A 144,179-nucleotide genomic window follows, 5' to 3' on the forward strand; every position below is an offset into this window, starting at 1 on the left:
TGTCCAACTGAGTGTGGCTTCTTACTTTTTTGATCCTTTATGCAGCCAAATCAGAAGCCCTCTGTGCTTATTCTGAGGTTGTGGTCCGGTTCACCATTCATGTTTTCTGGCGAATGTATTCCTCACCCTTTAGTCAGAAAAAAATCTTTTGTTTTGTCTTTTTGTCTTCTGTTTTGTCCTCTAACTCTGTATACTTTGTTATTGACACTTTAGCTTGGATGGCTTCACATGAAGACAAACAACAAATTTTGGTCTTCCGTCACTGTTCTCAATAAAACTAAACTGGAGATAGCTGTCATCATATTTTTTCACTTTAGCTGGTTTGGGCCTAGCATCAGTTGATGAAGTGGACACACTAATATCTATCCATTGTTGCTAGCGGGACCTGCACACCAACCTGAGCTAAGTGGCTGATGTGTGAAGAGTGATAGATTTACATGATTTGACACAATCATATCGAGTTTTCCTAAGGCCTAAAGCTAACTTATGTGGGAGTCTTTATGGTGAAGTGGTCTCTATATGTATTTGTATGCTTTTTAATGACATGGCATTACTTTGATAACTTATTTGGAATTATTTCACGGACCCCCAAGCTGTGGCTTGTGGACCCCCAGGGGTCCCCGGACCCCAGTTTGAGAACCATTGCCATAACGCTCATAGTGAGTACTGCTCATCAGAAGGAGGGAGCTAGCTAACAAAGCAAGCTATTCCTTTTCACCCATTTCATTACTTCTGCCAAGGAGGTTATGTGATCGGCAGGGTTTGTTAGTTTGTTGATTAGTTTGTTTGTTAGCAACATAACTCAAAAAGTTATGGACGGATTTTGATGAAATTTTTTTTTTTTAATTTTGAAATGTCAGAAATGGCATAAGGAAGAACTGATAAGATTCTGGGAGTGATCCGGATCACCATCTGGATCCAGGAGTTTTTTAAAGGATTCTTTACTATTGGGAGATAGGGCTAATGGCGGAGGTCTGCGCTCTCTGAGTGCTTTTCTAGTTTCTTTAGCTTTCTTAAATTTTCAGCTCTGAAAGGTTTGAAGTTGTGGATTAATACAGGAAGTGCTCAGTTTAACAATGGTATAAATGAACAGCAATGCAGGAGTGTCTTTACAGCTAAGATATTGCAGTGTGACATACCATTAAGGTGCTATCAAAATCTGTTTTAAAAAGCTGTTTACTTTAGACATTTGAATTGAAAATGCTGTGAAAAATGGAAAAGCAAAGTTCTGAAAAAGGGGGAACTGGTTTGACATGAAAATAAACTCAGTGTTTCATTAGGCTGCTTCCAGCTAGATTTTTCTACCAGAAAATCGTAAATAAATGTAATACAAATGTTGTGATCTGAACAAAGGAGGACTCTGTTTTTAAGGAGTCACAGTTCTGTAATATCATTTATTTTAGATCAGTTATACAGACAATGAAAATGGAATATGCAGCCATTCTCTGTCCAGAGATATGAAACTACTTTGGTGGTTTCACCAGACAAGCATTAGCTAACTGAGGCTAATTTATGGCCTTAGTGGGGGTAGCTTGAAAACACATTTTCCCATGACTCTCTGCTTTGATTTTTTTGACCACTGACAGTCACACACCTTCACTAAATGCACACATAAATCTGCGCCTATCCACACTTACACAAGGAAACATATACACACATGCTAACCTTTGTTTATGTGCTGTGCACACACACTCCCTGTGAGTAGCGTTATCGCCAGACTCTCATGTGCCCCCAGACTCCACTAATCAAGACGGACTCCAGCCATTCCCTTTTACCCCCCAAAGCCCGTCCTATCATATCCTTCTCTCATTCCTGCCTCCCCCTCCTTCCTCCGTCTCCTCCCACTTGGCCCTCTGTGGCTGTCGTGGGTCCTGCCGTAATTGGTTTAGACATAATTTACTGCCCACTTGGTAATGTAGCATTTCAGCATCTGATAAAAGTCATATCAAGTCACAGCAATGGGCGCTACAGCTTAAAAGGGGCTCATTGTAATCACTTACCAGAGGACGCTGCTCTCTCTCTCTCCCTCACTCCCTCTGATATTCCTGTTTCTGTAGTTTTCTTCCAGAGACTAAAACACAATAAAGACCAAAATATATTTACAAATAATTTATATTCCCTGCTTGTATTTTTCTCCTCCGTATTATTTTTTACTGCTATTTTCAAGGGTCAAGACAAAGTACTGCACCATTATGTTAAAAATCATGGCTTCAGTGAACTGCCTAACTTATTATAATATTCTGATTCCCTTTATTCATGAGAAACAACAGAAACCTACATGGAAGGTAAGGAAATCCAAAAGCTGTGACTGTGAATTGATGAAAGTTGTAATTATGATAATTAACTTAGTTTGTGGCATCATGTGAAATTGCAGGAAGTGCAGCGGTCTCTCCTCTGCTCTCAGTGAGCCAGAAACTGAGCCCCGGGCTGATTCTGTTCCCACAGCATCACTGCTGAGCTACTGTTGCACTGCAGTTATACATGAAGGTGTTTTACTTAAGCTCTGCTGATGTTATGTGATGTTTTGGAGAAAAAAATATACCTGATGATCATACCATCAGTCAAACTGTATGTAAAATCAATTACACTTTCTTTTTTGAACCTGTTAGCCCAATGGACATCTGAGGAGGATAAATAAAAGGATTAAAAGTCCATTCATTTTCATAGTTATCCATACTTAGAGAGTTTAAAAGCTTGATTTATCTGTATTTGATTTAACTGCTCTGATCTCAAGGATATAAACTTTGGGTTCAACTATGTGTGAACAGATTTTCTTTCCAGGCCTAAGGAAGTAGAAAGGAGGCTAATGAACCAGCTAATCCAATGATAACACTCAATACCCCTTAGCTTGCAGTTTCTACACTTAAACTATGATCATGTGGAGGAACCTACAAAATGTGATTAATCAAAAACAGTGTTGGGTTTTATAGATGAGTGTACTCTAAGAAAAACGTCTTTCTTCATAATGCTTTACTTGCTGAGGACTAGTGATGCAGCAATGCATCGATTTAGCGACATTGGCCGATGGTGGCCCTGTGAACCCTCACCGGTTGAAATTAGCTGTAAAATAGTGCGACACCTAAAGCATTCTCCTGTTGCCTACTTGCACAAGTAGGCTGTGCAGATGTAGTTGGGAATGAGGCCATAAAGACTGCAGCAGTATGTCTCTGCCTGGTGGAATAGTACTTTGACAATATGATGCAAAACATCTTGGAACAAAACCACACATTCGCCACATATGCCGTGAACTACGATCCCCTCTGCACTTTTACTGCAGAGCAGTTAGCTTTAAAACTTTGTCACATTTCTCTCTCTCCATTTGAACAGCTGACAAGCTAGCCCATCAGCTGCTGACGTGATCCTCTCGGGAAGAGTCCTGAAACGTCTTTTCACACACAGAGGTAGGCTCTGATCACAGTGTAAAAACTACACAAAGCTACAACTAAACACTACTTTCTTATAGTTTTTTCACAAAAGGTTTAAACAAATATTCGAATCAGCCCCTATGCATCACTATCTTATTCGATCCCAGTATAAGGAGGTTAAAAGAAGCTAACCCCTCATTTGGTGTGGCAGGGTTTACGTGGGGGTGGAGGGTACCGAAATGAAGCATTGACATGTATATCGTATTTCAGTCTGGTAGGCGTCAGATGCGTCGGTAACGGATCTCCATCCTCAGCCCTGGTTACAACGGTGCATGTTAAATATATCCCTTCTTTGTCATTGGTTTACACAGCATTAAAGATAATGTAGAACAATACAGACAACTTCTTTTTAACATCTGTCCTGATTGACCCATGTAAAGCAAAGAAGCTCATTGGTGCATTTTCAACATTAACAATCGAAGGAGAAAAATATCAAAGTAAGATTGTTTTCCACTTGAAGAAAGAAATAAAGATAAACACCACCCACAGAGTTGAAACACTTTGGAAATCCACCTCAGTTGGCAGTGGTATTTGAGATGGAAATTTAGTGGACCCTATTACCCGGCTCTGCAGTAGATAGCCATAAGCACACAATTTGCCTTGTGTTTTATGAGCGGCTCTAAATCCGGGTTTTATCAGTGTTAGGGAAAATCCTGACGTGCTCTTCAGGTTTCACTGACTCACCACAGACATCCAGCCGCTCTCTCTCTTCAAGGCTCATCTGCTCCACGCTTCACCACACAGAGGAAGAAGCCACTCGGCTAACAAAGCCGCTATCTGAACGCTAAACAGAGGCCTGGTGTGTAGAACGGACCAGATAAGTGGACAGGTGATCAGGCTGTGATCAAAGTCTCTACATTTCTTCTAAAGAGATTCTTTCCTTTAAAACAACAAAACTGATTGTACTAATTATCAGCTGCCAACTCTCATTTAACAAGAATAACACTAGGATGTCTGTGAGCAGAGCGCCAGCTTTGTCACATTTTACTATCTTTAGGTGATTAGCAATAACCCCCTAATGTGTGTCTACCCATGCATAGAATAATTTCATAAAGCTCTGCTGTCTCAGTTTACACGTAAAGGTACAGGTCTGCATGAAATTACAATGAGAGCAGACCATACCAGTGTGTGAAACATGCAAGAGAAGCTGGGTTAACTCCAAAATAAAGTGCATTACAGTAGTCCAAACGTGTAGCTTGCTCAGAGTACATTTAAGGTAAAAACAATTAAATCTCAGATAAAATCTTCAGATGATAAAACTGGATTTAACAAAATCGTTTATATGTTGATATATGTTGATTTTAAAATCATTGTCAACCTTTACACAAAGATTTAAAACTGTGGGCTTAACATAAGGTAACAGAGGATCCAGGTCCCTGAGAGGTGAATCTTGGGTTCCACTGGGGCCAAAATGAGCAGTTTAGTTTTCTTTTCATTGAAATTTAAAAGCTAAGGACCATCCACACTGTCTAAGCAGACGTTTAGTAGAGAAACCATTATTTTTAAAGAAGCAGGTAAATTTGCGTGTCATGTACATAGAGGTGATATGAAATGCCACGTCCATTGCCATAAAACAGTCACCAATTTTCCCTTTAAAACATCTCTCTATGACAGTGACTCCCAAAGTGGGGTACTTGTACCCCCAGGGGTACGCAAAGTAATGTAGGGGGTATGCGAAAAGTAAAAATAAAAACGTGATTTGAAAACAAAAAAAATTATACAATTATATGGAAACGATTCACTTTTATTTTTATATTCAGATTTAATTTGTATATATATATAAATATATATATATATTTATTATTTATTATGTATGCTGGCCCTTGAATACTTGTCAGGTTTCAACTGTTTCAGTAGTTGAAGTTCAAACTGGCAAATGTTTGTATTGTGAGCTTTGATAAAGGCCTGAAGTGTTGGCAGAGAGGCTGTAGGCTGGATTTGTGAGGCATCTTGGAGAAGGAAATCTGTCCTGAATTGTCCAAGATTCTTATAGTAACATATGTTCAGGCAGACACCCTTCTCATTAAAGCTGTGGTGAGTTTGTACTTAACAGTTTCAAATACATAACTGAATATGTTCTAGAAATGTAAATTTCTTTTTTCAAAAGTGAACTGGTGTTGCTCGCTGAAAATGCTGGTAAATAAATCTATTTAGTCAGAAATAATTCACTTTAAGAGATTGTATTTGTATGTTATGCATGCTTAAAGTTGGAGGTGGGGTTGTCGGCAAGCTTATAGACACATTTCTTTTTCTAGCTGCTATAAGTGCGTTGGAGTAGGGGGTACATGGCTGGAGGTCAAATGTCTGAAGGGGTACAGGCTGTGAAAAAGTTTTGGAACCACTGCTCTATGAGGTACAGTGCCGTGTAAAAGTATTTGCCCCCTTTCTGTTTCCTGATGTCTTTGCATATTTATCAAACTAAAATGTTTCAGATCATCAAAACAATTTTTGTATTTCACAAAGACAACCCAAGTAAATACAAAAAGCAGTGTCTGAATGGTTATTTAATTTTGGGGGGGGGGTCCAAACCCATCTGGCTCTGTGTGAAAAAGTAATTGCCCCCCTTGTTAAATCATGAGTTAACTCTGATTAACCACAGTTCTTAGAAAGCGGAGTTCAATTTCACTGGCCACACCCAGGCCTTAATACTGCCAGATTTGTCGAATGAAGAAATCACTTAAATAGAAGCTGTCAGACAAAGTGAAGTAGGCTACAAGATCTCAAAAAAAAAAATGCATCATGCCACGATCAAAAGAAATTAAAGAACAAATGAGAAACAAAGTGATTGAAATCTATCAGTCTGGAAAAGGTTACAAAGCCATTTCCAAGGCTTTGGGACTCCAGCAAACCACAGTCAGAGCCATTATCCACAAATGGAGAAAACTGGGAACAATGGTAAACCTTCCGCGAGCGGTCAGCCAACCAAAACTACTCTAAGAGTGCAACATCGACTCATCGAGGAGGTCACAGAAGATCCCAGAAAAACATCCAAAGAACTGCAGGCCTCACTGGACTCTGTTAAGGTCAGAGTTCATGACTCAACCATAAGAAAGACACTGGGAAAATTTGGCAGTCATGGGAGAGTTCCAAGGCCAAAACCACTGCTGACAAAAAAAGAAAACAAAAGCTTGTCTCACATTTGGCAAGAAACATCCCGATGATCCCCAAGACTTTTGGAGAAATATTCTGTGGACTGACGAGACAAAAGTTTAACTTTTTGGATGGTGTGCGGCCCGTTACATCTGGAGTATAAAGCACTTGATAAAAAGAACATCATGCCAACAGTCAAACGTGGTGGTGGCAGTGTGATGGTCTGGGGCTGCTTTGCTGCTTCAGGACCTGGACCACTTGCTGGGATTGATGGAACCATGAATTCTGCTGTCTACCAGAAAATCCTGAAGGCCAACATCTGGCCATCAGTTCATGCCCTCAAGCTCAAGTGCTCTTGGGCTTACAGCAAGACAACAACCCAAAATATATACGCACGTACACCTCTGAACGGCTCAAAAAATAAATAAATAATAAAAATAAAAAATTAAGGTTTTGGAGAGGCCAAGACAGAGTCAGGACTTAAATCCACTTGAGGTGCTATGGTGTGACCTTAAACGGGCAGTTAATGCTGAAAAACCGTCCAATATGGCTGAGTAAAAAAAATTCTACGAAAAATAGTGGGCCAAAATTCCTCCACAGTGATGTAAGACTCATAACCAGTTATCATAAATGCTTGATTTCAGATATTGCTGACAAGGGTGGAACAACCAGTCATTTAGTTCAGGGGAAAATACTTTTTCACATAGGGCCAAATAGGTTTGGAGTTTTTCCACCCTTAAAAATTTAAATAATTATTCAGACACTGCATTTTCTATTTACTTGGGTTGTCTTTGTAAAATATAAAAATTGGTTTTATGATTGGAAACATTAACCTGGCACGCCAGATGGATGTGAAAAAATGTCACTTGAGTTTTTGAAAAATCATGGGACTATAAAGACAAAAACAAACAAACAAACAAACAAACAAACAAACAAACAAAAAAAAAAACGACTTTTATGTATTATGCACAGAAAACATTAATGAATAGGGTTTTTTTTTGTTTTGTTTTTTTTTGCACAAACTTGTTCTCCCATCTCTTTGGGGCCAAAAAGTAAAAAAAAACAAAAAACAAAAATCATTCTCAAGTCTTCAAAATATTCACATTTTTACAAAACAAGTCCTTGTGCTTTTGGAATTTGAGTCATTACTTAAACTAGTTCCTGTCTGCAGTGACTCTGATAGACACATCACAGCCTCTCTGTGCCTCTTTCTCTCTTATATGCCATTCAGGCTCTCATCTCCAGTTCTAAGTGTGTGTGCACACGCCTTTCAGCAACGTGTGACAACAGAATAACCTGCCATTGGTTGTCACAGTTCAGTCATAATGTATTCTGGGATACAAACAGACAATATTGTGGCAGGCTAAGCCGCTAGCTGCAGGAACGATCGTAAAATGGATTATAAATGGACAAAAAGACGTTCACTATTGGACTTATGGGTGTGGATTTCATCTTTAAAGATCCCAGAAAGTCAGCCAAGTTCCAGACTTGCTAGAAAATGTTCTATGTGAGCTACAAAGGTGTGGATAGCGTCATTAGAACGGCGCACTGTTGGTGTTTCGGAGGAAATAATAGGTAAGCAGCAAGGACTTATGGTTGAAAAGTAATTCAACTTTGCATAACACATGTCTTTTCTTGTTGTAAATATCAGGGGGTTCCCAAAGCACCCCAAAATAACAGTGACAGAGGCCTGGGACCCCCATGGTCACTATGGATGCTTGAGGCATAGCTGAACATAGCTGTGCCATTCAAGAATAGTCATGAGGACCTAAATTTTGATTTCGTAAAAATTTGATTTCAGCAAAAAAATCTCACCAAATGACCATGTTCTTATTTCAAATTGAACTGATTGTAAGTATATTTCTACGAAAATGGGCAAAATATACAATTTAAAACCATTGAAAATAATATTTGTTTTTTGAAGGCATCTCACGACCCCCTCTCAGTGTCTCATGACTCCCAAGGGGGACCTGACCCACACTTTGGAAACCACTGGTATATACTGTATGACCACACTTCAGGAGGTTAATATTGCTGAGAAAACAATGTCCAAACAACAATATTTATTGAAATTGTTGTCAAAACCCAAATTTCCTTTTCTTGAAGACACATCTGAACAGTTTGTGTGGCTTTTGCTTAGCAGTCATTTTTACCGACTTCAACTTCACAAACGCATAACGAGTTAGTATATATCAGCTAATTTGCTGACAGCTAAGTAATTTAATGGATGTTGATCTGTTTGTTTCAACAGGATTTCAACATAGAGTCCAACATTTTATTGATATTTTACTAAATGAATTCATAACACAATTCAGGTGATTTTGCCGCAGCTGTCTCAAATGGAACAGCATGCGTAGCTTAACCAGGTGATCGGATCAGTGACTCCAAACATTATTTCCAGTATTTGTGAAAATGTATTTTCAATAAATATCGGCCTATCTTGGTTGGCTGACAATCAGTTGGGGCTATTCCTGATTGGAAAAAAAAATACTTAAGTTTTTCCCAGCTTCAAGATGTGTAGCAAAAAGACAAAAATAAATAAATAAATAAACTCTTAAAGAATAAAATCACCTCTAACTAAATACACTAAAAAGTAACACATACTGACATAGAAAGAGAGTCAGAAGAACTGATTGGCCTTTTAATAATAATGACTGCAGTCTGAAATTTTGTGTTTTGATATTGAATAAACAGATGGTGCTAAAAATGTCTTAAAAGAACTAAAAAAAAACCACTAGAGGTCTCTTAAAGACTCTAATTAGACAGTGTCATGTCTTCACACACTAGGATTTAGACAGAATCAAAGCTGGAAGTGACCACAAACCACCACTTGGTCTTCTTTTCCCACAGATGAGAAGTTACAGTTTGGCTGTGTTAGAGTTTCAGTATCCATGAAAACAGCGATATGGAGCAAAGAGGCTTTCGTGCAAAGAGCCCAGTCCAACATTATCTTGTCTCTCTGAAAGGGAACAACACAACACAGGGAGCCTCACATGCCGCAGGGCCGCAGTCCAACAGAGCACTATTAGCACTTGTTGAAAAAAGTGAGTCGTGGAAGTGCTTGCAAAATAAAGACAGACTTTAATCTTCCAAAGAAGAAAGGCTTGGGAGTAAATAGGTGGTTTTCCTGATCGTCACAAAGTGAATAAGTTAGAAAACTGTTTCCATCCACTTTAGAACTTGATGGTCTGGGTCCTATTTACACCAAGAGCTATTTAGCAATCTCCCACCAGCACATCCATGACCATGTGCACAGCTGAAAGGTATTGTACACTTAAGAGAGAAACCTTGAGAGAGGCCAAACCTGGTTGGGGTGAAAAAACAGAGAAAGGATTAACAATGCGTGTGGCTGTGCGGTTAAATGGCCAACCTCTGACTTGATAGTCTTAACAACTTAATAATACGTACAAAAAAAAGGCAAAGTGAGACTCCAATTATGGTGAAGCTGGTGAAAAACTCAGCCCATTCACAGGACTGGAAACCATTTCAGAAAGCAAACACAGGGTAAGTGTTTCGTACGGCTTTGGTTCGTTTAACAACGGCCTCAGAAATAAGATCAGGTGTCATTGTTGGACAGAGTAATTGCGCGTTAATCCTATCTAATATGTCTCAAAACTGTGTAATGAAACAATTAATTCATAAAAAAACACCGTTCCTCCCACGCCTGCAGTCACAGGAGAAATGTCAAGCAGTAATCCCCTTGCCCTGAAAGGAAGTGAAACCTTATATCACTCTGCACTGTGGTCCTGACATCATCATTTCACTCACAGGCTGCTCTCTTCATACAAGAGTGTGCACTTGATAAGACTTACAGGCCACTTAAGAAGCTATTTAGTGGTTTTCAGCCCCTGTCAGGAGTCAAGTGCAGCCCTCTGGCTTTGTTACCGCCAAAACTCTTCTCATTGAGTCCATCCTAAACCGATCCAGAACCGCAGCACACGCTATAGGGGATTAACTTCAGACCAATAACACGCAATTAGATTTATTTTCCCCTCTTAAGCCTATTAGGCTGCAGCCGAGCAGTCAGCGGTCGTGCTTAGCTGAATTTAATTGTGTTTTTTATGCCCAATGAGCTGTGTGCCACAGGGGGTGGAGGAGTGGAAGAGGCCCCATGTGTCAGATTCAAATAGCTCCACGAAAAAGCCCCGCCTGAAGAGTTCACCTGCTCCTGAGGCGGTCCAGAGTAAGGGGCAGTCTTGGTTCTCTTGAAGGGAAGAGAGGGAACTCTTCAAACTGTAAAGTGAAACTGACACTGCCTGTAATCATGTCACTTTGTGTGCTGTCGCCTTTCAGCAGCTCACTAATCCTGTTTCAGAAAAATAAAGACATGACCGTGTCTCACACTCTGAGGACCTCAGCCGTTCATTTACAGGCCCCTTTCTGCTTTTGTATGCTTGTAGGTTTATCCACCTTTGTTGGCTGAGTGGCCCCCTGCTGCTCCGCACAAAAGAACAAAGACTCCAAGGGGAAGGCGCAGGCTTGACCTCTTAGTGATGTCAGTACCATAAAGTGTGGAGTTCTTTCTTTTAACTAGTTTTTGACTAGTCATGAAACAGACTTAATCTAATACTGACGCCTCTAGAAGAGCCAAAAACTCAAAAACAGGAATAATATCTGTTTGACTGCAAGTATAATCTTTTTTTTTCACATTTCTGCCAGTGACTCAAAATGTTTACCGACAGTGTTCAAAAACTGCCACAGGTGAAAGATTTTAAGTGTCTGCGGGTCTTGTTCACTAGTGAGGGTAAAAGAGAGCATGAGATTGACAGGTGGATTGGTGAAGATCCAGCAGTACTGTGGATATTGTGCTGGACCGTTGTGGTGAAGAGGAAGCTGAGCAGAAAGGCAAAGCTTTCAATTTACAGATTGATCTGCCTCCAGCCCTCGCCTTTGGTCATGAACTCTGTGTAATGACTGAAAGAATGATATTGCGAATATGTCCAGACGAATTGAGTATTCTCTGCATGGGATCTGGGCTCAGCCTTAGAGATAGGGTGAGGAGTTCAGACATCTGGACATCTGGAGGGAAGCTGAGACGTGAGTGCTGCTCCTTTGCGGCGAATGGAGCCAGTTGAGGTGGTTTCGGACGTCTGATCAGGATACTTCCTGGGCGCCTTTCTTTGGAGGTCTTCCGACCATGTCCGGCTAGTTGAAGACCTCACGGAAGACCCAGAGTGCACTGAGGGGATTAAATCGCCTAAGGATTGCCCACAAAGAGTTTGAAAGTGTTGCTGGGCAGAGGGATGTCTGGGTTGACTTGTTCAGCCTGCTACCACGTCGGCCTGGCCTGGATAAGCTGACGAAGATGCATGGATGGATGGACAGCATCGCTTTGCGAGGTTAGGTCCCTGAAACTTTCATTTTAATGTGATGGCAATGCCTAACCAGGGACAAGGACTGCAAATTAGCCATGGCTAGATGTCTTTTATACATTGCATCGGTTGCACTGTAATTAAATGCAGCAATGCTTATGCATTGTCCCTGACAAATAAACTGATGAATAAATAAACACATCAAAAATTGTAAATACTATTACAGAAAAAGCGCAATGTTTCATCTGATAATATTTTGATATTTAATGTTCTGATTGTTAGATATAGAAGTGTAACCAATAAATCAATACAAATAGAAGCTTTCTCATCACTTTCATCAAACTGCAAGTGTTGCACGCCAGCAGGACTAATGATTTCAGGATGGTAGAATCTTATTCCAGCAGACAATAACCCATGCTTCCTTTTCTTCTGATCACATTTCTATTCAGTCCAGAAGCTAAATCACCTTTAAAGCCCTGCTCTGTACCTGCTCTCCCTTCTATTCCCCTGTCTCTTGCTCTCTGTTCAGCTACATGTGTGGTGTCTCTTCTATTCAGTTACAGGATTTGATGAATGAAGTATACATCCTTTCCTGTCAGGCAGATGTAACACCTTTGCCAGCAAACTGAATGAATTCATAAGAGGAATACTTCATCACATCCTCGTTCATGTGGAAAGAGCTCTGTAGGTGCCTTAATGGAGATGATTAAAAATGGAGAGGAAGAGGTTGGCAATGTAGTGATTTTAGTACACATGATCTACAATACAGTACCTTACCAGGCCACCAAGTTAGAGTATGTGTATGGCATTGCCTTGTTGAGAACTGGATGGGTCTGTGTGATCCATATTAAGACCGTGTCACAGGATCTGGTAAAGCCAACAAATTGCTGCTATTAAAAGTAGATTGTTGCAACCAAAATGAGACTCAGAGACACATTAAGCCTCACGCAACCCAATCAGAACAAAAACAAACATCTGAAGCCACAAACTCTCATTACACCATCACCCCATCCAGACCCACTCTTCAGTTTAAAACACTTCTTGATGACTCAACAAACAAATCCCAACATTCTGAGTGTTTGGTTTTTGGGGGGCAGATTAGTAATCATATCTCTGTCCTGTTTTTCTATGTCTGGTCTGAGAGGAGGAGGAGGAGGTGTGGGATGAAGGAGGGAGAGGGATTGGCTGGCTTTTGCTGAAAACATAATTGGCATGGCCCCCGTGACACTGTCCGTCAGATTGTGCTGTGCCTCTCTGTGTGCATTCGCAGGGCCCCTGTGATTTTTCATTAAACAACGAGCGGGGCCTCTGAGGAGATGTTTGTGCAGCCTCCGTGGCTCCACCACACAGCGAGGAGCGCGCCGAGCCATCACAGCCCAACGCAACTATAATTAGCTTTGCAACCCCAGCTTATAATGAGTCTACGCACGGAAGTTTGCTCAAGTGTGCAAAAATGTTGCTGTGTATGTGTGCTTAGTGAAAAATAAAAATCATAATCTGTTCATGGCACGACTTTTCCTGTGATTTGTAGACCTTTTAACTGCAACAAGCATTTATTGTAATTACACAGTGTGCATCTCGTAGCTTTCACTCTAAGTGGCGTGGTTTGCCATTCACATGCCTGACTAAAATGACTAAATGTCACATGAGGGATTCACAATCAATTTTGTATATACAGTATGTTTCTGCCATCACAGCAAAAGGCGACTATGCATGTCTTCCTACAGGTGATGGTTCTTCACTTCATGGTGATATAAACTACAAGATAACTGAGTCTGCAGAGCAAAGTCAGCAAGTAGAGCTGTGTGATTTCCATGTTAACAGAAATTTATGATTCAAGTGATAAACAGGAGGAAATAAGGATGAGAAGAGGAATATTACAGATGTGACATCATCACACATTTTTTTAATCTAAGTATTTAATCAACTGATCAGACAATAATCTAAACTGCATATGTTTTGATAGAATTATTAAATTTAGTGTGATGAAAGTTAATTAATCACAACTATTTTAAAGCAGAAATTTGGATTTTTAAATAGCATTAAAGTTGTCATATTAATATAAAGTGATCATAATGTTTCTCAAATGAAAGAAAGAAAGAAAATATTTACTGGTTTGCGGTTTAGTGTGTTTCATTTTAACAATGAGCTGATAGAAAGCAAGAACCAGAGTACACTTAAATAATTAACTGAAACAAGAATTAAAGATAGAATGGGGGGTAGAATAAAAAATAACAATTTATCAAATTGCTCTAAAGATTGTCTTGGCAAATTTTATTTTTTGCTTAAAGAGCAACTCAGAGGTCACTTTATCACAATTTTTTTTTTTTTGCTTAAAGAGCAACTTAGAGGTCACTATCATGTTTTTTTTTTGCTTAAAGAGCAACTTAGAGGTCACTTTATCATGTTTTTTCTGCTTAAAGAGCAACTTAGACGTCACTTCATCATGTTTTGTCAACTAGAAAGGAAACACAGAGGGTATTTTATCACATATTGCCCTTGAGCACACTTTGTCACATTTTATCACTAAAGGGGCCCCTATAGGGCATTATATCACATTTTTTTCCACCGGAATTGCAGCCTAGAAGGTACCTTTTTGCTTTTGTCATCATGAAAGTACGGTGGCTGAAAGGTCTCACACGAATGCAAATTCAAAAACAAAAGTTCACAACAAAAATACAAAAACTTGCTGCAGTGCATGAATACAATCTCTCAGCAGAGCGCATGGATACATAAACTCGGCACAGCGCGGAGGCAAACAGATTCCACAACAGCACAAATATACAACAACTTGGCACAGCAGATGCAAATAAAAGGTCACAACACAACAGAAGTGGGGCCATTGTTAGGGACGGACCTGCTAAGCTGCAAACGGCTCCGTTAGCAATAAAGTTACGTGCAACACTGCTAATCAAAATAATTTCTGTACTCACAGTATGTAATTTGTAGTGTGTTTTTCGTGATTTTTTTAATAACTGTAACCTCCTGCACAGTTTAATATGTATGTAAACAACTGTCTAAATCCAACTGATGGAGATCATTCATTCGTCTGACAGCTTACGTCATGTATATCGGACCCCAAACGTAGCTGTCCATGCTGTTTGCCGGTTAAAATTACTTCTAAGACTTATCGTTTACAAAATAAAATGTGCAAGAAGTGGAGCTGGTGAACGAATAGTATTTACTTACTTTAATTACTTGACCCAAGCATGTCTTCAGTTAATTTGCGCTGTGGTATGTAACTTGTGTTGTGACTTTTTATTTGCATCTGCTGTGCCAAGTTGTTGTATTTTTGTGCTGTTGTGGAATCTGCCTCCGCGCTGTGCCGAGTGTATGTATCCATGTGCGGCGCAGAGTGTTTGTATTCATGTGCTGCAGCAAGTTTTTGTATTTGAGTTGTGAACTTTTGTTTTTGTGTTTTTCTCAAATGTCGTCGTGTTTTTTCTTTTTGCAAAGCGTTTTGGATTTTGCATTCGTGTGAGACCTCTTGGCCACCGTATGAAAGGCATCCGTGAGAGCACTTTATCATGTTTTGTCACCTTGAGGCGCACAAAACAGGCAGTTAAGTCCACTTGAAAGGCACCCTGGAGGGCACTTTATCATGTATTACACTTATTACACAATTATTCCACTAAAGCAGGGGTGTCCAAACTATGGCCTGGGGGCCAAATGTGGCCTGCGGTCCACATTAGATTGACTTGCAGCAAGTTTTGAAAATAAAATGAAATATGGCCCACATTAAAACATAAAGCTTTTCATTGACTGTTTTGTACATCTTGGTTTCAGTGCAAGTTGCTACCATGCAAATTATGTAAACAAGAAGAACGTATTGATCGTATTTTTTAAAAGTTTTGACGGAACTAAGATTATAAATGGTAAACATATCAGGAACAAGAGCAATAATGTTATCTTGATTTATAATGTCCTAATTAATTACCGCAGCATAAAGCAGCACCAATAGCGTTCCAGGTATGCAACCAGTGGTAGCCAGGGCCCCCTGAAATCTGATTTGCCTCCTCAGAATTCTTAACTGATTGGGTATTTGCCTTGTCAACCACCAACTAGCCATGTGTACACACTCAATCATGAAGAATATCCTAATCTACATTAGACTGTTTCAAACTTTCACACTCTAGGTGCTGTGTATGAAAGTGGCCCCACCATTCTTATAAATTTTTATATGTGGCTCTCAGTTAAAACAATTTGGACACCCCTGCACTAAGAGGAGCCCTGGAGGGCACTATATCCCATTTTGTCTACTGGATGGACAACTGGAAGGCAATTTATCATATTTGTCAACTGGAAGAGCACCCTGGAGGGCACTTCATCATGCTTTTTGTACCATATGGAATTGTTTTAACATTAGAGCACTGCTAACCTTGCAAAGCAGATGGATACGCCCATTTCCTTGTTTTTCACTGGCGAATCCATCTTGCAAAGCTCCCATCTGAACTGTTTGGGCCCGGTTAGAAAGTGTCAGGACCAATCAGCGACAAGGGGCAATACTTTCAGGCACAGCAGAGTTGTGACGTAAACAAGCAGCAGCAAGAGCTGGTGCAGTTATGGAGGAAGAGATTAGCGTGGATGTTGCTAAAGCACCAGTTTTATCAGAACTTGACAATATTTCTTCGTTAAAAGATGAACAAAGAACAGCAGTGAGTTGTTTTCTTTTCAAAAACGACAAAAGTCGAGTACTTACATGTCTACAGTTGTCATATTTCACGTTATTCCTCAGTAGCTGCGCACGTGCAGCTCGATAGCAGCTACGTTACGTGCTTTGTTGCTCTTATTGGCCCGTAGAGATGTGACAGACAGAACGTTCATCCAATCACACTGAGTTTTTTTTAAATCCTCTGCCTTTTCTCAAACATTTCCTATTGAAGCTTTCCCAGATGGATGTGTCAAACACATCCATCTGGCATGTCAGGTTAGAGCACTGTTGCATAAAGTAACAATTTAATACTGGAAAAATGTAAACAAAAGTTAGCAGTAAGGTTTTTTCTCTTTCCTACTACTGTGTCTTAAACTACTGACAAGTGCTAAGTGCTCCAAGTATGGTGGAAAAAATCTATTTATTTACATGATATTTATTTGGTTGCACTGACTGTAAACAAATACACCAGAAGCTATTGTGCTGTTTTTCTGACAGAGCAGAAAACATAAATTCATACTTGTACTATCAAACACTCCTGGTGTTAACACTTTTACTTTTTGACAAATGAGCAACAAATGCAGACTGGCCCTTGTGAGTCATTGTAAAACTACTGTTTTAATGTTTGATTTGATTAGCAGGGCAGGCTCAAATTAAAACATGCCTGAAATGTTCTGCTTCATTGCCATTTCAGGCTGAGTGAGCCGAGCAGCCTGACGTCAGACTAAACGTAGTGTGGTTATATGAAAAATATTCAGTGTCGCTCTTTAGATTGCTTGATGTCAACACCTAGCCCCTCCAATCATAACTCTTAAGGAACGCCTTCCTGTAAAACATCTGAACCTGCTGAAGTGAAAAACAGTTGGTTATAACTAAATCTGGATGTCAACAAACACTCCCTCAGGAGTTTGTAATAGTTCACAGTAACAGAGCACACAATCTGCTGGAAAACAAACACACAACTGTTACACTGCCACACCGAAAACATAAACCCAGATCCAGTTGTGCATAAAAGGGCCGAGGCTCCTGGTCATGGCCCTCAACTTCAACAAAGATAACCATCAGCGATATTGAATCAGGGGGATGTGAAGATAATATGAAGCATGCAAGCCCGAGGAATCCACGCTGCCTTATAAGGTCTCATGTGGAGCAGGGAGGGCAGAGGGGTTAGCGAGGGCACAAAATGGCAGACAGTACCAGCTCATCCATGGGAAAACTTTTACACACAAATGTGGAACTAAGAGAAATTTAATAAGAAATATTACATCCAGGAGAGATTCCAGTGAGAGAAGCTCACCCGTGTCCCGTCTGGATTTAATGATTCAAGGTAAGCGCCAACTTCGCTTCGGCTTTTCATTTTCTAAAAAGGGTCCATGTCCTTTTCTGAATTACCCTTAATTCTAACATTCAAGTGGCTCTTAGTATTTTCCACTCAGCCATCCAATCCTGTCCTCCTGCTCTGTAGGTTAGCGCTCCATCCATTACTAAAGAGCGCGCATGTACTCCTCACTCTGCTCACCTGTCACTCAGGTGAAATCTAGTAATCATATTTGTGTAGCTCACCCACGTAATTCCCATACAGTCAACAGGAGCTAAATATACACCACTTCAGCTGGCTCCACACATCTGCTAGCAATTAGTGTATAGGTTTGTGCGAAGCCATTGTTTGGACTGCCGGCCCCTCCGACAGATAATGAACCATAATCACTGAGTGACACTATAATTGCCAAGGTGTATGGTGACACGACAACCAACGCAATTACCCGACTTTTGACATCAATGCTCTCATTAAATGATGTCATTGAAACATGACACACTGCATACACACCCAGCCAGGCTTGTGTTTGTGCACACATAGGACTCAGTGTTTGAAGGCTTTATCCGCTCTACCTATGAATACCATAAAAGACAGTTTCACAAACTTTTGTTCATGTTTACTAAATCCAATAGAGGGCCACAAACATCAGCAGTCTTACATTTTTGTCCTGAAATTAATTTTTTTATCAGTGCTATCAGCATTAATACATTTATCATGATGTGACTATAAAGTTTTTCCTAATTGCAATTATTAATTACATGCTTTACTGTCCCTTTCAGCACACTTTGGCAAATCCACTGCAGTGTCTCCCTGCAGCCATGACAAATAAGTCAAAACAGTCTGGCTACAGACCGAACATCTCTGCTAGCCACTCTCACAGACCGTCCATCTGAGATGCTGTCTATTTCAGAATGGAAGTGCCATAATTTACCGGTACAACGCTTTAGTTTGTTTTTTTTATTATTCAACTTTATTCATAAACAACATCTGGCAGTTATATTAATGAAAAAACTACATTGCAAACATTACAGACTAAGAAACATTTCATGATTAAAACCAGAATTAGGTCAGAGATCTTATGTATAGGCCTGTTTTAGAAGTAGTTACACAAGCGGTGGTTAACTTTAGCCTCGTTGGCTTTAGCTAAAGCTAACAAAGCTACACTGGCTACCTAATAAAGGTTGCTACAAAAGCCAATGCAGCTAAGTTAGAATCAGCAATGTGAGCTTTAGCAAATGTAGCTAAAGCTAACTTAGCTATGTAGCTTATGTAGCCACTTTGTAAACTTAGCTTTATCTATGGTATCTAGCTTAGGCAGCTAACTGCACTATGGTTAGCTGCTTTTAAACTTTTCATATCCCAACTATGACTATAACCCTTACTGTAAACAAGTATTATCTGGTTTTATTTTGAAAGTTTTGGCAAGAAATCATCTTCACAATGTGTAATCAAACATTCCTCTTTCTTAGTGTATTTCCTTTTAGATCCATATCAAATTCCTTTTTCTATGGTTTAGTTCATGTGATAATCTTCGATTAAACAACATGTCTATAGCCAAACAGGAAGCAGATTTCCCTTAACTGAAGATGTAACAAAAAAACAGGGATGCATGATAATTACTGGTACCAATAATTATGGTCCAGTATTTCAAATATTTTATAGTATTGTACCATTCCTATAATGGAATATTAAGTGATAAAATCCACGGATAATAAAGGTGTTAATTTTCTCACTCACTAGACTACACATTCTGTCACAGTAGGTGGTGTAGTGGTATTAAACCTGTCATTAAAGGTACAGTGTGTCAAATTGGGGAATATTAGCTATGTCTAACAGTCAGATTCTACATTGTGATGCTCACTTCTCGTGGTAACCATGGTAACCAGTGGAATTTTTAGTAATGGGTATCTAGTATTTTCTCCTTTGATACTGCAGAAGCATGCAAGATGCAAAAATCCAAGATGGTGAAGTCTGTGGAGAGGACCCTGCCTATGTAGAATTAAAAGGTTTATTCAAAGAAATAAAATAATTTAAAAACAATGGTTTATACAGCCCTACCTGTCAACATTTTGTTTCTTTTTACCAGGTTTGTTCTGCTAAATGCTACTAGGCTAAATATTTCACACTGCACCCTTAAGCCCCAGAGAAGAAGAACAAGAAGCTGCAACAGCACAGACTAAACATGGCATTAATTGTGAGGGTGTTCATCAGTGTTTTAGAGGAGGATGACATCAATGTGTTGTTAAATATGCTCTGCAGAGGCAAGAAGTCCTTCAGATTTAACACAGTGGATCTTATGAGTCACAACAGAGACATCATCCTTTTTTAAAGATTATTTCTGGGCTTTTGCCTCTATTCAGGACTGCTGAAGGGAATTGATCTGGCGACCAGTGTGTTGAGGACTCCAGCCCATGTACATTAGCACCTGCTTTCACATTGGTATTAATATCATTTTAATTTGTCATCTCAGAATTTTTGCAGCTTTCAAACATGCACCTCTTACAGTTTATAACTGCACAAAATGTAATAACTTTTTCTAGACTGACCTTTAGAAAAACAAAGGGTTTTCCTTTTTTCAGTCACCTCTGTGAACCTGAAGCCATATGAAGTTACTGTAATATTCATTTCTGTTTCCACTTAAACCTGGCTTACAACTGCCTTTACAAGGCGCCTGTGCAAAGCGTACAGAAGTGTTATGAAGTGTCAGGAGCTACTGGTGTTATAGGTACTACTTAAATAAATGTTGTTAAAATGTGTCAAGCAAATGGCTTGTTACAGTTTTATTGTCACACCTAACACCATTCATATAAGTCTGTCTGCACAGGTGAAGAAACATGAGAGGAACTGAAATATGATTCAAACACACACTTGGTTCAAACAATGACAACATTTGCATACCATCATAAATGTCATACAGATCTATTTAAGACTTTTCCTGAACTTTATCTGACAACTTGCCGAAAAAGAAACAACCATGATAGAAATCTCCAACATACTAGTATTAAAGTAAAAGCTTACATATAAAAATGGTGTTGAATTCTTTAGGAAACTTTCAACTTATTAGTATTTAAAAAAAACTGTTGCTTTGTTCTGACTTTCTCTGACTTTCTCTTTGTTAGTCTCCTTGAAAATAACCAAACTGTGTGTGACACTTTGTATCGGGATCAATAGTTAGTTCATCCTCTTTAAAAATGCTTGGGCTAAATTGGATGGGTTTTTTTCTTTGATTTTTTCTCTGAAACCAAGACCACACATAAAGGAGAGAGCTTTCTGGGGCCTAGCCATACAGGGACCCATGGATGCCAGCAAAATCATGGTTAAACTGTGAAAACCCTATTTTTAGTTCTACCTGAATAATAACCACTCTTTTCAAAGCAACTTTTTTTAGCAGTAATTAATGTCATAGTATATGATTTTCTTCAAAATATACAGTGCTTAACAAATTTACTAGACCACCCCAACCCTAACCAAAGTAAGGTTTATACCACAGCCCTAAATGAACAGCATTGGTAATTACCAAAATCATTTTTAAGTTTCTGCAATGGTTAATACACCAATCTGTAGAAGCTCGTTAACCCAAATGATATTTTTAATGCTAAAATATAATTATTATTGTTATCCATGAATTTTCAAATTGACTGATTTACAAAAAAACTGAAAAAATATTTCTTGATAAATACGTCAAATTATAGTTATTTAATTGCATTCTTGAACAAAAAAAATGAGTTTTAGTGGTTGAATTTATGCTTGATTCATTTCTGACTTCTCAGAGAAACCCAGTGAGCCGGCTCAAATTTAGGTGAATTCAGTTTGAAATTCCTCATTCCTGTCCAAAATGGTAAAACGTGGAGAGCTCACTGAAAATGAGAGAGTCTGCATTAAAGCACTTCATGATGCTGGACGGTGTCTGAGACAAATATGACAGGTGGTCTAATAAATTTGTTAAGCACTGTAACTCCTTTTCTTAAAACAGAATGAGAATCAGTTTAAAGTGGCAAAAACTGGTAAAAAGGCAAAATGGCTAAATAAGCTTTGAAGTGGCCAAAAATGGGCATTACAAATAGAAGATAGTGTCAAAATTGGTAAAAGTGGGCATTAAAATTCTGAAAATGGGTTTATACAACAGAGACAACAGAGGAAACAATCATGGGAAAGTAGTAAAAATGGGTCAAAAGTGGCAAAAAAAATGGGCAGAATAGTAGTGGAAAGGGTTTAAAAGTGGCAAAAATGCTTAAAAGTACCAGAAATGGGTGGAAGAGGTGGTGGAATGTGATTAAAAATGGCAAAAATGTGTTTACGAGGCAAAAATATATTGAAAAGTTGGTAAAATGGTATTTTTAAAGTAGCAAAATTTGTTTAAAATGGCAAAAATTTGTTTAAATTGTCAAATATGGGTAACAAGAGGCAAAAAATTGGCAAAATTTGCTCAAAATCGATGAAAAGCAGCAAATAATTGTGGCAGAAATTGTCAGAAAAAAAGTGGTTCAAAAAAGTTTAAAAGTGAATCGAAGAAAATACTTTCAACATTAGAACCCAATAGTTTGACGAACTTTCCAAAATGAAGTTACTGTAAGCCTGGGCGCTAGCACCAATGCTACTGATGCAACACACATGCACTGATATCATCAATATATCACTAGTGGGGAGGGACGTTCTCTGGATTGGTCAGGGGTCCAGCCAAATCTGTGGGTGGGCCTGTCTATAACACCAATAAATTCAAATAAAAACACAAATTCAACCAAGAGTTAACATAAGATTGTTATATGAAGTCACTAGGAACACATTGACATGGATAGTTTGAGTGAAAAATAAAAACCCTCTGAGAACAAGTGTATAAGCCGGGTGGACTGTAACTTGAGTTTGTAGGTGTACTCTCCCTCTGTAACAGACACAACACTGCACCACCAGCTCTGACAAACAGAGCCCACCAAAAGGCCATGACCATAAATAAACACAAGAATTTGTAAGGTTGACTTTTGCAATTAGGACGGCGAGTAGAAATATATCTGTGAGAAACATTTTAATGAGCTTCTGCTAAGCTGTTGCTCTTTTTAAGAGAAAGCACCCAATAACAGTTCATCACTCAAAAAGTGATGCAGAGAAAATTCTGGTGGCAGTGAGACAGTTCACCAAGTCCAATGACGGCTCTCTAAAGAGCTCTGGGCGTCATAAAGCCTGACAGCAATTCAGAGTGGTTATTTTTCACCCCGGTTTTTAAATTCTGTAGCAATTAATCTGCCCAATTTGATTACGAACGGCACAAATTAAACAATAAAGAGCTGTCTAATGAGGGATTAATTATGGGTAGCAGGAGGGGAATGGGAGCCAGGCAGCAGCTATACATCAGTGTCTCCTGCAGACAGCGCAGGGCCATAAGGAAGACAGAGAGGCTCCTCGTCCATGTGGTCCTGCACTGATAGGACCCCCCTCCCCATCACAGTTCAGTAGATCCACAACCCGTGGAGCCCATAAACGGCCAGGCCGTAATTGAAAGTGCCAAAATCAATAGCGTTGACAGGCCTTAATTAAATTAAATATGTCTGGCACAGAGGAGGGGTGGGGCTGAGGGAGGAGGAGGGTGCCAGTGCTGCTGCTGCTGCTGCCCATGTGAGCTCACTGAGGAGCACAGACTGAGGGCTCTGGATGTGACAACACCCTGAAACAGATCATGATTTTCTTATAAAGATGCCAGCTGTGATGTCATTGAGACAGTGGCATACTGTTTGTGGAGAAGTAAGGATGTCTTTTCAAATTAAATACCTCCTGAACTCAAAATACAGACAGCGAATTCAAGAAATAAAAAATCATGTGTTTTTAATTTCCTGAGTTTTGACTATTAGGGAACATCATTTGCTTTAACATGATAACAAGATGAAATAAGACTGACTTTACTGATCCTTCATGAAAGCAATTTAGTTTTTACAGCAACCTAAAATTATGGACCAAGGTTGTCAAATGATTGATGAAAACATACTGACTGTACTGAGTAAAATCAAACATTTGATGATATAAGAATAAAAATATAAACCATTCAAGCATCCCTTCACTTTGGGGAAAATAACCTTTTCTTTTCTTTTTTTTTTTTAACAAAAATTGCCCAAGGATATTTAAACACATATGGTGTTTGTGTTTGGTTTTGACTGCAACCAAAATGTTCAATATCCAGAGATAATTTTGGCAAAAATTATTCAGTTCCACCTTTAAAAAATTTAAAAAACAAAAATACTAAGTTATCATTTTTTACCATTATTGTGCAAACATGTTAAAGATCAATGTAAAGATTCATAGTTTTCACTTCTTCCTTGAAAACTATTGATCTTTATATTTCACTTCTACCTCCTAAAAAGGCCAAAAAAGGAAATAGAACTTGGTTAATTATTTCTCAGTTAGATAATAATTGGTAGAGGAAATGTGAGCAGTATGGCATAAGAGGTGTAGTAATCTTTGGTTAAGAAGTTATTTAAATAACAGATGTCAGTATGTGAAAACTGATGATGATAAATCTAATCTTAACAGTAACCTATAGAGTTCCACGGGGTTCAGTGCAGAGACCTAAGTTATTTTTATTTTAAATAAAAGAAAATGATACATTCAAGTTTATAATGTTTGCAGATGACACTTACTTAGGTTTGCTACAAGAATGAAATTCACCTTTTGTAGTCAGTAGGATCCATTTGTGTTCTATTTCTTTTACATTTCTTACATTCCTCTATTATTCAGCAGAAACCTACATTTTACCACACTAGAAGATACAGGACTTTTAGGTAATCATTTTGGGCTCAAGCCCTGTAACCCCCCCTCTGGCTCCATCTATGCTTTGTTGATATGATGAGTGCAGGACATTGCACTGTGAAATACCATTACAGATATATAATTGCACAACAAAGAGGATTTCTGCAAAATTTCAGAGATATTTACATGGGTTTCACATTTGAAATATGAATGCATTTGCTCTCTAAAAAGCCATACTATTTATTGTTTTTCCAGCCTATGAACAGCAACTTTCAATGCACTACACAGAGGCTACAATTATATACAAGCGTGCAATAATATCACTGCTACTTTTTTAAAAATTATAACTTTTTAAGTATTATTTACCAAATATTAAAACTCTTTATGTCAAAAACAATCAATTAATCACAGCAGATTTGTCTCATGCAAAATTAATACAAATGTACTCTGATGAAGATTTAGACAGAGCAGGTCCTGATTAAATTATAGGTATTGTGATGCATAGTATCATTTACAGAGAGCTTGGATTACACTGAACAAGGACTTGGCAACAGCAGAAATGTCGGAAAACTTCCTAAGGCAGAAATCTCCAGCAAACCCAGACTCACTGATGTGCAGCCATCTGCTATAAACAGATAACTTGTATTAAAATATTTAATTATCATGTACTTTTTGTGATTCTCAAAGTTGACTTGTGTTGTTTCAAGTGCAACGTTTGCTCTCTAATGAAAGCAGGTGAAGACAAACAGGAGGGATGCAGCCTAGATTTGACCTGTAAATTCTTCCTTGCTCCTGCAGCAGACTGCAGGCTGTGAGGCTTTCCTGCCTGCCCCATTACACCCAGAGGATCTCCTGTTTGATCCTGTGGGGAATCCGAGAGAGGCCAAAAAGACATCACCTGCATAAAAAAGCCGGACTCCTCATCATTTCAGGCTTTGCCCACATTTAAAGGATTAGGCATCCAGAGTCAGCAGAGGGTCACTGACAGAGAGTTTTCCTCTGGAGTGGAGGCGGGCAGCGGACAGGGGCGGGTGGGACGGGTCGGTGATGAGGGGCTAAACGAGAGGCTCAACCCCCTCTGGATAAACTTGCGTAGCAGACTGTTGAGACTTGCGAGATTAGGATGGAGCCAAGTCTGCTCGGCTGTGATCTGCAGGACGGGGCGTGCAGCGGCCTGGCTCAATGTCCACGTAACTGCTTCCCAGACAAAAAAAAGGGATTCTGACCCCCCTCTTTGTTGTTTAGATTGCGTTCTCTTTGGCCTGATCTGAAGAAGGAAAGAGAAAACGGCTTAAAATGATGGGCTTAAGGTTTTTGTGATGATGGTTTATGTACATGGTGTCACTGGGAGGGCAAAGCAGAGATTTTGTGGTGATATTTTCAAACCACACCGTTGTGTAAATCCTCCTGATTACATTTCAAAACCTTCTTTTTGTAATCTGATGTCAGTTCCCACAGAAGGAATCTCCAACTCAATTACATACAGTTATTATTCTTGCTTATCATGATGAAGATGGGAAATGATTATATGGTTTCAGGGGGAAAAGACATATAGGACATGAAAAACATCGATGGTATCTCTGCAGGAAACAGTATCTGTTTAAATATAATACCTTGTAATTATCTGACATTCACTAAATTATTTTGTGATATCACACTGGGTATAAAAACAGGCCCTTCCTACTGATTTCCAGTGTCCTTTTAGACGCATTTCCTTTTACAATGCAATATAAAAATTGTAAACTTGATGTCATGAGTTAGTAAAAGATTGCAGAAATAATTATTTATAATCCATTAAAGGTGTAAATAGCACAATCATGAAAACATGTACATATTTATGCATTAATAGCATAATAACAAAAAGAAATGCACACTCCCGTAATAATCTGTGCTGAAATAGAATAAAAGTAGGCTGCATGCAGCTGTGTCTCCTCTCTAAAATCAGCCTCCACATGTTTTCATTCTTCCTGCAATTTGTTTTGTCAAAAGGAAATATGATGACACTTCTTGTCATTTCTCTCATCATTAAGCATCTTTTTAATCCTGATCACAGACATGATTTGTTGCTCTAACTATTGCTTGTTATGCGCTTATTAAGCATTTCGTTTAAGACTCTATTTAGTTTCTAATCGACACGCGCACTCCGCGTTTGAAAAGCCCAAATGATCGACTTATCAGAATAAATCCCACGATTAGTCATGACTTAATCAGCCCGTTTAGATACTTTATATCATATTAGCCAGGCCAGTGATTTGCAAATGATTTTATACGCTTCCTGTTTAATGGCGCGAGAGAAATAAAGGGGCGATAATTCAATTTCACACCAATAGCTCGGGTAATTGAGATGTGTGTGATTGAATGTTGTAAATTTAAAAGACGCAGTTTTATCTAAGTTTCACAGAAGAGTGAACGGCAGGCCGGAAACTGATATCAGCGCTCACGTGCGCAAATTATTTTGATTTTAAAGTCACGCAGAGGTCAGAGAGAGGGAGAGTGATCCTATCTGACTCTGGGGTGTGTGAGTGTGTGTGGCTGATTCACTGAGGTGAAAAAAATCATAGACTGCTGTCTGAGAGAAAATCGCGACAAAACAATCCTGTAGACTAATAATTCATTTTAATGCACACATTTTGTTGATAGAATTTAGCCCATGATTTTCGTCAAAATAAGGCCTTACTTTTAAAGAGATTCTAATGGAGCTTAACAGCAACCACAAACCAGCAATACTATATTATTAGTATTATTATTATTATTATTATTACTAATGAAAGTAATATATAGGGCTGTCAAGATTTATAACATCAATCGTGATTAACTACGATCCACAATTAGTGCTCTACATTTTTGAATCACGATTAACTGCATGCTTGTGTCCCTTTCAACACACTTTGGTTCAGATACTATAACGTCTCCCTGCAGCCACAGTGATGTAAAATTACGTCTACCACTGCGCCAAAATGTCTCAGTTCACTTTTTAAAAAATCCCAGACAGCTCAGTAGACAAGCCAGAAGTCATCCGAGCCTTGTGTTATTGAACATTTACCTTTTTACTATTCCCTTATTTCCTTTTAAATCCATAACAAGTTCCTTTTTCCATGGTTGAGTTCATGTTGCAATCTTAATCTACCTTTTTAGCATGGCTGATCCAAACAGGAAGTCTACCTTTATTTTGAGACAGAAGAAGAATCCAAAATGACATCATTTCAAAAAGAAAAACAGTAGAATTTCAAGATGTGATAATAAAAAAGTGAGATTACGCATGATTAACGATAGAAAATCTGATTAAACGCGATTAAAATGTTTCATCTTTTGACAGCCCTGATAATATATATATATATATATATATATATATATTTTTTTTTTTTTTTTTTGTAAAATATGCATAGTCCAGTGTGATATATTGAGTAGTGCAGCCAATTATTTTTTGGCAATTTACAAGCTGAGTACATCGTGTTATAAAATGATCTATCATGTCTCCTATATGGGACTGAAATTAATTTATGTTTAAAAATAAAAAAAACATATTTTTCTCAATGATGCAGAAAAAACTTCGAAGCATGACGTCAATGATTTTATAAAACAGGGAGGCCTTTAATTATTATTATTTTAATCAAAATGCAATGTCTTAAAATAATCAACTATGCACAGATGTTCGTTTTGATGAATGAACTAGGCTTTGCATAGATTCAGTAGGCTATAAATGTGGTTTCAAACTGCGCATTAATATTTAAACACGCAGTGATTCGGTCACAGGTGGTTTCCAATTCAAATGGACAATTAGAGCCGCGAAACAGAGCCGCTTATTTGAAATTGGCCTGCATGAATTTTTTTTTTATTACTGTTATTATTTAAATCTCAATATCAGCTCCTGTGATAAGGCAGGCGGTTTCTGAAAAGACATACAATAAAATGTTCCTTTATATTTTTAGCTATAGGCTACTTCCGATTCAATCATCTGCATCACATCAGAAGAGAAAAGGTGCAGGAATTCCGATGGGCTACGTTGTTGCAGACAGACTCCAGATCACCGAGCATCACTTCTGAGTCAAGGCCAGGCAAATATTTCTCTATCGAGCCTCTCCTCCAACAATACAACCCCCCGCTGAGCTGGCGACACCGCTTTTCTTGTGTGAGGCGCGGAGGGTTTTTTATCATCACCGGGGGACACATTCATCGCGTCTGTCAGCCGGAGGAGAGGTGAGGGAGATGAATGAGGAATAAAGTTCACTAAGCGCCGCATCTGATTGACTTGGAGAGTTCATAATTCGAAAAAAACATTCAATCCTTCATCATCTGGTGTTCTTTCGTCGTCTTCCTTAGAGCCGCAGTGAGTTGTTAAGTCTCGAAGCTCCAGATAGATTTATCATGGTCACCCGGTACTGCGTGCACGTGCAGGGAGTCTGTTTCTCTGCGTGCTTCAGCTCAAGGAGACCGAGAGGCTCTTTGAGCTGCTCTGGCTTTACCAATGGCTTATTTACTCTAAAATGCGCTGTAGGCCTGAATTAATCAAAATTTCAAATCTTGCAATTATAATTTTGTTAATGTTCGATTGTTTATCAGAATGTTACTTTACTTGTTTGGGCTTAATTAACTTGATAAAATCAACGTTTGGACTACACTGAAAAAAAATCTGCGATAATTTGAATCGATTAGACCTGATAAATTACATCTTAAATTAGATTTATTATTATCCTGATGTTTATTGGTCTTTTTTGCTTTATTGGCACATATTCTCGCGATGGTCTTCGTTATTTCTGTAAATTGTGTACTCATGACACACCTGTAAGCCAAATCAAATCACCCTTTCATTTATTTTCAGTGCATCCTTAGAAAAAAACTCTACAGAGACTTCTCTGTGATTGTAGCCTTTATTATAATTAATAATATAATAATATAATAATCATGATTATGAAATGTTTGATGATGATGTTAATGAAATCAATAGGCTGATTTTTCTTTGTTGGTGTTAACTGAGGACAAACACGCCTTAGAAAACAAGGTGCTTACTGATGAACATGACTCACACCTGCCTAAGTGTCTGCACGCGGACATAAGAGAGAGCCGAACAGCTCATGAGGGCATCCTGAAGCTTAAATGACCGTGAGCCATTGTTACTTCTACTGGCAACAAAGTGGCGCGATCTGCCTGATTGGGCTAATTGCTCTGAAAGAGGAGACATTATGTATCATTATGGAGACTCTGGGCTTGACTGGCGCTGCCTTTTGCTTTCATCTCTTGCTGATGTGCAACATAAAGTCACTTTAGCATATCTAAAACACTACATTATTGAAGCAAACCATTAAGGAATTACTAGACTTTAAAAGTCTACCAGTATTAATTAAAACGGTGCGAGTATTTCATTAGGTTGTGGGAGTTTACTCACATGAGCCAGAGTCCCCAGATGAAAGTCATTGACTTGCAACAAGTGCAAATATTTAGCCTGCAAATGCCTTTTGACATCGACCCTCCCTTTTATGTCTTTACAGTCTAAACTGACAGAGCCCTGCATGAAAAGGGTTAAGACAACTTTTCTGAGAGGGCAACAATGGGCCTTTGTGTGGAGTCCCTGCCTCCTGACTGCGAATCAAAGCAGTTTATAAAGTGAAATAAAGGCCCGATGAGCCTTACAGTTGTTTTGTATCTCGGCTCAGCCCTCATTTGTTGCCTCGGGATTTGAATAAAAACGGTATGGTAATCTTCTTCTCCACGGTATATCAGTCTTCTTAAAGGCTGGTGTTTGGGATGCTAATTGTCTTGGACTTTTTCTAGTATCACTGTCCTTTCTTTTCACAAAGTGGAAACAGAAGATTTAGGCTGTTAAGATGTGCAGCCTATTAAAACCAGCTAGAAATGGGCTAATTAATAAATAAGGCTACTAAAACGTGAGACAGGAGTGAAGCAAGATAGCTAACCTGCTGTTTAAAAACTAACTAGCTATTCTACGATTTCAAATATTCCAATAAAAACAGTTGGCATTTAAAGGGGTTTTTAAAAAGCAATAATAGAGAGCATGCAGAAAGATTTAAACCTAGTCTCTGACCTGCGTGACTTGTGACAGTCAAACTTGATTTATGGCTTTCTGAACGAGTCACCAGGAAAAATTAGCACTCCATGCTGTTGTTGCTACACCTCATACCAAACAGGGCGCCCTAATGCGTCTCATGTGTGCCTATTTGTGTTTACGCAGACTCGTTTGACGAGTTGGAGGGTTGGAGATGGAGGAGGTAGAGGTGGAGGAAAAGGAGGAGGAGGAGGAGGACGGGTTAAGTGTTTGAGCCCCGAGCGGAGGGGACTTCAGACGGACGCGGGAGCCCGGAGACTCGGTGACTTCAAAGCTTTCACAGCCCGAGCCGCTCGTTCAAGGTTTAAGTGTTTCCAAACTCACAACCTCTGCAGCTGCTAGTAACACACACTTAACAGGATGTGATGCTGGGGAAACGATGCATTAAGACTCGTTTGTAAAGTTTTTATGAACCGAGTCGAAGCAGGTAGCCTAACTGCTCTGAAGTGCGACACAACAATTAGGAAACACCTGTGGCTGTAATTTGAATATGAATGCGTCACATGGAAGTTAGCGCTAGTTAGCATACCGGTTCTCCGGTGAAAAAGGGGCCTTTGTAGCTTTTTTCGGCTACTTTCCTTGACTGCACAGTTTATGTCACATTATGAAATGATGTGCCGTTAAACATAGCAAGTCATCGACCTTATCCTGTCATTTTCATCGCTCGTAGCAGGTGGACTCACATTAACAAATAGACCTACCTTAAAAGCAGAGTATCAGTGGGTAGGCTACTTTAAGACGTCCCACTCATAGGTAGGCCACGACATAAGTGCTTCAGCCACAGGTGTGATTATTTGGTCACTTCCTGAACATTTTTGTTTTGTTTTGTTTTTTCCCCTTGTTCATTTTTCTCAGAAGTGATGTGAATGTCATAAAAGCAGAGTAGGTTTTTGTTTAAATAAAACACTAGCTTAATACTAAAATTGACACAGTGTCAAAGCTATTGAGAGTAGTAACTGAATCAGTCTGATTTTTCAACCATTACAGCACACAGCACAACATTTAGGAAACACCTGCGGCTGCAGTTTAAATACGAAAGCGTCACACGGAAGTTAGCGCTAGCTTAGCCCACCTGTTGTCCAGAGAAGAAAGGGTCTTTATGGTTTTATTTCTGTAACTTTAATACAGTTTATAACATATGAAAGCAACAACTGCCAGTGACATATTTCTATTTTGAAATGATGTGCAATAAAAATATGCTTGTAGACTCGTCTATAGGCCTTGCAGCCTCACAAAATAGCCAATTAGTGACCTTATAATGCCATTTCTATCAGTCAACAAGTAGCAGGTGAACTCCCCATTTTACCAAATTGATTTTAGTTAAAGCCAGACTTGTGAGGGGTCCTAAAACAAATTATTTGCCTACTGTTGCCTAAGTAGCCCATAACTTTAATATAATTTGCTAGACTGTCAGCCACAAGTTTGATATATATAGGCTATATTTTTAGAGTGGGGTAGGTGCCAGACAGTGGCCTATTAACGGCATAGTGTAAACTATTTCCCCGGCAAAACTCTTGATGAGTGATATTGATGTCAGAGTAAGGCAGGTTGAGATTTTTGTTTAAATAAGTTTAGTTTATTTATTTGCACATGATAAAACAGATAAGAATTACAAAATAATTAAAGAAAGCATCGTGCAGGGGAGGTTAGAAGCCAAAAAGGCTTGCCAAGAAACCTCCCCCTGATATAACAGTAGTTAATCTAGGCAGCAATGCAGGTTAGCTGAGGAAAAACAAATAAAACACATTTACCGAAATAAACACAATATAAAAGCTCTCCATGAGCTGTAACTGAGTCCATTTGATTTCGCATTAAATAAGTGTGCAACACAACAATTACAAAGACGATTTATGCTTTATGTTACACCTTCCTTAAGCGATGGGATGGACTGTGAGGATTATTGTTTGATACCTCCATGTGTTTAACTCTCAGCACCTCCTCCGATGAGACCTGATGAGTATCTTGGGAAACGCATCGCACCAAGGAATCCCTTTGAGTAACCAGTGGGCGCTGACCTTTCCTCCTGAGGGCTTTTTACACCGACCGTAGCGCTCATTTGAATAGATGGAAATGGCGTGCGATCGGCTGAGAAAAAAAGGCAACTTTTTTTCAGGCTCAATGGCTCAGTGTCCCTGGGCTAGGGCGGGTAAAGAGAGGGAGGAGGCGGTGCTGCGATCTCGGTGCGGGTTCAACTCCTTCAATAGTCTCGAGCGCTTTGATCCGCGCGCTGCTGGCGCCTAAAAACAACATAACTTGTCTGCCCATTAAGGAGACTGACAAATCGTGACAGATTGTTTATGCTTGGTAATTAGCGACGCAGACGCTTTTTCTGAGAACTGACTACACGGCTAAAAACGTGATCTGAAGTCTTTAATTTGGGATCTGAACGCCTATTTCCAAAATTCAACTTTTGCAAAAAAGAGGAAATCCAACTTTAAGCGTGCAAAATGTCCCACCTTTTCTTTTTAGGTGCAAAACCAGGCCCAACATATAAAGAACTCCATATACGCTGTGGTAACAATAAAAAAAAAAATCAGCCTTTTACGCACAGCAGATAATGAAAAGCTACATAAGGCACAGCCAGGTAAATCAGTGACAGTCCTGGGTTCAATCTCTCCCAGGCTCCAAGCTGCCTGCTCCCCCTTCGTCCCCCACCTCACCCTTCAGACTCCACATCATTTTTGACTTTAATGGATGTAGTCAAAGGAGGGGAAGAAGTCCTCCCTCCTCCCCCCCAAAAGCTCGATAATTACCCCTAAATGACTGCAAAGGCCTGTGTGTTTCAATCTGATTAGAGCCCTGCAGCCATCAATAAACATAAAGTGGGGTGTTTAACTGTTGTGCAATATATTAAAGACTCACCTAAGCGGATTTAGCACATGGCCAAAGAGGGCCATGTATTGGGTATGCGTAAAGCATGTTTTGGTAAGAAATTATAACAGTTTTAAATGTTTTGAGAGATATTAAAAATACATGTCCTTATCACAAGCTTTAAATCCCACCAGTACTATGATTAAAAGGGGGACTGTAAGTTTGATGTTCATTAGAGTTGATTCATTGTTTATTATATTAAAGTCTATTAAAAGGCTGTTGTGTTTTTGTTTACCTGAAGTGGCTAAAAGAGAAAAGAGGAAACTATTGCAAACTTTCCCACTGTTTTTTCTGTCCTGGTGGGACGCGCCCACCTCGCCTCTGATTGGCCGCCTCCCTCTCCACGCCTGCCTTATTACAGCCCTGCACGCCAATCTGGTCACATAAACATGAGGATACCGTCACCTGAAGGCGCACCGTGCTGACTTTGTGTAACTCTTCCTGCTTTAACCCACGAGAGTCCACGCGTCACTTTTTTTTACCCGTGCCTGTCGGATCTGTATGGCCCCATCGATCGCCATGTCAGCCCTGACTGCTGCTCTGAAAACCGAAGATCTCCCTCCACGCGCGGTTCTTGTCAGCAGAGGCGACATGCAGACCAGCCTGAGCCCCGCCGCAGAGGACACTGGGAAGCCCAAAGTTGCTATCTTGCCCTTCAGCGTGGAGGCGCTGATGGCAGATAGGAAACCCAGCAGAGAGGTGACATCCCCGGATGGCACCACGTCTATTCCTGGGACGTCCCAGACGCTGGGAAAAAGCGCGAGGATGGGCTCATTCGGTAGTCTGGATACTTCGGTTCCTGGTTTGGCCATGAGCTCGACGTTTTCAGTAGGAGACATCATGAGCATGCCGGAGGACGTGTTGATAAAACCAGAGAGTCCGGACAGTAAAGACAGGACGTCATGGATGCAAAGTCCTCGGTTTTCTCCAACTCCTCCACGTGAGTTCAGTGTGAAAACAAAGTCCATTACAAAAAGTTATGGTTAAATGATAAATACTTTAAATGTTTGTGGTTTTCGTCTATATGTTTATACCTTTGCAAAAATATTTTTTGTGTGTATAGGCCTCTTTTACTAAACTTGATTCGATTTTTTTGTGCGTATCTGTATTACGCACACATTCCACTGTTTTAAATGTGAGTGCTTTGTTCTCTCACAGGCAGATTGAGTCCCCCAGCTTGCCCTTTGAGAAAACACAAGACCAACAGAAAGCCTCGGACCCCCTTCACCACGTCCCAGCTGCTGGCCTTGGAGAGAAAGTTCCGTCAGAAGCAGTACCTCTCCATCGCCGAGCGCGCAGAGTTCTCCAGCTCCCTCAACCTGACGGAGACCCAGGTCAAGATCTGGTTTCAGAACAGGAGAGCCAAAGCCAAGAGACTGCAGGAGGCAGAGCTTGAAAAACTGAAAATGGCAGCTAAGCCCATGTTGCCTCCAGCTTTCGGGATTTCCTTTCCTCTCGGTGCGCACGTGCCCGCGTCTTACGCAGGATCGCATCCGTTCCAGAGGCACTCTCTGCCGGTTTCCCCCGTGGGACTGTACGCCGCTCACGTCGGATACAGTATGTACCACCTCGCCTGACAGGGACACAGAAAAACACACGAAGGGGCTGGGGACTACTTTTGGAAAGACCCTGAGAAAGAAAAGGGCCACTTTGGAGAGACTTGACTTTTTAGTAAATACAGAGGCATCCTGGCGGTGAGCTCAGTGTCACTTCATAAAGACCCCCTTCTGAGGAGCCTGAACTTAATCCACTTCTCTTGACCTCGTCAGTAAGTGTACACACTGCAAAAATATAAATTAATAACCCACCTTGAATCTTGATCTGATTTCCCAGTGGACTTTGAATAACAATGCCACATCAGTGCCAGAAAACGCACTCCTTCAGTGTGAGGATAAATGACTTGAAGATGGAGTGTTTTGGTGAAGGGTCAGAAAAAGTAGGCCTTTTTTTAAAGACTGGACAGTAAAGTGTGTCAAAAATTGCTCCTAAACAAACCTTACAAGAGGAAACCAGAGACCGTTGCATTGCTTGATTGTAGGCTTTGCTGCCTCTAAGCCAAAATCCTCTTTTCCAGTTGTTTTGCATTTATGCCAATGCGCCTGTAAGGTGGGTTACTGAATCCAGTGTCAATGAATGCTCTTTGTGAATTATGGAGAACCACAGCATTTTGTTTTATGACAGCACTGTCTGCTGTTGCAATGATTCCCTTTGGAAGGGATATGTGTACTGTAAAATAATGTATATTTGAAGAATATCCTCATTTATATTATGAATATATTTGTGACATAACTTAACAATAAATTGTTTATTCTTTTTTCATGAAGGGCTGTTGGTTTTGACTGACACTTGCATGGCACAACAAAATTTGGCTTTTTATTATTTAATGAAGCAGCACAAAAGGAGCCCATATAAATGAATATATTTTTGTTTGAAAAAAAAAAAAAAAATTAAAACAGTTGCTTTATTTTGGAGAGATTTGGGCCTGCTTCGAGAACTGGACACATTCAAACAAAAATATTTGGAATAAGGGATTTTCATGTTCACGATAAAACAAATGTATCATGCATTCAAAACTGCATGTTTATGACGTATTATGCTCGTTGAGGTTAAATTAAGAAGGCTTTATGCTTCAGGTGACCCACGCCATTAGAAAAGTGCAACTTTAAGACTTTGCAGTCCAAGATTTACTGTGCATTTTTGCCCATATTTCTGCCTTGCAGGATGCCTGGCTTGCACCGTGAATTTAAACTTGTCACATGTTATTTGGAGGAATGTATTGCTACAGCTGTTGCCTATTGCTTTGAAACAACTAGCCTAGATTTTGTCGGCGCCAGCAGAGTTTAGTGGGTGGAGATGATGGTGGGGGACAACCAGTTGTGCTGACTTCAAAACGCACCGATAAATAGCCATATTTGAGCTAGCTCCTGTGGGCTAACTGCTTGTAAACAATCCACTAGATAGTCATCATGGAGTGTTTGGGGTGTAAAAGAAGCCATGTGTCACCCTATTATGGAGCAAGACAGGGTGACACAAACCTTACTGGAGCGCCTTAAAGCAAATATTTGATCCTTCTGGAGTCATTTTTGTGCCATCAAGGAGCTTTTAGCTGACAAAGCGGTGATCAGATGTAGGGGAAATTACAGGCCACTCCGCAGCACTTTTAAAGGCTTTTCTGTGCAGCTCTGAGCCATTCAGGCAGGGGTTAAACTGGAGTAAAATAATTGCTGTAATGAGCAAAGGCAATCTGCCGCAGACGGAGGCCGGCTCCAGCGAGGCTGTAGCTCCAGGCAAGGCGGAACTTTTATCATTCCTAAAATGTCAACGGGGGACTGGGACGGGCAACACTTCTGCTCTCAGCGCGCGCTGGTTTCCTGCTGCTCCGCGCTGACAAGCTGCTGTCCAAAACACACTTCATGCACCATCACCCAGACCCCACTTATTCACCTACTTTAACATTCTTTACTTTCATTCAACTTTAGCATGCATTTCAGCCGTTTATTCTGAGTCGTGCTACGTCCTCAACTCTATCCATTTGTGATTTATTCCCTATTTACCCTCTGTCAGTAACCCTCCGCTTTACCCACGGGGAATGAGTCAACAGAGTCCGTGACAATACGTTAAAATCACACGGATGAGCGCTCCGAGAGAAAAGAAGAGAAACGTGACACAAAAGAACCAAAGGGGATCCCTCCATTCTTTCCTCTCTCTCAGTTCTTTTGTGAGCCAGGCTCTCCATCTTGCCAGGAGCCAAATAGAAAACAAAACTCTCCAGTTTATATCATCCCAAAGATCACAGGAGGCTGTTTAAAAGCCCTTGATCCCAAAGAAAGGGAAAATGGGTTATTAGAAGTAGAATATACAGCCGGGATGAATGATTGTTAAAGCGGAGGAGGTGATGGATGGGCTTATAAACTTACACGCGGTGGGACTTTTTTTCTAAGCGAATGTATACAGGCAGAATAAGAAAGAGATTTAAAAATGCTAGGAAAATAAAAAGAAACAATTAATGCCGGTTTTAGTGTTGTTGTAGACTCCAAAAATAGGTGGCCTATAAATGCCTTGTTGATAAAGGCAGGCGTATTTTTGTTTAAACTGAATTTGAATGCTTCAATATAATTCCAATGAAGTTTATACACACACCATCATACACTTGAACATATTTTATAACTTGTTTATTTAGCACTGAATTGATATCTAAAAAGAACTTTAATAAGCATCCTTAAAGAGTCTATAAACATGCAGTGTTCACTTGCTTGGACTTTTATTGTGGTAATACCCGGATATTAAGGCCTGTTCAATGCGAGCTAGATGCTGAAATAGGCCATTCTGTTAATTAATAATAAGGGTAAAAGTGTCTCAGGGGCTTTCTTTATAAATGTGGCCTATTTAAATCCGTGTAGCTATCATTCGTTCATTTAATATTTGATTGATAATTGAATAACAAATAAATGAAAAATGGCTCATTGTTCATTTTTCTGTTTTAAAAACCAAATCAAATAATGAAAATTTTTTTCATTTTCTAGTTTCCATTTCTGAAACGAAATCAAATAAACAGGAAATAATGCGTCTTTTTGACTTTTGCTTTTTGTGTTTGGATCAAAGAATGTAATGTGAAAAAACAGCTGTAAACAGTCAATTTTCAATATTGATTTGCGTAACCTGGTGCAGGTGTTGTGCTCAGAAAAGCATCCTGAGAATCACATGCCCATCGCTGAGGAGTTCACGCTTCCTGGGATGATATACGGGAACACAAACGCCGGCAGTTAGCCTCTTAGGATTTTCTGAGCACCTGTACCAGGTTATGCAAATTAATATTGAAATCATACGAACTGCTTACGCCCATTTTTTCATATTACAATCTCTGATCCCAACATTCATAGCAAAAGACAAAAAGACGCATCATTTCTTGTTTATTTGATTTCGTTTCAGAAATGAAAACAAGAAAATGAACCATTAGGCTATTCAATTATCAATCAAATAAACTGAGAATCAAAAAATGACAAAAATCATACTGTTTTTCCCCCTCTTTTTTTCTTTGTCTAAAAGAAATTGGGGGAAAAAATGAAACAGTTAATTTTTCTTCTTATTGTTTTCATGAGTGAGAAAGAGAATGAATGAGAAGGAAACACTGGTGATGTAACACTAAAAAGAATGCTGCATCAGCAGCCGCTCATTCTTTGATCTGCCCTTTTTCATCAGAACTCAAAAACAATAAAAAAAAAAAAAAAAAAAAAAAAAATCCCAATTCTTTTTGGTGAGCAAAAGCTAGAAATGAAAAACAGTTAACTTTTTATTCTCAATTTAATTAAAACTGTCAAGAAGAGCCAAAGGCATGTTCTCCTATTTTTAAACAGTAATGGAAAAACAGCTTGATTTTTTTATTTCTTATATTAATTAAAAAATCCATTAGCCATAAAACACACTGACCCTATCGGCTATCTATGTGCAAGCCAAAGCAGGCCCATGCACATTTAAACTTTGGAGAAGTTGAGTTTCACTGTAAAGGTAAAGCTTTAAATCCCTAAAATATCGGCACAAGTGAATCTAAATGTCTTTTAAGTGCCGCAACGGCTGTTCACAGTCAGCGTGACATAAAATAAGCTCTTGTTTATCTCTGAAATATGAGCATTAATGTGGTAGTATATTAAAAAATGTAGTTAAGACAAGGCAAAATTGAAATCTATGCACAAAGATCACTCACAGCTAAACACTATCTAGACCCGCTTCTCTTTGGGCCTCTTCAAGGTCATTTATGCACAGACCGAAACAACAATATAGAGTTTGTTTTTGCTCAATAACATGGAAAGTGACTGAGAAAATCCTAGAGTAACACATGGCCTGCTGGAAATGGAAGGATGCTCCTCAGACCTTTAAATAATAATCTCTTTATATGTGTATGCAGCTGTCTGCGTTTCATGGCAGTTAATGAAGACAATTTTTAGGTACCAAAGACCCTAAATCAAGATTTTTAAGTGCGAATGTTTGCACTAAGACCTTTCAATGACTTTAAGCAGTTACCAATGTTTCAAATGACATTTAAGTTCTAAAGAGCACAAAAAAGCAGCATTATTTTACTATATCAGGTTGTCATGACTTGAACTGGTGATCTGATCCTTGCTCAGAAAGGTCCATCATACTGTGAAGGTCCTCAGTCAGTCAGAACATGCTGTAAATTCTGTTGAAACTGCTGCTGGATGTTATCCATCACTTAGCAGCAAACAGCAGCAATAACTTATAGCTGCCCAGAGGAAATAAATCTACAGAGACTGAGTTTATATGGAGCTATTAAAATAATCATATAAAGAATTATATGCTCAGAAAAAGTCAGAAAAAATAAAAGGAAATATATTGACAAAAAAATGAGCTGGACTTTACACACAAGACAATGTACATTTAACAAAGAAGCCAACAAGCAGCAGAGTCTTGACTGCAGATAGAAACTTCAATGTGCGTGTGTGACCAGTATTGTCCACTAGAGGGCAGTACTGTCTCACACATCATCAAAGATCTTCACTTTGTTGACCTGTTTTTCCTCCACATTGACCCTCTATTCAGTAATGACTTCAGCGTGTGAATTAGGGGAACTATTGTGAGTTTATTAGGTACATTTAATGCGGACAGCTTTTGTTTGTATGTGAGACTTTTGAATCTCACTCCACACCACCATCCGCAGCCAAGTTTACTGAGCAGCATGATTACGAGAATGTGTGCCAATCATCTATTGGAAATTAAAGGGGAGACTTTTCCTTATGCTCACTAATGAGGCAACATTTCTTTAAAGATGCAGTAAAAAGAGCTAAATGTGATGGAAAATTGCCTAAAAGCTCCATAAACACAAGTGAGTCATCACTGGTGCTTTAATGTAAATGACTTTCTGATCCATCCTTTACAAGGTCATTTACCCCAACAAAGCAAAGACTGATTTCTGTCACCCCCGGCTAACTGCTTGTGTTTCTCTTTTTATTGTGCAGTGTTTAACATTTTGCAGCACTGTCACACAACATTAAAATGCTTCAATTACCTGACCCCCTGCAGTCTGAATGTTCCTCTCCTCTAATTTTGACTTAATGATAGAAAATAACCTGGACTCTTTAGCCATCCACTCAACTCTGTAACAGTAATGACCAGAATGTTGGCTCATTTGTTAATGAGCTGCATGCTGCTGACCAACAGTTCTATTTTATTTGTGGGATTAGGGAATCAGCAGTTAGAGGTTTAGACCTGATCCGGACAGTTGGTAGAAACAGATAAGAATTGAACTTCAGGCTGGATCAGTATAAAATTATTATCATGTGAAGTCAGAAGAGAAAAATCCTTCACTGTGTTGCATGAAGCTGTGAATGCTCTTCCACACCTGTGTTGTTGTATAAAAGAACTGATGCAGTTTGTAAAGAATCGTAAATAACTTTTGAACTATAAATCGTAGCTTCCTCCTTTTTTTCCTCTTGAAGCTTGCTGTTGCACCATTCTAATGCTGCTATCCATGGCTACGTAGCCCTAACAGAAGCTTTTCTAGCAAACCTGGATCTTGAGTGACTTTTCAGGGACTTTAATGATTAAATCCACACCAGTAGACCTGATATTGATCACGCTTTCACCCATTTTCAATCATTTTTTTTGCCACTAGCTTGTGTGCTGAAAGCTATATTGATTTTCCAGAATGCTTTATGACGAGCTGACAACCAATGGCAGGCTAATTGGTATGTCATCACATCATACTGATCATGATGGAGACTGCCTGAATGGCTCATCGTGGAGTAAAAGCGAGATGGAGAGCCTGTGATGTGGCCCTTTGTGTCACTGCAGACAGGAGCTACTATCACGGTGTCTGAATCAGTATTAAAAGTTGGTAAATCCGTTTAATAAAAGGTAAGGGTTTTTTAAAAGTACTAAAAAGTCTAAAATGCATGACTACAGATTCATGCATACATTTTGACTGCTGTACAAAACTTGAAAATGTACTTCTTGATCGTGGTGACCACTTTTAGGCAGCTTACATAGAAGAATTAGAGATGCATGGTATTTTTGGTGTGATATCGGTATCTGCAGATAAAACAATCAGCCTATGTCAGCTGTAACTATAGGAACAAATGAGTGAGTGAAGTTTTAGCTTGGACCAGCAGACTTACATCAGCTGGAGTCTTTCTTTTCATTCATCATCATTCCTTACACTTTAAAGTGTTTTAGGAGTGAAATTTTGTTCATCCTTTTAACTTGTAAACTGTGTGGTTTAAGGACTGAAGTCTACGGTCTAAATACTTGTATGGGCATTAGCTAAAATTGATTTGTAAATATCGGCATATTGATATCTGCCAAATCTAATACTGTGCATCCCTAGAAAAAATCAGACCTTATATTGCCTGCTGCTTTATGGTATCAAACCAGTGCCTTATCTCAGAATGCTTAAAGGAGTCTCAGTTTGCACACTACAATAACAAATACTCTGACATTTCTTCTCTATGTTGTCACATTTAACTCAAAATCAGCAAAAAACACATACATAACAATGTTTCTAATGCAATGGCTAAAAAATTAAAGAAACAAGAGGTTCTTAAAACTTATAAAAAGAGTCTTGAAAAAGGTATTCAAAAGTGTTACATTTAAAGTGAGGACTTCTGTATAAACCCTGACTTTAAGAAATGATACAAATACAGCTCACACAAAAAAGAACAAGGATGTTTTTGTAAATCCCAAGAAACAACAAAAAAAGGTCTTAGTCATTAAAGTTTTCTGTGTGACACATAAAAATCTGTGAGTTTTCATTTCTGTATATTTTTCTTTTCTCATAAAATTGTAATGACATTACTGCAGCACACATATTCTTAAAGCCCAGGCTGTACTGAAAAAAAGGATGTTTAAAGCTTGATTGTGCACCAAGGTTATAATAGTTTTTTTTTTGTTTGTTTTTTGTTTTTTCATTAGTTTTTTCTTTTCATTAGTTTTTATTTTTCATTAGTTGTTACTGTATGTTTTACATTTACGTTTGGTTTTAATTAGTTTTTACTGCTGGTTTGTCAGTTTAGTTTAGTTTTTATTTTGCAGAACTGCTTTGCTTTAGTTATATTTTTTATTAGCTGTAGTGTTATTTTTATTTTTTTCTGAAATATGGGACACCTGTCAGGGGTGAGACCCAAAAGGGTTCTCAACTTTTTATTCTATTTGTTCAATTTTGATGTTTATATGCAACTCAAGACCTAAAATGACTATTGTGTGAAGTCTTCTCCAATCAGTTCAGGCAATTTGACTCTCTCTAGTCTTGGGTGTTCACGTCAGTCAATATGTTGCTGTCAGAGACTAAAACTAAGGGGAGTTTGTCTTCAATTTTATTTTAGTTTAGTTTTGTCAGCACAGAATTAAGGTTTAGTTAGTTTTCATTTTTTTTGGTAAAGCTTAGTTTTTATTTAGCTTCAGTCAACTAAAATGATGTTTACATTTTAGTTGTTGTTATTTAGTTAGTTTTAGTTAACTATAATAACCTTCTGTGCACAGAGTTGATGTTTTACAAGATTTTTAAGACAAAAAGTCCAATCCAGACAAAATATTTCAAATAGCGAATGGCTTGAAGGGTTAAAGCTGGTTGAAATTATTTTTGATTTCAACACAAAAACACTAAATTGTGCATTTCAAAACAGTTGGTTTTCTTCATAAAATTCTGCAATAAATTACAAGTTTGACAATATTTATGAATTCTTAACTCACTTTAAAAGAAAGTCTGCTTATTGCATGAATGTTTTTTGTTACTGAGTAGAGATGCATGATACTATCATGATATCAGTATTGGCAGATATTTGATAGAAAGGAGAAATATTGGAATCCTCAGATATGAAAATTGCTGTTGATATTTACAACTGATATTTTGAATTTAAAAATCTGCTGAAAATATATAAATATACAAACATACAAACAAAGAAGACCTATGGTAGTTGAAGTCTTTTTCTGTACTCATCATCATTCCTTACAGTTAAGGTATGTTTTAAGGGCTGAAGTTTTAGGTCTGAATTCCATCTAAATATTGGTCATGGCATTGCCTAAAATTAATTTGTAATATTGGCATATCAGAAAATATCCATTCTTGTTTATCCCACATTTGCCATCATTTTAGATAGGGATGCACAATATTATTGGCATGACACAGTATTTGGTATCAAAAAGTGAAACATCGATATAAGCATGAATGAAAATTCCTGCTGAAGTTTACAGTTGACATGTTGGCCATGCATATTGGCAGTGTAATCACATATCAGCCTCAGAAATCAGTAAAATATACAAGTGTACCATCAAGCCTGGGCTGTTCCATGCTCAAGGAGGCCAATCATGAGCCCTGGACATTTTAAATAAAGCTCCAAACATAAAACAGTTACCAGCTTGTCTACTTCCTCGCCCATGTCTGAGCTCCACTTGACTCAGCCTCTCTTTGCACTGGAGACACTTGGTGTTCTTTACAAATGTGTGCATGTTGGTATTAGTATGAGCTAAAAGGAGTTTGGAAATAAGAGTATACTGGAAAAAATCCAATATTGTGCATCCCTATCCCTTAGTGCAACGTCTAGGGCCATAATGTGAATGTGAATACAAGGAGCAAACAGTAATGTGAACACTTGTGCAAAACTATACCATTAAATGACTTTTTATAGACACACTTTTATGTGATGACTAAGGATTTTGGATTATTTATTTAGTTAACTAACCTTTATTTAAGCAGGTAGGCCCTTGAGATTAAGATCTCTTTTTCTAGGACAGCACAACAGTTACAACAAAAGGAAAATCAAAATACAACAAACTTGAGAGACAAAGAAAAGGATCTAAATGAAGCAGTCACATTTTTAGTTAATACAGTTTTAAAACGATCCAGTGAGACTGGATTTTTCAAATGTAGGTTGCTCTGTAAGTTATTCCAAATCCAAGGAGCAAAATAAGCGTAGGGTCTTTTACCCAACTCAGAACAAACCATTGGAACCTGGCAATAAATCCACACGGAAGAGTGAAGCTGAAGACTACTGGAGGGTTCCAACAAAAGGCCACATAAATATGAGGGGAGTTTACCCGACACGGCCTTATGCACAAAAATATGCTAATGAAGTTGAGCTAGTGGTGGCCTACCTACCATATCATGCAGTTTACAATGATGAGTACATCCCTGTCATTTAAACTGATTTCCTGCTCTTACCTCCCTTTATTGCTTTCATTTATCTATTTTTATATTTTCTATCTGTATTTTTATCCTTATTTCTGCTTTATTTTACTGTGATGTGATGTTCTCTTAGAATCTGTCCTCTAATGACAATCATTTTAACTGCTCCTATTCTTAATTGTATTGCTTTTGTAAGACCTTTATTTTGATTAAATTTTATATGTTTATATATATATATATATATATAATCTTTTCTCTGTTTGGTCTGATGCTGATTGTGCTATCTTCCTGCCTTTGCTCTGTCTGTGCAAACATTTGTTTTTGAAGGGTGTATAAACAAGATTATTAAGAAAGTTAGTATGAGGATTAGCGCCATTGATGGTATATATTTTACACCATTCATATATTTCAGACCCATAGCTCCATGATCATAGAAATACACTGTAAATATAATAAAAGACGACAGCTCATTGACAGGGAATAAGATGCCATTTAGAAAGCTACTATAGACATTTTAGAGTGTTAAATGTAACTCTATATGACTTAAATTAACACTTTCAGTGTTGCTGTGTATTTTACTTTATTATAGAGGTGTGACGTTACCTGAACAACTTGGTTGTAGGTCTGTTCTCTTCTTTTTCTTGCCAATAAGAAAGATATTTTACAGTACAACTCTTTAGTACTCAGTGCTTAAAGTAAACTTTAAATTAAACTCTCTCTACTTTAACTTAAGTAGATTTATCAACTAGTACTTTAACTGAATTAAGTTTTAACAAGAGTAACTGTACTTTTACTTGAGTACAATAGTCGTGTACTTTTTTCACCTCTGCATGCAGGGTTCCCTTTAAGTAAAATTAACTGCTAACAAGCTAACTCTTAAATATTGAACTTAAATGGCCAGTTGCCTTTAAAACATGGACTGAATGAAAGCCGGGGTCAACATGCTGCAATCAGCCTGAAAAGTGCTCTCAAAGAAAGTTTGAAAAACTTGAAAATGACAAAATACTTCACTGTTTTTGTTCACAGCACACTTGGCAGGTAGAAGTTTCATAGTCTCACCACCAGGGAGCAGCAGAGGCCATTAATGTAATCATAAAGGCAGACAAGGTCCTAAATCAAATCAGAAGTTTTCAGAAGACATGTAGCTGGCTGCTTTAAGGAAAGAAAGCTAAAATGGTTCAGAAAATTAAACTGAGATTTGATTAAGTATTTAGGAAAGACGCTACAGTATGTGGTGTGAGTCATAATTAAACTATGCACATTTTACAGCCACTTTTTTGTGGAGAACAAATGTTTGTAACTTTTTTATTTCTTGACTGACTACTTGAAATAAAATTGGTTATCAGTCCAGCAGAGACGGACATTTAAGATTACAATGTTTATGTTCAGTGTCTGACACAAAACTGGTGTTACAGTGAAAATAACTTTACCAAGGTTAGAAAAGAGCTCTACTGACTCTTAAACTGGGCCAGTTTGTTCAGTGCAGAAACAGAAATAAATTCAGAGAATAGTTCATGTCGATACATAATGAGAGGTTTATTACATATAGAGAGGCATACATAAATTGCAATACTAATTGCCTAGATGTACACATAAAAACAGGTCAGTTCTTTATGTCCATGTTCAGATCTTACATAGGCAGCACTATTGTCACAACTCCTTTAATATTAAGAGACAAAAAATATGAGAAAATATTGTAACTGAACACAGTACATGAGCATGTACTGGGGACAAGTAGTTCTTATGTAACGTTTTGAATCACCATGTTCAACCCTTTCAGTGTTTGCAAAATGCTGCATAATGCTCCTTTAAGACATGTTGGTCAAAGCAAGGGTTATGGCAACACAAAATATTTCTCTTAATGACACTCTGAGCTTTGATCAACCCTGCTAAGTAAGCAGCAGTTAAGCCCGACTCACAAGAATCTCTTATTGGTTTATTATTTCAGGGTTTTCATCGGCATGGTTGGCATTCAGCAAATTTCCTGTGGAAAGTTCTGCACTCCTTGCTGGAATGTAGCCACACATGTCTGCTAACATGAGTGTGCAGCTACAACTGAGCCAACTAGGTTCAGCGATCAACCGCACTGTTTTGCTAATAATGCATCCATCACTGTGCATACTGTGGTGTGGGTTGCACTTGATTTACTATTCTACATAATGCTAATGTGTTTTTATGAATGTATGGCTGTCAGCTGCTCATCTCTCCTCCTGCAGCAGCTGGAGTCTGTCCTCTGCGTAGTAGGGGCTGCTGTGTCCAGTGTCGATTGCCTCACAGTCATCTGTGAAAAACACCAAGTCCTGCAGACGACACACAAAACACACGTGATCGAATCCTCTTGAGCATGAAAACAAGAATCGTCAGGTAAAAACATCCAGCTGTTGTTGTGGGTAGTCTTACTCTGTAACAGATCCTGGTGATAATGGTGTATAAGTTCTGGATTTTACGTTTCAGCGACACCATTCTCGGACGTTCTCTGCAGTACTGGTTCGGATGGTTCAGCACCACGTAGAGAAAGTCCCGGAGTTTAGCTGTGATGCAGGAATTCTACACGGATACAAAAAAGACTTTAAATTTCCAGAAGGACATAGGCTACCATGTTTTTAACACTTCTGAAATAAGGGCAGTCATTATTGCAAGACATGCAAACATGAATTGGACAAAAATAAAAGGTTTTGTTGCACAAATGTCTGATTCAATCTATCTTCTGTCAAGCACTGTAAACTCAGTAATTATTTTTTACAGCTGCACCTTAAAAATCATGTGAGAAACTTTGTGTTAGATTTGTTTTGGCGCCCCCTGTGGCCATAAGTTTATCTCTTTCTCTTTGCTGATCTTGACCTGTAGAAGACTAAGGCTGGACGACTGCTGGACCATTTTTAAATCCTAACCAATGTTAAAACAATGTAGACCACAGACATAAGGACAGTTTCAAATGATAGCATCATCTAGATGTACACACTTGTAACCTTGCAAAGCAGAAGGATTTGCCAGACTCCATCACTGTCATCAGGCAAATCCATCTTGACAAGCTCCAATCCACAATGTTTGCACTGAACCAAACACTGTTCAGACCAATCAGCATCACTGGGGCAGAACGAGGAGGAACTGGATATGTGGGGGTCAGTTGTACTCAAAGTTGTTTGCAATGGCTACTTCCTGTGTGGCAATTAGCTCAGATATAGCTTTAGTATAGCATAAATTTTACCAGGACTTGGCCATGTTTCTGAATGAAATAAAGAATTAAAAAAACATTTAAAGCTCTTCATGGTGGGAAAGATGTTTCTGCTCTTCTCCCGGTCTGCCTTGGCATGAGTTTGTGATCGTTACAGGTTTTGCTATTAGCTCAGATGATGCTGTAGGAAAGCAGCAGTTTAATTGGAACTGGACCACATTTCTTTCTAAAACAAGAGCAAAGAGCCACACCAAAAGCTTGTCTTGGCAGAGAAATGTTTTTGTGCATCTCCCAACCAGCTTTGGCATCAATTTTATTCATTGAGAAGCTCCACCATTAACAGTCTATGGCAGCAGTAACCTGCCAGCTCAAGAGAAGTGCGGGCATAAAACATAATTTTGTCTTGTCGCTCCGATTGGCCCGTCATGAATGTGAAAGACAGAATGTTTCTCTAATCACCTTCTGAGAATTTTTTTTTTTTTTTAAAGTTCTTCCCCTCCTGGACACTTTGTATGGAAGCTTTGCCAGATAAATGTGAAATATATTCATGCAATGAACAAACAGCCGATCTGGCTTGTCAGGTTAACACACTAGATCGGGGTGGGAAACTGGCTGCCTGGGGGCCACATGCAGCCCTCCGCCTCACTCAGTGAGGCCCCCAAGTCAGTTTCAAATTCCAGTAAATTATAAATTTTAAGAAAAAAAAGGGCAAAATCTCCCATTAAAATTGAAAAACTTCTCTTATAGTCTTTCACTGCTGTACATTATCTTTAACAATTTGGCCCTTTGGCAATAAATGTAATGCGGCCCTCCTGGTAAGGAAAGTTGCCCATCCCTGTATTTGACGATTCGGACAGACTGTAAATCCACTCACCTGCTGTTTGCAGTGACAATTTCACAGTGAAGATTCTACTGACATTGAAAGTCACAATACTTGTGTGACTTTAGAAGAAAAACAAACATGGAGGACAACTGAAGTCTGCAGCTGGCTTTCTTAAAATGATGAACTCCTTTAAAAAAGAAAGATCAGCTCCACTTAAGCACCCATGGCCACATTTTAAGCCCATGTTTGAGATTTTTGGAACAAAGACCGATACATATTGTTTCAAATGTTCACTCTGTTTACTGTGCACATAAGAGCACATGATTAGATATGAAGCTTGTAAGACACAGTGCTGTGATATTTTCCCCTTTCCTGAGTTTTTAAATTTTTTGCCTATTTGTCTCACTTAAATGTTTTAGAGCATCAAGCAAATTCTAATATTAGAAGATTACCTGAGTTGAACAAAGTGAAATTTCTAAATGATGATTTCATCTATTTAAGGAAAAAAGCTATAAATACGTTCCTGGTCCTATGTGAAAAAGTAATTGTCCTCCCTTGTTTAATCATGAATCAACTGTGATTAACCACATTTTTTGGAAAGCTGAGCAAACCACAGTCAGAGCCATTATCCACAAACGGAGAAAACTGGGAACAGTGGTGAACCTTCCCAGGAGTGGTTGGCCAACCAAAATTACTCCTAGAGTGCAATGACGACTCATCTAGGAGATCACAAAAGAACCCAGAACCACATCCAAAGACCTGCAGGCCCCACTGGTCTCATTTAAGGTCAAGGTTCATGACTCAACCATAAGAGAGACACTGGGCAAAAATGGCGTCATGGGAGAGTTCCAAGGCCAAAACCACTGCTGACAAAAAAGAACACAAAGGCTTGTCTCACATTTACCAAGAAACATCTTGATGATCCCCAAGACTTATGGAGAAATATTCTGTGGACTGACGAGACAACAGTTGAACTTTTTGGAAGGTGTGTGGCCCGTTACATCTGGAGTAAAAATAACACGGCATTTGATAAAAAGAGCATCATGCCAACAGTCAAACATGGCGGTGGCAGTGTGATGGTCTGGGGCTGCTTTGCTGCTTCAGGACCTGGACCACTTGCTGTGATTGGTGGAACTATGAACTCTGCTGTCTACCAGAAAATCCTGAAGGAGAATGGTTAACCATCAGGTTGTGACCTTAAGCCAAAGCATACTTAGGTTATGCAGCAAGACAATGACCCAAACCCACCAGCAAGTCCACCTCTGAATGGCTTAAAAATACAATATGAAGGTTTTTGAGAGGCCTAGTCAAAGTTTGGACTTAAATCCGATTGAGATGTTCTGGCATGAACCTAAACAGAGATGTTTATGCTCGGAAACCCTCCAATATGGCCGAATTAAAACAATTCTGCAAAGAAGAGTGGCACAAAATTCCTCCACAGAAATGTCAAAGCCTCACTGCCAGTTATCGCAAGTACTGGCACCACCAGTAACTGGGTTTAGGGGCATTTACTTTTCACAAAGGGCCAGATAGATTTGGATGCCTTTTATCTTTAATAAATGAAGTCATAATTTAAAAACTGTATTTTGTGTTTACTCAGGTTATCTTTTCCATGTGTCAAAGTTTGTTTGATGATCTGAAACGCTGATGTGTGACAAACATGCAAAAAAAGAAAAGAAAAAATCAGGAAGGTGGCAAACACTTTTTCACTCACTGTAAGTATATAAGAACAGGTAAAAGAACTGTGAAGATGAAAAATGTTACAGAGGCCCTTTTCTTATCAGATGTTTTAGTATATACTAAAGTGAGGAAGTGAAAAAACAAAGGGGACTTCAGCAGCACCAAGAAAAATATGCCTCACATTTGCATTATTGCAAGAGCCCTCTCACCTTACTTAAATGGTTGTTTAAAAGCAATGGCTTTCTAATTTAAACCTTTTCTTGCAGCAGAGATGTTATGCATTTCATATCACGCAACCATTTAAGTCCCACTTTTTAAGAATAGTCTACAAAAATCCTACTTTCTTCATTTTTGTACTTTTTCTTATTAAATATGAGAATGACATAAATTGATCACTCTCTTCAGTAAAACAGTCTGTATCCTGTTTGCAATACAAGTCTAAGTCATCACAATCACGTTTTTTCAAAGCTGTTCAGTCCTTGTATAATCTAATATTGTGTTGGTTGTAATATAGCATGTTTGAAAATACACAAGATGAGGAACTTAAGGAATAATCGTACATCAAAATGCAATTGCAATACTAGGGAATAAAATTGCAATTCGATTATTTTCCCAAATCGTTTAGCCCCAACGCTATGTTTGGCAGACATCAAACACTGCACATCACTACAAACACACCATCTCCACAGTGAAGCACGGTGGTGGCAGCATTATGTTGGGGAGATGCTTCTCAGCAGCAGGCCCTGGAAGGCTTGTAAAGGTAAAGAGGGTAAAATAAATGCAGCAAAAATAGCAAAATCCAGGAGGACAATCTTATTCAGTCTGCAAGAAAACTACAGCTTGAGAGAAGATTTATTTTCAAGCAAGACAAAGACCTGAAGCATACAGTGAAAGCTACACAGAAACGGTTTAAAGACAACAAGGTGAATGTTCTGGAAAGACAGAGTCAACGCCCAACCTCAACCCAAGACTGGAAGGACTGGCTGGACTTTAAAGAGATTTTGGCAAATTTGCCCATTTCCATAATTCCTATAGTCTTAGTAATAGGTTCGTTTCCTTTTGTTGTCGGTGCAAGCTGTTTCTAGATCTGGGGGGACCGTTAAACCAGCTGCACTGCAAACGCTATTTTTGCAGATGGAATTTTTGCTTTCCCTCATCAAACTCATCAAATACACAATCCAACAACTCCAAAACGCTCTCGTGGACAAGTTGTGATCTGCACATTCACCACTATCAGTCACTAAAATAGTGTTCGCGGTGCAGCTGGTTTAACAGTCCCCCCAGATCTAGAAACAGCTTGCACCAACAACTAAAGGAAACGGACCCATTACTAAGACTATAGGAATTATGGCCATGGGCAAATTTGCCAAAATGTTGAAGTATTCCTTTAAAAGAGCTGTTCATGCCTGATCATGGTGTAACCTGACAGAGCTTGAGCAGTTTTGCAAAGAATGGAGTAACATTACAGTCTCCACATGGGCAAGCCTGAATAAGACCAATGAATATTTATGTAGTCACTTATTTTATATTACGTAGTTTTGTTTAAATGACATTATGTTGAAGAAATCTGCTTTTGCTTTGACATTAAAGAGTTTGTTTTTAATCTTTCTTGTAAAAAAAAAAAAAAAGTCATGTTGACCATGACTGATTTATGAAATCAATAAAATGTAAAACATCCAAAGGGCTACATCTGTTGCATGTGCGTTTGATTATTTTAAATAACTTGAACGAGCACCTTTCACCTGTATTGGAGCCATATTTGACCTGAAGTATTCGTACATTGGCTCGTAGTGTAATTTGTGACCTCTGGGGGACTGCCATGAAATAATTTATCAAAATAATATACAATACGTACTCTCTGAAAGTCTTGTTTACCTTTAAGGTCAGTTGATTTCAATTTCAATACCATCTGAAATATTATCACTCGAGTTTTAGCCTTTTATTTTGCCCTCCATATCAGTATCATTCTTATACCATGCAGACCTGCGTATGTGGGCTACATGATTGAACTTACGTGCACGTCGAGGAAGATCGTGGGCAGAATCTCGGCGCAGGTTTTCTGCAAAGAAAGCATCATCATCAGGGCACATGCGGCACCAAGCTAGCAGTTCACACAGAGTCTATGAGTGCATTTGGCGTCAAAAGTCTCACCGTACGATGGTAGGTGTGTATTCTATCCAGCAGAGTCATAACTTCCTTGCTCAGGCCGAGAGCTCTGGAGTAGCAGGTCGGAGGCGCACACTCCGACAGCCACACGAAGCTGAAGAAGCAGAGGAGAGCGGCGAGTCCCAGCCTCATGTCGGATAATGTGTAGCTCAGGAGCGAGTCAGGCTGCTGGGACTATCAACACAGGCTCAAATACTACAGTACAGACCAGACCAGGACCTGCTGCACTTTTAAGAGTGAACTGGTAGAAAAAAAACGATGGATGATGACGTGGAGGCGCAGCGAGGGTGAAGAAAACATCCAGGGTCTGGTGTGTTTTGGAGAGCAAATAACCCAGCTCCAAATACCGGAGATAATAGAGCTTCTACAGGCCATTACACAGGGAGAGAACTCTGTGTTGTGGCTTTTCAGTTCCTAAAACATGTAACAAAACAAAACTAGTCATGGCAGAACATCCAGGAACATGAAAGGTTTATTAAAATGCTGTACAGAAAGGATTCAATGTTTCTCGTACCTTTTCATCCTGAGTGTAAAAGCATGTATAGTCTTCAGATGAAACCACAAACACTTGGTGACTTACAACAAAGAAGTTCACGCTCAAGCTTCATGGCATGCACCACTCTCGAGTTGAAAAACTCATTTGTCAAGTGTACTTTTTCATAAATCAGTCTGTTTTTGTTTGGACTTTTCCATTCAAGACAAGTGCATTGGAACAAAATAACCCTTCTCTCCATTTGATGCCCTCTGAATCATACTCCCTGTTTACAATGAGAAGAAATAAGCAGAAAAACTCTTGAAACAGTCAAAGTAAGCTGCCTTTACACATAAACAAAAACCAGATGCTACATGGATTTTCTTCTATTAAACAGGAGAACTCTCCTTTATTTTTTGTGGTGGAATTATCTTATATCAAAATAATATCATCCTGATCAAATTCTCGCCAAAGACAATGTTTTGAAGTCTTAAGGTAGGTTTGATGGAGCCACAGAGCTTTTCTTAAAATTGAGGAAGTTTCTTTTCCGTTTCCTTGTCGGTGCACCCACATGGCCACTGAACTCAGGTGGATCCCGAAACACAAACAACCTCTCTCCAGCAGCAGGGACGTTCAGTGGCATCTTGTCTCCCTCTGCTGTGAGGTATACTGCATCATTCGTCCTGTCCACTACTCTCTGTTTTGCAGGGTCACCATGCTGCTCCCAGTCTTTAGGCATATGTAGGTTATAAATAGCTCGCTGTACTTCATGAAGACTGTCCTCCTGTCCTTTCTCTTTAACCAGCAAAGGTGCTGCGTCTCTAGGAACCGAGCGCAGGGACCTCATGAGCAGCTTTTCCAACAAACTTTGCCTCCTTTCCTGGAGCCTGTGAGAAATGGAGCACAAAGGAGCTGTTGTTAGTGGGTTTGGAGGGTTGCAGTGATTACCTCATACATTAGGTCAGTGCAGCCAAGACATGTAATCAATGACAGGCATATTACACATTATTAAAGGATCTATGAAGATGGTGACGGCTGAAATACAAATGAGTCTAAATAAAACATAAAAATGTGTAACGCTCACCTCTCTGTGTCCACAGCGCAGGTTGGCGTATTTATCATATTTTTATGCACCACGTCTTCTCTCAGTTTGATAGGAAGGCGCCCGTTTGACCCCACAACACCCCTGGTGAAAAGCCATCAGTACATCATGAAGCTGCTTATTGTGATGCAATCTCTGCAATGACTAGCTTTGATTGAAATGGTTAAGGCCATCTGAAACGCTTCAAAACTTAAAGATACAGTGTATAATATTTAGTAGCATTTAGTGAAACAAACTTGCCAACATGGAACATAATATTAACAAGCATGTTTAATCACCTAGATAGAGAAAAATATTTGCTTTTATTCACTTAGAATGCACCTTTAATTCATACATAAGGAGGGTCCCCCATCTACAGACTCTGCCGTCGGGCACCACCACGCTTGTACATTACCACTGAAGGGTCTGGGGGACAGTTTTTCCACCAGAAGTGAGTATTACAATCTACAGTCCAACTGTTAATAACTAGTATTCACAATTTCCCACACTGTACCTTTAAATTAGAGGGGTTCCCAACCTTTTTCACCTGGGAAACTCTTCTATCCAAGAAAAGCAACATACCACTACTATCACGACCCACACACAAAAGTGGTACATTGCTGGCAAACATCAATTATAGTTGTTTCAATAAAAAAATACAAAGGAAGTACATGTACACGTTTTTCTTACAAACATACCTTTGTATCACTGTTTGATTAAGTATTCTATCAACACCATAGTATTGTAAAGACATGAAATAATGAATCCCTTTAAAAGTAAAGCACAGTTCCCAATGATTTACCTGTGAAATTAAAAAATACCATCCTTAAAAGAACATGAAGTTGAGCTTGTACAGCATATCAACAACTAAAAGGTAGATCAGAGGATGATGCTTTATTGTATGAGGAGGCACTGGAGAACATCTTTATTATTGGGGTTCCAGGGTGCAGAAACCTCTATGGACAGTGGAAGTGAAGCTAGCTCACCTGGTCCAAACTGATATGAAGGTTCTAAGGAAGACTGAAAATGTCTCACCCTACTTAAAGGTAGTGCCTAAAAAAAGTTTTCACCCCCTTGGATGTTTAACCCTTTATTGATTTTATAAATCAATAATGATCAATATTAAAACATACAAAAAAAACTCTAAGTAATGCCAATTAAATTGAAATGAGTAAGGTAAAAGAAATAATTGTATTAATATTCACTCCCTTTAAAGTGACTGACCTAGTTCAAAAGAGGTCCAGCCAACTGATGCTAGTAGTTTCACAATTAGTGAAATGGAGATCACCCAAGTGCAGTGAATGTATCTCAAGTAGTTGTAGTATAAAAACACCTGTGTCTGGAAGTTCCACTCACTGGTTGACCAGTATTCCTGGCTACCATTACACCACAAGGACAAAAGAACACTCCAAGCAACTCAGAGAAAAGATTATTGAAAACACCATCCCAGTGTGAAGCACAGTGGTGGCAGCATCTGTGGACGCTTCTTGGCGGCTTGCCAAGGAAGGCATGTAAAGGTAAAGGATAAAATGAATGCGGCAAAATATAAAATGGTTGACAATCTTGTTCAGTCTGCAAGAAAACTACAGCTTGAGAGAAGTTTTGTTCCCAGCAAGACATTGACCTGAAGCAAACAGCAAAAGCTGCACAGAAATGGTTTTGAGACAAGGTGAAAGTTCATGAGTGGCTGAGTCAAAGCCCAGACCTTGACTCAATAGAGAATTTGTGGCTAGACTTGAAAAGGGCTGTTCATGCTAATCCCCTATGCAACCTGTCAGAGCTTGAGCACTTCAGAAAAGAAGAATGGAGTATATTGCAGTGTCCAGACGCTAGATAGAGAAATCATCAAACTAATTCATCAAAATTAAATAATCCACATACATTTACACACTAATGCTGCAGCATTGGGAGCAAACTGAGGTCGAGTGTCTTGCCATTGTACAGTTGCCTCCTGTGTTGTTAGGATACAGATCTTGTGCAATACGGGTAATCTGTAGTATATTTCAAAGATTTTTAGAGGTATGCCGTTCTGTTTCTTTGTGAGTTTTTATTAATTCAAACTCTCAGTTGTGTGCTCAATTTCTGATTCCCTTTTTCCTGATGGTCTGTTTTGTGTTTCATTACAGATGACTGTCTAACTCCTTTTTCATTACAAATTTTTCTGCATAGTTGAAAAAATACCGTGTTCATTGATACTCCTGACTCTAATCAAAAGGGTTCACTTGTGAAAGTGTTGGCCTTATTCTGCAAACAAATGGAGAAACAAAAGAGCTGGTGAAGAAAAGGAAAACACATGTCTTGCACATTGTTCCAAACAGCAACATTTTCAACATTTCTCTTGTCCTTTGGCCAGACAGCTCTGATCCAAAGAGACATTATTCATCAGTAAAGTAATCTAAACTCAGCAGGAGCCCCACATGTTCCAGTGTTTCGGGAAAGACGGAAATTAGGAGATGAGTAAAATAATTTATCTCTCTATCTTGGCTCAGGGAAAAGAACCGTCATGGAACTGTTTCCAAACAATATTCTATGCTGTTCAGATTTACAACAATGCTTTGAGATATATCTGTAGAAGCCAGCTGCTGTGTTTAAAGGCTGGTTTTATTTAATCAGTGACTTCACTCTGTTAAACCACAGAACCACAGAGACTCTGGCTGTGGACTCGGGGCAAAACAGTTTTCACTGTACTTAATTTGTAAAGAAGGAATGGAAAGAAAATAACATGAACTAGTGCATGACCAAAAGCTTTGGTTGGCTCATGAAATAAGTTGAAAAGCAAACACAAAACTTCATTTGCAAGTTGGAAGAGGCTGACAGACTTTGTATAATGAGGGTAATCTGATTTACAAATAAAGTCCTTAATAAAGGACAGGCAACCTGTTCATTTGAGTAGATGAGCATTTTTTGATACCTATTGTCATATTGTTACAGTCCAAATAGTAACACAATACACAGATAAAAACTGAGTTTCAGGACCAATAGTCGAGAGTTAACATAGCTTTCTTTGCAAGGTTTTTAAGGTGCCCTTGGGTGTAAATTAACCTTATCACCTGGTGACACTTTTACTTAAAAAAATCAGTTTTTTTTCCTGTGATTTATTTCTAAGATTTAATTTCTGTATACTCAAGATTTATCTCATACAAAGTGAAACACTGCAAGACTTTTTTGTTTATATCTTCATGATTACAGATAACATCTCATGAAAATCTATAATCCACTATCTCAAAATATTAGAATATATGAAAAAGTCCAATTTGTAAAGGTTCCTGAGCCTTCATTCTCACACTCTAGTTTATCACACACAACCACAGTCATGGGGAAGACTGCTGACTTGAAATAGATAATCACTGACACCCTCCACAAGGAAGTTAAGCCACAGAAGGTCATTGCTGAAAGGGCATGCTGTTCTTAGAAGCTGTATCAAAGCATATTCTTAGAAAGCTGACAGGAGGGGAAAAATGTGGTAAGAAGAAGGGCAAAAGCAACAGAGGTGAGCTCAGCCTTCAGAGGGTTGTCAAACAAAGGAGATTCAAGAACTTAGGGGAGCTTCGCAAAGAGCTGACACCACACGCAGACGGGTCCAGGAAATGGACTACGATTGTCATGTTCCTAGCGTTAAACCAATCCTGAACCACAGACGATGTCATAAGCTCACCTGGGCAAAGGGGGAAATGAACTAGAGCGTTGCATGTGGTCCAAGGTCCTGTTTTCAGATTAAATTAAACTCTGAAGTCCAGCTTTAAGTTTTTAAGTCAGTGACTATTTGGGGTACCATGTCATCTGCTGCTGTTGGTCCACTGTGCTTTTAAGTCCAGAGTCAACTGTGTCAGCCATCCACCAGGAGCTTTTAGAGCACTTCATGATTCCTTCTGCTGAGAAGCTTTATGGAGATACTGATTTCCTTTTCCAGCAGGACTCGGCACCTGGCCACAGAGAAGCCAAAACTACCGGAAAGTGGATTGCTGGCTATGGTATTACTGTATTCAATGTGCCAGCCAACTTTCCTGACCCGAAAATGGTAGAGAATCTCTGGGGAAATGTCAAGAGGAAGATGAGAGACACCAGACTCAACAATATAGATGAGCTGAAGACTGCTAACAGAGCAACCTGGGCTTCATAACACCCCAGCGGTGCCACAGACTGTTTGGCTTTATGCCACATCTGTACAAAAGGAGCTCCAACCAATTACTGAGTACATAAAACAGCATATTTTTTCAGGAGGTCAGTTTCGCTGTTTTATAAATCCTTTTTGGACTTACGTTTTTGTGATTTTTTATTATATTTATTTTGAGATGGTGGATTTTAATTTTTGTGAGCTGTAAGCAGTAATCAACATAAAAAAATCTGGAAATATTTCACTTTGCAATGATGACTCTTGAATATGTGGAAGTTTCACTTCTTTAATTAAATCACAGGAAAAAAAAATGAACTTTTTTAGTGGTATTCTAATTTTTTGAGATGCACTTGTAGGATCTACACATAAAGTGTGTTTCTCTACAAATATTCTATTTTCTCTTTCTGAAGAGAAAAAGAGATTAAGCAATGTTTTTTTATTACAAAAAACAGGAATTGATTTATCTACTAGCTTCACAGCCCTCCTAACTGTTATGAACAAATGTTATCTGCCATGACTCAAGCATATGCACCTCCACCAAGAGACCTCCAACAGCAAGTAAGATGTGTAAAATTGAACTAAACTTGGTTCTTACCCTGTGTGTTCCTGCTCTGCAGATGATGAAACAGGATGCTGTTTGGGGTAGAGTGCATCAGTGATGGAGAGGAGTTCACTCTCAGGCAGGGTGGGGAGGAGGAGGCGCAGGGCCTCTAGGAGAGCCTCAGCAGGGATCTGACTCTGCTTCACCAGCCGAGATGCAAAATCCAGATCCTAAGATGAAGAGCATGAAAAAGAGAAACCTTAAAGACAGTTTTTCTCTTCTTCTGCTGACGTTTTAATAAAGAACTGGGACTATAGCAGACCTGGTCACAGTGTGCATAAAGTCTCCTGAGCTCCATTTGTTCTCTCAAATATTCCGTGGCTTGATTTTTGGCAGTCGTTTCTTGTAACCTAAAACACCAGAAGTTTCAACACCTAAACTTAATTGCGTGTTTGAATCCAAAAAATTCCTCATTACTCCTGAGATAACAGTGACGTGCCCGCTCACCTCTCAGCCAACACAGAGTTAACCTCTTCATACTTATAGAGTGCCTCCTGGAGGATGGATGACATCCTGCAGTCCTGCTGCAGCTGATAAAGTCTCTCCTCCTTGCTCTCCTCCTCTTGCTCGTCAGAGTCATCACTCTGTGTTGGACTTGATCCTGCATTGGACTTGCACAATCTTTGGCCATCTAATTCTGCCTTCTCCTTCAGATGTTGTTGTTCTGCCTCCTCTAGGCCCTGTGGAAGAGTCAAATACACTCAAAAAATCTACAAAGTTCAGTGCTAGAGTAACAGTTTCAAAGGAAACCAAAGGCCCTTCAGTAGCCCTTAGACTGTAAAAAGCTATGACTTGGAGTCAAGCGTTGCTTACCATGCAGTGGCTCTGTATAATGTGGGCCATCTCCTGTTTCTCCGGGCTCTTTCTCTCTCTGATCTGCTGGATGAGCAGGCTGTGCAGAGTGAGCATGGCTCTAGACGTCTCTAACACTTTGGTCCTCCTCTCAGCCTTCTGGTAGTGAATTGTTTCCAACTGCACTGCTAGACTGTCTCCCTGAGAACGCAGCTCTTCCACTCTCTCACTTTGCATCTCCTCCATTACCTTCCATGATGAGCACAGAGGGATTTTACTTGTTTTGTGTGCATTTTACTTTATGGGTATGGCTTTTCCTACTCACTGTGGGTTTGAAATATAACATTAACTGCCTCTTTTTTCCTTGAAAAGCTCAGTACACTAAAACAATCCTTGCAGTGAGGTCTATTATATAGAAAACGACAGTTTTACCTTATCCATGACACCTTCCTCCATCTCTTTCTCTTTCTCGAACAGTTTGATCTGCTCCTCAAGTCTTTTCTGGAAAAGCTGCAGGTCAGTTGTGTCTGTTTTCTGTCTGGTCTCGCTGGTTTTCCCCTTGGATTGCATATTTGTCTGCAAAAACCACGATAACCATAAGGCTGACTCCAAATTGACTCTATTCATAAATGAAACCACTCCAAGGAATCTTTTACAGTTCTTAATCACAATGTGCATTCATCCAGAGGTAATGAGGCTGTTTGTAGTGTGGTTTGACCTTGTGTTAACTGTTCTCCATTTTTTTTTGTATAAAAACATTCAAATACACCATTTACCCAATCTGCCACTGTTGCTTGATACATATTGACTCGTGACTTGTCCTTTGAATTAACATAAGGCTTCATGGGAGGAGTTTTCATCTGGTCATAGAACAGATGGAAATGAATAAAATGTGTCTACATGGCCTTTATAAAACATGAAAAAAATATATTGTTTCTGTTTATTTTTGTTTTAATGCCTTTAACTTCTGTGGAATGCTGTAGCATGCTGCTAAAACAGCTTCTGTTGACATTTTCTGTATAAGAGAATCACAATATGTGATATGTTTGATTGTTAAAGAGAACATTTTTTTTTGGACAGCACAGAGACTGCTAAAAATGCTTCAAGAACCATTACATACATAATCAAAGGGAGACAGATGTGGGAAGAGAGACTTCATTTCTGAAAGAGGGAGAGTACATCAAACATTTTAACCCTTTAATATAACCCTAAAGCTTTAATTCACCAACAAAAAAGTGTGGAGGGTGAAAAAGCTATCTTCTTGTCTCTCTTTTACAACACCTGATACATTAAAGCCAAATGACTTGCCTTTTTCTTGTTGTTGGCAGCAAGCTTGGATGTTCTCGTTTTGACTTTTAGTGTTTATTTTTTTACTCAGTACTTCATACTTTTTTAAATGTAATCAGGTACAATACTTCCCCTCAAATACACGTATATAAAAGTAAAAATAGTGATTTTAAAAATTACTCCAAAAAGTACAGGTACTCACTTAAAGTACTTTCAGTAAATGTAATTAGTTATTTTTACCCCTTGTCTACAGCTGCTGCCTTTGTCAGTCAAGGTGATATTTGGTAACCTTGAAAAGAAGATGGACTGGCAAGATACACTGCCTGGCCAAAAAAAAATGCGCCACCTGGATTTAACTAAGCAAATAGGTACGAGCCTACTATTGGATAATTACTGCATGGGCGATTATCTTTCAGCTGGCAACAAGTTATTTAACCCCAGCTGATGCAATGAGTAACTTCTCATTTCTTAAACAACCATGTCAAAAGACATATCCTATGATCGTGGAAAAGATGTTAGTCTGTTTAAGAAGGGTCAAATCATTGGCATGCACCAAGCAGAAAAAACATCTAAGGAGATTGCAGAAACAACTAAAATTGAGTTAAGAACTGTCCAACGCATTATTAAAAACTGGAAGGATAGTGGGGAACCATCGTCTTCCAGGAAGAAATGTGGTCGGAAAACAATCCTGAATGATCGTGATCGGCGATCCCTTAAACGTTTGGCCAAATCAAATCAAAGAAAAACAACAGTAGAACTCAGGGGTATGTTTAATAGTGAAAGTAAGAGCATTTCCACATGCACAATGTGAAGGGAACTCAAGGGATTGGGACTGAACAGCTGTGTAGCCTTAAGAAAACCATTAATCAGTAAGACTAACCGGAAAAAAAGGCTTCAGTTTGCTAGGGAGCATAAAGATTGGACTCTGGAGGAATGGAAGAAGGTCATTTGGTCTGATGAGTCCAGATTTACCCTGTTCCAGCGTGATGGGCGCATCAGGGTAATAAGAGAGGCAGGTGAAGTGATGCACCCATCATGCCTAGTGCCTACTATACAAGCCTGTGGGGGCAGTGCTATGATCTGGGGTTGCTGCAGTTGGTCAGGTCTAGGTTCAGCAACATTATGTGCCCAAAGAATGAGGTCAGCTGACTACCTGAATATACTGAATGACCAGGATATTCCATCAATGGATTTTTTCTTCCCTAATGGCACAGGCGTATTCCAAGATGACAATGCCAGGATTCATCGTGCTCAAATTGTGAAAGAGTGGTTCAGGGAGCATGAGACATCATTTTCACACATGGACTGGCCACCACAGAGTCCAGACCTCAACCCCATTGAGAATCTTTGGAATGTGCTGGAGAAGGCTTTGCGCAGTGGTCAGACTCTCCCATCATCAAGACAAGATCTTGGTGAAAATTCAATGCAACACTGGATGGAAATAAATCTTGTGACATTGCAGAAGCTTATTGAAACAATGCCACAGCGAATGCGTGCTGTAATCAAAGCTAAAGGCGGTCCAACAAAATATTAGAGTGTGTGACCTTATTTTGGTGGCGGCTTTTTTTTGGACAGGCAGTGTATAATGGCTATCTTCCAGCAAATCCATCTGGAAGCTGGTAATAATGGTAGCCATCAGTGGGGAAGATGTTTTTGCACTTCTCCCGGCATGCCTCCACATAAGTTTGATCCAACAACAAGCTCCACTGTTGGTAAACTACGACATGCCTACTATCTCACTTTGTCTTTTCGCTCTGATTGGCCCGTAATGAATGTGACAGACACAACATTCATCCAATCACCTTTCAAGAATTTTTTGAAAAGTCCTGCCCTTCCCAAACACTTTGTGTGGGAGGTTTCCTAGATGGGTGTCAAATATATCTTGTGCGATAGATACAGTAAACAATCTATCTAGCTTGTCTTGTTAGAGATTTGAAGATATTTCATTGAAAAAAGGAAATATTAAGCAAACTTAGCTATATAGACAAGGAGACATTACTAATATAACCAAAGAAAGCAGAAATCAACTCCTAGAACCTAGTAACAATAAATGTTGGCGTGTGCTCAGAAGCGGTGGTTGTGAGTTCTTCCAGTGTTAAAATCACTGGCTGTTGGCACAGGCCCTAACTCAGAGAAAAAGTGTGTGATTTTGCATACACCACCTTTTGCTCGCTCTCCTTCCTCCTAGCTGCCAGAGCAGTGTGCAGTTTGGTTCTGGAGACAGCGTGGGGCAGCACCAGACTGCGGTCCATCACAGAAAAAGACTTCTGAAACTCAAGTTTCATCCTGAGCTGGTCATCCTCAGAAAAAGTTAACTGAGACAAACATAAGCAACTGGAACAAAAAGAGAGAAGACTGATAAACACAATGTGGTCCACTGCTGACCTACATGGCTATGCTGGGAGTACTATTGATAGGTCAAAATGTGGAATAGCATACTTGGTGTGGTAACAGTGGTTTGAGGGAAATGTACTTCAGGAGGACCAGTCTGAATCAAATCATAAACTCCATCTAGTGTCATAACTTTTGACACCAGTTCTGAAAATGAGTCTCCAATGACTCACAAAGTGCTCATTCTATAACAACATTATTTTCCTTTATGATCCATCTACATATCCCTGAAAAGAAAGGATTGGTGTTTTTATATCACTGACCTGAAGAAATCTCTGCAATTTGCCCTGATCTCTCTCTGCTCCTTCAGCTCTCTCTCCATAGCTTCTCTCAGAGCCTCCCTGGTACTCTGAAGAGTGTGCAAAGCTGCCTTTCCTTCCTGATGCAACTTTTCCTGGCCCTGTAGGAGACTGTTCGCCCCTTGTCCTGCTCCTAGCTCTGGTTCTACCTGCGTCAGGGAATGCTGCGCCCCTGGGGGCAACAATGATAGCAGAGCCTGGTTAGCAGAGGGCTGGATGGCTTTGAGATCTGTTATGGCACCCTGAATCACACGCATGGTCACCTATTGAACAGGATGAAAACAGAGAGCGGATTAAACTCAGTGAAGCTCAATGGTATATTTCTCTGTTTTATGTATCTCTTACTGTGATTAGGTCTTAAATGTGCCTGATGGGAGGAGATATACCTTGCGGATGTCAGCAGCAGCCTCCTCATCCAGGTTGTTGATGAGCTCTGCCAGCTCCAGACACTGAGCTGTCAGTAAGTTCTGCCAACAGTGCAGGTGCTGAGCGATATCTATCCTTCCCCCCAGACCTTTAGAAAGGCCTGATAGATCCTTTTGTCGCTGTTTGTGGCCCTGTAGCTGGAGCAGGCAGGAAACAGGAATAATGATGTTTTATTCAGGTTTCTTGGCAGCAATCTTTGGTGGAAGTCTAATGCAGGTGCTAAGAATAAAGGTCTAAGAAAATCCTTCATTTGTGTCATCTCCCTACCATATCAGAGATAAGCTCCCGTCTCTTCTTAATAAGTCCACAGCGCATTGCCCTCCTCTCCTGGCTCAGAGCCTCATCCATTCTCTGCTTCACCATCACCAGCTCCTTCTGGGACTTCTCCTGTAGCTGTTCTATCTGCTCTGCAGGCACAGTTCTCCCCCTGGTGGAGAGATGAAAGCATGTCATGATAAAGCCCCAGTCCACACTCCAAAAGACGTTGCCTTTAAGGTTGACTTGGTAACAAAACTGCAGTTGATGTAAACTCACAGTTTCTGTTTGAAACTAGTAAAAAGACTCTATTTTGGCCACTTCTGTTTAGTTATTCTGAAGCTTAATTGGTTACATTAACACAACTAGAGATGGATGATTATAGCATGATGTCAGTGTTGGTATTTACAATAGGCCCCAACCTCCTGATGTGAGTGAACCAGCTGTCCAAACTGCTGGAGGTGCTGGAGAAGGTGTCAGAAATCAGACCATTGAGGCTGTGAAGGCTGTGCACCAAGAACTTCCTCTGAGCATGGCGCTCAGAGAGCATATAGCGCTGGTTAGCAAGGACAACATCCAGCACTTCCTCAAGCTGATCCTAGACAAAAACGGAAAGGACATGTATTTGACATTTTTGCTTTGTGTACTTATTTCTAAATAGTAAAAAAGATTAAAAAATGCTTTGGGGTAAATTTTGCAACCTGGAACAATACCAGGATATGGTAAAGATTCATCAAGAAAATCTCAAAGACACAGCACTTTGAAAGTTAACTTTTTACTTACTTGGCAGGTGAAGTAATCATGCTGAAGACTCTTTGTTGTACTTTTCTCCAGCTCACCAATCCTGGTGGCCTCCTCCAGCTCCTCAGAGAAAATCTTGTGCAACTCCACGCGGCGCCACTCTATGATCTGTCTCTGGACCTTGGCTGAGGCCTCCTCATGCCGGACCAACAGGATGTGCTGAAGCTGACTCTGGCTCAGCTTGTGCAGCTTCTCCAAGAGGACACTGCAGTGGAGGAGCTCCTAGTGACAGAGTTTAGTGGGATATGTCATAAAGGCTTAATCCCAAACCACTGCTTTTACAAAATTTCACCATAAACCTATTCTAATAACCTGCTGGTCTGCATGTTGACAAAGCAGCTCAGCCTGGGCCTTTTTAGCAGCTTCTCTGCAGTGTTCTGCCTCCATCTCTTCCCGAGTCTCCAGATTGCACCGGCTGGCGAGGGCAGCCATTCGAGCCCCTCGCTCCTCTTTGAGCCGACCCTCCATGCCAAGCAGCTGTCCGTGAAGTACACTGAGCAGCCTCTGCTGGGCCTGGCCACTGGATCGCAGGCCGCTCAGCAGAGACGACATCACGTCCTTGTAGATCTGAATCCGAATATTCTCCAGGTTATTGGTGGCATGCAGCAGTGTAGACATTTCAAGGCTTGGAGGGATAAAGTGAGAGTGGGTTTGTACATTTCTGTTACAGTTAGGTAAACCAAATTTCCTCTTGACAGGCCTACTCACTTTTCCAAAGCCTGGTACATGTTCTGGGGATCTTCCAGCACCATGATGTCCACCATCTTGTCCTCAAACATTGCCTCTTCCTTTATTGTCTCACTCATGTTGCAGTCTGCATACTCATGGTCTGAATCCCCTCTGTTTCTCTGAAGCAAGACATTATGAAATCTAACTAATCTAAAATAAAATAAATTTAACTTTTTCACAATTATACAATAATCAATAGTCATACAACAGATTCTGGTTAGGGTCTAATTACAATTTGTACAAATTGTATTTTCATTTATGGAAATTGTTAATATTATTATTATTATTATTACTATTATAAAACTTTATTCTAGGGATTTATACCTTTATTAGTGAGACAGGACAGTGGATGACACAAACATATCCATTAGGCCATCAGCACTGTTATCTCTCAACAATTTTTTTGTGATTTCAATTATTGGAGAGATTCTATCTAATGCACTCTGTACTGTGTCCACTGGGATACCCGAGTTCTTGCTTTTATCATGTAGTGGCACATGATATTGCAACAATCTAAACTACAGCACTTCTGTATCATTCACGTGTACAAATACCCAACACTTGTATTTAACAAATCAGTGCATTTTAGTGATGATTGTCATTCAAATAAACAGACAGAGAATTATAGTCTGTGATACCCTTTGGTGCAGAAGGCTCAGCCTGCTTCTGGGACCAATCAGGCTCATGGCCAGAAATCCCAGAGACAACAGCGCCAGCGTGACAAATAAGCCCGCAACAAATCCAGCAAAATGGACCCCATGGTTTGGAAAAATCTAAAATTGTAGGCAGATTGAACTTATCGTCAAATTATTTTTGAGAACAAACATTTGAAATCTGTTAAAGAGAACATGCAGGGCAATGAACTTTAGGTGTGTTTTTAGTTAAGGAACAGCCCAACTTACTCTGTCAGTGGAATTCACCCTCAAGGTTAGATTAGCTTTTAACGGACCAAACATACTCACATCGTTCTGTTGAGAAAAGAGAACACAATGTTACTTTTAGACTGGCATGGTGAAAATTAATACATTTTGTGGTTATACAAAGTTACCAGTTTGTGATACTGCCATTTTAAGCTAAATAGCTGAAATAAGCAGTAGGAGAGATACCTGTGAGGCATTAGAAAAGGTGAGAAAAGCTGGAAGGTCCAGGACTTCACTCTTATGACTCCTTATTTTAGCAGTATAATTGACACTTATATTGGAGCCAGCTAAAAAAGAAACAAAGGATTATTTTTATTAAAATTTTCTGTGATGGGTGAAGCATGCAGAAACAGAAAATATTTAAATGTTTACTCCTGGACTCACCAGACAGTGAATCTATAGCAAATGTCTGATAGCCTCTTTCCACCACTCTGCCTTCAGTCTCTTGGAGCACTATTCCAGAGACAGAGTCCCGGATAGCCACTTGAGACAGGTTGGTGCCACCAGCTGGACCCGTGTTATAAATCAGAAGGAAGAATGTCAGCAGAGGAGGATCAGTGTCCAACTTAACCTGGGGATCAAACAGTATGTGTAAGTAATACAAGAATAAATCACTGAATCTTCTTAAATGTTTACATTCACTGATTTAAAGATATAGATTTAAATTCACACAAATCAAATTTCAAGGGATATTACATTTTTGCCGATATTCTGCTTTTTTACGAATTTCTTTAAGCTGATACCAGTATGGATACCTGTACATAAATAAAATTCAGACCTAAAGCTGAACAAAGACAAAGATTGTGAACAATAGGTCTGTTGGTGCAGCCTAAAACTCCACAGAATTATTCATACATACAGCACAAATTTACAGCCAAAATTGGCCGATAATTCAAGCTGATATACTGGTTGTAAATATTGGTTAAAAAAAATTCACATTTACTGATAATTGATTTTTTAGGTCAACATCAGGCAAAATCAATATCATACTGAAAACACCATGCATCATCTAACATTACTTTCATGTACCTGTGCACACTTATGAAACCTGACCCCAAATGCAGATGGAGGTGTTACACTCTGAACCTGCAGAAAAAAATACCAACTGCAATTAAAATCTCTCAACATGATAATAAGTATATAATATCAACTAACCAGATGTTTGATCTGTTGAAGGCTAAAGTCATACACAAGCACTACACATGTGCGTTTTTAAACTAAGACAAACAACCTCATTAAGTTTGTGCAACTTGAAACCCACCTGAGGCAGAGCATGACCTGGGTGGATTCTGGTGAGTGTGCTTCTTCCTCTCCTGAGGTGCAACATGTTTGACATGGAGGTCAATGTGGAGTAAAAGTAGTGTCCCCGTGGACCAGCAGGAGCTGAAGAAGATATTGGGTCCTCTGAAGAAAACAACTTGGGAAAGTTGAATTCCATTTTACCTGCCACAATACATTTAAAACATCAAAAACTGATACAATGGTTTAAATCTACTATGGATAAATACATTTTATATTGATGTATAATGCAAAGCCGATATATCTGGGGCAATGACAATTAAGGCTTTGTTCAATTGTGGTTGCGACACCTGACATTTGTAACTAATTTCAGATTAAACAGGCAAATACTCAGACAAATGTTGTAACTTTTATTCTTATTAGAAAGAGGAGAACATATCTTTAGAATAAAATAAAGAAATTTATAGCCAAATATATTGAGCTGTTTTGCCTTGGATGTACTACCTGACCTGGAAAGTTTACCTGCTCACCCAAGCAAAATTGTAATTAAACGGTTTAAAAAATATAAATGTAATACCTCATCTATCTTACCAGAAGTAAAGTAAATATTCTTCGAGTTTTAAATATTATCATTCATTTTATTTATCAACACGTCTCGTAGTTTCAGCACCTGAAACACTGGTTGTACCAACTGATGTTTGCAACAAAATTCAAATAAACAGGCAACTACTTCGACATGTTGTTACTTTTGCTCTTGCTAGAAAGAGGTCTCATATATTTTCAAAATAAAATCAAGGGTTTAACGTTTAAAAGCATTTTTAGCAGCTTTACGTCAGTTGTACCACCTGACATGGAAAGTATACCTGCCCACCTGTGACTGAAAATTATGATTTTATCTTTTCTTGAAAAGGATTTATGAACCACTTCCCTTTACCATCACTGTCAGCTAGAGTTAAATGTATGATAAAATATGCTATAATCTTTTTTTTTACTTCATTTTAAAGTAGAATACCTATGATTATGGTTGAAACATCCTGACTTGAAAATTACAGGACAAAAGTTTTGGATGATCTTACTAGTTTTACAATGATACATTTTAATAACTTTTTTTTTTATTTTAAAGATTTAAACCATAAAATCATGGCAATGTTTTCTAATTTAAGTTTCTCACAATTAAAATGCTATTTTTAATAGTGTTAGTAATCTGTTTACTCAGGAGATCACGCCACCTGACATTTTTGGGGTTTGAGATGCCAAAATATGAAATTAATCATATTATTCAAATAAAATGAAAATGTATTCAAATGTATTCATGATTTTGAACATTTTTTTTATACAAAACATTTAAAAAGATATACAATCACATCTTATTCAGCTTTACTGGTGCTGTTAGTAAAACTGATTTTAACACAACTCCCTCCCTACATATATGATACTTATAAAAAGAAAAGAACAAACCGTCCATCCACTCCAATGCCATTTCTTTTAGTTTCTCATCTGGGTCATCCTGTCTCCGATGGTTCTTGGAACAGCTCTGACAATGGAAGACTGGCATTTAATATTGCATTATCATTCATTATTTTTTTGTTTACAAATTTGAAAATAGCATCGTCAAACTGAATCCCATAGACATGCAATTAAACAAATGTTCTCTTATAAACCAAGGCAGTATCTGTAATATCTGCGGATGACAAGTACACCAAAATATATACATACATTGAGCAACATTTTACATTTTAATATTGCAGCTGAGGGTTTAAGGATACAATTCATAATGGGCAGATGTGGTGTGCTACAAGAACATGCAGTATTTCCCCCAATGCCACTCACCTCCTGTTTGTCCATCAGAGAAGGAGGTGGTAGTGTTGTGTACCATGATGTATCCTGAGATGTACAGTCATAACACGGCTGATGTCCAGCACTGTACTCCAACACATCGTCGGTGTCACGTCGGGTTACATTGTGACACAAACGGTAATGTAACGGAGGCAGGAGCAAACATGACACTTGGATATCCAAGAAAAACAACCAAATCGTGACCGTCTTCGCGTTGAAGTGTACCAGAAGCATTCGTAGGTTGTTGTGCCACCCTCACCAAGGAGAGCCGTTAGCTAACGGGCTGCACTGTTTCTCAGTGTTGAAGCTGTTAAAATCCACGATGAAAACAGTCTTTTCCTGAGAGACGATCATTGTTAGGGGGATACGTGATGGACGACGGCATCTTTCTCGTTCTCTTTCATTTAAGGAGGAACTACCTAAGTAAAATTAAATGACTAATCTGCGCAAAATCCATAATTGCCGTTGCTGCACGACTTTGGGAAACATTTCCAAAACTTAGGAAGAACAGTCAACTGCTTAAGGAACGTTAAGAGCAGGGTACGTAGGCACTTTCCCGGTTATTGATTTCAAATTAAATACTGAAGAGATTTTTGGGCGATAATGACACTATCCAGCGGTACACAAATATGGGTAAAATGTCTATTTAAGTATATTTTAGCATGAAAATTTAATTACACACGTTTCGACATTTCTATAGAGGGAAGATATTACAATTTCTGTAAGGCAGCCTTCTCTTGATTTTATTTTGAAAAAACCAATCAATGTTTTTCCGGTGATAGTTTAGCTAACTCTACTAGCTCGGTCCTCCTCTTAAATCTCAGCCCACCCATTGGTTAAAACGTGAACCATCTTTGACGTTATGGGGAGAATGTGTTGCTTTTGGAGCAAAAAGTTGGAGGCTTATGTTTAAAACTTCCAATCTAGAAGATAGACGTGTTTTTCAGTTCGTATGCGTGCAAAGACGGTGTCGTAAACGCCCAGAGAGAAGATATTTTCGCCATGCAAATGTGTTTTGGAAACATTGGCTCGTTGGATGTCGAAAAAGCTGCTAATGTTTAACGGTTGCTCTTCCTACACTGTCTGGAGTTATGATAGAGAAAGAAGTAACAGTTGAGTGCGGCACTGATGTGTTGGTTAGTTTTGGAGAGTCACTGCATATTTACACAGGGCTGTTAACAGTGTCTACTGTATGTGGAGGGTTATCGGGAATATTAGCCGCTGCTCTTCTATATGTGTTCTGCCTGAAACCTTTGCTTTTGACCAGGCAGGTAAGCATAGAAAATACCGTTTCTATTATTCAACGTTTTTCCAGTGCATTAGTTACTATTAAGATACCGATGTTGTCATGCATCACTCTTGTCTAGGGTTATATTGCACGGCGGCTGCTTGAACCTGACGATGGAGATCTGGAAAACATTCAAAGAGACTGTGTCAGCAACAGCAGAAAGGAGGTTCCAAGTGTTACCGATAATGAAAAAGTAAGACAAGAATTGCTTTTCACAGGTTGACGCTCTGAAAATTGCAGTTTCCATAGAGTAAATGACCTGTAAACTCAACCCAACAGATACTTTATCCAGGGCTGCTGTACAAACTATTAATTCTTTTTACTCACTGTCCAGGAGAAGAAGCAGCCACCCATAAACAGTGATGTTGCTGCATTTGCATCCAGAGCAAAGGTGGTTTATCCTATCAACCAAAAATATAGAGTAAGTCATCATATACAAGGCTTTGGGTTGGGAATTGTCCTGAAAACTGCCAAACATGCCAGTGCAATTACACTCTAATTGTCCATGCTTTTTCTGCCAGCCACTTGCAGATGGAGCTTCCAATCCATCCCTACATGAGCACTCCAAGCTTCCAGCCATGCCTAACGAGGAGTTGTCCTCCTCCACGGATGGAGAGTCTCTGAGCCAAGAGCAGGAGAATGACGACAGCAGTCAGTTTATCTCCTCCACACTTGTCCCCAAGAGCCTTCAGAACCAGAGCTTCACCAGGGTCTCTCACTACCCTCACACACTGACACAACCAAGGTATCACAGTTGTCATTGGATGTTAAGACAAAATAAAACATCTTAAACTGACATCAAGTGTTCAGCAATATCATCAGTTTTGATTTAACTCCTGTAGTGCCAAATTTAACCCCTTTTCCAAGTTTGTATAATTCTAAAGGGTCCTTAGTTAAAATAACACTTGGGAAAGTGTTAGTAACTCTCTTATAGAGTTAATATTCAACTCTCAGTGTTATTCTTTTACACATTAAAGTTTTTTTTTTTTTACACAATATTGTGTTATTTCCTTTAACTTTGGGAGTAAATATGAGGTATTTATTACTTTAGTAATTGATACTGAGTAATGCTTTTTTCATACTTCATAAACATTACCACAATAAATTGAATGCCGGTGGCAAAGTAAGATGCCTAGTGACAAACATGATGCAAGGAGATGGATTAAAAATTAGAATTTGCGCTGAGTTGCTTAGATCAAACATCTCTACAGACTTGGATTAACACTGAATGGATTAACACTGTCAATTAACTCCAACACTGTAGGTCATTTCACTCAGAATGGAGTGAAAATTACACTTTGGGAGTTAAAATCAACTCTGAAATGTTTAACATTGAGAATTCAGCACTCAAGTTTTTGCTGTGATATGCAGAAAACCAGAGATCATCTATAGTCTCATTATTCTTTTTGTCTCTGCAGTTTTGAAGGTAGGATCAGCCTTTACTGTTTGGCCCTGCAGGATATACAGCAATATTGCTCCCAGCTTCAGGAAGAAAAATATCAAGTGAGGTTTTGCCATTTTTCTCTATTGCTGCAGTAAAATGTTTATCTTTGTAGGTTGTAAATCGTGTTAAGTTTGAATGGTTGTTTTATTCTTCCTTATATACCTTTTCTTGCTTTAGGTATACCTTCGGATGGTGAAAGTAATATTCAGCCACCGTTTTCCAAAAGACAAAAATGATGCAGACTTCTCCAAGAAAATTGTTCAAATGCAAGAAAAGGTAGTTGGAACTCTATGATTGACAAGCAGCTTTTTGTACTCGTGTTTTTTGGGGCTGATACATTGATCTACACAAGTTATGTCTCTTTTGGACTTTGCAGCATTTTACAGTGTTACAATCTGGATTCTATATAGTCTGTTTTTGACTTTTTAAAATTTCACTAACAAACAAATTTATGTTATATCTTTGGTGCACAAATTGATCTAAATATAATATTTCTCTGAAAGGGTTCATATTTTTAACTTTGGGCTGTCTAAGTTAATGCATTGATTAATAAAGGTCCATTATCCATTGGAGCATAATTTTTCAAAATCCTGATTAACTGCATGCTTTATTGTCCCTTTCAATACTCTTTTTTAAGCCACTGCAATGACTCCCTGCAGCCACAATGATGCACAATAAGTCTCTTAATGTAACAACTCACTTAAGAAAACTCACAGACAGCTTAGTGGACAAGTCAAAAGTCATCTATACTTTGAGTTATCAAAAAGGCCCCTTTTAAACATCCCCGAATTCCTTTTCATTCCATGACAAGTTCCTTTTCTGTAGTTAAGTTAATGTCATATTCTCAGTCTACCCAAAGTTTCTTATTTTCTTTCTAAGTAAAAGCAGCTCTGTATCCAAACAAGAGGCCTTTATTTAAGACAAAAAATGAAACAAAAACAGTTTTTGATCCAACTAAGTGGAGTTTCAAAGATTAATAGAGATTTACTAAAATAATTCCCAGATAAATTGACAAATTTTAGTTGTTTGATAGCCCTATTTCAGTTTTTAAGCCATTTCAAATAACATGTAATACCCCCTTGTCCCTTCAGCAGGATTATAGAAAATTTTGCATTAATCAGTGACATAAAACACAAAAAATACACTGATTTTTGCAGTTTAATGATGACAACATGTGGAAAAAAAATACCCATTTATGTCATTGTACAAAGATAAAACATATTTTTCAGCTCTTAACTGACTCTAGACAGAAACACTAATGATAAATTATAAATCATAAGAAATTATATCATTTGTTTCAGGAACTGAATGATCTGATGAAACAGTTGCTGGCAGGTCACACTGCCAATGAGAAAAATGATGATGCTCCCTGTACTTTGGAAGAAATCGAGAGATCTCAAAAAGATCTAGTTGAGCACGGCCTTCAAGTGGTAACAGCCAAGAGATGAATATTTTTTCAACAGTAATTCCATTACCAGTTATATTTGATCCACTTTATTTACACTTTAGGTTTTAAAAGGATAACTGATGTCCATGCTTCATTACAGTCTAGACATTTCAGTAAACAGGTGGAAGACTTGTGCCAGCAGCTGCTGAAGAAAACCAGCATTTTCTCTCAGGATGAATCCCAGGAGGTGATTCATTCTCTTATCCAGACCCTCTTGTTTGTAGAGAACCACCTGATGAATGCTCAACAAGCTGAGCTAAAGGTAAAGCTACACTGCTTATTGTTGGAACAGTAACTTTTGCTTGTATTTCTTCAGACACCATGCGAGGAACCAGGAAAACATGGACTTTTCTATTCTTTTCCATTTCTCTCAGAGAATCCAGCAGAAGCTGTTGTGGTGGGAGGAGCTGACAGGGCTCCTTCAGTCCCAACCTGCTTTGCTGAAGCGGGAGATGTCTCTGAGGCAGGGCTTGATAGCAACAACATTAGAGCAGCTGACGAGTGATGACATCCTGACCTTTAGCCAAATGGAAAAAATACTATCAGAGATACAGTCAGCACTGACTGATGGCCTCCAGCAGTGTTCTGAGGGTAAGATGCTTAATGTAAATTGTTCCTGTTTCCTGAGAGTAGGCTTACTACAAGCAGGTTATGGCAGAGGACAGCAGTCAGAGAATTGTTGGCCTTTGTTGCAAGCTTTTGTATGCTGGAATGGAGCCTAATGAAACAGTTATGCAGATACTACTCAAATGTGTGAATGTTTCCAATAGCAAGTGGTAATAGATGATGTCTAGCCTACTTATGAGATTTAAATGATGTGCTCTCTCAAAATAGACCATTTTCTGGGAATCATCTCCATCACTCAAATAAGGCCAGGTTCTTTGAGGACAGCACAGACACTGCTCATCAGAAACATGCAAAGAAACGTGCAAAATCTTTGCACTAAATGTTATTCATTGCTGCTGATTTCACTATATACTGAAAAGTATGCTAGTATGAACGCATCCTAGAGCTTGAGTTTTTGTTACCTTTTTATGGAATTTGCCTTCCTGACTTAGGCAATATTTAAGCCTTCATGCACCTACAAAGGGATTCTTTCAAAATATTAGCATTTTATCCCATGTTGAACATCATTATTACAAAAAAACAGAACATGACAGTATATTCTAGGAATGCATCAAAAATCACATATTTATAAGTAATTAAACAGTAAATTCCATATTTATTTGAAATAAACAGTGAAATTATTTAAAATGCTATTCCAGAGTGCAAGAGGAAGACAAAGGAGTTGGTGAATGACAAGTGCAGCAGACTGGAGTCCAAGAGGAAAAAGCTTTTGAGGAGCCAGGCCAAAGAGAGGAGTCGAGCCCCAGAACTGAAAGAGAATCACACTGACCTGCAGCTAGTCACTAAGGTCAGAAAATGCTATTTAGAGCAGAGATTATTGATGCATGGGAATGGTTTTGTACTGGGGAAATAAGCACGAGGCTTTTTTAGCCCATAACATCTTTGTTAGATTTATTAGAAGTGTTCATAAGTGCAGAGGTGGAGACAGTACTATTGGACTCAAGTAAAGGAACAGTTACTCTGGTTGAAATTAACTTAAGTCTATTAGTGTACTCAAGTAAAGTAGTTCATTTCAGACCCTGCATAAGTTTTGGGAAAAGGTAAAGAAGAAGACTAATAAATACCCATGTTAATCTGCTGATGTCTCACCTTTCCTCCAGGTGCACCAAGAGATGCTGATGAAACACAGGCATCAGGTTTGTGACTTGGAGCTGCAGCAGGACGACAGGATGACCGAAGCCCTCTGTGAACATTGGAAGGTAGAGAACTTAATAACACAACTGAATCTAGCACTTTCGTGATTGTATTTTCCTTATTCTTGTGTTTGTCCTTGTCCTTTCAGAAGCTCCGTACCTCCTGGTCAAAGAGGCTGGGGGAGCTAGTTAAGGACATTTTTCTCACGTCTGTCCCTGCTCAGTCAGAGCTCTCACTTGAGCGCTGTATAGAGCTGTGGTCGGATCTGGAGGAGGAGCTGGATGCACAGTTGGAGCAAGAAGAGTGCGCTACCAAGATGCAACTGGAGGACATGAAGACTCAGCTGGATAAAGATGGACAGGTAGGTACCATTTTGAGGATGGCAATATATGAACATAGAACAGATAAGGGCAACGGCATCACAGTATTATCCTTGAAATGTTAAAGTAAATATAACAAAAGAGTAGACACTGGTTACATACACAGAACATATTAACACACTGGACCCACAGACATAGATAAACGTTTCTGTGTTTATGGCAACCACATTATTTGTAGTGTTCCTCTCCTTTCTAAGCTGCAGTGTCAAAGTATTCTCTTCTCTGTGTAGAATTTGTAATGCTTACCTCGCCACAAAAAGATCCGTGGAAGCAGATTGATTTTTCCAGACTTAAAGCCGCGTTTCTTCTGAAGTGACTACAGTCTCTTTTTCCATAGGTGTGGAATGAGGAGATGTCTCTGGTTCAGGCCTGTCTCAGACATCTGAGTGAACAGCAGATGAAGATCATACGAGACATGTTAGCAAGACAGAGCTACACACTCAACAGGTGAGCAAGGGTGACCCATGTCAAAAAGGTATTCCTGGCCTTTGAAGTATGTTATAGAATACCTAAATCTGCATTAACCCTTTCATTTATAAACTTGTATGATATGCCATAGTATGCAATTAGCTGCTCTATGGTAACGTGCTACAGTTACAGGGACGCTTCTATTTACCACCAAAACAGATTTGAAATAAACAATCAAGATTTGACTTAAGTTTAGACGTTCAGCTTTAACTTATGGAGTCTTACAGAACTATGGCGTTTGGTATTTGGGAACTAAAGCCATTTTACTCAGAGCACCTTCATTATTAGTAGCTCAGAATTATTTGGACAATTAACTATCTCACAGTTTCATGGCCATGCATGCTCTGTGCTTTTGTTTCTTCAAGATGATGAAGCAAGATATAAGAAGTAGCAAGATGAATTCTTAAGTGAGGTGAAGCAAGGTCTCATTTGTAAAACAGTGCATAAAATTCAGACTAAAGGTGTATGTACATCTAAACCCCAGAAATGGCATGTGGCAGAAATAGATTTATAAAACTGTGACCATGCACATCTTCACGCAGTTCTCTTTTTATAAATCCTGATCCATCTGGAAATGTGCACATGTAGATTTGCCTCCTGCTCCACCTTTTACACACCTACATTCAACCTTAAACAGTCAATGCAAAGGGCCTCATGAATGAAAATGCATAAAAATGAGCTGGCAGAACAAAGGTTTTCCGCAGTGAACCACAATGAAAACTGGAAGGAAGTCAAGGGAAACTTTCTGACACCAAAACTCAGGGGATTGGGCATGAAAGGACTGTTAGACAACAAGCACTGATACAGGAAAGGTCACAAATATAGATAATTAAATGACTTAAAACTGCAGTTTTTATTTGTTGTTGGGACCCAGGCTAATTTATCCACATAGTGTCAGAGCTCTCCTCTACTAGGGTATAATTAAACAGAGTTTGGATTGATGACTAGAGTATATTAATAAAGGAATGTATGATCGATGTACAAAGGCGTTTATTTATTAACTTTTTAAGTCCTGGGGAGTTCAGCCTGAACTGTGACTGATTATGAGAATATTTTATGGTTATATGAGCGCTGTCCTGACTTCTTTCATTCATTTTGCTCAGTTATATAATTAAATAATGTAAGTGATAAAGATGTGCTCTGTAACAAAAGGACAGAAACGAATCCATGTGAAGCAGACACAGTCTCCATCTGTGGGTCTTACAGCAAAGTGAAATTAATTTAAACTAAAATTCACACTCTGTGATAATAAGGAAAATATTGTATATTTTATAAGTATTGGCGCAATGATCCGCAGTTTTTTTTTCTTGCTTCTTGGTATTTGGAGTTCTAAATCACATGATGACACTAAGGCTGAATCCCATTTCTCCCCTTAACCCTCAATCTTAACCCTCAGTCTCAAAATGCGCGATCCCGCAAAGTGCGTGGGCGGTCCCAATACTCCCGAGAGTTGAGCCTAAGGGGTGAGATTGAGGGCATTATCTCCCTCAGTTTTGAGCTGTTTCTGGATCTCCCTTGGTTTTAAGGGTTATCACTCAAAGAAAGATGGCGGTGAATGTGGGGAAGAAATCAAGCCTTAAATGTAATTTTCTGTGTTAATAGAGGTCTAAAAATTACGAAAACCACTCCAATATCTTAGCTTAATGATATTTTATGGATTATTTGCCTTTTTGTAGCGTAACATTTACTTTTATATTTATGATCATAAGCTGGTAACTGTGCCGTCGTGGGCCTACGAGGGTGTCTGGAATTTCAATGCCCTGTGTCCGGCGTAACCTCAAGCCGGACGCTTATTTGTCCTCCTTTGGAGAATGTAACACAGCATATTGTCCATTGCTCTCTTTCTCTGCACAACAGTTCAGTGTTTGTACATTAAATATGATCCTGGTAATGTATATACAGCATTGACCAAACATAAACTTTACCTGGCCGTCCCACATTAGTTATATATTTTTGGAAATTGGTGCCATCCGTGATCAATAAAGTGCGTGCGTCCACTCGCTCTCCCTCTCCCTCTCTTTCTCCTTATACTTGCCGCACAGAAACTTTCATCACGTCTGTCAAGTAAATTCACCCGTTATTCTGCGACCTCTCTTGTCAAACATCAACTTCTATCATTGTTCAGTTTGTGAATTTATGATAAAACTCTGTGAAGTTAATGCACTGGTTCTGATCAGGAATTAATTAACATTGTCAAACTTCCTCGCGCAGATCAGCTATTTTAAAAATCATATTGCAGGTGAAAATGAATAAAAAAAATGTTCAAAGGCTTTCTATTTCTCATTATTGTAGTAATATATACTTGAGTTATTTTAAGATACTTTTGAGCATTGCTCAGTGAGTATGTTTGGGCAATAGTGGGGGGCCTCATATCAGAGTCTGCTTGGGGCCTTTGTCCAGGGGCGGTCCTAGGTCAAATTGTTCTTCAATGAGTAAAGTATCTCAGAATCACTGTATCATGATACCATCAGTATCATGGACAAAATTGTATAGTAGTGGGGAATACACTAGAGTCCTATTTGTTTTGATTATTCTTGCTTCACTAAGGGTTGCAAAGTGTCCTCCTTTTTGGTGCTGTGGAAATGGCCACCCTAGTTACAACTGGTGTTTGGCGTTCGCTAATGGCCATGTTATACGATGACTTTCAGTTGAACATGTCCGCGGTTGTAGTGTTTATACATGTTATTTGTGTGAATATTAACATGTTCTCGTTCTTCCTCTTCTTCCTTTGAATCGACAGACTACAACCGTTTTGGCACATTCCTGTCCTCTTCAGTCTGTAATCGTAACTGCTATTAAGGGGTGTCCCATTTCTAAGTCATGAGATGGCCCTTACACTTGGTTTGAGGGGCGAGTTAAGACTGAGGGTTGAGCTTGCGGGGTAAGATTGAGGGTAAAGGGGAGAAACGGGATTGGGCCTAAGATTTGGCCACTTACCATCAGGACGAATAAAGGATTTTTTTTCCTTTTTGCCAAGGTACTTCAAATGAAATAAGCCTTGCGCTAAATAAAAATATGGTCAAAACTTCATAATTAATATTCTACATTTGACCTTTTTTTTTAACCATTTTAAATAATGGAATAAACTAGATAAACAATAGGCACCTCAATCATCAACTATACAAGTAACAACACACAGAAGATTAAAGATAAGAAATGTAAAAAAGAAAATATTTTCCACCACACATCAAACATCTTGCTCAACCTCTTTTTTTCTATATCTCTACCACCAAATGATGCAATTTTATCTTTATTTTCAGCCAAGTAGCAAGCTTGATAGAGAAGAAACACGAGCACCTGTTGGTAGCAGTGCAGAGGTACTTTGTGGTCAGACACTTCGGTCTGCACATGCTGAAAGAGATGAGGCTCTCAAAACTGAAAGCACTCTCTCAGACTGATTTCAGAGCTGAGCTAATGGAAGACCCCAACAAAACCCAGAGCTGCATTGATTCAATTATCAAGGTAGGATTAATGTTCTCAAATATTAATATATTCTTTAAAGCACTTCAGAACAAAGGAAATAGAGATGGTGTCCAGCTGAAGTTGACAGTTGATTGATGTTTTTCTCTACTAACCACAGACTAGTAGTGCCAGCCTAGCAGAGAGACATTTGGGTCCAGAGAGTCAGCTGGTGGGCCATAGTTTCCATCAGGAATTTCTCTCTGAACTAGAAACAGGGACAGAGCTTCTTCAGAGCCACGCGCAGCTGGTGCTGGGCAACACTCTCAGCCATGCCATTCAACAGAAGATAGAGACTTCTCACACTGAGTTAGAGAGCACTCAGAAACTTGACAATGGACTGAAGGTAGGTTTGCGTTGCTGCTCTGTAAAGATCATTGTATGAATCAAGAATAAGATAACACTCCAAGTATATCTGCTAACTCCATTGCCCTTTTTGTTTTTTTTATTAGCACCACCTGATAGAAGCAGCCTCAGAAAGTGTGTATATAACCAAAGATTCTCTCACTGCACTCGTCCAAAGCTATTATTCCCACCTACAGGACATTATCAAACAATTACAAGAGGATCTGCCAAATTTAATCAAAGGTGAACTGAAAAACACAACATGCATGCATATGCACACATCAAATCTATCCCCAACTTTATTCCAGATGTGATTACCCCTTACCTGGACAATATGTGTGCATCAGCTATATGAGATATGGGCATTACAGTTTTACTATTTTTTTTTTTTTTTTAAATAACAATGACAGTAACACTCTACATGGCCTACTGTACAATAACAATGACTGGGGGTGACTGGTGTGCAGGAATGATAAAAGCCAATTATATATGATATAGCTGTCCATTATATACTTAGGATTTGATGTTAAAATGGTTCAGATAAGAGTTAAATATGACCCTTGTTCAAATGAAAGAAGCAAAGCATTACACAACTTTATGCTACCTTTACGGTTTGTTTTTAGTAAGACATGAAAATGTAAATAAACAGAAGTTAAATTACAAGGCATTTGTTAGACTTGGTGCACTGTGCATTTTCAAGTTATTAAATCATAAATAATTTAGTTTAGGTGGCCTTTTCATGGTGGCTCAGAGGTTAGTGCTGTTGCCTCACAGTAAAAAGTTCTCCCCAGGGTATTCTGGCTTTCTCCCACGGACCAAAGACATGCTTGTTAGATGGTGACTCTAAATTGCCTGTAGGTGTGAGCAAGAGCATGGCAGCTTGTTTGTCTCTGTACATCAAGTCTGTGATTGACTGGTGACTAGTAAAGGACATACTCTGCCTCTTGTCTTACGGCAGCTGGTATTGGCTCCAATCCCACGACCCTGTGCAGGATAAGCTGACGCAGATGCCGTTTTTTTTCTACATTGTATTACATTTTAAGGAAATGGGTTGTACCTAATAATCTGTAAAGGATCCTATACTGACTTTATGTATTAGCCTAAAAACACACTTACAAAAGCCTTAGAGAACCTACCCTACAGGTAGCCTTACAAAAACACTTTCCCTATCCAACTCCACAGCAGATGCAGTTTTAAGAGAATGATTTGATTACAAAAAGTAATATCACTTTATTTAAATTTTGTAACCCTTTCTTTCAGAGGAGAATGAGAAAGAAGAGAGCAGCAGTCAGCTGAGTAAAGCCTTGCTAAGGGAGCTAGTGAACTGGGGCAGGAAACCCACCTCTGCTGAGTTCCAGCAGAGGTAAGAATATACTACACTCTTGTGCACATTTTTTTGCACTTCACGTCTGCCATTCTTAAAATAATTCCGGTCATTTCCTTGTTTTTTGTGCTTCAGGGTTGAACACCAAAAAAGGAAGGTTTTGGAGCTATGTGAGCAGGAACAGGAAAAGATCTATGAGGAACTGAGGCATAAGAGAGTAATCCAGGATCAGACTATGGAGAGGATCAAAGCACAGCTGATGGTTAATGTGTTTCATGACTTCTTTTCTTACCCTCCAGACAACAGGTCTATTTTTTGTTTTTTAATCTTGTTTGGTTATATTCTGTTAACACTATAATGTTGTTTTACATCAGGAGACTGAAGAAAACTTTATAACTGAGCTTGCAGCATTGGCTCGGATTACACTACATAGTCCAGATTCAGAAGCCAGCGATGATGAGAACAACACTGGTAAATACCTCTACCTGAGAAATATTAGACATAAACCCTCCTCTATATTGGTCCTTCATGATGCTGTATTTCAACAGGCACTGAGCAGAGCACTACCATAATGGACCTGCTTTCCCGGAACCCAGCTTTGGACCCAGCCTTAAATCCTTCACTGACTCCAACATATATAGCTCCAGTGGTGAAATCAAAACCAAAGAAAAGAGCACAAGAATCTCATCACAACTGATACCTAAACAATATACATCCATGTATTATATATCCTCCTTCTTCCTATGATAATGGGCAATTTCCATTTTCTTTCTAAAATTGGGACTTATCTCACTGTCTTAGTTTTCCATTAATAGCAAGTTAAAATCAGTTGGTTTCCTGAGAATGCAACTTTCTTTCTTTTCATCCCTAAATAAATTTAAGTTAACCGAGAGGGGACCATACATCTCTGACGGCCACTCCCACAGACTGTTCATCTGAAATGGCGTATATCTCAGAAAGGAAGTGCCATAATTTGGCGGTACAATGACATTTCCCCTTTAAGATTTATTTTTTAAGTTTCACTTTATAATTAAACAATTTCAGGAAGTTACATTCATGAAATAATCACATTGAAAACATTACAGAGTAAGAAACATTTCATTCATAAAATAGAAGGAAAGAATCAGGTCTAACCTGGTTTTCAGTTATGTACAGACCTGTTATAGAAGAAGTTAAACCATGGCTTGGTTTAGCTTTGTCAGCTTTGGCTAAAGTTAAAGCTAGGTTAGCTACTTAATTGACGTTACTACATAAGCCATCGTAGCTTAGTTAGTTTTAGCAATGTGAGCATTAGCAAATGTGGCTAAAGCTTAAGTAGCTATGTAGATAACTTATCTACATATCTTACATAGCTGCTTTGTCAGCTTAGGTTTAGCTAATTAGCTACGATAGCAATGTAGCTCTGTAACATATATTACAGAGTAATATGTAGTATTTGAAATAATCAAGTAGTATGTAGTATTATCAAATGTAGCTAAAAGCTTACATAGCTGCTTTGTGAGCATAGTTTTAGCTACATTAGCTATGTAGCACAATCACCTTTGTAGCTCTGCTAGCTTTGTAGCTTTCAAAGCTAGCAGAGCTATGTAAGCTACACTTGTTGTGTTAGAATATTTGACTTGAGGACAAGCTTTTTTCCTGTAAGCGGACTGCTTACTCAGATAGCATTTATTTCTGTTCTGAGATACACTGTGTCTTAGATGGACAGTCTGTGAGAGTGGCTGTCAGAGATGACAGCTATATTCTTGGCTCAATAATAATTTTCTGGTAAGCAAGCAATAAGCTAGTCACTGTGATAGGCCAGACAAATTAATGATTTAAGTTCAGTCTTTTTCTCTGCTTGTTTTGTGCTTTTATGACTCTAGGGATATGATATAAATAAGTTAGGGTCTTAAGGAAAATGACAAATTAATCCACGGAAAGACAGTATATAAAGTTATGAATGCTTGTCCACCCTGGGCTACTGTACTTAATGCAATAGTAAAACATTACTGTTGCTATGCACTGTAAGTAAGTAAAGTAGAGTGGGCTTAATTTTATTAAGCAACAATTATACTGCCCTCATTTGTATGTACTGGTCTAACCTGTATCCTATGTTTTGTGCTCTAAATGTGTTCTTGAAGTTGGTCACTGCAAAGTGTCAAGTTATTTTTCTCTCAAATCTCTTTGTATTTCATGAACCATTAAATATGCATCTTTGATGATGATAAAGTCTTGTGAAAGCTTCACTGAACTTTTAAACTTTATCAAAAGGTGTACAGAAGCCTCACGGCTAGTAATTCAGTTCTATATGTACACTCGCATAGCTTTTCATACTGCTGCTCATTCACTGCATTGATTTCTGAGCACACGGGATGATGGATGTGCTGCTTTGTAGGTTGTCAGGTGTATTCGAGATGTCCATTGTGATTGTAGCAGAGTGCTACTACTCAGCGATGAAAGCTTTGCCTTTCTCCTGCTCTAATGGGGTTTTAAGTACAAGCCTTTATGGATAATAATGCAGAGTAATGGTGAAAAGTCTGGGAGGGTTGCAGTCTGGCAGACAGCTCCATGTGTAGGTAGCAGTTTGAACAGGCAATTTGCCCTCGACCTCATGGTTTACTGTCAGTTAGGAGCTTTAAGGGTGTCAATTAGCAAACATCAATTTTTAATCTGGCCTGTATTCCTGTGCTCAATTTGCACACATAACCAATTATCGCAGTGGTACCTTGAGAAAATATGCTTCTGGACCTGACCTACTCGTACACACTGGGATGTCCTGCCAAGAGTGTGTGTCTTCTGTGATGTTCCCGTCTAAAATGTGGGTGTACTGTTGACTTTGCATGTTGTCGCTGATCTATAGTGAGGGGAAACCGTTTGGATGTGTTTTGAGGTCCCTTAGGGGACTGCAGGGACTTGTGGGAAGATGACCTGATTTCTAATTTTCTCCTCTCCTGCCTGGGCTGAGGGCTAGTCGCTGCTACAAACAGAGAAGCCCATGAAAGGAGCGTGTCAGTGCGAGCTGCCCTGGTACTATTTGGAATATGGCCTCGCTAATTTTTCGTAAAACTGGATTTATTTGACTTTTCATGGACGCAGGCGTGATTGTAAGAATCCTTCAGTAGATTCAGGTAAGCGGGAACACTCCACCAGGCTCACCTTCGCTAAAACATTACCTTTAGAGTGATGTTAAACAAATAGCATCACTGACTCTCACTTAATACTGGTGTTGTACCAGTTGAAAACAGAGCAGGGGGCTGAAAACATATTGGTGCACCTTTTTTAAATATTAGGCTACAATGTCCGTATATTGAGGTAACTAACGTAGCCCCCATTCTTTGAATAAACTGCACAATGCCCGTTTGCAATTTAATTTAATCCCGCGTTTTTTCATCATAGTGGCGAGTGTGCCCTTAAGCAGATAAAGATGAGAGGATGAATTGAGGTAAAATGTGCGCAGTATGACGGCGTCATCAAATCAGATGGTCGGTTATTTTAGGGCCCAAGAATAAGGTCGCTTTCCAGATTCTCACTCAAAGGGCTTTTTCCATCTGAGATGGAAAAGTCTGAGCTACTTCCATCATTGTCAGAATTTATACCATTTATAGCTCACGCTGACAAGGTCAAAGCATTAAATCCAAGTGCCGTCAATGTTTGAAGTTTAACTTTTATTAAAAGTCACCCACTTGCTTTGGGATCATAACTATTGTAATTTAACCAGTGTTAGTGACAAGAAACACATTGAAATCACTATTTGTGTACACATAGATATTATATGATTTAACATTAATAGAAAAGTAGTTATACATGATTTTCACAAAAAAAATCAGCTGAATTTTTGTAACTTGCACCACATTAGTGATTAGAAAATAGCATCCATCCGACAATGAAAAAATGCTTTCCTTGTTGTAATTTATATATGTTACAGCTTGTCAGATATGACCTGATTTTTAACCACACCAATATTTTAGCCTTCTTATACTACCTTTTGTTTCTTTTTATATTTTTGTAAAATTTTGTTGTTCAACATATAAAACACTTTGAAATGCCTCCTTCGCTTCTGACTCTTTGCTCAAAACCTTGTTCTCCTTCTCAGGTGTGCAGCCATGGCTAACTTGCAGCAGGAATACCCAGGGGTCCTCCTGGGCATCCTGGAGGAGTTGGCAAATATGCGTCAATGGCTGACCTTCCAGGATCTTTGTCGCATGGTCAGCTCTCGCTTCGACCTGGAGCACCTCATTGAGCTAAGGAGTTTGCTGTTTGCAGCTGCCAGCCGGGACCCTTGTTTCCCAGCAACTCTTTTCAGAGACAGGGTTTCCACTAGGGGCCAGGGGCTTTCGCCCATAGGGGTCGCTGCTGATATTGTCACCATCTTCAATCTCATTCAGATGACGGGTGGGGCTCCAGATGAAAGCCAGCAAATGAGAGCACAGACTGTTCTCCCTGTTGACCAATCCCCAGGCCCGAGTCTGCCTGGAATCCATCAGCTGAACATCACTGGCCGAGAAAGAGCACGAGCCCATTCTGACTCAAGTGATAGGCCTATCGACCAGCACCTGCTGTTTCCAAGACCTAGCTACTCAGCTCGCAAGCGATCAAGTCTGCCCCCAGATCCAATTACTCTTGTGTCTCCTCCTCCAGTTAGGGCGAGGGCTGTATCTTTTGACTTGCCTCACACCACGCTTCTTTACCCCAGTGGACAATTCCCCAGTGAAGTGATGAAAAATATCTACCTGCCTCTGGAAACTGACAGTGAGTCAAGTGGAGATTCTGCACCCATGGAAGTGTTTGAAGCTGAACAGGAATCAACTGTTGACCAGAAGAGAAACGTCTTCAGGAAAGACTTCCACAACCAGCCCCCTCTGATACCCCAGGTGACTGTCAGCAGCGAGTCTCCAAGTCCCAACAAGTTGAAAGGATTTGACAATCACAGCTTTGAAGTGATCCCTAATCCTTACCCATCACCGACACCAGTCCAACAAACGCCAGAGCAGCGGGCTAAACACGAGAGCCTTGACGACCTACAGGACTCAACTTACTTCGGACCAGGGTCAATCCCAGAGTGGTCCCCTCGACACCTTCAACCACCCAGGACTAAGAAGCCTATTTGGAGCAACAAGAGTCACAGTCTGGAGGACCGTATAGGCTCGGGCAGTGTTGGAATGGGAATGGAATCACAAGGGCAACTACCAAGGCGATCAACCCCAGCTATCAGTAATTTGAGGGGTTTGTCAGTGGGCGAGACAGTGGATAGTGGATTTCTAATGGGAAGTGATGGAGTCAGGGCTCAGGGAACCCAGACAGACCCACCAGACACCCGCCGCCTTCGCAGCCTGGTCCATGCAGATCGCCTCTCCTTCATGACCTCTTTAGATGACCCAGAGTTTTGTGAGGATGACATTAGTGCCATCTTCCGCTTCCTAGACGATATAAGCATGTGTGGTTCCACAGGGGTGCTGCACCCCAGCGATGGATCAGCGTCTATGAATCAGGACACTCCTGAGGCCAGGCGTGGGCGCCTTGGTCAACTCCAAAGGCTTTTCCACTCCCTGGAAAGCAGTGATGATGGGCTAAAGGCAAGTGTTTGTAAACTGCTGCTCCGTATGAGCCAGATAGAGAGACAACTGGAGTCTTTAAATGATGTAAAAGCTGAGATCTCCCAGGTGCTGTCAGCTCTGCAGCGACTGGATGACAAGATTCAGCAGCCACTCCCTAGTGGTGGGCAGAACACAAGCGGGCGATGGCTTGAGCCTCTCAGCGGTGTCTCGTCCTTTGTGAGCCACCCTCTAACACCATCTGAGTCATCAGAGCCTCAGCCTCTGTCTGCCTCCGGGCATCTATTTCCAGCGACCAGCAGTAGCAGTCTGGACTGGAGCCGATGGAACACTCCTGGGGAGCAAACAGAAAGCAGTAAAGTTCAGGTTGAGTCAAAGAGTAGGAAAGAAGGAAAGAAGGATGCATCATCTCGTCGTGCCTCCAAAACTCAGCCTGATGAGAAAAGTGTATCAGAATCCAAACAGCTGAATATTACAAACTCTGCAAGAGACTGGACAGTTTCATTCTCCAAGAGCAAAGATGGCAAATCTTCACATGGACAGCAGGTAGAGTAATTATACCATCTTTTATTCAGAGCTTTTTTAATGACACGTAAAGAAATAGGTTTATAGATTAGGGTAGTTTTCTTTACCATAATTGATCTAAAGGATTTAGTTCAAAATATGCACTGGATGTTCTCCTCTTATTGTGCAGCTGCCCTGTACTCTGCTGGGTAGACATGTGTTAATTATGCAGTTGACAAGCTAATCAGATCACCATACTGGTAAGTGTTTAAACTAGTGATTCCCCCTTTTTTCCTAAGAGGCTTCCTACTTTTTTCTTAGAAAAGCCGAGCCCCTCTTGACTGAAATGCACAAATGGATACGTAACTTTAAAATTTAACATACATTTGAATTGTTCTTTTTGATAAAAGTCCCACAAAATAGGCAAAACACCCAGTTGCGTTAAATCTAATTTTTATCAACAGACTGTTTTGAACCCCCTTGTGATCTTCGGTGAGACCTCTAGGTGGGCACCGAGCCCAGGTTAGGAATGGTTTAACTTTCAACATCAGACACTGTCTAGTCAGGACTGCAAAGAAATGCAGCTTGTCCGTTAAATCCATTCTGAATGGTGGGCATATTTTTTTTCTTTTTTTGTAAAACCAGTATCAACTGCCTTGCCTGATTTGATGACATTTTTGACAAGATTGAAATTAGAATTTTTACTATTTTATCATATTTTAAATCAGTTTGTCGTATTCTCCTTCAAGGTAGATCAATCAGGCAGCACAACAAACCTACTCTCCAAAAAGTCCTCAAACCTGGTGGAACAAGTTTTTAATTCATCCCTGTTCCGCCAAAAAGACAGCAGTCTGACAGGTGGGCTAACCTCCGGGAAGATTATAGATCCCCGTCTGGCTGAGGGGAGGGGAAGACCCATATGGACTGTGGATGACAGAGAGGCACGAATCTCCCCTTTGGACCTGCAGGTGAGATTATTTTACCCTAAAAAGGCTTACATTAGTTCAACACATCTTATTATATTCCACTTCCTATTGTTTCTAATATGAAGTCTTTGGTTGTACCTAAAATAGATGTAAGGGAAACTTCTACTCTACAATATGTGTGTATACAAATAAACTTAGCACATAAAGGACATTTGTGTTTGGTATATTATTTCTTTGTTGTAACAATGCTTAATGGCAATAAATCTTACACCATTTGAAAGCCTGTTCATTTCCCTTTCAAATGATGCCACATTTATAAGGCGCATGCATTTGTTGGATGAGCAGCAGAGCTGAGTATGTGGGTTGGGCCAATGAAAAATTTGCCACATCTTCTCTGCCAATGCCAAACAGCTTATTCTGGCTTTGACTGTTTTTTAGTGGTGTTTGATGGACTGGATGATTGAAGTCTGAAAAAAGACATTGGCAATTCAACCATTTATTCATTTAACAAACAGAAGCCTCAGTAACGTGTGGAAGAACCATACATGACCACAACAGCCTGGCTCCTCCTCCTCATGCTGGTCACCAGCCTGGTCACACACTGCTGTGGGATGGCATCCCATTCTTCAACCACCATTTGTGGCAAGTCAGCCAGTGTAGTTGTGTTGGTCACTCTGGCATGCCCATGCTGATCCCAAAAGCATCCAGCTGTGTTGAGGTCAGGACTGCTAACAGGCCATTCCATCCTCTTCACTCCCAAATTCCGGAGGTAGCCTCTGATACCCCGCACTCTGAATTGGCAGAGAAGATTTGGCTAATCTTTTATGGGCGCAACCCACATACTCAGCTCTGCTGCTCGCCCCAAAAATGCATATTTCTTACAAATGTAGCATCATTCAAAATGGAAATAAACAGGCTTTCCAATAGTATAAGATTATATAGATGATTATTATTGCCAAGAAGCATTATTACAAGAAACAAAAAAATCTACCAAAACAAATTGCTTAAGTTTTTGTGCAACGTTTAAAAACTTAAGACACAGTACAAGTTATGATAGTAAATGCCAAGCTGTTTGGGTAGATCATCAGATCAAATTACTGATGCAAAATAAAGAAAATATTTAGGTTTTCATTTTACATCCTATATCAGACTATGGTTGGTTGTTATGCACATATGTTCATACATGTTCTAAAATATTCCTTAGGGCCAGGAGTCTTTGAATCCCAACAACATGGAGTTTTGGATGGATGACATCTATACTCCAGGCTATGATGGTCTACTCAGACGTAAAGAGGCTGATCTCCGCCGGGCAAAATACTGCAAGTTGATTGCACTGGTTGCCATCATAGTGGTCGTCATCGTCATTATTGTTATACTTATTTGTACAATGGCGACATGAATGCCCTCACGAAGATCCCAGTTTGTCGCCTGTTTTTATTTCAATCTGTGAATCAGTGAATCATGCTGTACCCTGGAGTTTGTGCACTTTTCATGGAAATGTGTAGTCGTGCGACCACAACACAAGGCCTCTTCAAAATGAATGTCAGATAAACTGTGAAGTCAGAACTACTTAAAAATCACACTTCTTCTCTGAACCCCCTCCCCATAAAGTTACATCGTACTGTTATTGTCATCCAATGCACAGTTTTCTTTACCACTTACTGATCTATAGTTCATGTTCATTCCAGGATAACTTAAATGGATGAAGTTTTTAAACCGTTTAAAATGATCTCTGAGAAAATATGCTGATACTAGTAATACTGAGCCAATGCAAATGTGTCCGTTTTGTTTGGACTCTTTCATTTTTCAAATCTTTTGAATCAGCTTCTGCCTGAAAAACTGCCTGTCTGACTTCTTGCTATTCCCTTGAGAACACAGGGCTTTTTTCACTTCAATGTACAATAATAGTTTTTATCAGATAATCATGGTTTCAAATAAGCATTTTATAAATAGCACTGACTCCATCTACAGGAGAAATGATATATCATTTTAGTTGAGATGTTCTTGACCTTCCTTTAAGCAAAATGGTAGACAACACTGACAAGCTTAAATCAATGAAATATTTTTATAGAGTCCCTTCCCATTTTTCAGCAGGAAAATATAAACTGTTCTATGCACTCCTGAATGTGTTTGACTGGAGTGTTTACTAAGTGTCAGGTTTCCAGAGATGGAAGATAAATATCCTGTTGTTATGCAGTGAAAGAAAGATGGAACCTTTTCCAGTAAACACTCTCTGAGAAGGATATTCCACTTGTAATTGAATTGATGGGATGTTCGGAGTGCACCTATGCACATTATCTTCACACTACACTTACTTTGCCAGAGCTCAAGCTTTCTCACATACCTGCAGACCCACTTAGCACTGATGGATTCATTTGGCATCTTTTCACAATGGATGAGAGTGGTTTTTGCCACTGGTGTAACATTCCATGTTTTTTTAATTTAAAAAATCCTGTTCACTCAGGAGATCAACTTTTGGTGCCACATCATAAAACACAAAGGGTGGTTGGACATAAAAACGTGGCCTTTATTAATATGACAAAATACAACACAATATTTCTACAACAAAAGTACTTTTCAAGCTTACAGTTTTCATGATTTCACAAAGACTGCCAGTAAGATGTTGATTGAACATGTTGAGGCTGCAATGCACAGAGTGCTACAATCATACTTCATTATCCATTCTTTTATTCGGAGCTGGAAAAAAAGTGCTTGGGATTGCATTAAATATTCCAAATGTTTAATTACCCCCTATTCTCTTTGCATTGCTATTATAGTTTTATTTAGTAGTAACAAAAAATGTTTTCTTTTCATTTATTGGGTATACACCAAAGTGTACAGAAACTATGCATATTGCCAGGGGAAAATAAATCTTAATCTAAAGGCTAGTTTTTAATCATTTGTTTCCAGACTCTCAGAGGTCACTTTGCTTTGTGTGCACAAATATGCTCAGAATGTATAGAGGTTGTATTGCGCTTCAGTGCATTCTCCTAAGTAGACGTCTATCTGCCAAGTCTTCCCCATGAGGCTTTTTGTGGATCCATTACCCTTCCAACGGTGCCACTGAGGAGGCTGAACCCTATAGTCAGCACAATCTCTGTGTGCTTCCTCTCAAACTTTGGTGCATTAGAGCCTCTTGATATGTTTTACACTCATGAGATGCACTTGAAAGGAAATTTGAACCATGTTGTTGTTATTGTTGTTGTTTTATTCATGCACCTTTTAGACAAACAGCCTAAAATCTGTGAAGCCATTCAAGTAAACACTGTGTCTTAAATAGGCTTGTAAATGGATGAAAACATGCACATGTGCCACTGATTTTAGATGCTTTGTATGATTGTTGGGGGTGTGCGCTGACTCATGTTGCCTGCCTGAATAAACTCAGCAAAGTGGTTTTGTGCCTTTTACAACTTGCTCTCTTATCTAGGAAACAATATAGTAAACTTTTATTGCTCTATGTTATAGCAAGAAAACATAAAACATAATGACACAAATGTCTCCTTAAATCACCCTTACATAATAAATTACTTCCTATTACATCCTAATTACTTGGTTGATGTCAGAATGCACTTGCAGATGGAACTTATGATCCACTCTATGTAAGAAGGGGAAGACAGTGATCAGTATCAAAAACAGAATTGAGACAGTTTAATGACCAGTGATATACATAAAGAGCCAAGAAATTGATCAAACAGAAAGTGCCTATGATTGACAGATTATATTAATTCAAACCAGCTTTAAATTGCAGGCACTTGAATTGGTAAATGTTTGGTGTCTTCCCCTTGTTGAATATTAGAGCACAGAGCTGCTGCTGCACCCAGATATGTAACCCATGGCTGATTAATGATGCTGTTCTGCACATCCCACGTGCCAGAGCAAACACAAAAGATAGAAGCTGTCTTTCTCTACAAGGAATTTCATGGTTTTACTTATATTCTCAACAGATAATTTAGCATGTCATTTAAAGTATTGAGAAGAAGATGTATAGATCTTCATTCTTCCCTAGCAGTCATGACTTATTTAACCCTCAGGTGGAGTAAAATTAAGTGTTACACTCGGGGTGTTTGTGACCAAACATGGCAGCATACATAAATAACAAGGAAAGATATTTTTTTTTCTAAATGTTTTACATTATTTTTTTAAATCAAGATCAGACTCAGTCATAAATATCAAATATGAATTATTTTGGGGGAATTTAACCCTTTAAATGCCAGTTTAAGTGCAAAACCCCCTGATGTGTGTAGTGTAAAAAACAAAACAAATACTCTTTTTCATATACTACATACAAATTCAATTTCCATGAAGGGGGTTATCACATATGTCAATGATGAGCAATAACTTTGATTTTCATGCATTGTATAGTTCTATTTTTAATTTAAGATTTAATTAATGTTTTCACTCAGATTGTAAGGGGCCAAAAATGGGCGCCATACATGAGCAGCAATACATGAAACTACACATAAAGTTTCAACTTTGTTGTCTTATTTTTTGAATCAAGATCAGACCTGATTACAAATATCAAAAAATAATTCATTCTCTGGAATGTAGCCAGTTTAAGTGCAAAAAACTATTTTTTTTATGTGAAAGCCACAAAAAAAGAAATATTTCTCATTAACTTAATGCAATTTATTTTCCTTGAAATGGATGCTGATAATAGTAATAATGCAAAGGTTAATGAGCAACAGCTTTAATTATATTCATTACTTTTTCTCAGACTTTAGCATTTCAGAAAATCAACAATAATGGAACCCCTCACGCCAAAATTGGTATTGGCTGACATTTGATGACGAACAAGAAAAACTGCAAACTAAAACTTAAGTTTTGTTAAGGGCTGGAGGATCAAAATTGTAAGTTTAATGGGTTCCAATGTGGCTTTTTCGTCGCGAACACTACAGAATTAGAAGTAATTCAGTTGGTACGGCTGTTTTCTAATCTACTGACCTTCACTTTAGGCCCAATCCTGATTAAATCTCTGTCAACTTTGCACTTCAAGCTCTCGGGGAATGCAATTATTCGGCATGAAAATCAAAACTAAAAAGACCTATTTCAATCTGTTAAACAATAAGGCATCAAACTCAGTGATGGACATATGGACATCATGGCAGCCTTAGAAATGTGTAGCTAAAATATTTCAGTTAGGACCTTGTATCTAGCTGCAGTATAGGTGGTAAGGGCTGATCTCACTGTTATTGCCTTACTCACATTTAGATACAGAATATAACGAATACTAATTCCATCGTATGTTTTTTTTTTTTAACAAAACCACTAAGTTTCTTCAGATTTGTCAGCTGTCTGCACACAGAATCAGCTCTGTTAGTTCTCTACTCGTAGTCTTTTTCTACAGAAGCTTAGTGACGCCTAGTGGACATTTCAGTAGGAACAGCAAAAACATTGCTTTAAAACAGTGTCTGTTAAAATGATCGGTGTTACTAATTTAAGGGTGACTCTTTTTTGCTTCAAGCTGTGTGTTCTCTCGCAGAAAAGGAGACGCTCGTCTGACGTTTCTCCTGCTTTGAAATTAATACAGTCTGCTTTAAATCATGAAAGATGACTGGCCTACACAGAATGGGGACAAGTTTGTTCTTGTTCACAGCTGACTGCAGTTACAAGTCTGGATATGTGGGGGGCGATACAGCGAAACTACTTCCGTCGCAGCTGCCAACGAAGAAGAAACCGGCGCTGTTTTTGAACTTTTAAGAAGAATGTGCTAACTTTATCAGGCAGGTGTGGCTCTGCTGGCGCTGGGCTGAGAAAAAAAGAACACTGTGGTTTTACCAGCAGACCCTGTTACATTATATTTCAGCCATAACATCACAGGAGCAGTTTTGTCCAGGTTCGTATTTTGTTTCTGCTTTTGGGTTAGGATAACGCTAGTTAACATGGGCGAAACTAGTGCAGCACCTCCTGCTAATGTTAGTGCTAGTATCCTGATAGCTTTTGTTACATGCTCTGTTACAAAACCGAGAGTTACGTTGATTTACTGATATTTGAGCTGACTAACTGTGTGAGTATAGCAAATACAAATGTAAGTCGAACTTTAAATAGATAATGTAATGTATGCCATGCTGTTTAACGGGGTCGTTACTTTAATTTCGCATGACTGGGGGTTTATCCTTAAAACGTGCAGTGCAGCGCCTCAAACATCAATGTTCAGACAACACTTGTCCAAAATAAAGCTTGTTCAAACTTAGAAGAAACCTAACATATTTAATATAAGCTCTCGCTAACCTTGCTGCAGTAAGACACGATGGAGCCGTCAGCGGTGAACCTGTTCAACCAGTTCCAGACTCTCAGAGCCCATGTGGACTGTCTGAATGAGAGCATTGAACCACGTAAGTTATTTCCACACTTTTTTTTGTATTCGCTACATACTTTGAGGCCTGTCAGAGAAGACCTTCTGCTTTGGCAGGAGAGGGTGAAAGGAGCAAAAGGAAAGACATGGTAAAGCTCGAGGCTCAACAGAGGTCTGAATGAGTAGTTGGAGGGCTGAAATATAGCTTATTTACGTTTCAACTAAAAGGAAACCCCCTGTTTCCCCCCCCGACTTAAGATCATTTGCATCCTTTTACTTGAAGCCAAAGCAAAACTGAAGGCCTTATTCAAATAACCACAGAGGGAATAGTTTGTTGCTTTGCTGCTCTGTACAACAATCTCTTGTTGTGATTGTCTTAATCAGAGTTCCTCCAGATGGCTATGAACTTTGAGGAGTGCCGTAAAAAGTGGCTGCGGACAGGTGAGGAGCTTATATCCTGTAAGGAGGTGCTGGCTAAAGCAGAAACAGAGAAGGGAGCCCTGGAGGTCAAACTTAAGCATGCTCGCAACCAGGTGGATGTGGAGATCCGCCGACGACAAAAAGCTGAGGCTGTCTATGAGAAGCTGGTTGGTGCAACACTATGTAAATCTTACATATCTGCTATGATGTGTTTGGGATATGTTCAGAACTGGAAAAAAGTTTACCCTGAAATTATCACATAACTTTTCAGTATCCTACTGTGTTCATGTATCAGTCTTTCCCTGCTAACCTGCTGGTTCTTGTCTTTAACAGGAACGTCAGCTCCAGCTTATTCGAGATCTGCTGATATCAGAGAACAATGGCAGTGTCCACCTCAGTGAAGAGCAGCGCTCTGCCCTGGCCTTCCTCAGTGCCCACTCCCAGGCTGCACAGGCTGCTAAGGGCAACCTCAACACCAGCAGAAGGTCAGATCCTCTATGTAGATAATAGAAGTATTTTTTTTGACTCTACCAAAGAGAAAAGATGAAAAAATACTTATTTTCACATACCCACAGTCTCTTATCCTTTCTTAAGAGGAGTGTAGAAGAGTTAAGGTCTTTGCACCCCAAGTCTTTTATTTTGGCATGCATCACACACTCAAACTTTGCACACAGATGTCTTTATTGTCCTATTCACTGTAAAAAAAGGTCTCATACTGTGAAGAGAAAACTGTACAGATGATATGGGACACTTTCACTCTACTCCTGATAAAGTCCTTTATTTGTTTTATGAATTTGGCCTTTATTTATTATGCTCCATGGTTGATACCCACTTAGTACATGGGTAAACCATGGTGTCTATTCCAGTGAATTGTCCGTCTTTCATTGAAATTGACTAGGACAATTGCAAAAAGAAAAAAAAATGCACATGTTCTGAAAAACCCAATAAACAGACCAAATTCTAATGACAGATAAGAGTTTCAGTGTCAGTGTGCAAAAATTTACACAACCTAAGATCTTAAACATGTGGCAACTGGGGGTAAAAAAAGCTGACTCGGTATGCAGAGAACTTAAGAGTATAGAACTATGCACATTTATTAAGATATATGCTAGTAACTGAGTGGCAGGGCAGCATAAAAACACTAAAGGGAATACAATTTGCTATTTCAAAAATATGTCTAATCATTTAACGTTGTGTAATTGCCCTCACTTGCCTTGGACATAAGAATGTTTTTAGATAGTTAAGTTAAACTTTGTCTTTGACCTGTTTTACAGGTTAACTACCATTGATGAATCAGCTTCTTTGCTGTCTGACATCAGCTATGACCAAACAGACGACTCTCTGGTATGTTGACCCATTTGGAAAAGTTCAGAATTGGAGAGGAACACTAGTTTTTAGGAACTGATGTCCAACGGTACTTCTCCTGTAGGACTGGGATTCCTCTGCGATGAAGACTGTGAGGCTGCGGAAACGCCAGAAACGAGTATGTCTTCAGATGACCCTTTAAATTCATGATAAATGGTTTTGATAATTTGTTACTTGCTAAATGTAAATGTGGTTATTTTCAGAATGATTTTCGTACACCTTTGCCTTGCTGTTTAAACTAATGTTTAAGAAGCCAATCTTTGAATATGTATTGAAAGTAGTTGTACATTTACAGCGTTCCTCTAGAAAACTCCAGGATGTTCCTCAACAGGCTGTGAAAAAACCTCGTTCCACAGGGCGCACATCGGACAGGGTAATGCTGATCTCTGCAGATGAAACAGCTTTGCGTGATTTTTATCTCCTTATAGGATACAGGGAACGTTTTTACCAAAAGACAGTAAAACTTGATCATTAATCTTTTTGAACCAGCTTAATCTGTTTTGGTTTTAAAGAAACTTTTTTAATGTGATTCAGATGAATGAGTCAATAGTGGCCAAAACCACCATCACTGTGCCTGTGAATGGTGGAGCAGTGGAGGCTGTCTCCACCATTGAAACTGTGCCTTACTGGACACGTAGCAGAAAGAGTGGTAAGCATTATAAAAGTCTATGATCCTCAAAAACAGAGCACAGTAAATTTGCCGTATCAACGTTTGGATATAATCCCTACGTGTTTATGTTTATAGCTGCTTTAGCATGGGCTGACACAACCACTACTGACCAGTCTGAGACTGCCAGTGAGGCGCCCAGCACACCAGTCTCAGATCTCCCGGCCAAACGCCGAACCCCCCGAGCTAATGTAGGAGGAAAGAAACACCAGTTTATTGCCAAAACGGTAAGACTACAAATTGTCAAATTTAAGCATGATATTTCTATAATAGGTGTGTCTCTTCATCAACACTTGAAGTCACTTTACCTTGCTGAAGTTCTGCTATATGATTTTCCTACACCTTTTTCTTTTTTTTTTTGTTCAAGGTGATAAAGTCTGAGTTCTGTGTGCCCTGTGGAAGAAGAACAAAGTTTGGCAAGATGGTCCTCCGCTGCCAGGATTGCAGGGTTGTGAGCCACCCAGAGTGTCGTGACCGCTGTCCCCTGCCATGTAATCCTACAGCTGTTAGCACTCCCATGAAAAACGCAGAGGTAACATACTCTTCTTTTCTTAATGACGCATTTCTACCTCTACACTTTCTTTAATTTTTCCATTACCTGGTGTATTTTACTTTCAGAGTACCTTGGCTGACTTTGCTCCAGCCACCTCTCCAAAGATCCCCCCTCTGCTCATCTACTGTATAAAGGAAATTGAACACAGAGGTCTACATGAGGTAGCACAATCTTTATTTAAGTCCTTGTTTACTTGGCACCTTCATGTTACGGTCTGATCTTTTCCCTTGAGCTGTTGCAATAGATAATTTTTCTTTTAATTAGTTATCTCTTGCAATAGTGTGGTATCACAGGCAGCCAGACAATGAGAGCTGTTGTCTTTTATCTCTTTCATACCGCAGGTCGGCCTCTACAGAGTCTCTGGCCACGAGCGCTTGGTGAAGGAACTGAAGGAGAAGCTGATTAGAGGAAAAACTCTACCACAGCTCAGCAAAGTAGAAGACATCAATGTCATTACAGGTGTCCTCAAAGACTTTCTCAGAAAGCTTCCGGAGCCGCTGCTCACCTTCCATCTGAACAAAGCCTTCATGGAAGCAGCTGGTAGGTTTCTGAGGCATATAGCTACATAGGATTCATTTATCTGCCTCAGGTTTAACGCATATTTATTCTGTCAGAAACAAATGTTTTAATGAAATTAATTATGAGTTGCATGAGTTTAGGGGAACATAAATATTTCAGAACTTCAGAACTTTCAGAACTTTTAATGTTTTTGTAGAAATCCAGGATGAGGGCAACAGCTTGGCCATGTTGTATCAGACTGTCAGTGAGCTGCCTCAGCCCAACCGGGACACTCTGGCCTGTCTGATGATCCACCTGCAGAAGTAATTTTCCTTACATATAACATCTTTATTTCACCATTCCTTTACTCTAATCAGCTACTGTTACTCTCTTATCATTGGAGAGGAGTGTTGTATGGAACTGTGTATTTTAGAATAACTTTGTCATGGTAGTTTAGGGCAGTGTTTCTCAACCTTTTTTTCTGTCAAGGCAAAGGCACACTAGAATACTTCGAAAAATCTCAAGACCCCAAGTTAGAGAGACTCATGTTTTAATAGAGTTAATGAGATTAATGTCCAAAACTTTCTCTTAAAACAGTGAGGTGACTGCACTTTTATGGAATAGTTGTGTATACCTTAAAAACCCATTTTGACATGTTTCATCCACAAACTCCTGCTTGTTCAGTGCCTACTGACTTATAAACCAATTCATCTGCTGACCTTGACGTTGACGTGATTCCAGGAAAAAGGAAATGAGACTATTTTGATGTTTTACGCCAGAAAAGCCAATGTTTTCCATAGAATGACACTGTACTTAGGAGGGGTGTCTTTTTGCTTATTATCAGCAGTATGTTGTATAAAGATGCTCAATTAGCATTACTTGCCTTTAGAAATGTTTCACTTGATATTCCATAATAGTAGCAGGTGATTGTCTGTGAAGGCTTTCTTTCAATAAAGCAGTGTATTAGAACTATGGTCCCAGAGTGCAGGAGGACAGGATAATATCAACAGTAAGCAGCTGAGGAAGAATGTTTAAACAACAGTGAAGGAAGCCTAATTTTAAATGCAAGCCATCACTTCTCAAACAGGACATTTACTGACAAGAAAAATAGTTTATGCCTCTCTTTTGTGCATGGATGGTGATTATGTATGCATAAAACTAGAAAAGCACTTGGAGAGCGCAGACCTCCGCCATTAGCCCTATCTCCCAATAGTAAAGAGTCCTTTAAAAAATTCCTGGATCCAGATGGTGATCCGAATCACTCCCAAAATGCCATTTCTGATATTTCCTGAAAATTTCATCAAAGTCCATAACTTTTTGAGTTACTTTGCTAACAACCAAATTAACTAACTAATAAACCCTGCCAATCACATAACCTCCTTGGCGGAGGTAATAAGACTTGTCAAATATATTTGTGACTATATATATGTGAATATACCTGGGTGACCTGTCCAAGTATCTTCCATATGTGGAAAACATTGATAGCTCGATCTGCAAATTTTCGGTAATTCCTGGTTTAAAGCATTTTGAAAGCATCCCTGACGACACCAGAAGGCATTCCTGGTTGAGAGAGGCTGGTTTAGAGTATTGTGAAATAACACCTCCCTCTTTTTTTCCAGAGTCTCTCAGAGTGTGGATACAAAGATGGATGTGAACAACCTGGCCAGAGTGTTTGGGCCTACTCTTGTGGGTCATGCTGTACCAGACCCGGATCCTATGACCATCCTGCATGACACAAACAGACAACCCCGTGTAAAAAAGATCAAAGAAAAACTATGATCAGATATTAACTTATACGTTGAGTCCAGTCTCTTTAACAATAGTTGTGCATTGATTAATTTGATTTCTCTTTAGGTTATAGAGCGCCTGCTCAGTATTCCAGCAAGCTACTGGAGCCAGTTTGCTCATCCAGACAATGCAGGCATGGGCGATGGCCACCACACTGAAACTCCAGACCGCAAAGGTAAGTCACTGACAGGTTTTTACAAAGAATGGAAGTCTCTCTTAATCAAACGGCAATAATCAGCATTATTATCTCACATTTTATGACCAGTACAAATAATGTACAGATTTGATTTTTTATCTTTAAGGATGTGTTGTCAGCATGTTTGACATAAAAATCAGCTGTTATAAACTGAGAATTGTTTTTTTTTTAATCTTTCTTAAACCTGTAGTGAGCATATTGGGCCCAGTGACCACTCCAGAGCACCAAATGATGGCCAAAACACCATCCTCCAGCTCGCTGTCCCAGCGCATGATGCAAACACTGTCCAGCACCACCATGTAAGCTCACTGACATGTAAACACACTCTTTCTCTGCCACATTCTTCAAACCAGGGTTCCTGCAGATCCTTAAATTTGACTTTCAAAATTAAAAGCCATACAAAGTCTTTAATTTTACTAGAAAGTGGTCTTAAAGTTAAGAAGGCACTGACTTTAGACGTGTCTTTGTCCAATCTTTGTTTTCTACCTATATTTATTTAATTTTAATCATTCTTTTTTGAGTATATGCTGATAAAAAAGAGGCATTAAGAGCTAGAAATCCTAAAATTTGGGGGTGTATGAACAAAAAATCACTTTGTCCTGCCTGAACTGACATTTCATTAACAGTGTGTTAAACCAAAGGGCTTAAAAGTCTTATGTTTGATTGTAGAGAGTGTGTAGGAAATGCAAATGCCACTTAGTTTAATCCGTACTTATAGCATTAAGAAAAAAAACTATCCAATAGGTTTCTATTCAGAATGAACAAGTGAGAGTACGTGTGTTGATCAACCAGGGCTGTGTCATAATCAAGAGAGTAAGTTTTACATAGTCTAATATAACTCTAAAACATTTCTACTTAATTAAAATCAAAGAGCAAGTAAAATTTAAATCATTTCATTTAAAGAGACCAAAAAAATATTATTCAATATTTTTCTGAAAGAAAGAAAAGTTCATCATAAAGTAAGTTTTTTAAGGCTGGGTTGTAACCACATGTGGTAAACATGGTTTACCTGTGTCTCATGTAAATGTTCAATAACCAAATATTTTGGGTTTGTGATTTGGAAAGGATCCCAAAGCTTATGTAATCCTAAGTTTATGTTGGTAATTGAACCCAGAGAGTCTAAATCAACATCCAGTGTCAATGAAGCCTGAACTGTTGCTCTAGGAATGGGCGATATTATGGTAACGCTGGGGTGTTAAAAATAGTCATGGTATTGCTTTCATTACCGTCATGATGACAGTGCCATGTAATGAACATATGCTAATGCATGTAAACACCTTAAGAAAATGTGTCTGTCTTCTCCAGCAGCACCACTGACAGTGTGTGAAGATGCTTTAGATGTGATAAAAAAAAATCCTGCTAATGATTTCAGGCCAAATAAGCAAACGACCAACACACACTTATAGCTATACCAGCAAAATTACTCATAAAAATAAGTACTTTTACTTCTACTTGAGTAATTATTATTGTTAAGTCACAGTACTTTACTTCAGTACTGTAACTGTGTACTCTACCCACCACTGTATAGATGCTGGTATAGCTATAAGTGTGTGTTGGTCGTTTGCTTATTTGGCCTGAAATCATTTAGTACTCATAAAAATAAGTACTTGTGTAAGAGTAAGTACCTCATTAAAAAACTACTCAAGTAGTGAGTAACTTCATTTTGTGCAATTTATTAAAACATACTGCATTACAACATATTATTCAGGGGTAATAATGTAAACTGCACATTGTCATAAATAAAGTAGCATAGTTTGTCAAAAGTAAAAGAAATAAAAAATGTAACTTCATACTCAAAGCAGCAGTCAAATTATGTTTGTTAGACACAATTATGGGATGAAAAATTCAATATAATGAGAAAATACAGACTTCCTCTTATTATAGTTATGTTATTTCTACAAGATGGTTTTAATCTCCCATACATGAATTTGTACCTTGCATTTCTTACTTTTTAATCACATTATATTTATTTTATCATGTATTAATGATTTTTGGCTCATATTTATGAAATCAATCTTATGAATAGTCCTCATTTCTGACTTTTGGCCCTTTTTTAAATTTTATTTTTACTTTTTAGCTCCAATTTATTAATTTTTATCCTGATTATCACTCAACAAATTTGGCAAGCCAAACTGAAACTTATTAAGACCAAAGACAACTTTGGCCCACTAGCCCCACATTATAACCATGTTAGGTATAATCAGTGATATTAGAGATAGGCCACACGCACATCATAATAGCATCACCTACAATGTAACATTAAATGGCGTGTAAAATCACATTTGTGGCAGAGCTGCATGGGTGGATGGATACGTGACATCATTTATCACTGACACAACTGTGTCTTTGCAGTCTGCAAGTTAAAACAGAGATTTGAACTTGTATGTTTGACGAGCTATTTTTAAGGCTTGAGATTTCCACCGTTTTAGGTAGACACAGTAGGCAGATCATTATGTGGCTGTTGTTCCTCGTCCTTTGAAAGGCAAAGAGAGTCTTGATGTTGGGCCAGGGATGAACATTCTCCTCTGAAGGAGATGCAGGTATTAACTCTTCAGCCATTATCTCCACCTGTTGATAGTTAAGGGGGAGGGGTTACTCCTCTGTTTACTCTGTGGTGCTGAGGATTTTACCTCACGCTGCTGTAAGAGCTCAGTTGAGAGTAAAAAATACTTCATGAAAATAAATTAAAGACAAGTAAAAGTAGCTACCAGTGCATGCCCAATGTAACGGAGTAGAAGTATCGTTTTTTTCATCACAAATGTAACGGAGTTGGAGTAAAAAGTACTCTGCTCATAACTACTCTCAGAAGTAGGATTTTTTTTAAAAACTACTCAAGTACATGTAATGGAGTAAATGTAACTCGTTACTACCCATCTCTAAATGTATAGTTGCGCATGCCATGGCCTGGAACCATGCTCTGGTCCTCTCTAAACTGTTAATCATGCAGCACCAGCTATAATGTGATCCACAGTAATGTGAGCTAAAAACACAGGAATTCTTCTGTGTAGATAAGCGATGAGAAATGAAGCTTAGGCTATTAATCACAGGTGCTGTGTGCTGCAGCATTAAAATTAAACCAGGAACAATTAAACCATCAACAGTCTAAAAAATATTTAAACCTAGTCTGTAACTTTTTATAAGCTTTCTATACAGTGAATAAGGCAGGAAAGACTGACTGTATGATAAAAGTTGTGGATTTGATCCTGATGTAACTCTGCTTCCTATAAAGTGTGAAAACAATGATTCAACTATAAATCACTCTCAGCGTCCCTGTAATCAATGTTGTTTTTTGAATTCGGAGCATTTTGTGAAAGCATTGTAAGTGAAGCGCCTGCAGAGGCATGTACTCTGCTGGCTATGTTAGCATGCACATGCAGGCAGTTGCTTGTATAATGTGGGTTTGAAACACCTGGGGGTAATACCGTATACCCAGGTAAAATCTGTGGAATGTTTCATGGTATAAGGAAACGGATACTGCCCAATCCTATGTTGTATATTCATGCACAACGCATCATGTGAGTAACAGACAGTCTAGTTGAATGCCAAGTTTTTACAAAGAATAGCTCAGTGATGAAAAATGTGTTCCTACATTTATCTTTTACCAGTGTCCTTAATGTTCCTCCTATATGTGATTAAAATGCTAAGATTTTCTACTGTTTCCCCCATCCTTAGATTTGGGAGCAAGAGCAAAGCAACGTCTGCCTCCAACCGCCAGTACAGCTTCTTCACCTCTCCACAGCTGAAGTAATGGTAAAGGAAGGTTGTAAAAAATTGAATTTTATTGTACCTCTGGGTCAGTGAGCCTCAATAACTGGGTATAAATTCACATAATCATGTGGGACTAAAACTGCTGTGCAATTTTAGCATGCAGCAGTTTTATTACTGAGTTTTTATGCAAGTATGTTGTGAAAGATTTACTAACCTCTGAAAAGATTCCTGCATGAAAGTTTTTTTTTTTTTTTTTAATCTGATAACTAATGATGTATTATTGACCAAAACTGCTGCAACATCTGTGTGACTGCAACAAGCTTTAGAGCTTTAATGACTTATCAAGTATTCATGAATCTTTATCTGCTGCTTTGTGTTTAACTAGAGTTTGGCTTTAAAATACTGCATTCGCTGTTTCTCTAAATCTGTGGTTTTGACTGCAGAGTCAGTAGTGCTTGAACACTCATCAACACACTACTGCAATGACTTTGTCTTACTGTTTATATCCTAGTGTTTTCCACAATTAAGTTTTTAAAAAAAATGTATATTTATGTTATCATGATTTGTATGATCTAACAATACTGCAATGTAAACTCTGATACAGGATGGGAAAATGTTGCATTTTGCACAGTCTATGAAACAATCAGAGACTTTGGTTTCTACCTGGGAGAAGTCGCCACTAGAGGCTGCTGTTGCCCCACTTTAGACAGATAAGCCTTACACAATGAAGATGAACTACTGTTTATTATGCACACAACCAGTCAGTACTACTGACGATCATTACATTTTATGTATGAATTGATTGATTATAAATTGGAGTTACTGTATAGTGTTCCCAGTGAGATAAGTCCCTTTTCCACTCAGTAGCCAAAGGTCTGTTTTCACATTAAAAAAGGAATCTGGAGCTTCTTAAACCTGTGAATTTGATAGTTGACTAACATGCACACTTACATTTTTATTTGTTTGCATTCACTAATTTTCTTGCACGGTTACATCACCCTTTCTGTAAAACAAATGTTGCTCTTTCTGAGGTGATATTCTCCCTTTGCTGCTCTCTCCTTGTCACCCCTTATTAGCTCCAGAATTTAGTCTAATGATGACAAGTGTTAGTCATTAAGAAGTGAAATATTCATGATGACAGACTGTTTTCCTCTTTAACCAAAGATTAGCAAGTTTTGCTGCAAATGAAGAAAGATGCATATGAGGATGCAATACTCCGTTGTTATAATATTTTATATATTCTTGTGAATTTATTTTGTTGTATTCTTCTATTTTTCTGATGAATGATTTTCTCACTGATGTAATCACTTTCTCCCACTATCTTATGGACTAGATGTTAACCCTCATTCCTTTGTCTAGGCTCAAATACAGTCACAAAAGTGCATGGCTGAGCTGAAAATAAAACATCAAAAGACTGGTTCTTTTGTCTCTGTGGGTACTGTTCACGCATTAAAGGGCCAGGAAGGGTGAGGAACCCCCCTTTAAATGAGCCCCACAGAGTATAGGAGGCATACATGCTGTATGTGTGGATTTTCTAACCAATGATTCAACCTAAAAAAAAAAAATCCCTTCTGCACCCAAATGGATCAGCTTTAGCTTTGTAACTTTGAGTATGTCATTGATGCTTAATTCAGGCAGCTTTAAACCTCCATTCAGCACCCTTCATCTTCATTTTTCTTCACATTGAATGTTTCCCCATTTGATATTCAAGATCTTCAGTAGAGAGCAAACACACCATGCCAGTAACTCCACTCCTGATACGGCACTGAATGATAATGCAATTTAGCTCATTGTTTCAATAGTCATTACAGTAATTTCCATCATCTATTGGGCTGAGTGGGCAGGCGACAAGGTCTAACATTATTATGAATTAAAGCAGGGATCATTCATTTATCTTATAGTTATTCCATTAACAGTTGTTGTGGAGAGTGCTAAACCAGGCTGAACCCATTGACATACATTTTTATTTGACCTCATTCAATACAGAGCTTCTGCCACACTTGATGGCCTTTGAGATTCATTACAAGCTGTGTGGGGGGAAATGATAGGATTGTCGCGATGCAGGAATTTTAAACCGACAATATTTAACAATATCAATACCTGTTTCAGTGCCACAGCAACACTATTAGACCTCCGAAACTCAAATAAGTGAGATTTTGTTTTTGTTTTCAGTCATAAACGCACACAAATCCTGCAAAATGAACAAAAACATCCACTCTTTTCAAGCGCTGAAATGTTGCCAGTGCATTTATTCAATCAAAACAGTGAGGAGTTCACTGACAATTATGGATTCATTCTTTTCCCACACACCTTTATCTGATGCATTGAATGTCTTTTTTAAAGCATGTTCTGTGCAAATGAATGAGATAAAGAAAAAGGATTGTATTATTTTAAAACATGGAATCAAACCATTGATTCATTAAAAATTTTGACAACCTTTCATGAAAATATGGTGCCAAGTTTATCCAAATATGTAGCACTGTGTTGTCTTCCTTTCTCTCTTGCTCTCGCACACAAAAGCTACGAATATTTGCTGAAAAAGACCCCTCCCCTGAAAAAAAGTGTTTGAATTTCAAATCAACATTAATAGTTCATTAGCCTGAAATAAGGTCTCCTGTGTGTCGATCTGTCCTCCCATCAGGGGATTGTGTGTTTGTTTATGCTGTGCGGTGCAGCGCGCACTCGCCGGCAGCAGACATCAAACAGCTGGCTGTGTACAGTGCATCTCTGTAGCTCCATATCCCAGCATGCCCCAGTGTGCAGTGATAGAGCTCCAGTCTGCTGTGGGACCAGTGAGGGCCAAATGAGTAACTAGTCCAATTAAGAGCTCTTAAATAAATTACAATGTAAGCTGGTAAACACACAGCAACAACAACAGTACTGTCTAATTCCTCTATTTATACAGTGAGCTGCAGGCTGGGATGCCACAGGAACCAAACCACCTAGATCTCTGGAAGCTAAACACAATCAATACATTATTCAATTTATGATTAGGTATGGCTGTTATCGACTGATTGATTACAGTCTTTACATGTCGGACTGTTGCTGCGTGTGCTGTCGGTGCTTGAGGCCATAATGTCAACATATCTGATGTGTTTACTGAATAATGCAGTCTAGTCCACCCATTTGATCATGAGTCTAATCAATATGTTGGCTAGGTGAAACTATGTTGACACAGGCCTTTGCTTGACTTGTCTAGTTTTAGATAGGGATGTAACAATACCTTGTTATAAATTAAAAATCAGCATAGATATGGATAATTTAAATATGCTGATATAGTCTCTTTTTTGACCAGCAGAAGGCGCTATCTCTTTTCTGTCAAGAAAAGCTTTAAGAATGGTCTCTTTCCCTTCTTTTAATAAAGAAATATTTTCCTTTTTTTCCATAGTGGATTTTTTTATTAGCCATATTTTCCAAAATATACAAGTGAGACTTACCACGAGCAACCTGAATGTAAAACAACGGGATGTGCTCCTGTACAAGACAAAAGTTTGTAAGATATTAACCTCTGGTTAAGGAAAACAGATTATTCACAATCTCTGCCAAGAATACTACAGTACCCAAAATCCTAGAGTGTGACAGCAGCATCACTGATTGGGGGGTCCTGGTAACCATGGAAATGTCTACCCTGCCCAGGGTTGTGTAAATCCTCCTTCTCACCAAGTGGTCCCCTCAGATGGGCTTACTTGCTACAGCTACGCCTTACTTTAGCCTAGATTTTTAGGCCAAACATGCTTAAATGTGACATATTGGTTATATTTGTATACATATTTATTTGTTCTCAGAGGTCCCCAAAACATGCCTGTAAAGTTTTTTTCTGAAAAACAAAAAACAAAAACACTCTAGTGTTGGATTTTTGCATGTCTAAAAACCCCTGTTCAGAACGAGCTGTTTCTGTGTCTGTGGCTTTAAATGAGCTGTCTGACTCCGCCCCCTTACTAACCCCCTCTCAGGAAATGGATGTGACTCTCCTGATCCTCCTTTCAGCCAAGGTTATTACAATTAACTAAAACTAAATAACTAAAACTAAAATTCAAAAATTATGTAAGTTAACTGAAACTAAATCAAAACTAAGCTTTACAGAAAATACATAAACTAACTAAAACTGTATAGTGTGCTTACTAAACTAAAATAGAATAAAAATAGAGACAAAATATCCTTAGTTTTAGTCTTTGACACAACCATGCTGACTGGCACCTACAACAGAGTCTAAGGAGAGTAAAATTGCCTGAATTGATTGGTTAAGACTTCATACAGTGACAGTTTTATGTCTGGACTTGTATTCAAACATCTTTAAATAAAAAAATGAAAAGTTTTAAAAAAGTATGACAATCCCTCAGCTGCGACATCCATCTGTAAAAAACTAAAACTAACACTAACGCTAATAGAAACGAAACTGAAACAAACATTTTTGCAAAATAAAAACTAAACTAACAAACCAGCAGTAAAAACTAATTAAAACTAAACTGAAATGAAAAAGAAAGCAAAAATGAAATAAATATAAATACTACTGAAAAATACAAAACTATTATAACCTTGCTCTCAGTTGGCAGCTGAGAACAGGATCAGGAGAGGAGGGCAGAACTTTCTTCCAAGTGGGGGTAGAGTTAACTCCCCACATGACATCATGAGGGGAAAATCTGAGAACAGCTTGTTTCAGCACACATTTTTGTGGTACTTGGGGGGATTGTGGACTGGCCAGAGGCCCATATTTTTTGCTAGAAAAGTCTAAAACACGTGGTTTGCATAATATGACCCCTTTAAAAGTTCTGCACAGTTCCAGATGTTTGCACTTCTTTTTTTTCTACAAAGTTTTTAGTATTAACTTATGATGTACTTATTCTGCTGCTTTACTTGTTTGATAAATGACTACTGTAACTCTGCAGTTTCACAGTTTCGTATCAATAAAGTCCACCCATCTATCTATCAAACATCAGTATTGGTATCAGCCATAATTTTCACAATCTGTACATCTCTAGATTTCTATCATTTGCTGAATTTTTGTACAACCTGCTCTTTCATATCTGGAAGATTTCTGTTGGAATTGCCGACTCAATATGTTTAAAACTGGGCAGAGGAAAAGGAGCAGTTTGTCAGGGTTAGAGGGCAAAAGTGTGACGCTGCTGATTTGTAAACACACGGACCAAGACCAATATATCGCTTCCTTAGCAGGCTAAGCATGTGCTTGAAGTGATCCTCCAGATTTGTTTCTGACACTGTTTTCAGTGAATTATGTGACAGATTGTGTGATCAATATGCTTTCCATTTGGTGAATTAAAACACAACAGTGATATACCAAAGTATTTTCTGCACTAGGCTTATAACAGCCCTGAAAACAAGACGAGAGTCATTGTACAATCTACACCCACACCTAGAGCTAGCAAGGTTTTTTTAAACTGCAAATAATTGTCTGGCTTTTAATGCTCTTTCTCTCTCATGTTATCTCTTCTTTTTGTTTTATCTCTTGTTCCTTCTGTTTTTTTCCCCTCTCCTCTCCACCCCTTCTTTGAATCGAACCCGCCGTCTTAGCTGGCTGCCGTGCGTGGTCGATACCTTGTTACCACGGAGAAATCAATTATCTCGACCAAGCAGCAGGGGAAAGAGGCAATAATGAAAGAATGCTCCTCCTTCCCAGACGATAGCTGTAGTCATTAAATATGAATTTATCATTGGCTGAGGAGATTTATGAAGCGAGATGTGAGCCTTGAGTTCACGCTCTCTTTACAGCTTGAGTCTAAAGTCTGGTTACAGGTGAAAATTAAGTGGATAACAGGATGGCAGGCTGATGATGTTATGTGTCCCTTAGCTTAAACAGTGACTTGATTATTCCAGTCACTTTCATGTGGAGGAAACTGAAACTTGATTTTAACCTGCCTGGAAATATGAATAGAGGTTGCAAACAAATGACAAGGCTGTCTCCCTTCAAAGGAAAAGAAATGCAAATACGGCCTATCAGCAGCAGAGTTGGTGTCCTGAGTAGGGGTGTAACAATAATAATCAGTATTAGTATGGAGCATTAGATTAGTCTGAAAGAAATACATATTAAATAATCTTTGCTTATCCACCTGAGTAAACACTTACCTCTTTGACATCAGAATTTTTAGAAAAGAAGTAAACATGGCGACACAAGAAAGGATTTCGAGGTGTTATGTCTTTTTTTTAAAGGGGGGGTGAGGTCAGGAGACAATGGACAAAACGCTCCGATATAACGACCTGTTATTACAAGAGACTAATAACAGCATGTAGCACACTACAAAGATTAAAACACCAAAACATATTACATATTGCATGTTGGGTAGCAGATTTAAAACCTTGCTTGTGCTGGCCCTATCCTAACCCTTACCCTAAAGCTTGAGAACCAGACTTCAGTGGCATCTGGTCTGTAGTACATGTTCGAGTCCTCCAAGGTTTCAGAGGGTATAAATATTAGTAATGGGACACACTGCCTGTAAACAACTCTTCAAAAGTAAACTTTCACTTAACGCATTTTCATCACATGCTTGCTTTCATTCATTTTAGTTATTTTTTGCATAATTTTTTCAGTACAGTTTCAGTAAAGCCTGCATTTGCTTGCATTTAGCAGGGGGCTGGATCATCACACTATTCATGGCAAGTTTGCAGGGAACTCTGGGTAAGTCCCATGGGAAAGCCTGCTCCTCTGTGGAATCACAAAGTGCATAATTTGTTGTTGAGAAGTCCACACTAGAGCCGCCATGCAATCACAGTGAAACAAAATTTAGAAATTTGTCACACGTGTAAAAGCTAAAACTATGTGACTGAATTTTGGGTGTTATAACCTGTATGTCATTTACCTTAAGTCCTGGATGACTAAAAGAAGCAAGCTGTGGCTGTCTCTCTCAAAGCAGCTAACGTTAGTCCTGCTGTCTGCTAGCAGTGCTATGGTAAAGTCCAGTGAAGTGTCCAGTAGTAGACTATTGTTCAGCCAAATTTGTCATAATAAAAGTCTCTACTTCTCATTATCATAGGATACTTTTTATTTTGAAGAGCAGTATGTAAGTAAAATTGTAAGTAAATGGAGTTTATCATGCAGTAGCTTCATAACTCAGACTGTCAATTTAAATGCAAGTGAAATATAACCTAAGATATAAAGAAGCCTGTGTTTCAATGCAGGATGAGAAAGTGAAACTAACACTTTTTAGCTCATGAATGTGATTGTAGTTCTAGTGGCTAAAACACTGAGCAGAAGAGCAGTACGATATTTTTGGGCTTGGTTTAAGAGCATTCAGCATCCAAGAGCAAATATAACTAGACTATTTGTATGATACTGACACTTCATTTTGTAAAGTTAGGGATATTTTTTCATGACTGAAATTTGGCCTGCTGGCTCATAGCACAGTGGCCTGTCACACAACACACTTAACATACATATTCTTTATTGCTTTACGGACACTATAATAATTTCATATTGGGACAGCACCTACACCCTCAGTGGGAATGCATAATGAAGTCTTTAAGTTCTCAAGTGTGGAGTCTGGGATTGAGCCAGGGATTACTTTGAAGATCTGGGCTAATTAAAATGCTATGGCAAGCTTTAATGACACAGCTTTTCAAAGATGTGATAGAAAACTTATACAAGATGCCACAAACTTAAAAAAAAAACTCAATCAGTGTTGTTCAAATACTTTCAGTGCTTTAATGGCAGTAACACAGGCCTTACTCTGGAGAGATTTCCCCCTGTTTATGTTATTAACTTTTATATTTGAATAATCTTACTGATGTTAATAGGAAATTCTTTCATTCAAATTTAAAAAATTATAAAAATATAACAAACCTGATACCATGATCTTGTTGGTCTAGAGTGATGGCTACATAAATTCCACCACATTCATGGACAGCACCCTTTCTCTTCAGTGTGATGTCGTAGCGCCACTCAATGGGTTGACGGTATGGCGATGATGGCGATGGCTGACAGGTTGGTGGGCATGCCAACCCTACCTGACCTGTAAAGGTCTGTAATGAGCCATTCTGAAGACTTGTCTGACAGCTGCTGCAGAAGTGGAAGAAAGCCCCACATAACTAGCATCAGCACAACCTGGGAAAAAGGGAAAAAATGCAAACGAAAAGGGAGGAGACAGAAAAATGTGTAATTCGGGCTTGCTCTTAAGGCAGCAATAAATCCCGTTTTAATGGGGCACCACAAGCAGTAGCAAGCACTCAGCAGTCTGTTGTGTTTGATGCCAAATTGTGCAGAATAAACAGATTTGCTGTGCAGCTGGTCCAAACACTCTTTCTCTCAATCTCTCCTGGTATTTTTCTTTCTTTCTTTCTTTCTTTTTTTTGAGTTGCTCTGTTCCCCCTTCACACACAATCTCCTCCCTCTCCCCCCTGGACATGCCAGACATGAATTAGACAAATCATCACTAAAAGATGGCAAGATGGCTTTGATTTATCTTCTTTCACTTAGCTGAGTACTTGTCTCCTGCTGTTACAAATATAACACACACAATCAAGACAGAGCCGGCAGCATGTCACTAATGAGAGATGACACGCAACATCTGGGTTATTTTCTCTAAAGCAGAGGGTTTTAGATCGGCACGTTTGTCCTGGACATCACTGCGCACATATCTAAAGTCTCAGTATTCAGAAACACCACTAGCCTTTCTTCATGTAAGAAAACTCCAAATAGGATGCTGCTGGCTGTCAACAACCCAAAACTTGTAGCTTTAAAAGTACTACAAATTGTGAAAATGAAAAAGAATTTTGTCTTTTTTTGAGGACAAGAAAGTTCAAAACATTTATGGAAACTGGTGAAAGTTCTTCAAGTTAAAAAGTAAAGTATGTACAGTGCCTAACAAATTTATAAAACCACCCTAACCCTAACCAAAGTAAGGTTTATGCCACAGCTGCCCTAAATTAACAGCATTGGTAATTACCAAAATAATTTTTTATGTTTCTGCAATGGTTAATACATCAATATGTAGAAGCTCTTTAACCCAAATGATATTTTTAATGCTAAAATATAATAATTATTGTAATCCATCAATTTTCAAATTTACTGATTTACAAAAAAACTGAAAAAATAGTAAAGCACATTTATATTTCTTGATTAATGTGTCAAATTATAGTTATTTACTTGCATTCCTGAACAGAAAAATGAGTTTTAGTGGTTGACTGTTATGCTTGATTGATTTCTGACTTCTCAGCGAAGCCCAGTGAGCCGGCTCAAATTTGGGTAAATTCAGTTTGAAATTCCTCATTCCTGTTCAAAATGGTAAAACATGGAGAGCTCACTGAAAATGAAAGAGTCCGCATTAAAGCACTTCATGATGCTGGATGGTCTTTGAGACAAATATGACAGGTGGTCTAATAATTTTGTTAAGCACTGTATATTAATGTAGTATTATATACAATATTTTGAAAACAAGTTAAAAAGTGCTCTACAATTTAGAACAAGCCGAAATAATAGAAACAAATACAGAGCATAAAAAACAATAGAATACATAAATTAATCAAGCAAATAGACAGGTCAATAAGACCAAAACAACTGAGCATTATATGATAAACCTGATAAAGATTCATGCAACAAAGCGTACACCGAGTTAGTATGTATTGTGACCAGTCAGGTTTCAGGAAGGTCAGACTCATAAGGAGTAAGCCAATCACCTACATGGAGTAAGGCCGGACCATCTAAGGCTTTAATAACAAGCAATATTTTGTTAAAATCAACTCTAAAACTCAAAGGTGGCCAGTGGAGGACAGCAAGGTCAGGAGTAATGTGGCCACTTCTCTTCTTCTCTTTATAATTCATTCTTCTAATGCAGTAAAAAAGTAAAACTTTAAAATAGTTGAGTCTGGAAAATAGAAAAGCCTGGAATACACTTTCAAAGCCACAAAGAGAAAGAAAGCTCCACCAGTGATTTTAATTCATCCTCAGAGAAGCATGAACATGCATACTATGGACCTTAGTTCCAAAAAAGATGGGATTCTGTGTAAAATGAGAATAAAACATAATGTAGTGATTTAAATATTATTTTGAACCGTTACAGTGGAATAAAGCTCAAATCTTCGTGACGTAAGCAAGCAGCGAGAAAAGGTTGGTGCAATAATGGCAGAAGACGTTAGCATGGATGCTGCTAAAGTGCAAGTTTTATCAGAGCTTGACGACATTTCTCCATTAAAAGAAGAACAAAGAACAGCATTGAGTTGTTTTCTTTTCAAAGACAACAAAACTCATGTACTGACATGTCCATAGTCGCCATGGTTCACGTTATGCAGTTCTTGATAGAGTTCACTCCTCGGTAGTGGCGCACACCTACAGTGTCTCGTGCTTTGTTGCTCTGATTAGCCTGTAAAGATGTGACAGACAGATTATTCATCCAGTCACCCTCTGAGGTTTTTTTCTAAGGCTCTGCCCTTTCCCAAACATCCATCCAGATGGATGTGTGAAACAAATCCAAGAGGCGTCTCAGGATAGTCCAGACCTGTTTCCCATTGCAAATGTACATTGAATTATGATGCACAAAACACAACTACAGAAACCCTGCATTTTTGAGCTATTAAAGATGTGTCTACAGTCCCCAGATTCTTACAGGAGGAAAAGGTGATGCAATACTACTGTACCTACTTTTTTTTAATGTGTTGCAGGTTTAAAATTCAGAATGTATGTATATTTCATTAAAAAAAGTTTTAACATGATTTTGAGTATAAAATTGGTGTCCTTGCACTGCTTTTATTGAATACAGGTTTAAAAGGTTTTGTAAATCACAGAATTTTGTTTTTATTCACATTTTACACAGCATCGAACTTTTTTGAATTGGTATTTATAAATTTCACAAAAATCTGTTTTAGTATTGATGAGAATTTTGTTTTAAAATGAAAGGACCTCTTTTGCTGACGGCAGAGCTGGGAGATCATTGGGATACATCATTATGGGAACCATCAATATTAAACAGAATTCTACTGAACATCCTTTGGACATTGATCTGGAGCACAGGATAAAAAATAGCAAAAAAGTGGCACGGTAGGCTTTTCATCTGATTGCTCTAAAGACATTTCACTGAAAACCAGAATTGTTATACTGCTGCCAGGAGGGTAAAGGTCAAAAGATCACCTAGGCAGAGGAGTGCATCCTCTGGGCACCATGAACATTAGTAGAAAAGAAGTTTGAGATATTTCAAGCTGGATCAAAGTTGTGATCCAAACAACATTCACCAGAGCCCTGCCTCCAGCACAGCTCAAAATAAACTCTCCAATAATAAATATCTTGAGTGATAGTTTTCCTGCCAGCAGAGTGACACTGTGGCCTGCTCTTAAGCTCTGTAGGCACCCATGGGTGCATTGACATCCACACGCATGCACACCAGTGACTGGTAGCGCTCTTTCATGATTTATGTATTGTCTTTGAATCAAAGCTCCACATGTGCATGCACACACACACACCTGTGCACCTGTAAGCATGCAGCTGGCTGTTTGTGTGTGCCCTCCCGCATGAGTGCACCGGACTCTGCGGGATTGAATGTGGGTGCACGGATGCATGCGGTGAAATAGTGTGAGGGGCTGTGTGCATGAATGGTTGAGTGTCCTCTGGTGAATGTGTGCAGGTATTTGTGTGGGCTTCTGCCTCAGACTTTGGAATTGTTTTCTCTGCATGGATGGACTCAGCTATAAATACTGTTTATAGAGCATATATGATATACTCATCTCTCCTGAGCCACACACACTAAATCTCACTCATTATTTAGTGTACAGTGCCTATAAAAACTCTTCACCCGCATTGATTTTCTGCCTTTTAATTGATTTTATAAATCAATCATGGTAGATATAACTTGCCTTTCAATCAAAAGATTACAAAAGCTCTTTGATGTCAAAGTGAAAACAGATTTCTACAAAATAATGTCAACTAAATAAAAATATGTAAGGTACAATAAGTGACTGCATAAATATCCACCCACTTTAAAGTGACAGCGGTCTGGCTAATTGGTGCTAGTAATCTCACAATTAGTGAAATGAGGATCACCCGAGTGCAGTGAATGTGTCTCAACAGATTGTAGAATAAAAACAACTGTGTCTAGAATGTCCAGTCACATCAGTTTTCCTGGCCTACCATTACACCATGATGACAAAAGAACACATTTCAAGCAATTGAGAGAAAGGTTATTGAAAAGTGTAAGTCAGGGGATGGATACAAAATCATTCCATCTAGCATCAAGAAATAGAAGGAATATGGCCCATGTGTTAATCTGCCTAGATCAGGCCATCCTCACAAACTAAGTGACCATACAAGAAGGAGAGGTCACCAAGACACCAAGACACCTATGGCTACTCTGAAGGAATTACAAGCACAGCAGCTGAGATGGGAGAGGCTCTGCATACAACAACTGTTGCCCTGTTTTTTCACCTGTCAAAGCTTTATGAAAGAGAGGTAAAGAGTAAGCCACTGTGGAATAAAACTCTATTCAAATGTCAACCAAAAGTTTACCAAAAGACATGTGGGAGATTCCACGGTCAAGTGGAAGAAAGCTCTTTGGTCTGATGAGACAAAAATGGATAGACAAGACGCACCAAACATCACCACAAACACACCATCCCCACTGTAAAGCATGGTGGTGGCAGCATCATGCTGTGGGGATGCTTCTTTGCTGCCGGTCCTGGAATGCTTGTAAAGGTAGAAGGCGAAATAAATGCAGCAAGATATAGGAAAATCCTGGAGGAAAACCTTAGTCAGTCTGCAAGAGAACTACAGCTTGGGAGAATATTTATTTTCCAGCAAGGCAATGATACAAAGCATACAGCAAAAGCTACACAGAAATGGTTTGAAGACAAGGTGAATGTTCTGGAGGGGCTGAGAAAAAGACTTCAATCCAGTAGAGAATTTGTGGCTGGACTTGAAGAGGGCTGTTCACGCCTGACCCCTGTGCAACCAGACAGAGCTTGGGCAGTTTGGCAGAGAAGCATGAAGTAAAACCACAGTGTCCGGATGTGCAAGCCTGACTGAGACCTATCCACACAGACTCAGTGTGTTGTGATTGCAGCCAAAGGTGCATCTACTAAATACTGACTTGCAGGGGGTGAATATTTATGCTGTCAATCATTTTACATTACATAGTTTTATCTAATTGAAATTAGTTTGTAGAAATCTTTTTCACTTTTGCATTGAAGAGATCTTTAAAAAAACAGATTATATTGACCATGAGTTATTATAAAACCAATAAAAAGGCAAAACATCCAAGAGGGTGAATACCTTTTATAGCACTGTATTTAATGAGATTTGCTAATGGAAATACATTACACAACTAGTATAACCAGCATATTAAACTACAGATGAACAGATTTAAGATTAGGTAAGTATTTCGAATAACCTGCTGTTGAAAGAGAGTCCCTTCTCTGATGAGTTTTCCACAGCAACGAGGCATCAGGATCCTTTCAACTAAACTACACCTGCTGCATCAAGACAAAACATCCTCCTGTCACTGTGCTTTGAATATTAAGACAATTTCCAGAATCTAATCAGTTTTTAACACCTTCAAATTGCAATAAGAGCCTGAAGAATCTCTAACAACTGGAACGTGTCTATTAAAAACTTCCTGCATTTTTTTCTGTCAGCCACTAGAATGCACTGTTGCACCCTGTAATCAACTTCATGAAGCAGCTCTCCTCCTGCCGAACACACCCATTAATTTCATCCATCTCCACAACTCTATCATGTCCGCTTCCCCTGTGGTTGTTAGAATATGGGAGTGGTACAGTGTTGTCAGTATCTGGATCATTTGCACCACTGGAGCTATTATTTGAACTGATAATGTTTAGCTTTAACTGTGGCTGCCTGCTCAGGTGACAGGTATTAACATCTTCCTCCCCTGGTTTTCACCTCCGGGGAAAAACGTTAAATTGGGTGGATCAGAGTTCATGCATAAATGTAAGCTCAACAGCCACCGGTGTATGAAGGAACCTTTATCACACGTTATTCACATGCTTCATCTACACTCTATCACTGACAGCTGGTTGCATATGTATTCAGTCTCCTTTTTTTCACTTCATGACAAAATATTACCATTAGATCATTTTGCTAGACATTTTTATGCAGAGATTTTAAATGGTCTGTGAAGCACTGTAGTTTAAACCATAAGCAGTTATAGTCTGAGCCAACAATGGCTGTGAAACCCCGGCCACAGTTTTCATCAGTTGTTTACTCTAACAGCACTGTTGTTATTTTCTTCCTCTTTCTTTCCTGATACATGTGTTCATATTAAAAAAAGCTGACATATATTATACAGAGCTTTTATTCTTCTGGATAGTGTTCCAGGTTTTCCGACATGACAAGGGAACTAGCTGACTTTGCAAAGCAGATGGATTGGCCAGATTCCATTTCGACCATCGGGCAGATCCATCTTGAAAAGCTCCAATCTGAAATAATTGTGCCAGTTTTGATATGGGACTGGACCAAACAGCATCATTTGAGGAGAATGAGGCGGCTACAGGCAGGATTTAGATGTATTAGAAGCAGGTAGTAATGGCTGCTGCTGGTGTAGCAATTAGCTCAGATGTAGTATAGCAGCAATGAAAGCTTTTCACGGTGGAGTTTGTGCTCTGGCTGGGTCAGCATACGGTGACCAAACGTCCTGTTTTCCCAGGACATGTCCTGTTTTCACGTCCTGTCCTGGCCGTCCTGGTTGTTTTTGTATAAAGTGATGAAAATGTCCTGGTTTTCATGACAAAATTAATTAAGGAATGCATCACACCATTATATTACTTTCTGCCTAATATAATGTATAGAGCAGAGATACTCAACCCATGGCTCTCCAGTCGTCTGTGGCTCTTTAGTGCCAAGTCTAATTGAAACTTTTATTTCTTTTAAATCAGTGTATTATTATTGTTGGGTGTGCGCAACAGAGGAACGCGCGCAAAAGAGAGCAGAGGAAGTCAGCTAGTGTTGCATCTCTTCAGCTCATTAAGCTGATCCACAGAGGTGTGCTGCTTTGTGTTCAAACTGAAGCTTCTTCTGCCCTCGTTTTAACAAGTTTCTTCAGTCACTTCCTGCCCATGATCTCCCAAACTTATATTTTATAATGATTATTGCGATACGTGTCATCGGTCATCAGTCACCCTCACACACACGGATCACATGTCGAGATAACGTAATATCTCGTGAAACTTGTCCAAACGTGGGTGTTTTACTTGATCTTTAATGTACTGCTGATAATAAATACTGTCAAAAGAGCAGAAACAGGAAACCAAAGCTACAGAATAGGACAGGGTGGAACGATGTGTCTGGGAGAGCTGCAGGTGTGAGGCAGGGCCGCTTTTAGTTATTTTGAGGCCCAGGACAAAGACCACTATGAGCCCCCTCCCCCTTTAGCTAAAAGCATCAATAATGAGTGGGAAAAAATAGAAAAAAACTATTTTATGTTAATAAAGCCACAAAACTACAGTAAATGTCCCAGTGTGAGATAAATACCCAAATAACCAACAATAATTCATCATCTCTTTGAAAAGCATCTCAGAGTTCAAACTCATATTATAACACGTCATTAGACCAGGTGGAACCTGCATAAATAAAAAAACATGCAGTGCTTAACAAATTTATTAGACCACCACCCAAAGTAAGGTTTATATCACAGCTGCCCTAAATTAACAGCACTGGCGATTACCAAAATCATTTTTTATGTTTCTGCAATGGTTAATACATCAATATGTAGAAGCTCTTTAACCCAAATGACATTTTTAATGCTAAAATAGAATTATTATTGTTATCCATCAATTTTCAAATTTACTGATTTACAGAAAAAAAACCTGAAAAAAATAGTAAAGCACATTTATATTTCTTGCTTAATATGTCAAATTATAGTTATTTACTTACATTCCTGAACAGAAAAATGAGTTTTAGTGGTTGAATGTTATGCTTGATTAATTTCTGACTTCTCAGAGAAGCCCAGTGAGCCGGCTCAAATTTGGGTATAAAAAGGTGAATTAAGTTTGGAATTCCTCTTTCCTGTTCAAAATGGTAAAACGTGGAGAGCTCACTGAAAATGAAAGGGTTCGCATTAAAGCACTTCATGATGCTGGATGGTCTCTGAGACAAATAGGGAAAGACATAAAGTGTTCTCATAGTGTGGTCAAGTATGCTTTGGAGTCAATTGTCGAGACTGGTACTTACAAAAATGCGCCAAGGAAGAGGCAGGAAACCAAAGTTAACTGAAGCAGATGTCAGACACCTCAAGATTTGAAGTACTAAAGACAGAAGGAAGACCACTGCTGATCTTCAGGCAGAGATGAATGCTTCTAGATCAGAGTCTGAGAAAGTCTCCTGAATGACCATAAGCAGACGACTGACGGAACAAGGATTAAAGGGAAGAACAGCTGCTAAGAAGCCATTATTGTGGCCTGCAAACATCCAGAAACACCTCAGATTTGCCCAGGAGCACAAACACTGGACTGTTGATGATTGAAAGAAGGTACTCTGGACAGATGAGTCCAAGTTTGAACTCTTCAGTCTGCATTGTCGTGTTTATGTCCGCTGAAAACCTGGAGAACGTTTTGATGCCAGATGCATTGCACCCACAGTGAAACACAGTGGAGATTCCATTATGGTATGGGGTTCCATTTGTGGATACGGCGTGGGAAAATGAGTGAAAATGGATGGTATCATGAACAAGAACGTCTACCACAACATCTTAGTGCATCATGGAATCCCTTCTGGACTGAATCTGATTGGTCGTGGGTTCATATACCAACAAGACAATGACCCCAAGCATACTTCGAAGCTGTGCAGAGACTATTTGACCAAGAAAAAGGAATCTGGAGTACTAGAACTGATGGACTGGCCAAGTCAAAGTCTGGATTTGAATCCTATTGAACAAATTTGGGATTTAGTAGATTCAAAGATTGATCGCACAAAAGTTTCATCTAAAGCAAGTCTGTGGGAACAGCTAGAAACTATTTGGAACTCAATAACAAAAGAGACTGTGGAAAAGTAAATAAAAACAATGCCAGCAAGAATGCAAGCTGTTAAGGCCAAAGGAGGCCATACAAAATATGAAGTTTTTTGCATATTATGTGTAAAAAAAGACTATTTAGTTGTTTCAGTTTGTTATTTGCCAAATAAATAACAATAACATGTTTAGTTTTAAACAAGTTTTTGAAAGATTTCTCAAATTTGTATGTTTTCTTGTTTTTATGACAGGTGGTCTAATAAATTTGTTAAGCACTGTAATATATGTTCATTATTAGTAACATATCCTTTCCTCTAATACTAAAGACATTTTATGTGGCCTATTGCATCCTATTTAATTACAAAATAATCCAGCAATTCACTGTTTCTTGGGTAGAAAAAGGTTGAGTTCCACTGGTAAAGACTGTCTTCAGACAGAGAAATATCAGTGGCAGGCAGAAGTAAACTAGTTTTATTTGGAAAGCTTGGACAACCTGAAAGAAGAAAGAGAGGAGTTATAAACTACATATTTTTCAATATTATATACCACATTTATATTTTACTAAATGCATTAATGGACATGTTGGTGCATGCTATATGACAAGAATTTGGTGCATGCTATATGCCAAGCATTACCTGCAACCCTTGGGGCTAAGCCCCCCCCCCCCCGTCTTTCAATCCTAGTGACAGCCCTGATGTTGAGTGTCCTCTGAGAAGCCTATCTGAATTTGTGTCTTTGGTTATACATAGTATTTAGCAATATAAACAATTTTCTATGCAGACAGAGAAGGCATACTTTAAATGTATTTAAATTATAAGGCATCTTTGAGTAAACTTCGAGTGTCATTTGAGTATCTCATTGCCGGGCGAGTGTCCTGGTTTATGGTAATCAAAATATGATCACCCTACGTCAGCATGAGTCTGCAGTAGCTGCAGACGTGGTTTAGTTGGATTGCAGGTAGCAATGGCTGCTGTCAGAACGGCAACTAGATGTAGCTACAGCAGGAAGTTTTTTTTTTTAAATCAGATCTGGACAGCATTTATTTATCAAAAGAGGAGCAAAGACCAAAACTGAAAGTCTTTCTTGGCAGAGAAGATGTTTTTGCACTTTCTTTTTGCAGCTGAACAAAGGTTTCTACATTGTCTTCGAAATTATTATGCAAATACGATAACAATTAGACATTTGATTTTTAGTTTTTCAATTGAAGTTTTTTATTGTGCTGCTTCTCCTGTCAGTTTCCATCAATCAAATCAATCTCAGACAGGGTTGGTGATAAGTTTGCCAGGTGAACCTAATTAAAGGGAAACTACTTTAAGAGGCTGTTCCGCATTATTAATCAAATCACAGATTTCATGCAATATGGGAAAAAAGAAAAATCGTTCTGCAAATGAAAAGCATGAAATAGTGTAGTATCTTGCAAATGCTAAGAAAAAACTGGATATTCAGCAAAAAAGCGGAGAGATTTTTGTACTATGAATAGATTTTAGTGTGATTCAGAGCACAGAAGGGATAAGTCAGATAAGGAGTTCTGGATGGTTGGTGGATGGCCACCATGACCCTACAAGGCCAGCAAGGGGTTGGTGGAGTGATGTTTTGGGCTGGAATCATAGGAAGTGAGTTGGTAGGCCCCTTTAAGGTGCCTAAAAGTGTCAAAATGGCCTCAGCAAAATATGTGGAGTTCCTCATTGTCCATTTCCTGCTGTGGTATAAAAAGAAGAACCATGCCTTCCAGAGAAACATCAGTTTCATGCAAGATGACACACCATCCCATGCTACAAAAAAAAAAAAAAAAAAAAAAAAATCACCACTGAGGCCTCGGCTGCTATGGGCACAAAGGAAGAACAAATCATGGTGTGGCCACCATCATCCCCTGACCTCAACCCTATTGAGAGCATGTGGAGCATCCTTAAAAGGAGGCTCTATGAGGGTGGACAGCAGTCCACCTCAAAACAACACCTCTGGAAGGCAATTCTGGCATTGTCAAAGGAAATACAAGCATAAAGTCTACATGGACTCACAAGTTCAATGGATGAGAGGGTTGTTAAGGTGATATCAGAGAAAGGCTCCTATGTTTATATGCAGCTTAATCTATAAAGTTGTTTTTGATTGAAAATAGCTTTAAATTGAGAAAAATTACCTCCTAATGCAAAAAATTACAAAAGATTTTTGTTTTCAACCCTTTAGAAACTATTTTTAAAACTCTGTTTTGCATAATAATTTGGAACACAGCATTTTGTTTGTGCAAAAATGTTTTTGTCATCACTTGTATTTATGTTGAATAAAATCCAGATAACCATATAATTATTAAGGAATGAAAAATCATATTAACTGTTCATTATATAGACTTTTTAGGATAAAATGAACAAAAACGGAATACGCATAATAGTTTGGAACCAACTGTTATTAGGGTCCTGCTTTTTTTGCCCAATGCCAGTCACATTCATAAAGCCTAAATACAGTGGCGCTGCACTGATGTTTCACACAATATAACACACATCAATTGCTGTCCGACAGCAGCGTGTCAATGGTCAACTCCCCACCAGCCACTGCTGGGCCAGGCTTTTGGTACCTGAGTCGAGAGTCCACTCAGGGCTGCTAATACGGCAGCTGGGATGGACAATAGAGCTGCTTTCTCAGGAAAGTCAGCAGAAATAGAGCAGTGGCATAAAGTGCAAGGTGGGTCTGGGTGCTGTTGATGTGGGTTTGTTCATAGAAAATAATGGGGATGATCATTTTGTCCCACATCAGACAGTGCCAGTGTGTTTTGGGCTTATGTGTGCCATATTACCTAATGACACCAAAAATTCACTATGGGAACTACAGGACAAATGTTAGTCAAGACTTCAAGATTCAAAAAATTCGCACTCCATTGTTTTTACATGTTGCTATTGTGAGATAAATGCAGCCTCTTTGAGTTCAGATTGTTAAAGAAATGGAGGCATTTTGTTGCGATGTAGCTGCTTAAACAGGTCAGGACTGGACTTTTTTCTCATTTCTTGGTCAAAGAGACTGCTTCCTCATACGTCTTTTACTAAAAGAAGGAACTAAAAGCTTTTGCTACAGTTTACTTCAGACAGTGAAATACAAAACAATAAGGGGCTGTTTACATTAGACCACTGTATAGGAGGGGAGATACAATATACTGAGTAAGTATTTGGTTCATTTCTTTCTAATGATTGTATTTTATGAGTATGTTGCATAGTTATTAAACTGATTATTGCTTAACAGAATATGTGCTACATTTTCTGAAAGTGCGTGAGTGACAAAAATGTTTAAAGCCACAAGATCCCTCAAGGTCTCAGGATATATTATAGCAGTCTTTCCGGATGCTGTCTCATTTCAATACATAACTCTATTCTTATCTTGACTCAGAAACAACTTCCTTATTTTGAACTCTTGCGCAAATAAAAACCTCAGACCAAAATTTCTCACATTAGATCATCATGGAGGAAGAGTATGAGCTCTCTGACTACAGAAATATTCATGATCTGAGGAAAAAGGAGACAAAACATACCCACACTGAACAGCCAGGTAAGAAAACAAGTCAATACAAAGTAGCTGTCAGTGGTTATTTTGTTTCTTTATGTAAAATTTTCCATTTTGTGTGCTTGTTAATCACTCCAGGGAGAAGACTGCTTCTATATGGGATTTTAACTCTTGGATTTTTGTGTATCATACAAGCAGCTCTCAATGTCTCTCTACGTATTGCCTGTAAGTTTTAAACATTTTATCTCACAGTTGTATTATTTTGCAATTATAACTCACAACTTCTGTTTCTTTAGTTTTACCAGATAATTCGAAAGAGGACACAGATCCGTTTCCTGTCAACATCTTGTCAAAGTGCCAGAAAGACCAAAATTCAACCCAGTTATGTTCCTGTTACATCAGTCAGCTGAGGAAACTTTTAAGGAACTATAAAGCCTTACAAAAACAGAGAGATCTCCTACAAGACCAGCTCATAAAACTGATGGCAGGCAAAAATTTCCAGGACTATGGGTCTGGTTACCAGTTGGAGTATGATTGGGATACTGATGAATACCTCTGAAGTTTGGTGCAGACCTCAAACAAGCTCTGGGAACAGTAGAGCTGAAGTACATAACAGCAGTTCATGTTGAGTTTGCATTTTAACATTTAGTCAGCTAAAAAGGAGAGTAAACTTGCCAAGCTATTAATGCCACGAAACATGGACACCATCATCCTTAAAGCTCCTGTGATGAATGTTTGGATTGTGTCAGTTCTGGCAACCCCTCTGGACATAACAGTACCTCTAAGTAATTATAATAATAATAATAATTATTATTATTATTATTTAAGTTTCTAAAGTGCCATTCACAATTATCAATTTCAGTGAACAAAATTGCATGATTTTTTTTAAAAAGGATGTCTCAGTAGCATGATGGTGATCCCTTCATCTTACACCTACCCCCTCCATGTTTCCAAAGCCAAGTTAACTGTCATAAAAAGCAGACACAAATACGCCATCTCCTCAGTGATGGTCTGGTTTGTTTTTCTGATAATACCAAATGCATAAGTATCAGTTTTATTCTGTTTCCTCACCAGGTAAAATCTCATCACAGGAGCTTTAACATCAGTTCAACTATTTAAACATAACAGTACTACAGGTCTGCCATTTCAACTTTAATTTGTTGTGATGTATATATTTTTGTTTGCTTTGTAAAAATGAAATAAAGTTACTGTTTTTTAAACACATTTTTCTCTGCAAATGTAAATTGAAATAACAATTAAATTCAAAATCGATGGAACTGGATTCAAATCGAATGATTTATTGATGGTTTCAAGTGACCAGACACCTCACTATAAACATTAAAAAGAGGGAACAACTTCCTGGTTGAAAAATGCTAGCTTTAAAACTACAAAAGTAAATGTTTCTGTGTCAATGCTGGATTAAATGATGATGGGGAAAACTGCAAATTCAGTCTACGGTTCTCATCAGATTTGCTTAACTTTTTAGCCCGCTGTTTTGGGTTAGATGTGGTGGGTTTTTTGATTTACACTTCTGGGTCGACCAGTGTGGTTATCACGAGTTTGGAAACTAATTGTTTAGTAACTTGCATGTTAAATTTGTTGAATTATTAATACTAAACCCTGTTGGAAAATGGCTGTTGACATGGTCAAACTTGAATTTGTATCTTTACCAAGACATAAGGGCACATATTTGAAACTGATATTTGGATTCATGTTCATTAAAGTTCAAGATAACCAAAATTAGCAGGAACCTGCAGTGTTATGTCACATGTGGTTTGTGTTAGATGCAGAAATTTAAGTAACTGCATCAGAATAATTTCAAAAGTCACCCAGGAGTCCTCATTCAAAATCTTTTTAAATCATTCCATCTCAGCCATTCCTCTTCACCAGTGTTGTTTAACCCTGCTCAACCAAAGAGCCAATTTGTTGAAAAAAAAAAAAAAAAAAAAAAAAAACCTTAGCAAGAGCCTCAATCCACACCTGGTGTCCGAATCCAATATTTACTAAAAACAAATAAATCTATATTAATCAGAGCATGCACCTTTCATTTCAATAATGTTTCTTTATCTATGGTCAATTAAGATAATTATTAGGGTTAAAAACTAATTTAAGCCATCATTTTTATATCCCCATTGTCAGCTCTGTCAGATGGTGGTTTTGATTTTACAAGAAATGCTTAATCCTCTGTTTATTTCATTCAGGTTATTTATTAAAGTACAATCTACTTTATATGCAATAATAATTAATTTATTCAAAAGAGTGGTTTAATATGGTAATATTAAAAATACAGTTAGAAAATCATGGAATTCAGAAAGAAGATACTTCAGATGAGTGAAAAATAACAAGTGAAAAAAAGTTTTTGTCTTAATATTATGACTGAATTCCAGTATTAGAAATCCAAAACCTTAAATTCATTTTGAATAAAAATGAATTTAAATTTTTTTTAGTGTCTCATGGAGTTAACAAAAATCAAGATGACTGGCAAAAAGTCACATTTTTGAAAAAAAAAAAAAAGTGCCACATAATTGCAGCTTCACACATGCAATTCCACACAAAATTGCTGAGACCTAACCTGACATGCCAGATGGATTTGTTTCACACATCCATCTGGGAAAGCTCCAATAGGGAACATTTGGGAAAGGGCAGAGGCTTTGAAAAAAAACTCGGAGTGTGATTGGATGAACATTCAGTCTGCCACATCTCTACGGGCCAATCAGAGCAACAAAACACCTGACGTAGCCACTATCGAGCTGCATGTGCGCAGCTACCGAGGAATAATGCGAAACATGGCGACTACAGACATGTAAGTACTCGACTTTTGTCATTTTTGAAAAGAAAACAACTCACTGCTGTTCTCTGTTCTTCTTTTAACAAAGAAATGTCGTCCACTTCTGATAAAACTGGTGCTTTAGCAGCATCCACACTAAGCTCTTCCGCCATTATTCTGCCTCTTGCTGCTGCTCCTTTGTGTCTCGACTCTGCCACGCCTGAAAGTACTGCCCCTCGTCACTGATTGGTCCTGTCACTTTCTAACCGGGCCCAAATGGTTCAGATGGGAGCTTTGCAAGATGGATTCGCCAGTGAAAAATAAGGAAACAGGTGTAGTCATCTGATTTGCGAGATTAGTTGAGACTCAATGTACACAAATATCCACTTCCAATTACTGTAGCAGAGTCAAGTTTGAAACATGTTTTTCCCCCTTTTTAAGGAATCAATGATATTTATCTTGCATGTTCTTTCTTTCACACATTTGATGGAAATAAAAAGACAGAAAATAAAGGTTGACAATTAAATTTGACTTTTAAAGACTACTGTATAAAAGTGGAAAACAAAATGACTGATGTGTACTGCAATGGATCCCTTTTTTTAGGGTTTTCTGGGAGAATTATTTTTTTCAAGTAAGAATAAAAAGAGTCACAAGTCATCACAAAAGAGGTTTTCAACCTGCAAGTTGCTCTTTAAAAGCAACTGCTTCCTAAGTGGTATGCAGACCAGATTATATTCTATACTTCCATCGCTTAAAAAAAAAAAAAAAAAAAAGCCTGTTGCATTGCAAGAGCCAAAAAATAATGAATGCTGCTCCATAACAGTTATTTTGTTGTTTAACTATGTTAATAAAATGCCACTTTGTTTTCACATATGTGAAACCTTATGACACAGTTTATTTTTTATACTAGTCAAGCTAATTTTTTCATAAGCTTTTAGGATTTTTCCTGACAAATGATACAGTATATATAGAGCCAGCACGTTATCATGAAACAATAAGAAGCAGTGAAACAGATGAAACCAAAGTTATTTATAGCCTTAAATGGATTTTTATCCTCTTTTTAAATTTTCAGAAAACTCTGCTTTAAAAAAACTCTTACACAAAATATTTCTGCCCTTCTATAAGAATAAGCATTCAGTAAAGAAATCCCATAACCCAGTTATTCCCATTATATCAGCCATGTAGACCAATGCGACATTCTTTATCACACCTTCCCTACCGCAGGTCCATCACTGCCCAAACAGCATTGCTACCTTCAGCACACCCAGGCTCCAGGTATTCACAATGCTGATACCACCCACCCTGTCACATGCAGACATCTGTTCTTGGTGTGATCATTATGTATGGAAAAAGAACTGCAGAGAGAAAGCAAAAACAAAATAGAAAGACAGCAAGTGGCCAGCTCAGACAACACAATTATAGTCTGACCTGCCAGTCATAGAGAAAAATCTGTCATTTCATCTCTCGTAGTGTGTCACAGTGAACAATAATCGAGCACACATCTGAGACACAATCGCCGGCAGAAAGTCTAGCATGTTTGATTTTTGTCCTGTCTCCTATGACTTGTTCTGTGACAGTGATGTTGACCAATGACGAATTGCTCTCAAAGCTTTGCCGGCTGAGGCCCCGTCCACACAAAGACACATTCAGGAGTATACACAAAAGTTTTTTGTCGTGTTGATGTTTCATCCACACGGAAACAGCGTTTTAGGAGGCTGTAAACGGTACTTTTTGAAACGGGGTCCAAGAGGGAACAAATCTGTAAGCGCTTACTGTTTCGTCTCTGTGTGGACAGCCAACCGCATCTTTCTCGAAACGATTACGTCACACATAGCGTAGCACACTTACGCCACATGCGCATATCGAACCAAAACAACAATGGCGGTTTACAGCGCTGTGTTCGTGCTGCAGAAGCTATTGTGCTTATTATGGCTTTTACTGCAAAATCTGATGCTCCTTTACCACCACTGTGAACAGCATACACCATATGTTATTACATCCAACGTGGAGAACAACCAGGAGGGAAACCAGAAGAAAGTTTGTGTCAGTTTTCTGTGATCTTCTTCTCTCTTTTGGTGCATTTACATGGCACCAATACTACACTGTTTCCAGTCGTTTTCAGTGGTTCTGTGCTGATATAAGGGAGATATAATGTTTTCATCTCCGTGTGGTCAAGGCCTTATATAGCTACATTGGCTAACATAATATTAACTACAAAGCTAGTGTAGCTATGTTAACTTTGCTTAGCTAATAAAGCAAAAGTGAGCCGCCGTACGCACAACCACTTCTAAAAATGTGTCTAAACATAATTAAATAACAGATTAGACTGCTGACCTTTTTCTGTTTCGCTTAGTTCATAATTCAAATGTGGTTGTTTCATAAATGTAATGGCCACTTTGTTTATGAATAAGTTTTTTTAAAAATCTAAAACGGGACACATGTTGTACCTGCAAATACATCACTTTCGTTCTGCCAGAGGCGGTGTCTCACGTTAATGGTCTGCAAGGGGGGCATGTGAGGTCTGTAGCCAGACCCCTCTTGGAAAGTTTGTCCAACTTTTTTCCTTTATGACACGTAATTGAGGGACTATCAGACTACAAAAAGTGGAATGTTGGAGAGAACTGGCAAACAACTCCAGCAACCCTGTGAGTGACTGCTGTTAGCATTAGCAAGGAGCTAACGTTAAATTTATCACGACATTTGGAGAGACAAACCAGCAGAGACAAGATGAGCTGCTCTAACTGGGAATGGCACTCACCCATGCCAGGTCAGGCTGATACTCTACCTCCACCTACTCTCTCATTTTTATGTGCAAAGAATAGTTTTTGTTCTTCTTTATTTTTGCGCCCAACTGGTATTATTCCTCCTCATCCCAATCCATTTACTGGTTTTAATTGCTTCATGTGTCCTCTTCTTTACCTGTCTTTGGCAAACTCTGACCCTGCACTCCAAAATCTCTAAGCAATGAAACTGTTCTGACCCCCCTGCATCCACCCTTTATGGGACAAACCCTAACTTTCCACCCTCTCTGTTCAGCCTTTGCCCCCTAAACCTAAGCTTTTGACTTTGATATGCTTCATCTAATCTCAGCAAGTCTAGCAGCCAGACTTCATAATGTTTGGGTAAAAAAGTAAAATAAAACAAACAAACAAAAAAAACTTATTTAGCCCTTTATTTTCTTTACAGGACCCCCTCTGATCCTTGTCTTTTAGCTATGGTAGATCAAATGTGAGAGTCTGATGCATAATAGTTTTTATTGACAAAGAAGTAGTCCACCAAAAGAGCCCCTGCTTGTATCTAGAAAGGTTGTCATTGAGTTGACCTTAATTGCTTTATACAAATTATAAAATGGAGATTTTGTTATTCTCTTCTTTTATCAAAGGCAACCTACATAGCGTTAGAAATAGCACTCGTTGATTGGAGTGCAGGGAGCTTTCATGTCAACAAAGGAATCTGCTCTGACTTATTCAGTATGTTCTTGATGCTGTCCAAGCATTCTGCATGCATATAAATAAGGAGGAAAAAGGGACTATATGAAAATCAGAGGTTTGTAGCCATAAAATGTGGTCATTCTTGTTATACTCCAACATCCCTCTGTATGTGTACAGGAGTATTTTTCAGAGTTAATTAATTCTCTTTTGTCTGTGAACTTTCTTGAGATCACTGTGTATTTCACTGCTGATAAGTTTGTCAAAGTTAAACTGTCGGAAATGAGAGCTGCAGCACATTCACTCATCATTTTTCATTAACACTGCTGGCTTTGTTTTAATTAGCCACTGTGACTGGCACCTGTGTTTCTAGTGACACTGTATTCAAGGCTGGCTTTATCCTCCTTCACAGCTGGTACTTGTCAATCATGCCAAAGTTGTCTCTATCTCTCAAAATAGAACCACATGTGTAAAGCTGTCAGAGCTGTTCGGTGGCCCTCAGAGGCAACGAGGGATTAAGGTTTAATTTTCTTCATTGCACAGAAAATGTGGGAGAAAATATGTCAACTGAACCAATGAAAAGTCTGTCTTAAATAACAGTTAAAATAGCAATTTAACCAAACAGTGACAGATATTGACTATTAATGACAGGAAATTTATTGAAAGTATCTAGATGTAGCAAGAAAAATGTTTCATCCTTCGACATCCCTACTTACTTTTACATATGCAAAATATACAGTGTACTCAACGTAGGTAGAAATTTTCTGATAAGTATAGCATATACATCCATTTAGAGCCTTAAAGGCCTAAATTTCCTCCAGATTCCCATTTATTTCTAACGGCTGTCCTCCACTAACCTTTCAAAGCAGATGGATATGCCCATTTCTGTGTTTCTCACTGGCAAATCCAACTTGCAAAGCTCCCGTTTGGACTGTTTGGGCCTGGTTAGAAAGCGACAGGACCAATCAGGGACGAGTGGCAGTATTTTCAGGCGCGGCAGAGTCGCAAGCAAGCAGCGAGAAGAGGCCAGTGCAATAATGGCGGAAGACATTAGTGTGGATGCTGCTAAAGCACCAGTTTTATCAGAACTTGACATTTTTTCATTAAAAGAACAAAAACAGCATTGAGTTGTTTCTTTTCAAAAACAACAAAAGTCGTGTACTGACATGTCTACAGTTGCCATGGTTCGCATTATGTAGTTCTCTATGGAGTTTACTCCATCTGTAGGAGCGCAGCTTGGCAGCGGCTACGTCACGTGTCTTATTGCCTTGATTGTCTCGTAAAGATGTGACAGACAGAACGTTAATCCAATCACCCTCCGATTTTTTTTTTTTCAAAAGGCTCTTCCCTTTCCCAAACGCTGTCTATGAGTGGTTTGCCAGATGGTGTGCCTGGTTAGTCCTCCTCTATCTGACACCCAAAGGAACATTTGAGATCATGTGATTGCAAACAACCATTTAAGCCTTTGTAGTCTTTGCAGGACTGGTATAAGACCACTCATACCAATTTCTTTCTTATTTTTTTGGCTAACAGAGTGGAAACCTGGGCAGTCTGCTTAGAAGACCAGCCTCTACACATGGGACTCAACCCAGCAGCAAGGCCATCTGTGCCCCTTCATTCTTTCATGTCCGAGATAAGACTGAGAATTCTTTGTCCATGTCGCTAGCTTCAAAGCACAACCCTCCACCTGGAATCCCCAACAGCTGCTCCAGAATAAACTAATGTAACTAACAACCTTTATTTGAAGATGATTTCGGTTTCAAGTCCTCTTTCTTACTCTAATATTAGAATTGGTTGCTATTTGATTAAGTTGAAACAAGTTACTTACATTTAAAGTATATGAATTGACCACTTCACAGTCTGCCTGCTCAACTGAATTAACGCTTAATGAATCCTGAGATATGTTGGGTTGTGAAAGATGCACTGTATGGATCCTTTATTGGCTTAGGAAGAGAGGCTGCATTCATCACGGTGGTAAGTGGTCTAAAAATGCTTTGGGGGAGTGTTTTCAGGTGTAACGATATGTGGAGAAACTTGTAGCATAAAGAAACCTCCACAAAAAAGGAGCAGGACTACTCCAGGCTGAGACCCCTACTTGTCAGCTGGGTGAGACACGAAGCAGTGCCGAAGTATAAACACAGGCCATGACAGATTTCAGACTATGTTCCTGTGCAAACACAGTGGGCCGACTGTTAGCAACTGCCATGCTGTCCAAGTCCCTCTGAGAAGGGAAAGAGCGCCTGCAGATGGTCAAGCATTTTGAAATGACGCAAGAGAGACCTAATTTAAATACCAATGACAGGATTGTTCATATCCATGTGTGCTCAGTACAAGAGCATGCAAACACAGAGCCACACAGGCTGTCCAAACAAGTGCTGCATATCTGAGATGGGAGAAACCAAATCAAACACACAGTAGGTGAAGGTGCATGTGTATTATGTGTGGGATTGTGTTGGGGGGGGCAGGGGGCAACTCTCATTATAGACTAATTTATGCACTATCATAATATTTAGTGATAACTAGGGCTGTCAAAGTTAACGCATTAATATCGCGTTAACTCAAATTACTTTTAACGCCACAATTTTTTTTTTGTCAAACGATTAATGCATGCGCGTTCTGTGTGACCCTCGACCCATCCCCTAGTTTGCCAGATTAGGAAGCAGGGCCATTGTGATGCAGTGCAAGCGATCAGAAATGGATACAGGACAGACTTTTGAATTGCAGGTTCTGATTTCAGATCATGCCAGCTAAGACTGAAGTTATTTGCTCCTATTGTCTACATGAACTGAGTTGCCAGGAGTTTTTAGAGTCTTAAATAGTCCATACCACTCGCTGGCTGAGCACACCGTCATGCAGACAGCCACCCACTTAGCCATGCTGGATTTTTTACAACGGACACTCAGGAAACTCTGCAAGCAGGGTTGGACTTGCTTTCTGGCATACCAGGCATTTCCTGGTGGGTCGACACTCTTTTGGGCTGGTATGATTTATCAGTTTAAGAACTAGTGCTGAAACGGACGGCTGGAGCTGTACATAAACGCCAAATTTAAAAAAATAGCTGCAAAAGTGTCAAAGACTCTGCAGTCCCTATAGGACAGGGGTTCTCAACCTTGGGGTTGGGACCCCATTGGGGGTCGTGAGACACTAAGAGAGGGTCACAAGATGCCTTCAAAAAACTTAGCTCTCAGAGGAGACTTGACTTCTTCTTGACTAGTGATAACACATCCAGGTTATCTCTAATGATTCATGACAGCATGAAATAATGTGGTGCTTAAACTAATCTAAACTTAGCATAAAAAGTAAGGAAATTTGTGTTTAGTAGATTATTTCTTTGATGTAACAGTGCTTCTTGGCAATAAATCTTATACCAATGGAAAGCCTGTTGATTTCTCTTTTAAATGGTGCCACATTTCTAAGGAACATGCATTTGTGGGATGAGCAGCAGAGCTGAGTATGTGGGTTGCGCCCATGAAAATTGGCCAAATCTTCACTTGTGACAAATCCTGGTTGAAGAATTGTATGCCATCCAACAGCAGTGTGTGACCAGGCTGGTGACCAGCATGAGGAGAAGGTGCCAGGCTGTTGTGGCTGTGTATGGTTCTTCCACGCACTACAGAGGCTGCTGTTTGTTAGATGAAAAAATTGTTAAATTGCCAATATGTCTTGTTTCTTCAAACTTCAATCACCCAATCCACCAGACACCAAACAATAATGGCAAAATAAGCTGTTTGGCAGGACTCAGAAATTAAATAATTCATGTAAACAAGATAAATAAATTAAAAGGCTATTTAGTTTGTTTAAAAAGGGACCAGGTAGAGCCCTGCTCTATAGGAAAGATGTCCTTAAATGACTTCTGTTGTGGTTTGGCACTGTATAGGAATGGTAGGGAAAACACTGCTTACAGGTATGTTGGTAAAATGTCATTTAGCGGATGCTTTTGTCCAAAGTGATGTAGATCTGAAAGTAAGAACACCACAATCAAAGATCTACAGTGAACAGAAGAAAACTTCAGAAATACTTAAAGTCTGAGCGGACACAGATGCTACACAGGGCTAAAAGCAATGCACTGCATGATGTAGCTTTTGATTTAGCACAGAAGCCTGCAAATGTAGTCACCAGCACCTCCTTTAAATGTAACCACGCACTGGAATGCACTCTGCTGGGCAGAGCTGAGTAACTGTGGTCTCTAGGGGTGTTTTCAGACCTAGATCATTTGGAGAAGTTGTACTTAAATAAAGGGTCATATCCTCATTTGCCAAGTTTGTTTGGACATATATGACCACGACAATCAAACTTTGTTTTGGAACAAAACAAGCCGAGATTGCTCGGGAAAGCGGTCTCTGCTCGCTGTCAGCTGAACCTTGGAGCAGTTGGTGAGAACACATCTTGAATGCAAATTGCTACTAGTATAGGAAATGTGGCATTTGTTTACCTACCCAGCAGGCTGTGCTGTGTTGTGAGGACTGACTGTTGTTGGCCCACCTTAGTATATTACAGTGTGAACACAAAACAACCTAAGAGAAAGTCCCAGTGTAAAAACCATTTTTGTTTCCTTGTTTACAAGTGTGAGTTAGCAAAACTTCTTTACAGTTGACCATCAACTTCTAAGCTAACAAAACACTTCGGTTAGACTAGGGATGCACCAAACATTCGGCCACTGTACGCGTACGTGAAGGCACTTCAGGGGTATGTGAGATTTTAGAATACATGCCGGCTATTTAAGAAAATAATGCCTTTCCTTGCATGTCAGGAGCGAAATGTAAATGTTTTGTGTAAATAATTTGCATGAAAAAATTGTGTCTGGAGTGTAAGGACCTTAAGTTTATAAAGTGGAGCTAATTTTTTGTAGGCTGTTAAATTTAATCACCCTAAAACCCCCTGAGTCTCCCCCGTAGCAGGATGGTTTGACCCACACTGGAACGTGCCTCTCAATCACTGTATTCATGATCTCTCCATTCATAAAAAGGTTCATGTTTTATTTTTTGTGAATAAATGCTGATCTATAACTGAGTTCATGATTTCAGTTTGAGAAGAGATCTTTATTATGATCCCAAAAAAGGGCACTAAGCTGTCTTTTTTATAATTAGTTAATTATTTACAGGTTTTTAGTTCTCTCTAGTTCTGTGTTTTTATTTCCAAATTGTTCCAGAGAGACCACTGCAGCCGAGCAGAGTTTTGCACACTTCTGGGTTTAAAGCCTTTCCAGTCACTGTTTTCAATAGCTACATCACTTTGAATTCCCACATTTAGAGATGAGATGTGCCATGAATTTAGTCATGCATTTTTAACATTGAAAATGTATGAAAAAAAAATCTAATATTTGTAATTTGAAAGTGTTTATCAGTTACAAAGTTTGATAAATCAGACGGCTGTCACAGCACTCTTTAATGTCTTTCTTTTTGGCCAAAAAGCTTTGCACTGTCTAAGGGGTACTTGGCTGAAAAATGCTTCACAGGGGGTACATGACTGAAAAAAAGATTGAGAACCACTGATTTAATGTATTCATGAGTGGGGTCAAGTTAAACATTTTGTTTTGTATTTTATTTTATTTTATATTGTGTATTGTTGAAATGCCAGTGCTTAATAAATATTTACATAATTTAGTAACTGATTTATTCTTTGAAGCATTGATATTAATTTATGTGATTGCAAATGATTTTAGTGAGGTTAGTACACAGTCAAAGCCTTAAATGCAATGGTACTAATAATTGGCATAATTTCTTTCGGTGTTTCGGTTTTCGGCCTTGGTTTCCTCATTTTCGGTTTTCGGTTTCGGCCAAGAATTTTCATTTCGGTGCATCCCTAGTTTAGACACTATGTCAGTACACCATCAGAAAGGTTTTAAAAGTCCCTCAGAAGTGTTTTTTTGATTATTTAACAAAATACTAACCTGTTGAAGGACAGGAAAAAGTAGGACATGAGGCGGTCGTTGTTGACAGCAGGCAGGTAAATCTCCATTTTAGGAAGGGAAGCATCTGCAGTCCTACCTCAACTAGAACCTATTTTTGGGGATACTTTCTCTGGTGGTGTAAACTGGAACTACAGCTAAGTCACAATATTCACAAAAATGCATTAAGATTTGACCTTAACACATAAATGCACACAAATACTACAACTATGACAACACATTTTGGATGTAACACTTAAAAGCAGCAGGAGCAGAGGTTTTCAAAGTGTGGGCAAGTGGGCCTCCCCTTAAAGAACCAAATCACACCAATACTGAATCTTTGAATATACACTGTATATCAATATGATTTTGATTTACAGTGTATATTTTTTCATTTTTTTAAACACTTGTTTTCTCAAGTGTCAGCTTTAAAACTGATCAACCTAACATAAAAAGAAGAGGAAAGACTACCAGTAAAAGTAATGCAAAAAAGAAATTACTCCGTTTTTCAACACTTAAAATTAAAGTGCTTCATGTGTAAGGATTAAAGGTTCCAGTGTGACCTTGAAAAGTATCACAAATATTCTGTGCATATATCTGATAGTGCAGTCCAAAACAAGTCAGAAAAATGGTGATTTTTCTGTTTCAAGAAGGTGAAAACTTTACAAGATGGTCACTGATGTGTCTGGGTTTCTGTCGCTCTAAGACAGTGTAGTATTCTGCATTTCTCCTTCAATAAACTCTTTTCTTCTCTCTTTTAAATGTCAAAATGCTGCGTAATTGGGCCATTTGTGGCCCTGCCCTGCCTCTGATGCTTATGTAATTGTAAGCTGTAGACAGCAGAGGATATGCCACACTGGGCTTAATGAACAAAATGAGATCTCTCTGTAGAATGAAAGTATAGCAGTCATGGTCAAAGTTCAACACCAGCCTTTTTGCAGCTAATTGGCTGAGCTTGTGTTCTCTCCCAGAAGACCCCATCATCATCATCATCATCAGAGCCTTCAACTTCCTGCTTCCTGGGACAGCTTAGAGCTTCCCCGCTTCTTTTATACCAGTGGTCATATCCAAGCAGTAACCTCTGGTGTTTAGAATGGGACTAATAGAGAAGTGCAACAACCTGCAGTTCTTTGAATGTCCACTAGAAGGTGCTTAATTTGGAGGTGGCTAGCAGGTTACTGATACTCATTTTGCTTGGAAGCTTCCAGCTGAACCCCACATCTTTGCCTGACCCAGGAATTTTTTATATCTCCCACTTATTTGGGATTAGTAGGACCTGATAAGTATAATAACTAAACATTCTAACTCAACAACAAGCAGTGTTTAAAAAAACTGATTTCCTCATATATGGACAGTGGGTCTATTGTACTGTATAACACAGTAAACACAGCACTGTCTAACAATATGGTGCAAAAACAGAGCACTTATTCCCTGAAATCCTTTATGCCTGCATATTGATAAACACACAGGGTCCACATTTCTGGCAGACAACCCAACATGAAGTACACTTCACCTCTTACATGTATGACATCTAGAGAGTATACACAAACCCATACTCAAAACCCTAGAGGAAATCAGTCATTTTGATCTGATTTTTGAAATCAAGAGTCATTTTTATCAGCTTAAACAGATTTGTCCTAAAGGTAAGGAAACCTGTTATTTTACTACATATTGTACTGACTCTGTACAAGCAAAGGTTAAGTCAACATTAATAGACCTTTACTTGAGCCACCACAGCTCCAGAAGACCTCCAGAAAAACATGGTTAGCACAAACGCCCCCAGCATAATCTTGGCTTTTGTTGGCCTTTTTCTGTCTTCAATATAGGAAAAATCAGGGGCTGACAAGAGGTGCAGAGCTAATCTTCCTGCAGTCAGGTTGCAGGGACAAGCTAGAGATAAGACGGGGGTACAGATAAGGCTGGGGACCCCTACAGCAGAACCAGGAGCTGTAAGTGGGGGAGATCCTTGAACCTGATATTAAATGAAAGGAAGAGGCTCAGGAGCTTTGGGGCCAAGGTTCCTAGAAAATTAATTACACAGCCACCCCCATGCCACCATCTTCAGCTTCTGATGACATTCTGCTCTCCTACATGGAGGGCCTTGGTGGGGGACAACAAGCTGTTGTAGAGGTCTGTGTATCAACAGACAGGGTTAAGTAGAAATCTCATGTTTGGGAAATAAAGATGACGGGAACTTGAAAAACTTCAGTGTGAAAAGGGAACTGAATTTCTCACTACATGACTTCATTACTATGACTCTGGTGGTTGTCAGACCTCCTTTTTTATGATCACTTTATTTCCCTTTATTACTTAAACTTGACATACAAATTACACAATTTATAGCCGATACCTTATTAAAAACTCTTGTTTAAAATGTCTGTAAATGGAACAGTGACAAATTAGTTTTATTAAGATGAATATTTCTGGCTTTCAATCTCCAATCTTCCAGTCATCCTAAAATCTGATTGCAGATTCAGCCTGCCAGCATGCAGGACAAAAAAGCTACAAAACTCTTTTGTCCCTGCTGTCATTGGCTTTTTAAATGGGTATTCATGTGTCTAGGTTACTTGTTACTATGTGTGTTATTGTTGTTTTGCACACTGTCTCTTGTGCTTCTATGTATTGTGTTGTTTATGCTGAATTTATGATTGGTCTGGATGCATGTCTTGACTTCTGGCTGCAAAACAAATTGCCCTTTACAGGGATAATAAAGTAAACCTTGAACCTTTAAAGGTGCTCAGTGGAGTTGAGAGGGCTCTGTGCAGGCTAGTGAAGTTCTTCCATCGAACCAGGTCTTTGTAGTCCTTGCTTTGTGCACTGGGGTAGAGTCATGTTAGAATAGCAAGGGCCTAGATCAAACCCTGAAAAACAGCCCCATACCATTATCCCTCCCCCACCAAGCTTTACAGTTGGGACAATTACTGGTGACCAATTTTTTTCAAGGTACAGGCCATCGTGACCCAACAACTTCGTTTTCCATAGTTGCTTATCAATACTGCCTTCTATGCTGTCCTCAGCTGGTTGGTTGTGCTGAAGGCTGGATCTAGCTAGGATAAAGTTAATTCTGGACTCACTCTGGTCCTGACCTGACCCTTTCTCTTTTAAAAGCCTGGAAGAAGCCACTTCACCTCTGTCACATAAGCTTTCGTCATATGTTTGCCCCCTTGGGCGTTCAGCGGCTGTCTGGTCTGGAACAATTCATTTCTTTTTTTATTAGCCAAGCATCAATAACTGTAATATACGCGCTTTTGCCATCCAGCGGCTGGTAGAGCCTTGCCTTGTGTTTTATTATGGTGGAGAGGGTGAATGAGATAGGGTTGAGCTCCAAATTGCGACTTTAATGTGTACTGATGCATACATAAATGTCATGTTAAATATTGTAGCTAAGAAATTCGGAAAAGTCATCTGGTCACCCAAGAAAAATTTTCCATTACCCAACTGTGGGTACCAACCCAGACTTTGGGTATGAGTGCTTTAAACCACTTAATCCAATGCTTGGTGTTGTGGACTTGGTAACGTGAGGCTTACATGCAGCTGCTCAGCCATGGAAACCCATTCCATGAAGCCCACTGCAGTTTTTATCCTTACATTAATGCCAGTGGAAGTCATCTCAGTTTACTGATAGTGGAAATGTTTCATTAAATGTAAGTTGTAACAGCTAAATAGCTGATTTCAGAAATGACAGAGTTAAATTTTCCCACCTGAAACAGTCAAACTGTAGAATCAATCAGTCGCATTTGGGTTGATCTCTAGTGAGTAGTCTGGGTAATGCTCTGAGAGTTTGATGTTATAACAAAGGTACCTTGCACGGGTGAACAGGACCATAAAATCAGCTTGCTCTGGACCCTATCTCTTACTCTAATGTTAACAGCAGTCTCTCTGTACAGTAGCATTTTGCTGTTTCAGAGTAAACAAGGCCCAGTCAGACATTGATTGTGAACTCTGGAGACGTGGGCTCTGCTGTCAAGCTTCCTGGTAATTGAATGACATAACCTCAGGTGCCCAGCTGCTGAAGCTGTGTAGTCAACCAGAGTCTTTAAAAATATCTTTTTGTCACACACATTGGAACAAAATCTCTTCTGTCTAATTCTTGTGCAAGGATCTATTTTCTTTCTGCTCTGAGCATGGAACCACAACTGAACCTGACATTTTATTGTAACCCTGCTGCATTTGACAATATCCTGTCACAGAGCGATGCGATATCAGGTCATTATTCTATAACCGTGAGTGTTCACACTTGCCTTGTTAAGCATCCACTAAAAGTAGCTATAGAGCCTTCACTCTGCAGACGGCTTGCAAGCACTTGCAGCAGTGTTCATAAAGGTCCCAAAGGGGCTTATTAGAGGGAATGGTAAGGCTTCTCACAACCTCAGCACACGCTCGCTGGCTCCCCTCACAACAGCTAGCAGAAAGAGGAGAGAGAGGAGAGAGAGGTTCACAATTACCAGGCTAACGTCACCCGGACTTCAGACACTTTCTCACTGCAGTGGCTCTGCAGCATTGAGCAGAAAGGTCACTGACTTGTTTGAAATCCTGTTTTCAAAGATTCTAATTTCTAAGAGAACACAATAATCTAGTCATGGTTCATAATCATTTGACTGTGTAAGGCTATATGAAAAGAGCTAGCTGTCAGTGTCTTGTTAGAGTACAATATGTGAATGCTTGTCATAGTCGACAAAGGAAACGACTCAACGGAAAATTGTTCTGAATATTCAACGTTATTTGACAAATGATGGTAAAGAATGACAGAAATGAATGACAGGGAAATCCATAATTCAAAGGCCACAACGACTGCCAAAGTAAAGATTGAGTAAAACTACAGTGCTTCACCCCTTGGAAGTTTTACCCCTTTATCTTACTACAATAATTGGAGAGCTGTCTGGCTGGCTGTCTGGATGTCTGGATGTCTTGACTTGCAAACCTCCCTGTTGCTCCAATTCTCATTCATACCTCTCAGAGGACTTCTTGGGTACTTTTATCAAGAAAACACATCTGCTAACTCTTTCATCTGAAAACAACACTTTGTCCATGTCCAGCAAGTAGTTGATTTTATAAATCAATCACGGTCAATATTATTTGGCTTTGAAAAAAAAAAACACTTTTTTATGTAAAAGTGTAAACAGATTTCTACAGAGTCTCACAGTTAGTGACATGTGGACCACCTGAGAGCAGTGAATGTGTCTCAAGTGTTGTATAAGGACGACCGCGTCTGGAAGGTCCAGTCACTGGTTAATCAGTATTCCTGGCTAACATTACATCTTAAAGACAAAAGTACACTCAAGACAACTAAAGACAAGGTCATTAAAAAATACAAATCAGGGGGGTGGATACAAAAATATTTCCAAGGCAATGAAATCCCTTTGAGTTCAGTAAAATTGATCATCAAGAAATGGACCATACAAGAAGGAGACTATAAGAGAGGCGATTGAGACACCTACGACTAGTCTGAAGGAGTTACAAGATTCAGCAGCTGAGATTGGAGAGAATCTGCATACATTCTGTTCACCAGTCAAGGCTCGATGGGAGAGTGGCAAAGAGAAAGCCACTGTTGAGGAAAAATCAGATTAAGTCTTGACTATAGAGTTCACCAAAAGACATGTGGAAGACTCCATGTTCAAGTGGGAGAAAGTTCTTTGGTCTGATGAGACCAAAATGGTGGATTTTTGGCTATCAGAGAAGACGCTATGTTTGGTGAGCAGCAAACACTGCACTTCACCACAAACACACCATCCCTACTGTGAAACACGGCGGTGGCAGCATCATGCTGTGGGGATGCTTCTAAGCAGCTGACCTGAGAAGGCTTATCAAGGTAGAGGGTAAAATGAATGCAGCAAAATATAGTTAGATCCTGGAGGACAATCTTATTCAGTTTGCAAGACAGCTACGGCTTGGTAGATTTATTTTCCAGCAAAGCAATGACCGAAAGCAAACAGCAAAAGCTACACAGAAATGGTTTTAAGACAACAAGGTGAATGTTATGGAGTGGCTGGGTCAAAGCCTTGACCTGAGTACAATGAAGAGTTTGTGACTGGACCTGAAAAGGGCTGTTCATGCCTGATCCCTGTGCAATCTGACAGAGCCTTGTGAAGTTTTGCAAAGAAAAATGGCGTAAAATTGCAGTGTCCAGATGGGCAACCCTGACTGAGACCAACCACACAGACTCAGTGCTGTGATTGCAGCTAAAGATACATCTACTAAATACTGGCTTGAGGGGGGTAATACTGTACATATCTGCTAAAACAAAGTAAATACAACTCTATTTATAGTTTTCTGTTTAGGCCAAGAGATGGTCATGGCCGGCAGAAAAAATAGGCAAACTTTTCATTCTCTATTCTCGGTGCCTACCTGGTATGTGAGATGCAGCATTCATGCAGGTAGTCTGAAAGCCCTGACATGTTAACATGTGAGCTGAAATGGAAGTCAAACTGTGAGGCAGCCATGAACCATGTCTGACACAGGCTTTTTATTCTGAAATAGTAAAGGGCTGACACTGTGGCAATCGCCCTTTGAAGAGCATTTACTTTATTTCTGGCCATCAAGAATCTTTTTAAACCTAACTGATCAAATTGTTCTATAGGGTATTTATGTGGACACTGGAAAGGAAATTTAATGTTTGGGCAGTTTTGGACAGTGTAGTGTCCAGACATGCAGGACTTCAGACATTAATTCCTGATTTGGACTGTAAGATTAGGGGATGTCGCAATCATGTCACCCATTAGATTTCTCAAGACTGGCATTATTGCAGTTGTCATCTCTGCAAAAATCACAAGTCACCACAAGTGACCATATTTAGTCAGTGGGTAGATGCTAATTTTACATCTCATTCCTGTTTGACAGTCTGCTGTGGTAATGATTTATCATACTTGTAACTGCAGCCAAACCATTACGTTCAAATGTATACATCATGATGTAAGCCCCAAACTCATCATACAGATGAGAAACCTACTAGGACAATCTTAACTAAGGTAATAAATTGTGTGATTTCATTGTCTGGTTTGACATAACTAAAGGGTTTTTAACACCAGCCAAGTCTTTCCCTATTTGCTATTATAAAAAAGAAATTTTAACCTGGACCTGAGTTGATATTTTCATGTATTTTTAACACAAAATCTAAAGTTTTTAAAGACTTAAACTCTAGTAAAACACCGGAAGTTTAGACTAAAACCCAAAACTATTATCTTCTATCCCATCAGGTTTCCATGTAATAGAAACATTTCCACTACTCCAGTGAATAATGATAGCTTTTCAGACTTTATAGCCATACATGTACACATGCGCCTCCTTCTACACTTATCCTTATTGTACTGTTTAGATTAAAAAATAATAATATATCATCATTCATGTTGCTTATGCTAATGTGGGATGAATTTTGGTCATTACAGGCTACGGTTGCTGTTTGCAGGCATGGTGAACATTTCCAGGATTACAGCAGGCTCCAACAAAGATGTAACAGTCTAGGACTGTGGGTACTATACTCTTCTACAGGAATACTTGCCATTGTTTCACACTCAGGTAACTTGTGGTATGTCTAACCTGGATATTTCTGACATTTTGGCTACTAATCAAATCCTCTATGCAGGAAATGAACAGGATTTTCACTTCAGGAACCACATAGTTGAGCAAGGTACCACTCGGCTTATAGAGCATTTTAGCAAAGTGAAAGCTGCAGACAAAAAG

At 39.0% G+C, this 144,179-nt stretch overlaps 6 protein-coding genes and 1 long non-coding RNA gene across 10 annotated transcripts; 4 read left to right on the forward strand and 3 right to left on the reverse strand.

Annotated features, from left to right (window-relative positions):
* Positions 1-24,739: 24,739 nt before the first annotated feature.
* LOC121507210 lies at positions 24,740-31,362 on the reverse strand. Its single transcript, XR_005991707.1, has 2 exons — positions 31,291-31,362; positions 24,740-25,795 (listed from the first exon to the last, which is right to left on the reverse strand). It is a non-coding gene; the product is annotated as an uncharacterized LOC121507210 (long non-coding RNA).
* Positions 31,363-33,866: 2,504 nt separating this feature from the next.
* On the forward strand, positions 33,867-35,779 carry msx1a (muscle segment homeobox 1a). The gene is made up of 2 exons (XM_041783354.1): positions 33,867-34,400; positions 34,619-35,779. Exons 1-2 carry the CDS (start codon positions 33,962-33,964, stop codon positions 35,035-35,037), a joined length of 858 nt encoding a protein of 285 aa, XP_041639288.1. The 5' UTR covers positions 33,867-33,961; the 3' UTR covers positions 35,038-35,779.
* Positions 35,780-46,108: 10,329 nt separating this feature from the next.
* Positions 46,109-52,687, reverse strand: LOC121504488 (cytokine-like protein 1). The gene is made up of 4 exons (XM_041779298.1): positions 52,421-52,687; positions 52,284-52,328; positions 46,992-47,138; positions 46,109-46,891 (listed from the first exon to the last, which is right to left on the reverse strand). Exons 1-4 carry the CDS (start codon positions 52,565-52,567, stop codon positions 46,790-46,792), a joined length of 441 nt encoding a protein of 146 aa, XP_041635232.1. The 5' UTR covers positions 52,568-52,687; the 3' UTR covers positions 46,109-46,789.
* Positions 52,688-52,899: 212 nt separating this feature from the next.
* LOC121507257 (limbin-like) lies at positions 52,900-70,165 on the reverse strand. 3 transcript variants are annotated; one of them, XM_041783504.1, is made up of 23 exons: positions 69,673-70,165; positions 69,301-69,376; positions 67,865-68,007; positions 67,633-67,689; positions 66,988-67,174; positions 66,790-66,890; positions 66,586-66,651; positions 66,322-66,456; positions 65,663-65,802; positions 65,267-65,579; positions 64,937-65,176; positions 64,576-64,751; positions 64,166-64,325; positions 63,859-64,035; positions 63,437-63,735; positions 62,945-63,116; positions 59,928-60,071; positions 59,517-59,744; positions 59,151-59,383; positions 58,966-59,053; positions 58,698-58,873; positions 53,992-54,093; positions 52,900-53,794 (listed from the first exon to the last, which is right to left on the reverse strand). In XM_041783504.1, exons 1-23 carry the CDS (start codon positions 69,910-69,912, stop codon positions 53,398-53,400), a joined length of 4,050 nt encoding a protein of 1,349 aa, XP_041639438.1. In that variant the 5' UTR covers positions 69,913-70,165; the 3' UTR covers positions 52,900-53,397. The 3 variants fall into 3 exon arrangements, with proteins under 3 accessions (XP_041639438.1, XP_041639437.1, XP_041639439.1); XM_041783503.1 differs by having other exon boundaries at positions 67,865-68,046; XM_041783505.1 differs by lacking the exon at positions 66,322-66,456 and having other exon boundaries at positions 67,865-68,046.
* A 394-nt stretch (positions 70,166-70,559) lies between these two features.
* On the forward strand, positions 70,560-83,761 carry LOC121528764 (ellis-van Creveld syndrome protein). 2 transcript variants are annotated; one of them, XM_041816348.1, is made up of 20 exons: positions 70,560-70,949; positions 71,046-71,159; positions 71,301-71,387; positions 71,488-71,711; positions 72,385-72,469; positions 72,588-72,686; positions 73,712-73,840; positions 73,958-74,119; positions 74,232-74,448; positions 75,123-75,271; positions 75,585-75,683; positions 75,767-75,979; positions 76,336-76,445; positions 79,727-79,928; positions 80,047-80,271; positions 80,378-80,513; positions 81,531-81,633; positions 81,730-81,862; positions 81,969-82,065; positions 82,143-83,761. In XM_041816348.1, exons 1-20 carry the CDS (start codon positions 70,770-70,772, stop codon positions 82,289-82,291), a joined length of 2,913 nt encoding a protein of 970 aa, XP_041672282.1. In that variant the 5' UTR covers positions 70,560-70,769; the 3' UTR covers positions 82,292-83,761. The 2 variants fall into 2 exon arrangements, with proteins under 2 accessions (XP_041672282.1, XP_041672290.1); XM_041816356.1 differs by having other exon boundaries at positions 81,730-81,856.
* A 738-nt stretch (positions 83,762-84,499) lies between these two features.
* On the forward strand, positions 84,500-90,473 carry minar1 (membrane integral NOTCH2 associated receptor 1). Its single transcript, XM_041783530.1, has 4 exons — positions 84,500-84,704; positions 85,670-87,674; positions 88,382-88,600; positions 89,763-90,473. Exons 2-4 carry the CDS (start codon positions 85,680-85,682, stop codon positions 89,955-89,957), a joined length of 2,409 nt encoding a protein of 802 aa, XP_041639464.1. The 5' UTR covers positions 84,500-84,704; positions 85,670-85,679; the 3' UTR covers positions 89,958-90,473.
* Positions 90,474-94,237: 3,764 nt separating this feature from the next.
* LOC121529031 (rac GTPase-activating protein 1-like) lies at positions 94,238-105,462 on the forward strand. Its single transcript, XM_041816691.1, has 17 exons — positions 94,238-94,391; positions 94,797-94,890; positions 95,235-95,437; positions 95,604-95,755; positions 96,545-96,614; positions 96,700-96,753; positions 96,931-97,008; positions 97,170-97,284; positions 97,381-97,529; positions 97,670-97,834; positions 97,921-98,016; positions 98,197-98,395; positions 98,571-98,676; positions 99,973-100,105; positions 100,208-100,316; positions 100,528-100,636; positions 104,010-105,462. The coding sequence occupies exons 2-17, from the start codon at positions 94,806-94,808 to the stop codon at positions 104,083-104,085; spliced, it is 1,899 nt and encodes a 632-aa protein (XP_041672625.1). The 5' UTR covers positions 94,238-94,391; positions 94,797-94,805; the 3' UTR covers positions 104,086-105,462.
* Positions 105,463-144,179: the final 38,717 nt, after the last annotated feature.

The sequence above is a fragment of the Cheilinus undulatus genome, linkage group 3 (genome assembly GCF_018320785.1).
Source record: "Cheilinus undulatus linkage group 3, ASM1832078v1, whole genome shotgun sequence".
Classification (NCBI taxonomy): Eukaryota; Metazoa; Chordata; class Actinopteri; order Labriformes; family Labridae; genus Cheilinus; species Cheilinus undulatus.

Excerpts from the sequence above, each read along its gene's own strand:
- minar1 (XM_041783530.1), top strand. The coding sequence starts at position 85,680 with ATGGCTAACTTGCAGCAGGAATACCCAGGGGTCCTCCTGGGCATCCTG. Across the intron at positions 87,675-88,381 it reads AATCTTCACATGGACAGCAG|GTAGATCAATCAGGCAGCAC; the intron begins GTAGAGTAATTA and ends TTCTCCTTCAAG. Across the intron at positions 88,601-89,762 it reads TCTCCCCTTTGGACCTGCAG|GGCCAGGAGTCTTTGAATCC; the intron begins GTGAGATTATTT and ends AATATTCCTTAG.
- LOC121507257 (XM_041783503.1), bottom strand. The coding sequence starts at position 69,912 with ATGCTTCTGGTACACTTCAACGCGAAGACGGTCACGATTTGGTTGTTT. Across the intron at positions 69,377-69,672 it reads CTCTGATGGACAAACAGGAG|AGCTGTTCCAAGAACCATCG; the intron begins GTGAGTGGCATT and ends TTCCATTGTCAG. Across the intron at positions 59,384-59,516 it reads TTATACAGAGCCACTGCATG|GGCCTAGAGGAGGCAGAACA; the intron begins GTAAGCAACGCT and ends ACTCTTCCACAG.
- LOC121528764 (XM_041816348.1), top strand. The coding sequence starts at position 70,770 with ATGATAGAGAAAGAAGTAACAGTTGAGTGCGGCACTGATGTGTTGGTT. Across the intron at positions 73,841-73,957 it reads TTGAGCACGGCCTTCAAGTG|TCTAGACATTTCAGTAAACA; the intron begins GTAACAGCCAAG and ends GCTTCATTACAG. Across the intron at positions 74,120-74,231 it reads CTCAACAAGCTGAGCTAAAG|AGAATCCAGCAGAAGCTGTT; the intron begins GTAAAGCTACAC and ends CATTTCTCTCAG.
- msx1a (XM_041783354.1), top strand. The coding sequence starts at position 33,962 with ATGGCCCCATCGATCGCCATGTCAGCCCTGACTGCTGCTCTGAAAACC. Across the intron at positions 34,401-34,618 it reads GTTTTCTCCAACTCCTCCAC|GCAGATTGAGTCCCCCAGCT; the intron begins GTGAGTTCAGTG and ends GTTCTCTCACAG.
- LOC121529031 (XM_041816691.1), top strand. The coding sequence starts at position 94,806 with ATGGAGCCGTCAGCGGTGAACCTGTTCAACCAGTTCCAGACTCTCAGA. Across the intron at positions 96,615-96,699 it reads ACCAAACAGACGACTCTCTG|GACTGGGATTCCTCTGCGAT; the intron begins GTATGTTGACCC and ends CTTCTCCTGTAG. Across the intron at positions 98,677-99,972 it reads CTGATGATCCACCTGCAGAA|AGTCTCTCAGAGTGTGGATA; the intron begins GTAATTTTCCTT and ends CTTTTTTTCCAG.
- LOC121504488 (XM_041779298.1), bottom strand. The coding sequence starts at position 52,567 with ATGAGGCTGGGACTCGCCGCTCTCCTCTGCTTCTTCAGCTTCGTGTGG. Across the intron at positions 52,329-52,420 it reads TACACACCTACCATCGTACG|AAAACCTGCGCCGAGATTCT; the intron begins GTGAGACTTTTG and ends CTTTCTTTGCAG. Across the intron at positions 47,139-52,283 it reads CGATCTTCCTCGACGTGCAC|AATTCCTGCATCACAGCTAA; the intron begins GTAAGTTCAATC and ends GTATCCGTGTAG.